At 38.9% G+C, this 144,179-nt stretch overlaps 4 protein-coding genes across 5 annotated transcripts; all 4 read left to right on the forward strand.

Moving 5' to 3' along the window:
- The first annotated feature begins 40,231 nt into the window (after positions 1-40,231).
- Positions 40,232-57,872, forward strand: LOC308686819 (uncharacterized protein). The gene is made up of 3 exons (XM_081358843.1): positions 40,232-40,299; positions 46,923-48,819; positions 56,454-57,872. The coding sequence occupies exons 2-3, from the start codon at positions 46,928-46,930 to the stop codon at positions 56,458-56,460; spliced, it is 1,899 nt and encodes a 632-aa protein (XP_081214969.1). The 5' UTR covers positions 40,232-40,299; positions 46,923-46,927; the 3' UTR covers positions 56,461-57,872.
- A 1,887-nt stretch (positions 57,873-59,759) lies between these two features.
- LOC308690689 (uncharacterized protein) lies at positions 59,760-93,431 on the forward strand. 2 transcript variants are annotated; one of them, XM_081365330.1, is made up of 4 exons: positions 59,803-59,885; positions 76,229-76,402; positions 76,462-78,581; positions 92,511-93,431. In XM_081365330.1, exons 3-4 carry the CDS (start codon positions 76,534-76,536, stop codon positions 92,515-92,517), a joined length of 2,055 nt encoding a protein of 684 aa, XP_081221456.1. In that variant the 5' UTR covers positions 59,803-59,885; positions 76,229-76,402; positions 76,462-76,533; the 3' UTR covers positions 92,518-93,431. The 2 variants fall into 2 exon arrangements, with proteins under 2 accessions (XP_081221455.1, XP_081221456.1); XM_081365329.1 differs by having other exon boundaries at positions 59,760-59,885; positions 76,229-78,581.
- A 5,069-nt stretch (positions 93,432-98,500) lies between these two features.
- LOC308687294 (putative nuclease HARBI1) lies at positions 98,501-100,923 on the forward strand (the record flags this gene model as incomplete). Its single annotated transcript, XM_081359707.1, has 3 exons — positions 98,501-98,617; positions 99,796-100,629; positions 100,720-100,923. The coding sequence occupies 3 exons, from the start codon at positions 98,501-98,503 to the stop codon at positions 100,921-100,923; spliced, it is 1,155 nt and encodes a 384-aa protein (XP_081215833.1).
- Positions 100,924-140,500: 39,577 nt separating this feature from the next.
- On the forward strand, positions 140,501-142,616 carry fmc1 (formation of mitochondrial complex V assembly factor 1 homolog). Its single transcript, XM_081389233.1, has 2 exons — positions 140,501-140,701; positions 142,319-142,616. Exons 1-2 carry the CDS (start codon positions 140,585-140,587, stop codon positions 142,523-142,525), a joined length of 324 nt encoding a protein of 107 aa, XP_081245359.1. The 5' UTR covers positions 140,501-140,584; the 3' UTR covers positions 142,526-142,616.
- The last annotated feature ends 1,563 nt before the right edge of the window (positions 142,617-144,179 follow it).

The following is a 144,179-nucleotide window of genomic DNA, read 5'->3' on the forward strand; positions in this document are numbered from 1 at the left end:
CTTACAAGTGTTCACACTGTGACAAGAGATTCAGTCTGTTGGCAAATCTGAAAACACATGAGAGGATCCACACTGGAGAGAAACCTTACAAGTGTTCACACTGTGACAAGAGATTCATTGAGTCATCATCTCTGAAAAGACATGAGATGATCCACACTGGAGAGAAACCTTACAAGTGTTCACACTGTGACAAGAGATTCAGTCGATCAGCATATCTGAAAACACATGAGATGATCCACACTGGAGAACAACCTTACAAGTGTTCACACTGCGACAAGAGATTCCGTCATCCAACAAATCTGAAAAAACATGAGATGATCCACACTGGAGAGAAGCCGCACATGTGTGATCAGTGTGGGAAAAGTTTCTCTATTAAACGTCACCTAAAGCTACACATGAAGATCCATGCAGTGGAGAAACCACTTAAACACAGTCTGAGATCACGGTAAGTAGTTTTATTTTCATGGGCTGAGCAACAAAGTCTCTTCTGTGCAAGTTAGTCAAGTCAAGTCACCTTTATTTATATAGCGCTTTTTACAATACAGATTGTATCAAAGCAGCTTCACATTGATAAAATTAAAATAATACAACAAAGTTTGTTTCTAGAAGAAAATTGCATCATTGTCCACCCTAAATAAGCAGATCAATAATATCGTTGACTAAGCAAGCCAAAAGCCAAGGCAACAGTGGCAAGGAACCAAAAGTCCATCAGGTAACAGAATGGAAAAATTTTTTTTGGGAGAACCCAGGCTGAGTCGGGGGCCAGTTCTCCTCTGGCCAACGAGCGAATAGTGTATGATTATGATCCAGGCAGCGTTACAGTTCAGAAGTCAGATTGGTCGTGTCGATGAGGCCTTCACAGGGCTGATGAGGCTGGCACTTCAGGGATGCGTCATGGTTAGGTCCAGGTGCAGATCCACCATCTGATCTGGATACGGCCGGTGTCACTTCAGAAACGGAGAGACTGGTTGACACTTCAGTACTGTGTTGTCGTTGCATCCAGGAGCAGGTCCTTCATCTGATCTGTATGCGGCCTGGATCCGGCGGAAGAGGAGTGTCACTAATAGGTTTGAAAAATAAGCAGATCTAGCAGCTTTTAAAGCCTCTCTGTATGCAATCGAACTCTCTTTCCACAAAATGCGAAATACCTCTAGTTTTGTTTTCTTCCAGTTGCGCTTGTACACCGTTGTACCACGGTGTTGGACTATTTTCTTTAATCTTCTTTAACCCCCTGAGGTCGGCTATCGCGCCGGCGCGATAGGCTCGTTTTTTTCCGTATGAGTGCAGAAAAATAATAAAATAAAAATATTAATTTTTATCTTATATGCTTGTGTTGTACATCAATCTATCCTGTTAAGTGTGTATTATTTTTGTGTACACTCACAATAAAAACAAAGTGTTGTGCTTTTCGACAAATAAAGAAAAATAAACATGATGCGAGTTCTGCCTTTTCTCTGCCAGTGTAGACCATTCTGAACCGCGTCCGAAAATGATCAATAACTCAGCGAATACTCAGTCAAACAGGCATACAGACAGACAGGCATGAAGCTTGAATTCTCTTCTTTTAAATGAAGTAATTTATATAAAAAAACAAATATTCTCATCTTGTGAAATCTGCATTAAAAGAGAGCGATTCCAGTCGACCTCATTAGAGCTAATTCAAATGTAATGTGACTCCGCCTACGGAGAGCGCGCTATTCAAACGCAAATGAATGAGGCAATCCACGCAAACCTGTGAACGCCCACATATCAGCTCGAGAAAACACAAGTTTATTCAGATCATTACTTGTTTACACCGTCTCGCAGCGCTGTGAGGAATAACAATAATGAAAAAAGTACCTCAGAAGTGTGGGTATATCGAGGAGCGAGCTGAGGAATACTGTAAGTTTTTTTTCTTCTCACGTGAATCGGGTTTCTGTTTTTGATGAATGAACGGCAGAGATGCGCGCTGTTTACCACAGCTCGCAAAAAGACAGTTTAAATTTAAATCGCGTGTGTGAATGAATGATGATGTTTTAGCAATAGGGGTGGGAGATATTGACAAAAATGAATATCTCGATATTTTTTTCCAATATCTCGATATCGATATTCAGACGATATTTTTGCCATCCTTCAAAGAAATGTGTGCAAACTGGCAAAGAAGGTCCAGTTGGTCTTTTGACTTGCTGCATTTGACTTATTATTGTAGGCTATAGAAAAAATAAATAAATAAATAAAGTAGCTAACTAAACAGAATCTGAGTTAGCCCCTACTTTGTGCACTTACAAAAAAATACAAAAAAAAAAACGGAACTAGGCACCTCTTGCAACAGTGATTATTAAATCAAACAACAATATTGTTGATGATAAATTCAAAGTAAAAAATGTTCTTTTCAAAACGCTATAAATCCCTCAATTTTTTCCCCAAAACGCTAAATCCATATTTTTTTTTTTTTTTTTCAAAAATTGATGGTTTGTCTTTTTAAAAAAGTCTTTTGTCTTTTATTTTTCGTGTTTGCATTTATGAGGAAAAAACAATATTACGTGACAGTTCTCCATTATGGACGCGAGCGCTCTGAAAGCGCACTAAAAGACTTTCAAACTTTCACAGAGACCTCAAAACAGAAAGCACAAAGCCTTTCTTTAAAACGAATTTAGTTTTGTATTAATTGTATCTTAGTTTTAATATTTTTTTCATTACCAATTTCTGGATTTAATGCATAAAAATAAAAATAAAACTATGTAGCCTAATAAATGTGCATTTCTCCGGTGCGTTCACTAGCCTACTGCAAAGATCGCGAGTCAATAGAATAGCCTATCATAAACTTCATCTTTGCAGCCGACACAGAAATTAATAAACAATTAAAATGTCTTATTGCAATATTTTCTTATATTATATATATATCATTACTTTTGCTGGTTCTTTGAGGCAGCCTTTTAGTTTTATGGCGTTTTGGAAAAGAGCTCTTCACGTACAAACACCGTTTCACCAAGGCACAGCAGCCCTTCAGCACATAAGATCCTCATTTTGTCCTTGCATTGTGGCTCAGTCAGTCAGAGTCACACCTGAATGAATGGCTAATTATGCAGAGTCATTATGCAGAGTGGGTGGGACATTGGACATTCCAAGGTGTAAACCACTCCTCATTCACGCCCACTCGCATATTGGCTTTCCAAGCAAAACCTGTTTTACATCAATTTAAATCAATGTATTGTTTTATTTGAACGATAAAGCAAGACTATTTTCACATAATTTTGAAGCCAGAACTCGAAGGAAGAACATCCATTAGTCAAAAGTCTTATTCATGCATATTTATTATGAGTTTTGTGGTCTTATTTCAGCAACTTTAATTTTTTTTTTTCAATAACCACGCATAAGCATTATTCTCTTAAAAATAAAAAAATATACATGCATGGTGATCACATATTTTGGTAGCCCTGTTTGTGCTATATAGAGTGAATTTACACCTTTGCCATTAACATGTTTATAAATAACTGAAAAAAGCACAAATGTCAGAGCATGTCAGAACACCTCCAGGGCCCAGATAACACCTCAGACTCCAGAGGGTTAAGCGCAACAGAGCAACTGTGTCTAAAGTGCTGGAAAAGAGAGAGTTAAAAGTTTCTGTTGTAATATCTAGTTCTTCTAAGCTATCTGGGATGCTGAGATAATGAAACTGATCAGGAAGATTATTGATAAAGCAATCTTTAGTGGCAGAAGTGATAGGTCTAACATATTTGTAACATGGAGTCGACTTTGCAGCCTTGGCTAAATGAAGTTTACACAAGACTAGGTAATGATCTGAGATGTCATCGCTCTGCTGCAGAATCTCAACGGCATCAACATCTATTCCATGTGATAATATTAGATCTAGAGTATGATTACGAGAATGAGTAGGTCCTGACACGTGTTGTCTAACTCCAATAAAGTTCAGAATGTCTTTTAATGCCAAAACCAATGCGTCTTTTTCGTTATCTACATGTATATTAAAATCACCAACAATTAGTACTTTATCTGCAGCCAATACTAACTCTGATAGAAAATCAGCAAATTCTTTGATAAAGTCTGTATGGTGCCCTGGTGGCCTGTATACAGTAGCCAGCACAAATCTCAAACGTGATTTATCATTTACACTAGATAGTGTTACATTAAGCAACAACACTTCAAAAGAATTATATTTAAAACAAGACTTCTCAGTTATTATGAAGATTTTACTGCAAATTACAGCAACACCTCCCCTTTACCTTTCAGACAAGGCTCATGTTTATAACGGTAATCTTGCGGGGTGGACTCATTTAAAGTAATGTAATTGTTTGGTTTTAGCCAGGTTTCTGTCAAACACAGCACGTCTAGTTTATAGTCTGCAATCATATCATTAACAATGAGTGCTTTTGAAGTAAGGGATCGAATATTCAGCAACCCAAGCTTTAACATTTGTTCATTCGCATTATATCTGTTTTTTATTTGTTGAACAACAATTGCATTTTAACCTTAGATGGGTTTAGGAGTATTTTGTATGTCCTAATTCGGGGAACAGACACATTCTCTATATGATGATATCTAGGTGAAAGAGGCTCTGTGTGATGGGATTTATCTGACCTTGGTGACGTGAGACAGCTATCAGACAGTCGGTTTAGCCAGTATTATTATTGCAAGTGACTTAAGATGTTTTTTTTTTTTCAGTTCATAATAAATTAGCATTCAGCTGCAACTTCTACAATCCAACATAACAATATTAAAGTTTGAGCTTCATTTCAACTAAGTTTTCTTTCTACCGCTGTGATTTTCAGACGCTGAAGATGAACAAGATGATCAGGAGTGTCTGAGGATTGCTCTGATCGGGAAGACAGGAACTGGGAAGAGTGCAACGGGAAACAGTATTCTGGGAAGAGATGAGTTTGTCAGTGAATTAAGACTAGATTCAGTCACGATAGTTTGTGAAAAGAGAGTTGGTAAAGTTGATGGTCGACCAGTAACTGTTGTTGATACTCCAGGTCTCTTTGACACAACTCTGACGAATGATCAAGCAGTAAAATAAATATTGAAATGTATTTCCATGTTGTCTCCTGGACCTCATGTGTTCATCATTGTGTTGAGTTTGGGAAGATTTACAGGAGAGGAGATGGACACAGTAGATCTGATAAAGAAGATCTTTAGTCCAAGAGCTGCTCAGTTCAGCAACAAAAGAGTGAGAGAGAACAAATGAAGAAGATGATGGCAGATCTTCAAAGAGAGAAAACAACATGGTATAAAATGTAATTATACAGGATTCGGGAGAAATATGATGCCAGAACTAAAGCAGAGGAAATGTATAAGGAGCAGATTTGGGCTTTCAGGGATAAGCTGGAGGAAGAACATGATGGATATGAGTTACTGCAAGAACAGTGTGAAATCCTTCAAGATGAACTAGAGAAGAAATTGCTGTTATCTCCTGTGATCAGAGTCCCAAATAACTACTACTGCTTCACAATACTGTTCTACTGACCTACCTGCTAATTAGTCCCTGTAAAGCTGCTGTAAAGCCTTAAATCTAGCCTTTGGTTGATTGACTCACAGTGCATATTAATATTCTGTTTGCTTAGGATTCTGATATTCTCTATTTGTATTTTCTCTGATAAAATTATATTGTGTCTGTGTTTGATTTTTGTCATAATTGTCTTTAATTCTGTTTTTGTCAAAATGTTGCTTGAAAAAATAAAGTGTGTATTGAGTGTGTGTGATGACCTACGCTCATTTGCTGTGTGCCAACAACGGTTAGTTGGCTTGCCAGTTTATCCTTGTGAGGGACCTGGAACATATTAGATAATTTTAGTGTTGACTTCTTACCTGTGGATAACTAAAAGATATTGTGAAAGCAGGAATTTACTTCATTTTCTGTTGGTAATTAAAATGTATTGTATAACTTCTTATTAGCTCTGTTCACTTGATTATGATTATCTGGGAAATGTAGGAAGAGTGTGTTTTTTATTTTGTACATATAAATATTCTCCAGTTTCTGGTTAGAGAGGAAGCTCAGGGAAGTTTGTGTTGTTGCTTCTTTTCGGTTATAATTTTAGGCCTTACTCTCTCCTGAAGATTTATTCCCATCTTTTGTTAAGCCTTTTTGATATTTGAAGGAAATAAATACTTTTACTTTTCCTTAAAGTTGTGTTATGTTTTCACTCTGAGACTGAGGCTGAAGTGTGTTCTGCACATATTTCTACATCTCTACGTTATCATACTTTCTTTTCATTTGTTACCTCTCCTCCGACCCCTAGACTGGGAGGGGAACGCGTCACGGATCGCTCTGAGACTTTAGTAAGATCCAAGCGCAGCTTCATTGGAAAATCCACAATCGTAGTCAAATGCCAGTCAAAGTGTCAAAACACTTGCTGCAATTAGCTCATTCTGAAAGGTCTTCGGTTACTTGCCAGCAGCACGTTGTGCCCTTGCAATATGTTGCTGCATTACAGGATCAAACTTAGCTAAGAGTTCCAGCTCTTTTAAAAAGTGACCATTGTATGGCTGAGACAGTGTGTCACTTGACCCTCTCAATGCGTGAAAGGGACTGGATTACGGCCACTAAGCGGGTAATAATCTCCCTCCAGCGCCTCTTCTCAAACTCTAGAAGTGACATTTCCTGCACGTTTACTGTTTCCCCCTTTTCCAGATGCATCTCTAACTCCTTCCATGCTGCCAGATGTTTCATGTGTGGTCAGGTGAGTTCTCGTGGGTGTTTAAAGGGGATGGGGCATTTAATCCACCTCTGATTAAGTCAAGTTACTTTATTGTCCCCCAATGGGGCAATTTGTTGTGCAGCAGATAGTATACCAAAAAGAATACAAATCACACACAGTCACACACACAATACAGAATTGCCTACCTTGCAGGCATAATTAAATAAAATAAAAAATAATCAATAAATAGTATCTCGATAGGTTATCTATGGTACTTTGTAAAGTTAAGAAGCAGCAAATGCTGTACAGTGATCACCAGGCTACTGCGCGATACGGAAAAAGCTTTTCTGCCTCCTTCGGTCCTTCATTAGTGCAACAAGAGGGGAGACGACAACAACTATCGGCTTTGCATCCATATCGTTCGCCTTAGCTAACTCATTCACCACTAGAACTGCCATGGCAGTCATTTTGACCGTTTTGAATGTTATATCTGCAATAACTTGAAAATGAAAAAATAAATACAATCCTGCTGGTACCTGACTTTTCCTAAAAGTGTCTGTATTTTCATTTAAAATGTTTTTCATATAAATTACCTATGGAAATTACACATAAGGCAAAAAAAAACAAAAAACAAATGAACATATTTACCTATTTCGGCCATAAACGGTCATATTGACCGCACTGAATTTCGTGGATTATACCAATATACGCAACAATAAAATGTGGTAAAAAAATACACTAAACATATTCAACAACAAATCATTTAAATGTAATGACATTCAGAACAGAACAAGAATGAAAAAATAACTAAAGCCAAAATGAAATGATTTATAAGCGAAAGTGAAAGTAAGCGGCGTTGGGCTCACGCAACTCTCTAATTAGAATCAAAATGTTTCAACATTTGCGATGTATTTGGATGCTAAACTATTCTTTATCATAGGCTTTGAACTTCACTCACGTTCCAATATCGACGGAAAAAAATCTTCTTCACACGCATAAAATGGTACGAATTGTAGCCTACTAGTACTGAGAAACAGAGCAGTGGAATTTTTATATGTTGACTTTTATTATTATTCACTAGCCTATAATGAACAGGCTGCAATGCTGGAATATGGTGTGTGTGTCGGCGGGCGCGGGCGCGATCGAACAGTGGAAACATGAAAACATCTCCGTCATTTTGTTCAGGGCATCTACGAATATTATTTATTTATAAATTATAATCAAACTTGTTTAAATGTACAGTTTGGTGTTGTTTTGTTTTTAAAAGACATCCTAATACAATAAATGCATTCATCTCTCAATTGGGGATTTATCATTAAAGATACAGAGTTTTGAATAGCGATCAGAATGACCGCTTGCGGCAGTTCTAGTAGTTATGGAATTCTTCTGGCACTTCTAGTGCTGAGTGAGCTGGAAAATCAAACTTTTCCCGAACCCCGTGGGGAGGAGAGCCACAACATCATGGCCACCAACAAAACTTAGCAAACATTGTTCTTGCTCCGGCTTTAACTTCTGTATATTCGGCAGTTTTGCAACAACGGACCGAATAGCTTTTCTCACATCTTTCTCCGCTGCCATTACTCCAACTCAAACTGACGCACTACATCAACGTCATCGTTCACAGCCACTCCCTCTGTTCGCTGATTGGTCCTACAAAAAATTGATTTCTGGAAACCTAAGAATATACAGCAGTCCCAGACGTAGTACTGAAGGAAAATGAAATTGAGCGGAAGTACATAGGAGGGCGGAGCCAGGCTAATGAGAACTATCTGACAGGATAGATTTAGCCCTTCTTTGCATCTGCTGCTGATAAAGTTCCTCCAACCCTTTCTGCTTAGCACCTGTAATGCAGCTGCTCACCTTAATTAACCTGGAAAGGGAGTTTTTTTTGTTTTACAGTAATGGACCCATACCAACTGATTAAAGAAAAGGTGACAACTGACTCAACAAAGGACCTATAGAAAAGAGTCATCAGAGTCTTGTCCACATTAAACTTGGCCAGCTTCCTAAGGCAATACAAGCGCTGCTGGCTTTTCTTGCAAAGCAAACTAGTATTTGGCTCGAAACACAACTTATCATCAATAATAGATCCTAAGTACTTATAATCTCTAACAACCTCTATTTCCTGACCATTTATACTAGTTTTTAGAGTGTTTATGACATTATGCCTAAAATCAATAGACATGTCCTTAGTCTTTAAAACATTCAGTTCAAGAAAGGCTTCCTGACACCATGTTACAAAGTGGTCAATAACCGGACCGTGTGAAGTTTCCTCGTTGTTCAGTAAGCTGACAATAAACCGTATCATCAGCGAATTTCACAAAGTGTCGGTTTTTAGTCACAGAGCGACAGTCATTGGTGTACAGAATATAGAGGAGGGGGAAAACACACACCCCTGCGGTGAGCCAGTTGATGTGTGGGCCAGGTCAGAGAGATGGCTATTTACTCTCACTCGCTGGGATCTATTCGTGAGGAAGTCTAATATCCTACCCACAAGGTTGGCCTCAAGTTGAAACTGATGCAAGAGCTTCTCAGCCAGCAGATGGGGCTGACTGGTGTTAAAGGCTGTCCACAAACAGTAGTCTGGCATGGTTTTTGCTTCCCTCAAGATGTTGAAGGATGAGGTTGAGTACTGTTACAGTTGCATCCTGGACCCCTCTATTGAGTCTATATGCAAACTGTAGCAGGCCGAGAAGACAGTCCGTCCTAAATGTCAGTTCTCTTTTGATCAGCTTTTCAAAGGACTTCATCACAAGTGACGTAAGGGCTATGGGTCTGTAATCATTTAAAGTCTTTGGGTGGCTATTCTTTGCAACAGGGACTATAGTTGACTGTTTCCATAAGTCAGGGACCTTCTGTTGGGACAATGATTGATTAAAAATATAATTAAAAATGGGGCCTAGCTGTTCCACACAACAAGAAAGAACACGACTACCAATGTTGTCTGGACCCGGACTTGTTTTGGCTTTGCAGTGTTTAAAGATGTTCACAACACTTTGTACAGAGAAACAGACAGCTGATTGGGACAGGGACAGTAAAGATTGTTTTTGGCCAAAGATTTCGTTGCTAAAATCATGTTTATCAAATCTTGAATAAAATATGTTTAGTTCATGGGCCAGTGATATGTCTGAGGTGAAGCCCTCCATTTCCACCTTTTTCTTTGTTTTATCATTTAGACCCACCGTTGATTTAATACTGTCCCATGCTGAGCCTAGGAGATTATTGCTCAGTTTGTATTCAACTTTGAGTTTATAGTCCCATTTAGCCCTTTTGATTTCACGTTTAATCTCCTTTTGAATACTGTGTAATTCCTGGAGGTTATTTTGTCTAAATACTAGCTTTTTCTTTTTAAGTTTTTTAAGTCTTTAAGTTGTTTACTCACCCATGGCTTGTTATTTGGGTATATTTTAACAACTTTGTTAGGGTTTATAGTATACTCACAATATGCAACCTATGAGCTGACCACATCAGTCAGTTCATCTATGTCCCGTGAAGATTTAACAAACTCCTCCCACAAGGTACAGTCCAGGCAGCCTTGCAGGGCCAGCGTAGCCTCCTCATACCAGACCTTCACTTGCCTGTGTTACCCGCTTCAGGACTGGGAAGCCTGAATGGGTGATGTGAATTAACCACTCCTGTAGAATGATAACAGACACGCTGTGAGACAGGAGTACTTGCTGCAAGCTCTGGCAAAGTTTAATTAACTCTAAAGCCCCCGATGCAGTACCTTAATTCAACAGCGCTAAACGCCCTCTACAGGAGACAATAATAACATAAAGATTTTATTTACCCACAACAAAGAATGTAATGATGAATTTGCACATCAATAGGTGAATGTTTATGAACAAAACAAAATTTTAAAAGGGGTATCCTTTTTTCCTCTGTTACTATTTTAAATACCTACATTTTTCAACTTACTACACTCTCCCCTATTTTTTTTTGTTGACTCCTGACATCTGAATAACCTCTGAAAATGTGTCTGAGAATTCTCTTCTTTGAATCACTACCTCAGTACACCTTATGACAACAATGACAACAAGGGTTGGTGGCCATATACTGAAAGTAATGTGTCCCATTTTGAGATATATAGGGTTGTGTGAGTTGTAGTGAGTGTAACTCTGCTCTCCAGGGTTGGTAAGATGGAACACCCAGAGTGTCATATGTGAACACTTCTCTTGGTTTTCCCACTCTTTGTGTCCTTCTCACATTTCCTTCCTCCATCACTGTAGTTCCCCTTTCTATTTCATTTTCTGCAACTCTGACTGTTTCTCCTTCATACCTTCGCCTCTCCTCATCTGGCATCACAGACCTTTGATTTTTCCCAGGAACAGATGGAGACTCAAGAATTTGTTCCAACTCCTGACCCTGGTTCCTTGGTGAATCACCTCTTCCGTCAGGATAAAATTCTGTTGCAGTTGGACGGAGATAAGAATGGTTTTGGGTTGTTTGAGTTTCAAGTTCACTCTCTGTTGGTGGAACTGTCACAAATCTATAGCAAGGTATGTTCGTACGAAGGTTATACCGGTAAGTATGTTCCTCCTCATCTGAGGCATCTGAGTCTGACTCATTCTCCAGCTGATTTCTCACTTGTTTTCTGTGTTTTCCTTTCCTTTTCCCCTTAGCTTCAGCCATGGGATCTTCCAAAGGTAAATCAATGACAGCGAGCAAGAGGTTGCGATGAAGCACTCGAAGGGTCTTGGAACCTGTCTCGGATTGTATCTTGTACACCGGGCCATCACCGATACGCTCTAGGACATGATGTACGTCCTTTTCCCAGTATGCACGTAACTTTCCCGGGCCACCTCTTTCCGAAAGGTTTCTTACCAACACCCTATCTCCTGGTTGCAGAATGACACCTCTTACTGCTCGGTCATAGTATTTCTTCCCCTTTGCTGAAGATTTTTGACTGTTCTCTTTCGCGATCTGATATGCTTGCCTCATTCTGTCTTCCCATTTCCGTGCAAAAGTTTGTTGATTTGAACCCTCTGTCTTGTTTTCCAGGTTAAACAGCAAGTCGACAGGCAATCGGGGTGATCTGCCGTACAAAAGGAAGAATGGAGAGTAGCCGGTTGCTTCATGCCTGGTACAATTATAAGCATGAACAATGTGAGGTAAATAATCCTTCCATTCCTTCTTTTTTTCCTCCTCCAGAGTCCTGAGCATTTGCAGAATTGTCCGATTTAACCTCTCCACAGGGTTACACTGAGGATGATATGGTGTGGTTCTGGAGTGGGCTATTCCTGACAACTGTTGTAACCTCTGAAACAGGTGGTTCTCAAACTCTCTACCCTGGTCGTGGTGGAGTTTTTCGGGATACCCAAAGCGAGGAATGAAGTCCTGGAAAATCTTTTCTGCAGCAGTCTTACCGGACTTGTTTCTCGTAGGGTACGCCTGTGCAAAGCGGGTGAAGTGGTCTACCAGCAGAAGAATATACTCACAACCACCCTTGCTTGGCTCAAGATGTAAGTAGTCCACGCTCACCAGCTCAAATGGGGAACTAGATGTAATGGATCCCATGGGTGCTCGTTGGTGGACATGTGGATGCTTTTGTTTTATGCAAGCACACTTAGTTGTTACATACTCCTCAATCTCCTTCCTCATTGAGGGCCAATAAAAGCGTTCACGAGCAAGATGGAGCACTTTCTCCACTCCTACATGTCCCATTTCATTGTGCAACTTTTTAAGTACTGTGGTTTTGAACCGTGGAGGGAGAACTAATTGTCTAGTCTGTCCTGTCTTACGGTACAAGATCCCGTCCTCTAGCTCCAATTTGGTCCATTCAAAGAGAAGTCGCCTTGTTTCTTTTTTCATGTTACTCTTGTCTTTTTCGTTTGGTGTCCAGCCCTGTTCTTTCAACGTGATTATCTCACATATTGCTGGATCATCTCGTTGTGCAGCTTTGATGTTTTCAGGGGTGACTGTGGAGATACTGCCTTCAGTGCATATTACATCTTCCCCTGGACTATTGAGCTCTAAGGCGGCAACCCATGGAACATCACTGTCGGCCACAGCTTTACTACCCTGCCAAACAGCAGACACAGTTTCAGGTGATAAGGTTTCTGTGTGTTCACTCATGACTTCGATCAGTTTCAGGGGCTGTCTGGACAGTGTATCAGCATCGACATTGGCTTTACCAGGTCGGTATCGGATGTCAAAGTGAAAGTCTGCTAACTCACCCACCCAGCGCTGCCCTACTGCATTCAACCTTGCTGTGCTGAGGATATAGGTCAGCGGATTGTTATCTGTGTAAACTGTGAATGTTGGGGCATAGTAGAGATAGTCTCTAAACTTATCACAGATGGCCCATTTGAGTGCCAAAAATTCCAGTTTACCAGAGTGTAGGTGGTAGTTCTTTTCAGCCGGGGTTAATGTGCGGGACCCATACCCAATGACACGGAGTTTATTGCCCTGTTGCTGATAAAGCACAGCTCCTAACCCTTCATTCGAAGCATCAGTGTGTAATACAAAGGGCAGGTCAAAATTTGGGTAAGCTAGCACTGGCGGGCTTGTCAACATATCGACAAATTTGGAAACAACAGCCTGATGTTCTGCAGTCCAAACGATTGGGGTTCTCGAGTTAAGCTGCCCTTTTTCATTCTTTCTTAGTGCACCTCGACGATTGGGAACTTGGGGGTTTTGCGTACTCTCACTTGTTCCAGGTGGCGTGAGGAGAAGCTCAAAGAGTGGCTTGGCCAATCTCGAGAAGTCTTGGATGTAAGACCTGTAATAGCTCAGAAATCCCAGCAGCGTCCGCACTTCTCCCACTGTGCGGGGTTCCTTATTCTTCAGGGCCCTGACAGCCTCCAAGTCTGCTGGGTCTATCTGGATTCCATCTCCTGACACCAAGCGACCAATGTATCGCACTTGACTTTTAAATAGCTCACACTTTTTTGGTCGAAGTTTAATTCCATGCTCTCTCATCTTACTAAATACATTTCGACGATGGTCAACATGGTCGCTGAAGGACTTTGAGTAACACAGTACATCATCTAAATAGGGTGCGCAGCACTCATCTCTAATACCCTCCAATAGTCCTTCCATGCATCGCTGAAATGCAGCTGGGGCGTTCGTTAACCCAAAGGGAATACGCACCCACTCGTATAGTCCCCATGGAGTGTTAAAGGCAGTGACATGTCTAGAGTCCTCACTCACAAATCCTTGATGGTATGCGCTTCCCTGATCCAGAATGGAAAACCATGAATTTCCCCCAAGGCTGTCTAACAGATCTTGAATCCTGGGGAGGGGATGTCGATCAGGAATGGTCTTGCGGTTAAGAGCTCGAAAATCGACACACAAGCGCAAGCTACTGTCTTTTTTTCTAACACATACCACTGGTGACAAATACGATGAGGATGACTTCTTTATCCAACCTCTGTTCAACAGATTTTGCACATAGTCTTTGACCTACTTATAAAGGGGTTTTTGGATGGAATTATAACACCTCTGCACTGGTGCATTATCTGACAAACGGATTTTCAGCTGCAGATCAGGAATACACCCGATGTCTCCCTCATCCTGAGCAAACACATCTGACTCCTCAAACAACATTTTCCTCACAACATCTTGTTCCTGTTTATTGAGGTGTTCAAGATCAACAGGTGGGTGCCATTTTTCTCCAACTCTCCTCTCATGATGTTCCCTTTTACAGACATTGTTCGCTGACGTGAGCTGGGATGAACACAAAAGCGCACCATTGATCTGTTGATCTGGATGTAAAATGCTGGAGGAAGAGCAAACTGGCCTAATTTCGCTGATGGGTTTGATATTACCTAAGACAAGTCTCTGAGGTAGGTAAATGTTATGGTTTGTGGAATTTTGAACTGGGATTTTCACCGTCTTTGAGGCACCAGGAGGCACATTTACAACAGCAGGAAATAACTCCAACCCTTCAGGGATGAAACATTCTGATGCTGGTTCGAACATCATGGTCCCACCCTCGTACCATGTTCTTACTCTGCATTTTACCTCTAGGACCTGACCACAGGGGATGGTGGCTCCTGACTTCCCAGTCTTTACTATACAGCTGGCAGTACATTCTTGGAGAAGGTTAGAGTTCACTGTGGACACCAAGGTTTCAGCGGCACTTTTTTTGCATCTGCAAGGCTTCAGACAGAAGATCAATTAGGCTCATGTTATTTGCACAGTCATTATTCTCCCTTATGATTAGGGATGTCCCGATCAGGTTTTTTTGCCCTCGAGTCCGAGTCCGAGTCATTTGATTTTAATATCTGCCGATACCGAGTCCCGATCCGATACTTCTATAATGCAAAAAAATCCTTATTTTTTATTTAATTCACCTTATTTTAACATTCAACAACTCTGTTAACAAACAGAGCACTTCTGTGAGGTAGCTTGAACAATCAAGTAATAAATAAATTCTTAACTTTTGGACTTTAGTGCAACAGTAAATATTTAAAAAAAAGTCTAATATATAAACAAATAGCACCTCAACTTAAAATATCCGGCAGGCATGTAAACAAATAAAAAATAAAAGTGCTACAGTGTTTGCAAAGCCAGTAATGTGCTTTTAGGAACTGCACTCCTAACTCTTACGCTGGTTTCACACTGCACTGTTAAAACAGAGCGTGCAGCGCGTATTTTTTTCGCCGCCCATGTTAACAGATTAAACCAGGCTTTAGAGCATTCACACCGCACGCAGAGGTGGCGCGGCAGTGCGTAGCAGAGCAGGAGTGCCACGATCGTTTCGGCGCCGAGTCTATTTTTGCCAAAATACATCATGGCCAAAATACACCGCAGTTTTATCCAAAAAGTGCATTGATGATATCTGTTGTGTTTTAAACAGTCAATCAAATGACCAACAGCAATTTGAAAAAGAAAACAAATGTCCAAAAACAAACTTGTTGCCATAAGAATAAAAACAAAGATGAACCAAAAGTTATATAAATGAAATTATTAATAAAATAAGCTTCTTGACAAGTCTTTTCTCTTAAATGTATTTGAAAACGAAAAAAAGCAATGCCAACTTATCCATTATAGACTCTGTCTGTACACAACCCGCGGTTCAGCCGCGCGTGACAAACGCTGCCAGTATGAAAGCAAAACGCGCGTGTCCTGCTCCTGCTCACCATATGCACTGCTCCTGCGCTGCTTACACAACGCGTGCAGTGTGAAACCGCCGTAACTCTGTGTCACCGCATAATAGAGGTGTTAAAAAATAATGAGAATATAAATACATATATATCCGAGTCCTGATCGGGAGGTAACGTCCGATTCCGATCGAGTCTGAAAACACGCGATCGGGCCCGATTTCCGATCACCTGATCGGATCGGGACATCCCTACTTATGATCTCTTCTATTACATTGAACCCAAGCAGTGGACAGTCCATGCATTTTCGACTCACCAAAAGGGGCACTTGGATGGCGATTTTGTTTTGTTTGCCACTTGTGATCTCTAATAAAACCTCAACCCACCCATCAAAGGGTACAGCTGTCCCATTTGCTGCAGTGACGTGTAGCTGGCTATCTGCTAATAGAGATTCTAGTGGTTGGATTTCGATGTTTGGTAAGTTCTTCTTTAGCCACATCTGTCCAGCCATACTGATCTGAGCTCCACTGTCCAAACGCATTTGAGTCTGGACACCATTTAGATGGCAAGTTATCATGCAGCGACTGCCAATCAGCTGTGCGACACGTTTCCCTCCAATTTCCTTTGCTCTGTTGGATGTGTTCTGTGTTACAGGTTGCTCACCTCTGGGTGCATGGAAGGAAGGTTGGGACACGAGATCTTCTTCGGTCACTGGTGGTCCCTCCCCAGTGACCTCCTCTCTTTTAACGCCCGACTTTTCATGAGACAGCCCACAGCTCGGTGCCCTGCTTGACCACAGAAGAAACAGTGAGTACACACTTCAACATTTTGGGATATACACTGTTGGCATTTACCCTTTGCTTCTGACTTTACTGGTTGTTGTGCACTTGCAGCGACTGTTTGGGTTTGCTGTTGAACACCAGGGCCCATTGACATGACAACTTTCTCTAGATTCTTGGTCAGTGCAGATACTTGTACAGAAAGTTCATGAATGGCATCACGATTGGCTTTAACTTCGGCATGATTCAGGGAAGAACATTGCCCCTTCACATCCTCCTGCTGTGTCACACTTGCAATTGTAGCTTTAGATTTGTAGGTGTGACCTATTCGTTTTTGTCTTTCAGTTTCCTCACTAACAGACTGTGTAATCAGTTCTAGGATCTGATCATCTGAGGTTTCCTGTGTACCTATTGCTGCTTTAATGTCCCTCCGGACAAACGTGTATTTTTCATTCAGACCCTGATACAGTGAGTGTAGAAAAACACCTTGGACCAGTTTACGGTCATACTGAAACTCAGATTCTGTTTGTTCTGAAGCAAACAACACCCTCTGCTTAAGCCCCATTAACCTATACATGAACTGTTGAGGGGATTCCCTGTCCTGTTGTTTTGCATTGCTCAGTTCTTGGAATAATTCAGTACTGCTTTTGTCCCTAAGGTGAGCTCTAAGGAACCGTTTCAACTCAGCTACGGTAAGGCTGTCTTTTGTAATAAGCATCTCTTTGAAGGTACCAGGTTTGATAACCTTTAACACTGTTCTAATAACTTCTGACTCTGAGAAATTTTCTGCTATACCTTCATCAATTTGCTTACAAATGCTGTTGAAACTCAAGTCTGAATTTGAATCAGAAATTTGACCACCGTAAATTTTGAACTCTCTACGTGGCAAATATGATGCAACATCAGAGAATTTGATCAGACCAGTCATTTGTTCAGACACTCTAGGCAGTGGAACAGTTTGTTCAGCTCTTGAATGTGATGTCAGACCTGTAGTTTGTGCTACCTGCACCCTTGCAGCCGCTGATGTCGATGCAGATTGCGATACCAGTCCCACACTCTCTTCGTTTTCTGCGACATCCATAGCAAAATCTGGTTCTGTGGCGGTCATCTCACGAACGAGGTCATGAAGGGTCAGCAAGCGGACCATTCCTTGGTCCTCTAGACTCTGCAGTTGTTCTCCTCGCATGAAATCAACGATGTAGTCGTAGAGTTCCACTTCTGTTGCATCCGCGTCTGGGACCCCCTCTCCTTCCTCCTCCGCGCAACACCGGGCTACCTTGTAGAGTGCGTTGCAGTTTGAAGAGCTGACCAGCAGGTGGAGCTGCTTCTCGATCTCCCACCGTAGTTTTCGAAGAGTAGCCATGACTGGACTGCTGGTGTCTGCCGTTCAACACGCTGGTCTGGGACGAATGACGTTTAACCACAGTGGTTCTTTACTGATCAGCACCCGACCACCAGGTGGCGCTGATCCCGGACGAGCCCCCAAATTGTTACCCGCTTCAGGACTGGGAAGCCTGAATGGGTGATGTGAATTAACCACTCCTGTAGAATGATAACAGACACGCTGTGAGACAGGAGTACTTGCTGCAAGCTCTGGCAAAGTTTAATTAACTCTAAAGCCCCCGATGCAGTACCTTAATTCAACAGCGCTAAACGCCCTCTACAGGAGACAATAATAACATAAAGATTTTATTTACCCACAACAAAGAATGTAATGATGAATTTGTACATCAATAGGTGAATGTTTATGAACAAAACAAAATTTTAAATACCTACATTTTTCAACTTACTACACCTGGTATCCACTTTCCCCCTCTGAAGGCAAGTGCGATACACTGGTATAAGATGCACGCAGTTGTGATCGGCAGAACCCAGAGGAGGGAGAGGGACAGATTTGTAGGCACCTTTGATGGAGCCATAACACTGATCAAGAGTCTTCCCGTTTCTGGTTGGGCAGGACACGTATTTATAAAAATATTTTAAGATTTTATCCAATGAACAGTGATTAAAATCACCTAAAATTAGGTTTGGGGCAGTGGGGGACACCGCCTGTAGTTTCCGAACAGTGCTGCAGATTAATTCTAAGGCAGTGCTTTCGTTGGCCTTTGGGTGAATGTAAACAACGGTTCCGAAAATCTGCGGGAATTCTCTGGGTAAATAGAAGGGGCGCATGGAGACTGAGAGCAATTCAATGTCTTTTGTACACAGCTTTTCTCTCACTAGCGTTGTTTTGAACCAGCGTTCATTTATGTAAAGGCACACCCCGCCCACTCGCGACTTACCAGTGGTCGCTGCCACCCGATCCATGCGAAGGGGAGCGCCAAAACCATCCAATGCAATGTCAGCATCCAAGTCCGCTTCTCCCAGCCATGTCTCTGTCAAGGCCAGAATACAGGCTTCTTTGAAATCATGTTGGTCTCAGACATGGGCTTGCACTTCATCAGACTTGTTTCGGAGGGACTGCATGTTTGCAAGGATGATAGAGGGCAAAGGAACGCGTGACAGAGGCCGCCTTGCTCGCTCGCGTAATCCACCTCTCCTACCCCGCTTCCTTGTCCCCCGACGAGGTGCGTTGATAGAGCTCCCGTTCTTTCCATACTGCCATTTGATGTCGGCGATATTGGGGAAAGTTAGATCTAGAGGTGGTCTAGAGTTCGCTGGTTGATCGAACTTCAACAGATGGTCCCGGCTGTATAAAATCCGAGACTGAGAGGCTTCCGCCAGATGGGAAGTTTCCCACAACACCATCAGAAATACACATCCAACAGTCCATTCCATTTTAACCGGTCAGGAAATTGATCGCTGCAGAGCTTTATCACGCGTGAGATATGCGTTAAAAACTGCGATCAGACATAAAAGGGCACTCCGGATAACTTTGTCGAGTTACACCACAAACAAACAAACAAACAAAACCGGTCGCTGTGTATGCATGCGCCCAAAATCCGAGTAGAACTTAATCCTAAAGTCTTTTACTGAAAACAATTTACAGCAAAAGCGGAAGAGTGCATTGCTTTTAGGTGAATAGCTTAGCCAGTTTCTTCTAATTTGCTCACCATTTACCAAAGTCCTGTAAAAGTAGTGTTGGTGACATGATCTACCATCTTCTCTTCTGGGAAAGATTTTGGTTGCATTGGACCTCTGTTTACTAAATCAGATCTCATTGCACCTGAGAAGACAAAAGGCCAGTCAGCTGGGTCAAGTGGTGGAGCTTGCTGGACTTTAGCTGGGACATCTGCAGAAGATGCCTCAGTTGGGGTAGTCTCTTTTGCTTGGGAATCAGATGGATGGGATTCTGAAGACTGAGGTTTTGCCTCAGGAGGATCAGCAGATGACCCTTAAATATTAAATATACCTTAACATTTACATTTACACATTTACATTTAGTCATTTAGCAGACGCTTTTATCCAAAGCGACTTACAAAGTAGGACTAGATTAAGCGAGTCATCATGAAGAGGCAAAAAACAAAAAGCAGTGCAAGAAGTGCTCAAGATACAAAGTTCAGGCATTATTCAGAGTAGCATAAGCCCGATAAGTGAGGTTTAGAGGGAAAGGGGAGTTTTTTTTTTAAATTTATTTATTTTTTTATGAGGTTAAGTGCTCATGGAAGAGATGGGTTTTCAGATGTTTTTTGAAGGTTGTCAGGGATTCTGCATTCCGGATGAGGGAGGGGAGAGCGTTCCACCAGCATGGAACTGTGAAGGAGAATGTTCTGGAAAGTGATTTTGTGGCTTTCTGGGATGGAACCAGGAGACGTCGCTCGTTGGCCGATCAAAGGCTTCTGGTAGGGATGTAGACTCGTAGGAGTGAGTGAAAGTAGGAGGGAGCTGAGCCTGTGATAGATCTGTAAGCAAGCGTCAATGCCTTGAACTTGATGCGAGCAGTGAGAGGTAGCCAATGCAGTGAGCTGAACAGAGGAGTGACGTGGGCCCTCTTTGGCTCGTTGAAGACAAGACGGGCTGCAGCATTTTGGATCATCTGTAGGGGTTTAGTTGCACATGCTGGAAGTCCGGCCAGAAGAGCATTACAGTAGTCAAGCCTAGAAATGACTAGGGCCTGGACGAGAAGTTGTGTTAACAGAAATGAATGGACAGTGTAAAGGCTGATTTCAATAAAGTAGACACAATGTTGTGTTGTACAACAACCAGTGTTTTATATCAGAGTGCAAACCATAAATCCTAATCCTACAGAATCATTCTGATGTTGAGTCTGTGACTGTCGCTGCAGCTGCGTGTACACTAAGAGATTCCAGCAAAGCCCCTAGTACATAAAAGACAGAAAGCACACATGTGAAGAAATTAAGCATATAAAATAAAGCATAAATTAAAGGTTTTTATGTAAATTCATATGATACTGTTACAATTATGCATAATGACTAGAAATGCGGTACTACATTTCAGCTTAAGGCCTTTATGATGATCACAATAACAAAAATGTTTAGCATTATTTAGAAATCTTATGGTGGTTTAAATATTAATTTGGAAAGAGGGAGAAACGTCTCGGTTACGTATGGTAACCCTCGTTCCCTGAGTCCAGACGCCTCGTCGGGGGAGTTCCCCTGACGAATTGGGATCACGCTAGGGAGACCAATTGCCTACGAGTGAATTAAACGAGCCAATGAAAATTGGCATGCAGGACTTGCATTCCGCAGCCCTCCTACCAGCGCGGGTATAAAGGCGGAAGCAACGCATTGCATAGTGCTTTTCGCTGAGGAGCCGAACGGTGTCCGGTCCTCCGCGAAGGTACAGCAACATGGCGACGGGACGAGGCGTCTCTGTTCCCTGGACTCAGGGAACGAGGGTTACCATACGTAACCGAGACATTCCCTTTCGTCAGCAGGGAACTCCGACGCCTCGTCGGGGGAGTTCCCCTGACGAATTGGGATCCCTACCAAAACGCCATGGTGCTGGCCCCTTCCAGCACCCTGCTAAGCTACCCTGCAGCAGTTTCCAGAAAATTTTGCGGGAGCTAGCTAGGGAATCACACTGCTGTTCTGCAAGACCCAATCAGTGGATATTGGATAACACTGGGAAGCGTGCCCAACCCCAAGGAAATAATAAGGGGGGGAAGCTGCGGAAGCTGAGGCAGCCTAGAGGAAGGCCCTCAAATACACACATGTACTAACCACGTAGGGTAGTGAAACATATGGCAGTCCTTGAAGGTAGTCCCAGTCCGGAGGAGTGAGGAGCATACTCAACAGGGACGACAGAATGAGTCTGTCAAGGGGAAGACACGGCTGAACTGCACGTGGCAATCGTGGTCGCCGCAGGGACCACTGGAAAAAGCACTCAGTCTACAAGCAACTCCTTACTGAAGGTAGCAGACCTGGTGCCAGGCGGTCCGCAACGCCTGGCACCGGAGGGGGTGATGGAGGAACTCTCGAGGTTAGCCGTTTGTTGGGTAACCAACGGAGCAAAAAAGACGCACGTATCCGCTCACGGAATGGCGTCGCAAGCCGACACACCTATTCCCTCTAATTACTGGCTGTAGAAAGTACTCGGAAGGAAACAGGTTCCACACGTAGGCTATAAAACCTAGCGAACGTGTTCGGTGTCACCCAGCCCGCAGCTCTACAAATGTCTGTTAGCGAGGCGCCTTGTGCCAGAGCCCAGGAAGCGGCAACACTCCTAGGGCCCACCCTGGGACTCATAAGCCCTGGTGATAGCATCCACTAGCCAGTGGGCTAACCTCTGCTTGGAGACAGCCTTCCCCTTCTGCTGGCCTCCGTAACAAACAAAGAGCTGATCTGAGGTCCTGAAGCTTTGCATTCTGTCTATATAAACCCGGAGGGCCTGGACGGGACAGAGAAAAGCTAAGGCTGGGTCTGCCTCCTCCTGGGGCAGCACTTGCACCACCTGGTCCGCGAAGGGAGTGGTAGGAACCTTGGGCACATATCCGAGCTGGGGTCTCAATATAGCATGAGAAAGGCCAGGCCCGAACTCTAGGCACGATTCGTCGACCGAAATGCCTGCAGATCCCCTACCCTCTTGAAGGAAGCCAATGCTAACAGGAGCGCTGTCCTAATGGACAGATAATTAAGCTCTACTGTCGGCAAAGGCTGAAAAGGAGGACTTTGAAGCACTCTAAGCACTAAAGTTAAGTCCCAAGAGGGTACAGGGTGCAAATTGCGAGGTGGATTTAGCCTCCTAGCACCCTTAAGGAATCTGATGACCAGGTTGTGCTTCCCCACGGACTTACCTTCAGCTACATCGTGATGTGCGGCTATTGCGGCAACATACACTTTGAGAGTGGAGGGAGACAGCCTTCGCTCCAACCCCTCTTGTAGAAGGAAGAGCACGACTCTGATCGGGCAAGTTCGTGGGTTCTCCCCGTGGGAAGAACACCAGCCGACGAACAGGTTCCACTTCAGAGCATAGAGGCGCCTCGTAGAGGGGGCTCTAGTTGAAGAGATGGTATCTACCACTGCCTGTGGCAGGCCATCTAGAACCTCCGCGTCCTGTCCAGGGACCAGACATGGAGTTTCCAAAGGTCTGGACGTGGGTGCACTTAGGTGCCCCTTCTCTGAGAAAGTAGGTCCTTCCTCAGAGGAATCGGCCAAGGAGGGGCTGTCGCGAGGAGCATGAGTTCTGGGAACCAAGTCCAGGTTGGCCAATACGGGGCCACCAAAAAGACCTGCTCCTCGTCCTCCCTGACCTTGCACAGGGTCTGTGCAAGAAGGCTCACTGGGGGAAACGCATATTTGCATAGGTCCCGGGGCCAGCTGTGTGCCAGGGCATCCGTGCCGGGAGTTCCATCGGTCAGGGAGTAATACCACTGGCAATGGGTCGTGTCCGGAGAGGCAAACAGGTCTACCTGTGCGGCTCCGAAGATTCGCCAAATCAGCTGGACCGCCTGGGGATGGAGTCGCCATTCTCCCGGAAGGGGAGGCTGATGTGAAAGCTCGTCGGCCACATGATTGAGCTCCCCGAGGACATGAACGGCACGAAGCGACCTCAGATGCTTCTGACTCCATAAGAGGAGGTGGGAGGCGAGTCGCGACATACGACGGGAGCGTAGACCACCTTGTCGGTTGATGTACGCAACGGTCGCAGTGCTGTCCGTACGGACCAGTACGTGCTTGTGTTTGAGAAAGCCTTTGAGGCGACACAAGGCTAAGCATACTGCTTGCAACTCTAGGCAGTTGATGTGCCAATGCAGCTGGGGCCCGGTCCACAGACCCGAGACTGCATGCCCTTTGTATGTGGCCCCCCAGCCCTTGGCAGAAGCATCTGTGAATACCACAGCATGTCTGGAAACCTGGACTAGGGGCACTCCGGCCCGTAGGAACACAGGATCTGACCAAGGGGTGAAAGTTTTGCGACAGTGCGGGGTGACTTTGACCCGGAACATGCCGCTCTGCCACGCCCACCTCGGGACTCGATCGTGAAGCCAGTGCTGGAGCGGTCTCATATGCAACAGACCGAGTGGCGTTACTGTGGCTGTGGCTGCCATATGCCCCAGGAGCCTCTGAAACTGTTTCAGTGGGACCGCTGACTTGCCTCGAAAAGACTTGAGGCAGTTGTGCACTGACTGGACGCATTCCTCCGTGAGGCGCGCAGTCTGGGCGACCGAGTCCAGTTCCATACCGAGATAAGAGATCTTCTGCACGGGGCAGAGTTTGCTCTTATCCCAGTTGACCCGAAGCCCCAACTGACTGAGGTGCCGGAGCACCATGTCACTGTGATCGCACAACACATCTCGCGAGTGTGCCAGAATGAGCCAGTCGTCGAGATAGTTGAGAATGCGAACGCCTTGTTCTCTCATGGGAACAATGGCCGCCTCCGCGACTTTCGTGAAGACATGGGGTGACAGGGCCAGCCCGAAGGGTAGGACCTTGTACTGATATGCTCGACCCTCGAAAGCAAACCGAAGAAATGGTCTGTGTCGGGGAAGAATCGAGACATGAAAGTACGCGTCCTTCAGGTCGATCACTGCAAACCAATCCCGGGGACGGATGCATTCGAAAATGCGTTTCTGCGTGAGCATCTTGAACGGGAGCTTGTACAGGGCCCGATTCAATACTCGCAGGTCCAGGATTGGCCGTAACCCACCGCCTTTCTTGGGTACAATGAAGTAAGGGCTGTAAAACCCTGACCTCATCTCGGCTGGAGGGACCGGCTCGATCGCGTCCTTCGCCAGCAGGGCGTCAATCTCCTTCCGCATAGCCGAGCCGGATGATGCGGATAAGCCAGCGCGACGGCCTCAGGAGCGCTAACCAGGCTCCGAGAGACCGCCACAACGAGCCCACCCACACCGTCGGCGTACCCGCGGAGGGGCAGCGAGGTTGAAGGCAGGGACACGGCTCCGGTGGCATTGTAGCGGCCGAGAGCGGGGTCTGGGTGTGTGCTTGGACAACACCTACCTGCTTCCACCGGGGGACAGACGGCAGAGAAGACCTGAGAGTGTTCTGCTGCGGGCTGTCACCTGGCAAGGGAAGGGGAGGAGACGAGGAGCGAGGCCCAAGGGCGGCTGCTGGTCTCCGTGCCTTCCCGCCCAGCGGCAGACAGGAGTGACGTGACCGAGGTGGCGCCACTGCTATCTGAGAGCTGAGAAGAGGGGACTGAGAGTGGCGAGACCCGAGGGTGGTGCACACTGACGTCCCACTCTCGAGCGGAAGAGACTGCATGTTCGGCAGTCCCAACCGTGAATGACCCAGAGGAGGAAGAAACTGCTCTTTTAATGAGGTTTTGGGTACCACCGACCGGCTGGTTGGCGGCGGAACAGAAGCAAGAAAATTCAACAAAGGATTCTCCAGAGTGTGTGATGACACACACTCCTGAAGAGCAGACGTCACATACTCTGGGTCGCTCCTCTCAGGGTCGTTTCCCTTCCTTTTGCAGAGGGGGGAAACGAACTCCGAGCGGGCTGGTTTTAAGGCCAAAACTTTTTTAAACTTCTGCAGATTTAAGCATGTTTGGCTTGCCATATTGGCACCAAAATGCTTCCATACTGCTAAAATTTTTCACACCCATCCAGGCACTTTAGAACAGCCCAGGAAAGTGTGGCTGTCAAGTCTGAATCTTCAGCATGAGAACACACCATTATAGTAGGAACTATATGATGATGCTCATTTTCAGAGTATAACAGCCCTCTCTCCGATGTAGCGATCGACATCTGACCTCCCCTGGGGCCCCGAATGAAATGCTTGGTCCCTCATGAGAAAGACCAGAATCCCATCCGAAAGCCTCAACGGCACACGGCACGCTAAGCGGCTCAAGCCTTTACGAGAAAGGGGAGACGAACAACATGCCGACGTGGTCATGCACTCATGAGAGAACATGAACCACCCACGAACGCAGTCTCAACACTCTGATTAGGCATGTGAAACAGTGATCGTGGCCGTCAACCAGGCATGCAAGACAGTGAACGTGGCCATCGTCTCGATGACACACGGCACGCTGGGAGCTCAAGCCTTCAGGCAAGGCGAACAACGTGCCGACGTGGTCATGCTCTCATAAGAAAGCATAAACCACCCACGAACACAGTCTCAGCATGTTTGCGATGCGCTAGAGGAGTGGGAAGCTCGTGAGGGTCTTTCACCTGGCGAGACGTTCCGCACTGTAACCCCCAGATCACCAATGCTATTAGCCAAAGTAGTCCTCTTTTTTGAAAAGTACCTAGATGGGGAATAAGCAAAGGGACTCAACCTCGTAGAGGTACACGAGTCTCGATCGCGCATCTAGAGCGCCGAATGATGCGCGCTGGGTTGCCGTGACAACCCGCGCTGTCAGCCGGCGCTCGACGGCACACGGCAAGCTGAGCGGCTCGAGCCTTTTTTAAAAAAGGGGAGACGAACAACGTGCCGACGTGGTCATGCTCTCCTGAGAGAACATGAACCACCCACGAACATAGTCTCACACACTGATTAGGCATGTGAAACAATGAACGTGACCGCCAAATGAGGACAGGAAACAATAACATCCAGAAACACACGAGTGAAACGTCATCCTGAAAAGGACGCGATCTTCACTCGTGTTGCTATTTCAGGAAGAAATTACGCTCTTTATTGTGCTGAAGCACACAGGGAACCAACGCGGCGACACAGCGGGGAAACTGCAAGCCCGCTGTGCGCACTCAACCGTTTACCAGCTGTAAAAACAGCTTTTGAATTAACAGTGTGTAGACGCAGCCGGCAGACAGGAAATCACGCGGTCGCTGAAACGCCGTCTCACCAACACAGAGAGGACCCTTCCCGAAACAGCAGACTCGTAGAGCGTCAGATAAATATAATCTTAAAGCTCATTCACTCAGAGAGGACACAATCGGTCGGCTCCGAAGCTAAAAGCACTATGCAATGCGTTGCTTCCGCCTTTATACCCGCGCTGGTAGGCGGGCTGCGGAATGCAAGTCCTGCATGCCAATTTTCATTGGCTTGTTTAATTCACTCATAGGCAATTGGTCTCCCTTGCGTGATCCCAATTCGTCACGAGGCGTCGGAGTTCCCTGCTGACAAAAGGGAACCTGTTTTAGCGGGGAGGGAGAATGGGTGGGATGGGTTAGGACTGCATGATAATAATGAAACTGATAATCACGATTATTTTGCTCAAAATTATAATCGTGGTTATTATGACCGCCGGTCATATAGGGATTGTCAAAGTTTTTTTTTTTTTTTTTTTCATCATCTACTGAATTTTTTCGTCAACGATACCAGGGACACCGAAACACCGGGGAACATGAAATTTGGTGGGCATGTAGCCCCACTAGACTTTTACGGAAAAATTCCGTTTGGTCCCCGGGGGCCACTCCACCCCCGTGCTGGGCCCCCCCAAACCGAAAAAATTCAGTTTTTCATAAATAACTACCTGAACCGTGGCACTGAGGATGAAGAAATTTTGATGGTATGTTGGTCTACTAGACTTTTAAAAAAAATTTAGTTTGGTCCCTGGGGGCCACTCCCCCCTGCGCTGGGCCCCCCGTGAATTTTTCGTCAACGATACCAGGGACACCGAAACACCGGGGAACATAAAATTTGGTGGGCATATAGCCCCACTAGACTTTTACGGAAAAATTTTGTTTGGTCCCCGGGGGCCACTCCCCCCCCCGCGCTGGGCCCCCCCAAACCCAAAAAATGCAGTTTTTCCTAAATAACTACCTGAACCGTGACACCGAGGATGAAGACATTTTTATGGTATGTTGTTCTTAAGGGCCCACATCAACCTAGCCCATAATCGATTGTCAAAGGTTTTTTTTTTTTTTTTTTTCATCATCTGAATTTTTCGTCAACGATACCAGGGACACCGAAACACAGGGGAACATGAAATTCGGTGGGCATGTAGCCCCACTAGACTTTTACGGAAAAATTTCATTTGGTCCCCGGGGGCCCCTCCCCCCCCGCGCTGGACCCCCACAAACCCAAAAAATGCAGTTTTTCCTAAATAACTACCTGAACCGTGGCACCGAGGATGAAGAAATTTTGATGGTATGTTGCTCTTAAGGGCCCACATCAACCTAGCCCATAATCAGTCATTTGTGATTTGCGCCCCTCCCATAAAAAATTAAAATGCAATATTATTCTGCTTTAAACGCCCCTATCTTCAGTTGAGATGTTCAGAACTGCACCATATTTCATGTGTATGATTAACTTGACATCCTCTGGGGGTATGCTAAGTTTCGTAGAATTTCATCCATGGGGGGGTATAAAATAAATTCATTTATGTGCACATTTAGTGACTGTACACTCATCGGCCTGTAGATGGTGCTGTTGAGCGAAGGGTTGCTGGTTTAGGATGATACTGTCACTAAGGTTGCCAACTGTCCCGAATTAGGTGGGACGTCCCGTATTTTGGGCCTAATTTATTTGTCCCGTGCGTGACCTCCCGTGTCCCGTTTTTTGACAAGCTGATAAACCACTGACTGATACAACAGCAACAGCAGCAGTGCTGACCATGACACTTGAGAATGATCACCGACACCTGTCATCATCCAATCACAGCTTTTTTTAATCACTGTTTTGAGACAAATCATTGTTTGATTCGCGAACATCCTCTGCCGTCTGGTCGTAAAAGTACCTGTCCTAAATACTACTCAAAGTAGGGGTAAAAAGTAGCCCTTTTAAAAGTACTCAAGAGTAGTGAGTAGTGAGTATTATGCTATGAATGTTAGTCCACCTTATACCCTGCAAATTGAAAATGTAGCTTACTCTTTTATCCCAGATTCACAGAAAGAAAGAAAAGAAACAGTATTTCAATATTTCTCCAACAGTTTTTTTTTTGACTGCTAGCACTAAAAATACAGCCATGTAATATTTGAGAAAGCAACCAATAATAATCTGGTAACATTTATGACAACCATTCTGTAAAGGTTTTCTTGCAGGTTAATTGAAAAAGGTTGCAAAGCATTGTACATTAACAATTTTACGTAAAAAGATGAGCCGGAAGCACAGATTAGATTAATGAAGTGAATATAACATGCAATTACTGACAAAGTCTCTCAACATGAACGCAGACTTGCAGCAATTTTAATGTAGGGGTCAACAACGAGCTTACATTTTGAATTTGTTGTTCAGTTTTACAATGAGCTGATTCTCAAAATTTGTACTGTCCAGCCTTGCTCGTTTAGGTGTAAAACAGCTGCCCAGCACAACTAAAAAGGCTCTCGCATGCTGCAGGGGCAGGCAAGGGTGTGTTCAGTTTAAGGCTTAGCCTTTCACCAAAGGAAATGAGTGAAGCAGTTGCATCTCTTCTGAGGCACAAGCCAAGTATCCATCCAATTCAGATGCTCTTGTGGATGGAGCAGTCTTAATGGAAGAAAAGAAGTCATCCTCGTCAGAGACAAAATGCTGCGATTCATTTTCCTGGGCGTCCTTCATGGCATCAAGATGACGCAGGATGTAATCCATACCTATCATATACACATAATACAGAAATGAATGATAATTGTGGATAAAAATGATAGACAAACTATGGCATGTTTACCAGTGTGGTATGGACCAAGTATTGGGGTTGTCATGGATATTTTTAGAAATTAAATAAAGCTGTTCACTTGCTTCATAAGCACTGCTGCATTTACAACCTATAACCCTATACCCTTGTCTTTTCTAACATTGTTTCACAGTCTGACTGTGCTAGAGTAGGCAAGTAAATAAACATTGAACCAATAGCTTAACTCCACACAAACCCATATGCAGTAGTGGAAAAGTAACAAGTGGGATGGATAAGCAAAATGTACCCATGACTCCTGACATTAAAAAACAAAGCTGCATGTTTTCGCTCTTTAACAGATATTGGCATAATATCAATTTCATCAGATAATCACTACTCATATACAAAATATCTTACCTGCTTTTATGATGTGGGCCTCGTCCGTCCATGACGTTTTGAATTTGGGAAGAAGAATTGCAGCACTGATGAGTTCCGGATCTTCCATAAACTGGAACGCAGCCAATGTCTTCAGTCATCTGACTTTTCCAGAACGCACAGATTGTCAGTCCGTCCCTGAAAAGGGGAGAATCTCAGCTTTAATGTGTTATATGGCACATATGCAGGATAACTATTGATCAAATGTGTTGCAGTTTTAACCAATAACCTATTTTTAAATTGGAATTTCTCAAAAATATGATTTTCTGAGCCCGAATTTGAGCAAATCTTTGACATGGCCTTACTCAGTCAATATTAAAGATATCAAGGTTATATTTTCACAGAATGTTCTTTACATCGTGTAGGATGATTTTATGTAGAAAACATTGAATCACAAAAAAATGACTTTAGCTGGGTTTTCACAGGCAGGGTCACATATTCCTAACAAACATCTCAGGAAAGGAGACTTATTAAACACAACTGCAGAGGTTTAATTAAGAAAATTATAGCAATTATTCAAAATGAAAAAAGATGCTAAAACCAGGAATGAACAGACAAGATCCAAGAATCCTCAAATCAGCTCCATCACACAGAACAGAGAGAGATTATACAGTCTGAGTCTGTCCATTACTGTATTAATATTATATTTAAAGCAGTTTACATATGAAGCGCAAGAGAATGACTTTCAACACTGTAGGAAAATATATCCATAAAATCCATATAAATGAAAATAAATCTGGCCTTTTATATGTAAAAAACAACAACATTTTAATCTAAACTTGATCAATTGATTTGCACACAAAAAAATGCTAAACTTTATGGTGTCACTAATACTATTTAGCATCATCATCACATAATACTTGAGCTTCACATCACAGAAATGATGAATATGTGCACGAGTCTGTCATCTATTATCTTCTTACTTCACTCTCAAGCTGTCAGGAGGAGAATGGATTACTGTATAACTGTATAAATGTGTTACTGCATGAAACGTTGTACTAAATGCCGCCAATACATAGATATTCCATGGTAGGATCTGCTGCTGTAGTTCGGCTTGATGTCTTCTCAGAGTTTGAGCTTCTGACTGGAGTCAGTGTTGGTGAAGCGACTGGATCTGCAGAAGATGAATGTTCAGACGCATCATCTGTAGGACATTAACATCATATGTTCATATCGATCATGACCTGCAGTTTGTGTTCATCATCACAGTTTACAGTGGCAGTAGTTGAGAAGAGACTGTACTGTATTACTGTGTTACTGTATAATTTATTCCTGGTTTATATGAGAGTGAAACACAGTTGAGCTTCTGCAAATAAACCTTCAGCTTAAATGAAGGACATAAGCCTTATAATTCCTAAAGCCGACCTCCTACATGGGTCATACTAGGCTTTAATACACTCGTCTGATTTATGCAATATATCATGTATGACCCATGTAGGAGGCCAATATTGGGAATTATAAGGATTGTTGTGCAGTTTATGACTTTGACCACTAATATTTTACAACTCCAAAACGTATGAAGCCATCAGAAAGAGTAGAGCCAATCTGTGGAAGTTTTCACAAATCTGTCAGAAAAGAGTGTTTTCTCACCTGAATACTTGACAGTGTATCTGACTGAGGTCAAGAGTTGATCTCTGCGAGTAAGCTGACATCTCCACTCTCTGTTGTCATCTTCATTCAGGAGTGTTGTAGTCAGAGTGAGGATACAGCGATCTGATGATGATGATAATATCTGATATCTGGAGTCTGTCTTCAGATCAACACCAGTCTGATTCACCCACAACAGCTCAACTCCCTCATAACTGACCCAATCATAACAGGAGAATCCAGCATCTGAATACAACTGACAGGAGAGAGTCACAGAGCGGCCTGGACTGATCTCAGTCTGTGAGGGTGAAGATGATGATGAAGATGATGATAATGTTGATGATGAAGAAGATGATGATGAAGATGATGAAGAAGATGATGATGATGATGGAGACACTGAAACTGAACACAAGACACAAATCACAGACTCTTCAATCATCATCTGAGTTTAAAGGGAGAATCTGCCCTTTTTAAATTGACCACATAATCATAAACTTACCATGAAGAACATTCAGAAAAACACCAGCATCAGGTCCTTGTTGTTCTCCATTCACATATTGACTGCAGATGTATCTTCCATAATCTTCTACTGTGACGTTCTTGATGTTCAGAGAGCAGTCAGACTCCAGACTCAGTCTCTCATGTCTCTCTGTGTCTTTATTCTTTATCCCTCCAGTAATCAGATCAACTCTCCTTGATTGTCTGTCAAAGTAGCTCCATGTAGTTGAGTTGCAGTCAGAAAGAGTTTTATTACAGGACAGAGAGACATTTTTACCAGAACTGATGAACACATCCCCTCCACTGGTTCCTGAAACACAGTATATCTCAGTGATCATTATGATATATATTAATAAATGAAACATAAAACACACCAGCATAAAAAGCAGAAGTTTTAAATCATAGTATTTTTCCTGACTTAAAGCAAACAACACACTCTCCAGAATAAACTATTAGTCTTTATCAGAGAGCTGTTCAAATCACTGACACACTCTTAATATGAAGATAATTCTTCATCATCAGATGTTTGAGTGACACTATCTCCAGTATCAGGAATAATACAGTATGATCTGTGTGTATCGATACACAACTCTGAGATCACAACGTGAATGTGTGCAAGAATAAACTGAGCATGTTCAAATGAACTCTTTCCAGACTAATTCCACTAAATGTCTTTAGAGAAAATACAGATTTCTTTACCTGTGAGAAGTGAAGAGAGAATGATCAGTCCCAGCAGACACAGATCACACTTATCAGCCATTTTCTGTTTCTGTCAGTCTTGCTCTGCATTATATATAGTTACAGCTCCTCCTTTAAACATCATCAGCTCCTCCTGTGGTTATTAACTTCCTCTCATCTGACCAGCCAACCATCACTGCTGAAATAAACATAAAGCCTAATGTTGCAGTGCATGATGGGAACCACCAATCAAAGCTCATCCATGTCTCCCAAAATAATCATTATTGCTAATATAGCGTATAACTGTTGAGCTGAGTGAACCTGAAGGTAGTGATGGTGAGATGAAGCTTCATGAAGCTTTAAAGCTTTCCAGCCTGATGTGTGTAAAAGTGGTTGATTTCTCCAGGTTTGGAATGCACACAGCGACACCTGCTGGTCAATGCTGATATCATGCAGAACAAATCCTCAGTGGTGTGTTATGGAAATTAATTTGACTTCATGCAGGGCTGCCAATGCTGAGAATCAGGAAATCGACACTTTTCACTCGCTCTCACGACACACATCCAGTTTCTCACGCAGAGGAAAATCATGAAGCAAAGAGGACTGACACCGACAGACAAGGCTACTATTGATATGATACACACTCTCAGCTCTCAGATTCTGTCCATTTTATCACCAAATTCAACAATAAATACGGGTTAGGCGCTTGTAGATGTGACGTGACAGATCTCTGTATCGCCTGAACCGATCATCTCTTACTCTTCACTACTAGTTAATAGCAAATAAACAGGAATGAACAATAGGTGTGTTGAAAGATACAGTACAACTTACCGAAATGTAAATCCCTCATACATAATATCCATCAGTCAGTGTTTTTCACCTGCGGAAGAGCTCAATAACAGCTGGAGAACACTATAACCTACACGTGACGTTACATTTACCTCAGGAACATTAATGACCATAGCACACTAGTTGGCTAGAAAAATAGCTATTTTAGCTATTTTGCTAAATATGTGCACTATATTACATATTTATTATATTTTTTACATATTTATTTTTATAAAAAAATTTTTTACATATTTTTTTACATATATCGTTAAAATATTTTAACATTATAATAAAACCCCTATTATATTTCATTTGAGTTGTTATTTTTAACCTTTAATAATAATAAAAGCTGACAGGGCATTATATTTACAGCATTAGGTGAGATATGCTTTTTTCTTGAGAAAAATGAACATGTATCTGTACCTAATATTTATCTAAATTAATCAATATTGAATCAAAATCAGATTCAAATCACAAGAAATTTATTGAAAATGTGTGCCAAGCAATAATAAAAACAGTAACCTACCAGTTATTGTACCATGTAAACATTGTAAAAATATTTTTAGTACTTTTAGAGAACAACAGAAACTTTCCATATCATATTCTTCTGATGACTGATGAGGAACATTTTACAAAAGCAATAATAGAGGGGAGTTGGGAGACAATAAACTCAACAGAAACAGGTTTTGCATGGAAAGCAAAGGAATGGGCTACAGGAATGTCGCTAAATAATACATCATTTTCATTACCGGTAACCATTTCCCCAATACCCCCCTGGTTTATTAGCCAACCTGAAGTTGATTTACAAACTCATGAGAGTGTTAAAAAAGGACAAATTGACATTAAGAGCTATACAATTGAATATATCAGAACAGTTTATTATGCATTTCTTCCAATATACACAGATGGATCAAGAAATCCAGAGATCAGTGTATATCACACTGATCAACTTCAGTGTATACCGCAAAATTGGTGGCAGTTCAGATGGCACTTAGTTGGGTGGAAGAAGTGATGCCAAATAAAGTTGAGATTTGTTCAGATTCAATGGCATCACTTATAAGCCTACAAACATATCAAACAGTTAGATGTGATATCTATATAGAAATATTGAATATTATGTATAGATTAAGGCAAGCTGGAACAATAATTAAATGTGTTTGGGTACCAGCACATGCTGATATACCAGGAAATGAAAGATCTGATAAAATGGCTAAAGAATCACTTAAACTGAGCATCCCTACTATTACAGTTGCATTAAAGGGATACTTCACCTCTGGGAAGATGAATGTGTATTTAAAATAGGTCATTTAAGTAGAAGAAATGTGGAGAAATTTTTGAATTTGGAGCTTTCTAGACTGAGAAAAGCCAGAAAATGTATTTTTGGCTTATGTGGATGAAAGACAACAACTCCCAGAATGCACTTGCTTCGCTGCCTTAGGAGGCCACGCCTACCGGTTAGAGAGCACAGTTGAAAACAACAAGGCTAGCTTAAGTAAGTGATGAGTTTGCCAGGGATTTAGAGACCCAAAATGTCCGGGATTCGGCTTTTGCGTTCTACAGTCGCCATTCATCATGTTTACTGTGGCGAGCAGGACGAGGCTGACGGCCGCGGGAGAACGGCGCGAGGCCGGTGGCTTCATACTGAGACGCGCCGGTTCTCGCATCTCTCACGGAGGAGCGGGAATTTTCTTAGCAATGTTAAAACGCACATCAACCGATCACTTGTTTAGCGTTCATGTAAACACTACAGTCAGATTCACCGATCGGAATTAATTCAGTTAGATTGAAACGAGAGGTGTGCATGTAAACAATGAATGGCGACCGCAGAACGCAAAAGCCGAATCCCGGACATTTTTAACAGTCTCGCCCGCCGGACAAGTCCGGGAAAATGAAGATGGTAACCCCTACTTAGCTTTCTCCTATTATTCAGCTTTCTCCACAGAACAAGAGCATGCTAGCTTAGCTTCCAAAGAAAGACGGCTAATACTGTGTGCATTCTGTGAGTGAGATCCCACCCTCTATGGGCGGGTTGAAAACATGCGGAACAACGCCATCTACTGGCTGTAGTCTTTAGCCTCTGGCCAGAAAATCCTCCGATGACGCAAAATGACGATTTTTGCGTCATCGGAGGATTTTTTCCAGACAAAAAATACATAAATCTCTCCTCTCAGGGGGATATGAGGGGGGAAAGCATGGTAATTTGAAAATACTACAGGTTTTCTACTAATACAAAGCTTAATGCTAAATCCTGAAGTAACCCTTTAAGTAGGATGGAAGTGTAGGGCTGAGCAAATATGGGCAGGACTCTTTACTGCCCTAGTGCTTCAAAAAGCCTTTTAAAGGTTTACATGTGAATTAAACGTGGCACAATGACCTTCATCATCACAGTATGCTAATGCCTATCTAGTGCAGGGGTTTAATCAATATGCGGATCGAGGACTGCTGGGACACTCCAGGCACAGGATGGTTCTGTCGGGAGAGACGGAGTCGTTTGAGCCTCAATCACACGTCTGTACCATTTGCTTCACAGGACATATGCTTTCAACTACATGCTGTTTATTTACTAGTGTGCTCTAATATGTAGAGTGGGTGAAGTGTGGGTGAAGTGCCTGTACACAAAACCATCATAAAATGATCAAAATCCATCCAGTGTTTTTTTTTTAATCTTCTTATATGTTTCCTCCTGTCTCAAATCAAGCTGTTCGATATTGTGATGTCACAAAATCGACGTCCCTCCCACGATGTCTGATTGACAGCAGCAATGGAAAGCTTTGTCTGCGGTTTCCAATTCATGAGCATTTCCGCTGGTGAAAGGCCATTCTCCAATGCTCTGTAGTTAAGAACAGCCAGGTGTAGATCTTCACCTGTCTCAGCGGCTTTTTCTAGCAGGCTTTTCATGATCTGCACTCCTTTCTCCGCTAAGCCATTGGAAAGCCATCATTTCTTGCAAAGTCCTTAAAGCTCTGACTTTTGAATTGTGGTCCATTATTACAGTTATAGGAATACCGTGACGTGCAAATATGGCTTTTGTTTGCACAACCACTTTCTTCTTTTTAAATTCAGATGCCAGATCATACTTCTGTAGACGAAGCATTAGTCTTTGTATGCGCGGTGGCACTTCTCCCAGGGGTTTCTTTGACATTGCTATGAGAGGCTTATGATCTGTCTCTAGGATGACTGGTCTTCCGTAAACATACTCATGGAATCTCTCACAGCCAAACACTGCACCTAGAGTCTCTTTTTCTATTAGCACATACTTTCTTCCCGCAGATGTCATAGTGTGGGATGCATATGCGACTGGATACCACTCGCTGTCATGTTGCTGGAGTAAAACGGCTCCTAAACCCGATTTCGATGCATCTGTAGAGACTTTTAGTGGCTTATCCTGGTCGTAGAATTTTAGAACCGGTTCTTTAGTTAAACTGCTCTTCAACCACAACCACTCTTCAACATGCTCCCTTTCCCACTGCCACTCAGTGTTTGATTCCAACAGGCTTCTTAATGACCTTGTGTTTGCTGACAGATTTGGAACAAATCTCCCCAGGTAGTTTACTAACCCTAAGGCTCTCTGCAGGTCTTTCTCGTCTCTTGGTTCAGGCATTTCCTCAATTGCCTGGATTTTTTCTCTGTCCGGCTGTACCCCTTCTTCAGACAGTCTCTCTCCCAGGTATGTGATTTCTCTTACACCAAACTGACACTTCTTTTTATTCAGTTTTAACCCTGTTCTTTGTGCTTGATTTAGGACCCTGCGAAGTCTTGCATCGAGCTCTTCTTTAGTGCGGCCCCATACTACTACATCATCAACTCCTACTCCTTCGACTCCATCGGAAAGCTGCTGCACGGTTCTGGGGAATACTTCTGGGGCTGAGCTGATGCCAAACGCTAACCTTAGGAAACAATGCCTTCCAGATGGCGTGTTAAAGGTGCATAGCTTCGCACTTTCCTCATCTAGCACTATCTGATAAAACCCGGATGAGGATCCGATTTAGAAAAGTAACATGCTCCACTCATTGAACTAGTTATATCTGATTTTGCTGGAAGTCTATAATGCACTCGCTGGATTGCTTTGTTCAAGTCCTTTGGATCTGTACACAATCTTAGATTGTTGATCAGGAGTATTTGACTGTGGGGTGAGCCGTAAATCATGCCGTGGGGAGGGGTTAGGTCTCGAGTGGCTGGACGAGTACGCCCCAGTCCATTTCTTTTGTTCAAAAGTTCACTTCACTCTTTTAGATGTAAAGTTAGCCCATATTTTGTAGTTTTGTATTTTCTTTAAATGATTTTAGTAGTAGTATGTATATTTATGTTTCATTTTTACAAAAATATTTATTTTTAAAGTTACATTTTAATTTTACATTTTATTTATTTATATTTAATTTACTACCAAACTTTTATATATTGATAATATGATTGGCTCTTGTTCATAAAAATAAAAATAAAAATAAAAATAAAAATAAAAATCCCCCAAAAATATTTTTTTTTATCCCAGCCGCTGATATGGTGAAATGTGAAAGTAGTGCGATATCAGTGCCGGTCCCAAGCCCGGATAAATGGTGAGGGTTTTTACTCACTTATGGTGCACTTTGTCACAGTCACCAGCTAGTCACCACCTCCTCACTACATTACCCATCATCCTCTCTGGCCCTCACCTGCATGCACTTACCTGACTCCTTACCTGGGGTGCGTTTCCCGAAAGCATCGTTGGCCAACTATGGTCGCAAGTTCCGTCGTTACCAATAGAGTTCAATGGACATTGCGATGAACTTGCGACCATAGTTGGCTAACGATGCTTTCGGGAAACGCACCCCTGCACGATACCTACCTGAACAACTTGTTTCAGTCATCTCTGCTTCCTTCATCCGTCTTCAGTCATTGCCTCGATCTCCATTTCAGAACAGACATCTATCCTGAACACTGTATTCTAGGGGTGTCACGATTCTCCAAATCCTCGATTCGATTACATTTTCGATTCTAAGGTCACGATTCGATTCGATTCTCGATTTTTACATTTATTTATTTATTTTTAGTTTTTTAAGCACAGGTTGCTTAGGCTAGACTAGGTCTGGGCGGTATGACCAAAATAATTTTTTCACGATATGACTCATTTTATTTCACAGTAACAATATATTTCACAATATAGTTATGCTATTCTGGAGAAATTGACAGAAAGGGCTTTAGGCTATGTATAATAAATAAACCCAAATAGCCTACTTTAGAAATGAAAAGTACTTCACCTTGTTTGATTTTCTTTTTCTTTTATTTGGTAAATGATTTATTTGGTAAACTATTTTGATAGCTAAATATATTAAACAGAACACAACTATCAACTTTTAGATGAACTGTCCCCAACTGATTGATATTAAATACAACTCGTATGTGTGATTAAACTTTAAAGAAAGTATTGCTGAATAACTTTTCAATCTCATGTTATTGTTTCACTTAATCATTCAGTTTATAATATCTGATATTTTATATTGAACTATTCTATTCATTTTGCCATGCTTATACTGCGTTTTTAAGGGGCTTGTTTTGCTCTTTTTGTGATATCTGGCAACGTCACCTGGAGCTTAATCAATAAAAGTTCAGAAGTGACTAGAAGGAGAGCAGCAGTAATAAAAACCTTACAGCAGCTACTGTTAGCATTGACTAAGTAGTTTAAATTATACACACCTTGAAACTGTGTCATTATTTTACCATAGCCCGGTGAACCGCGCTCCCTCTCAGTGCGTGTGCACGCGCGCGTCTTTTGTATCAGTAAAATACGATTGAGTTTGAGCGTCCTCAAGTTGTAATCACGTTTTGAATCAAATGAAGATTTTATCAGCTGTTTCAGTGGCCAATTGTTTGGATTTAGGAAAATATAACGCGCGCTGTACATTTTGGCTCAGATACAGGATAATATTATACATTCGCTTTAACTAGCAGGCTGTTCATTACCATGGCAACCGCTTGCGCGTCCTTTCTGAACGTAACTGTACACATACAGATAGATACAATATACATTATATAAGGTTATTTCTATTCGTTAGAAGAATATTGATATATGAACTTCTTGTAAAGTAGCCTAAGCCCCGTTGCGAGCATGTACGTCCCTCTAAACTTTCTAGGTGCTGCACTGCGCTCTAGTTGACTTCTGTTCTGCAAGCCGACCGCACCGGACGTGACATGGGGGCGTGGCAGTATCGACGATTCAATTTTTTAATTCGATGATCGAGGTTGTGGTTTAATTTCGATCGATTTCGATACAAAATCGAAATCGTGACACCCTGTATTCATCAGTTACTCTCCTGCTTCCATCGCGGCGATCACATACTTCTGCAAATAAACCTGTTGATTACTTTACCTGTGTGAATCCTTTACCTGTGTGAAAAAATAAATCAGTGTTTACAACATTTATAAGTGCACCATATATGATATAAATACTTATAAATATAACATATGTGTATATGTTATAACATTTAATAATCCATAAGCATTTCACAGATTCTATGTACACTAATTGTATAAAACAATTCTGTCAGTACACCATAAGTTATAAAAATGAACTAGATCAATGTGATTAATGCCATTCATAGTTTCCATCCTTATGTTGTGTCTCCCTCTAGTGGGCAAGCAACATTTATTTATCATATGTGTTTCAAACACTTATGAAAATAACATAAAATTATAAAATATATATAAATATAACATTCATGCATTTATGCATTTATAACATTTGGAATTTTTTGAAATTTTTACTTTTATTTTAATATATTAAATTTTTTTACGCAGCCCTACTCTCTCTGATCTATTGCCCACAGTAGATGGCGGTAATGCTCTTTTAAGAATGCGAACCGCCAATAAGCCCAAAGAAGAAGAATTGAGGAATGCGGAAGTGACGCGTGTCGCGGAGCAAACACCGATAGGTCCAGCACTGAACCCCATTCACTCTGTGTTTCTGAAGCACGCTCGCTGGTAAGTTGATGAAATTACTGTGTTTTTCACTTTTAAACACTTTAGTCGTCCTCTCGTGAATCTAGGCAGTAGTTGTGTTTTATGTAGCCAGCTTTAGTTAGTGTTTATTGGAAGAGAATAGTTAACTGCAGCTAGCTTAGTGACCAACACTTCACTAATGTTCGCTACCAGTCAGAAATGTGTAAATTAAACCCTGAGGTCATAGTTAAATAATGTGATGTTGCACTTCAGAGTTTTTCTGTCAGCCCTGTTCACATACTTGAGGTGGTCAGAATATTAGAAATACATCTGGATATATAAAGTAAATAAGTACAGCAGCAGCAGCACCCCCACAAATAATATAAGACCTCAATGCTAAAACCTGTAAATGTGTATAAAATCCTGAACATTATAGAAAAGCTGAATGTATGGCTGAGCATACAGTATCATAATGCAATAAACTTATAATTTGCATATTGTGTTGGATGAGCAAAATGATCTTCCAGCTTCTTCCATAATGTTGTTGTGTAAGAATAACAATTTAAATAACTATAGTGTTTTGTATGTCAAGTCAAGTCGTCAAGTATATTTTTATAGCGCTTTTCACAATACAGATTGTATCAAAGCAGCTTCACAGCAGTAAATTAAAATACAACAAGGTTTGTTTCTAGTGAAATTTGATTGATAAAATTAAATTAAATATCCCCAAAATATCCCCAACTGAGCAAGCCAAAGGCAACAGTGGCAAGGAACCGAAAAAACTCCATCAAGTGACCTAATGGTGTCCTAAAACTCCATCAGGTGACCTAATGGAGAAAAAAAAAACCTTGGGAGAACCCAGGCTCAGTCGGGGGCCAGTTCTCCTCTGGCATTTATGAACTAGAGGCCGGATTGTAGTTTGAACTGTGAGATTAACAATATTATATGAATGCCTGGCTGAATAGATGCGTCTTTAATCTAGTTTTAAACTGGGAGAGTGAGTCCGAGCAACGAACAGTATCAGGAAGGCTATTCCAGATTTTTGGAGCCAAATGTGAAAATGCTCTCCCTCCTTTGGTTGATCTGGATATCCTAGGTATGACCAAAAGCCTCGAATTTATTGATCTTAAAGAGCGCGATGGATTATAGGGTGATAGAAGATCCGTTAAATAGACTGGAGCTAAGCCGTTTAGGGCTTTATAAGTCAGTAGCAATACCTTATAATTAATACATAACTTTATAGGAACTAAATCGGTGTTATATGATCATATTTTCTTGATCTAGTAAGAACTCTAGCAGCTGCATTTTGGACTAACTGTAGCTTGTTTATTGAGGATGCAGGACAACCAGCTAATAAAGCATTACAGTAATCTAGTCTCGAGGTCATGAATGCATGAACTAACTTTTCTGCATCAGAAACTGATAGCATATTACGTAGCTTAGGAATGTTTCTAAGGTGGAAAAAGGCTGTTTTTGTAACATATGAAATATGATTTTCAAAAGACAGGTTACAATCGAGTATAACACCCAGGTCTTTTACTGTAGAGGATAAAGTAACAGGACATCCTACGATGTCAAAGTTGTATTGTGAGAGGTTCTGTGGGCGTTTTTTTGAACCGATAAGTATTACCTCTGTCTTGTCTGGATTTAATAAAAGAAAATTACGCGTCATCCAATCTTTTATATCTTTAACACACTCTGTCAATTTGGATAATTTAGCGTTTTCATCCGGCCGTGATGAAATATAGATTTGAGTGTCGTCAGCATAACAATGGAAACTAATTCCATGTTTCCTTATAATATTTCCAAGTGGTAATATATACATTGAGAATAACAGAGGGCCCAACACAGATCCCTGCGGCACTCCATAGTTTACTGGAATTATGATCGATTTTTCTCCATTTAAATAGACAAAATGGTAGCGGTCAGATAAGTATGATCTAAACCAGCTTAATGCTTGTCCTTGAACACCAGTATAATTTTGTAGTCGATCTAAGAGTATTGTGTGATCTATAGTATCGAACGCAGCACTTAGATCAAGTAAAACTAGTATTGAGATACAGCCTTGGTCAGAAGCTAAGAGTAAATCATTTGTGATTTTAACGAGCGCAGTTTCAGTGCTATGATGCGGCCTGAATCCTGACTGAAACTTTTCATAGATATCATTTTCTTGCAAGAAAGAGCCCAGTTGAGTGGACACAACTTTTTCTAGTATTTTAGACATGAAAGGTAGATTTGAAATGGGTCTATAATTTGCTAGATTATGCGGGTCTAATTGTGGTTTCTTAATGAGAGGTTTTATAACTGCCAGTTTAAATGTTCTTGGAACATGACCTAAAGATAAAGACGAGTTAATAATATTGAGGAGAGGCTCTTCCACTACAGGTAACACTTCCTTCAGTAGTTTAGTTGGTATAGGATCTAATAAACATGTTGTTGTTTTAGATGAAGTGATAAGTTTATTTAACTCTTTTTGTTCTATAGCTGTAAAGCACTGTAATTGTTTTTGCCGGGTGATAATTGAGGCTGAATTATAAGGTGCGATTGAGGATTGAACGTTTACAATTGTGGTTCTGATGTTTTCTATTTTCTCAGTGAAGAAGTTCATGAAATCATTACTACTAAACTGTAACGAGATATTTTGTTCGGGTGATGTCTGTTTATTTGTTAGTCTAGCCACGGTGTTAAATAAAAACTTTGGATTATTTTGGTTGTTTTCTATTAGTTTGCGGAGATGCTCAGCCCTGGCCGCTTTTAGGGCCTTTTTATAACGTGACATACTGTCTTTCCACGCGATTCTAAAGACCTCTAAATTAGTTTGTTTCCATTTACGCTCTAAATTATGGGTTTCTCTCTTTAGAACATGCGTAGTATTATTGTACCATGGTGCTTTAATTTTCTCTCTGACCTTTTTTAATCTAATGGGTGCAACAATATCCAGTGTTCTAGAGAGAATGGTGCTCATAGTGCTAGTTAGTTCTTCTAGTTCATCTGTTTGTTTGGGTTCAGGCAGCAGCTGAGACAGATCAGATAAGCAATTTGAGAAATTATCTATGGTGGATGGAAGGATTGTTCTGCCTGGTCGATAACGTGGCGCAGTATGACATATTACAACAGTACGTAATATGCAAGTTACCATATAATGGTCAGTGACATCATCACTTTGTGGAATGATATATCGGTTGGATCGGTTCCATGTGATATAATTAAATCGAGTGTATGATTAAGACGATGAGTTGGTCCGGTGACGTTTTGCTTGACCCCAAAGGAATTTAATAAATCTATAAACGCAGCCCCTAACGCATCATTTGAATTATCTACGTGTATGTTAAAATCTCCAACAATTAATGCTTTATCGACATTGACCAATAGATCTGAGAGAAAATCTGCAAACTCTTTTAGGAAATCAGCGTAAGGCCCAGGCGGTCTATATACGGTAGCCAAGGCTAGAGATAATATGGATTTTTTTCTAACATCTAAGAGCGTAACATTTAGTACAAGTACTTCAAACGAAATAAACTTATAACCCATTTTCTGAGTAACATTGAGAATATCTCTATAGATTGTTGCAACACCGCCGCCACGACCAATCAGACGGGGTTCGTGCTTATAGGAGTATCCAGATGGAGTAGACTCATTTAGACCGAAATAATCATTAGGTTTAAGCCAAGTTTCAGTAAGGCAAAGTACATCAAAGCTATTATCTGTGACTATTTCATTTACAATAACTGCCTTAGGTGTGAGTGATCTAATGTTTAGAAGACCTAGCTTTAGAAATTGTTTTTGTTTACTAATAGCAACATTTTCTGTTTTAATAGCAATTAGATTTTTCCTAGATCCTGCAGTAGATTTATTATTTGATCTCACTAAACGAGGAATAGACACAATTTCTATGCAATGTTCTACACTATTTATATCAGTTAATTTGGTGCAGCAGAGACTATGATTTGGACTTTTGGTAACTAGTCATCTAACGGTATTTAACATTTTGGAGATGTTATCCGACAGAAGATCTACTCCGAATCTGTTTGGGTGTAAGCCATCGGCACGGAAAAGCCTAGGACGCTCCCAAAACAGATTCCAATTATTTACAAAGAGCAGTTTCTGCTCATTGCACCATGACATTAACCATTCATTTAGCGCAAATAGTCTAATAAACTTGTCATGTCCTAGTCGGTACGTGGGAAGCGGTCCTGACACAATAATCGTTGTTTCGGGCGATGTGATGCGTACCGTATCGATCAGATTCCTGAAGTCTTTCTTCAGAACCTCTGTCTGTCGCAGCCTGATGTCGGCCCCTCCCGCTTGCAGGACCACAGTTCCGACGCGCTCGTCACTGTTCAGAATCTCGGGAACGCGAGCGGCGATTACAGAAACATGAGCACCAGGAAAGCAGTGACTGTGCACCTTACTTTTACCTAATGTAGCGTGTACGTGTCGAACGATGGAATCGCCGATGATCATAGCATCGCGTTCTGTTTCGCGAAGAGGGGAGAAGCGGTTTTGTGTGGATATCTCGAAAACCGGGAGGGTCGGAGAGAGTCTTGGTCTAGACCTGACTCGTGTCTTCCGCTGCGGAACCATCCAGGCTTCGTGGTGGCGTGTTGGAGCCGGAGTGAACGAGACCATGGCTGATCGCGACCTCGGCGCTTGGGACCGATGCTGAGTAACGCACGGAGTAGACGAGGTCGGAATCAGCGGGTTAGTAACGTTAATCTCTGATTTGTGTGCATCGGCGCGTGATGTTTCAAGAGCTAACCGCCGGTCTGTTAGCTCGGCTTGTCTCACTAAAAGGTTGTGGATCTGTTTCTCAACAGCTTCCAGCTCGGACTGCAATGCGTGCAGCTCAAATGTGTCCTCACCTGCACCAAAAGGTAGACTACTTACATCTGATATATTCGCCATTTTAACAGATGGACAGTAAGTTAGCAACGACGCTACCAGTGATGCTATCAGTATTAATACTAATTTGTGATTAAACTCTTGGATATAATCCGTCTTTTTAGTGGTACGGGTGTAGAGTAGACGCACGATAGCCAAAAAAAAATGTTTGTTTGTAAGTGAGTGTGGAGAAGACGCGTTCAGCCGTGATCCACGGACGTAACCTATAGGAGTATCCAGCGTGTTCGGGTCGATAGGTATGCGCACAAATATATGCTCAGGTGTGTTGTCCTTCACAAATCAACCCTAAACAAACTACTTGTAAGGCCTTAAATTTATAATTCAGAAATTGTCACGTCTGCGTAGCCACGCAAACCAGAATTATCCCAACAACGTTTTATCTGTATAGAGGTAAAGGGAAGGAGGCCTTCACAGGGGAGAGACTACTTGACACTTCAGGACTGCGTTGTCATCGTGTCCTGGTGCTGGTCCTTCATTGTGCAGCTGCCATCATGTGTTACATCATCAGTGAAGATTAATGAGCCCATCCCAGAAGAAGCCATGCAAGCCCAAGCCATGATATTACCTCCACAGTGTCTCACAGATGAGCTTGTGTGTTTGGGGTCATGAGCAGATCTTTTTTTTTTTCTCCAAACTTTAGCCATTCCATCACTTTGGTAAAGGTTCATCTTTGTCTCATCAGTCCATACAACTTTGCCCCAGAATGTTTGAGGCTTGTCTCTGTTCTTTTTGGCAAATTCCAGCCTGGCCTTCATATTCTTCTTGCTAATGAAATGTTTGCATCTTCTGGTGTAGCCTCTGTACTTTTGTTCATGAAGTCTTCTGCGAACAGTAGATTGTGATACCTTCACTCCTGCCCTCTGGAGGTTGTTGCTGATGTCACTAACAGTTGTTTTAGGGTCTTTCTTTACAGCTCTCGCAATGTTTCTGTTGTCAACTGCTGATGTTTTCCTTGGTCTACCCTTTCGAGGTCTGTTACTTAGTATACCAGAGGTTTCTTTCTTCCTCAGGACATTCCAAATGGTTGTACTGGCTATGGCCAATTTTTGTGCAATGGCTCTGATTGATTTTCCATTTTCTCTCAGATTCACAATTGCTTGTTTTTCACCCATGGACAGCTCTCTGGTTTTCATGTTGGTTACACGTCTGACTATAAATGCAGTCTGCACAGGCAAAACCAAAATCTGAAACTGAGCGCAGACATTCAGTGCTATTTATTGTTTGAATAATCAATGTAATAGGACACACCAGGGCAACAAAACACACCTGACAGTCACATGTTCCAATACTTTTGGTCACATGAGCAATGGGTGGGTTCAAACAAAAGGTCTTCTAAGTTGTGTATCAGATCCAGATGTAAATACCTGGAAATAAAAGCTGAAATGTTGATCTCTTCCCTCATATTCATCTTTTGATGTCAAACCCAAATATTTTCAGTCTACAGATGAAAGGAATTGCCACTGTTCCAATACTTTTGGAGGGGACTGTATATCTCCAGATAAAAATAGGCAGATGCAAATTATCAATTTGTCGCCATTCACTTGCCTTTTGACGCCAACTTTTCCACCTCTTTACAATCATGGAAAGTTTCAAGGACATATCAATTTATAAAAAGGCATCAAATTATCATAATATTTTATAGCTCTTGTCTACTTTCTACCATTACATCAGGACTCACTTTCATGTCCTTTCCCTTTATATTTCTCTCGGTTAATTATTTTGATGTACTGAATTTAATTTAATATTTTTTTCTTTCATGTCAGACCTGATGGAAGTGAAGGAGGAGAGTGAAGAACTGAGTGAAGTGAAGGAGGAGAGTGAAGAACTGAGTGAAGTGAAGGAGGAGAGTGAAGAACTGATGGAACTTAAGGAGGAGAGTGAAGAACTGATGGAAGTGAAGGAGGAGAGTGAAGAACTGAGTAAAGTGAAGGAGGAGAGTGAAGAACTGAGTGAAGTGAAGGAGGAGAGTGAAGAACTGAGTGAAGTGAAGGAGGGGAGTGAAGAACTGAGTGAAGTGAAGGAGGAGAGTGAAGAACTGATGGAACTTAAGGAGGAGAGTGAAGAACTGATGGAAGTGAAGGAGGAGAGTGAAGAACTGAGTAAATTGAAGGAGGGGAGTGAAGAACTGAGTGAAGTGAAGGAGGAGAGTGAAGAACTGAGTGAAGTGAAGGAGGAGAGTGAAGAACTGAGTGAAGTGAAGGAGGAGAGTGAAGAACTGAGTGAAGTGAAGGAGGAGAATGAAGAACTGAGTGAAGAACTGACATTTTTAAAGGAAAGAAGAGCCAAGAAATCTTTCATCTGCACTCAGTGTGGAAAGAGTTTCACAAGCAAACAAAATCTTGAGATTCACATGAGGATCCACACCGGAGAGAAGCCGTTCTCATGTGATCACTGCGGCAAAACATTTCCTAGTACATCAGTCCTGAAGACACACCTGACAGTTCATGCTAAGGAGAAGCCACATTTATGTTCTGTGTGTGGAAAGAGTTTTTCACTTCTGCTGTATTTACATAAACATCAAAAAATTCACACTGGTGTGAGAGAGTACGTGTGCTTTGAGTGTGAGAAGACTTTTACTACAGAAAACAGTTTAAAACTGCACCAGAGAATCCACACTGGAGAAAAACCTTACAAGTGTTCACACTGTGACAAGAGATTCAGTCAGTCATTCTCTCTGAAAACACATGAGATGATCCACACTGGAGAACAACCTTACAAGTGTTCACACTGTGACAAGAGATTCAGTCAGCCAGTACATCTGAAAACACATGAGATGATCCACACTGGAGAAAAACCTTACAAGTGTTCACACTGTGACAAGAGATTCAGTCGGTCAGCAGATCTGAAAACACATGAGATGGTCCACACTGGAGAAAAACCTTACAAGTGTTCACACTGTGACAAGAGATTCAGTCAGCCATCAAATCTGAAAACACATGAGATGGTCCACACTGGAGAACAACCTTACAAGTGTTCACACTGCGACAAGAGATTCAGTCTGTTAGGAAATCTGAAAACACATGAGATGATCCACACTGGAGAACAACCTTACAAGTGTTCACACTGTGACAAGAGATTCAGTCATTCAGCACATCTGAAAACACATGAGATGATTCACACTGGAGAACAACCTTACAAGTGTTCACACTGTGACAAGAGATTTAGTCAGTCATCAACTCTGAAAACACATGAGAGGATCCACACTGGAGAGAAACCTTACAAGTGTTCACACTGTGACCAGAGATTCAGTCGATCATCACATCTGAAAACACATGAGAAGATCCACACTGGAGAACAACCTTACAAGTGTTCACACTGTGACAAGAGATTCAGTCAGCCATCAAATCTGAAAACACATGAGAGGATCCACACTGGAGAGAAACCTTACAAGTGTTCACACTGTGACCAGAGATTCAGTCGATCAGCATATCTGAAAACACATGAGAGGATCCACACTGAAGAAAAACCTTACAAGTGTTCACACTGTGACAAGAGATTCAGTCATTCAGCAAATCTGAAAAGACATGAGAGGATCCACACTGGAGAGAAGCTGTACGCGTGTGATCGGTGTGGGTCGAGTTTCTCTATTAAAAGTCGCCTGAATCTACACATGAAGATCCATGCAGTGGAGAAACCACTTAAGCACAGTCTGAGATCACGGTAAGTAGTTTATTTTCATGTGCTGAGCAACAAAGTCTCTTCTGTGTAAGTTAGCCACACATCACCCTATAGCCAAATCTCTCCTCTCCACCTTTAGCCGGTGTGTGGTGTGCCGGTTGTTGATTGATATCTATTAACTTGTGTTCAACCAACAGTAATGTCTATTTTGTCAGTTCAGATCAATGCAAAAAAACACAAATTCGCTCTCTGACTACTGTTAGGGTTAGGGTTAGTAATAATGACATCAGGATTTATGGGAAGTGTTCCCGGTTCCAGCTAACCTAATCTATCCAGCCTAACATTGAATTATAGAAGTCTATAATGTATTATGTGTACTCTAGTCCAAATAGATGTCTTTAATCTAGCTTTGAACTGACAGAGTGTGTCTGCTTCCCGGACAATGGTAGGAAGACAGTAGGAAAAGGATCTACTGCCAGCAGTCGATTTTGATATTCTAGGTATTATTAACTGGCCGGAAGTTTGAGATTGCAATAGACGTGAAGGACTATAATGCGTTAAGAGCTCGCTCAAGTACTGCGGAGCTAAACCATTTAGCGCTTTAAGTAATCAGCAATATTTAAAAATGTATACAATATTCAATAGGGAGCCAGTGAAGTGTTGACAGAACCGGGCTAATATGGTCAGACTTCCTGGTTCTGGTAAGAACTCGAGCTGTTGTGTTTTGGACCAGCTGTAGTTTGTTTATTAAGCGTGCAGGGCAACCACCCAGTAGAGCATTACAGTAATCTAGCCTTGAGGTCATGAACGCATGAACTAATTCAGTCCCTCCAGGATTTCACGATTTTTTGTGATTTTTGCGATCAAAATGACTGATTTTGTGGTCGTGTAGCAAATTAGCTCTATGAAATATGAATAGGCCTAATCAATAATAACTGGTTATAATTGATTATGAACATTTGGATCAGTTAATATAATTAACTTACAATCAATTAGCCTGTTTGTCCCATGAACAATCAGGATTAATTGTTTATTAACCCTCTGGGGACCAAGGTGTTTTTGGGGCCCTTGAGAAGTTCTGACATGCCTTGACATTTGTGCTTTTTTCAGTTATTTATAAACATGTTAATGACAAAGGTGTAAATTCACTCTATATAGCACAAACAGGGCTACCATAATATGCAAGCAACTTGTATGTAGATGTTTGTATTTTTAAGAGAATAATGTTTATGCGTGGTTATTAGAAAAAATAAAAATGAAAGTTGCTGAATTAAGACCACAAAACACATATTAAATATGTGTCCACAAGACTTTTGACCAATGGATGTGGTCCCTTTGAGTTCTAGCTTCAAAATTATATGAAAATAGTCTTGCTTTATCGTTCACAAAAAAAAATACATTGATTTAAATGGTGTAAAACAGGTTTTGCTTGGAAAGCCAATATGCGAGGGGGAGGAGTAGTTCACACCCACTCTGCATAATGACTCTGCCTAATGAGCCATCCTTTCAGGTGTGACACTGACTGAGCCACAATACAAGGACAAAGGATGTATTTAGAAGAAGACTTATATTGACCATTTAAGATTTTGCTTACATCTCTCTTGTAAATATGTTTTGCTATTTTATTAAAAATGTTACAATTACAACAATAATTACAATTTCAACAATATTTCAAGTGTACTCTTTCTTTGTAAAAAAGAAAAAGAAAAAAGATTATAGGCCTACATTTTATCATATGTATTCATTAGTTTGAATATAGCCGCATTGGAACATCTAACATCTTAGTCTATGACTTTATTTTTGACAAATATATATATATATATATATATATATATATATATATATATATATATATATATATATATATATAAAACGTTAGATATGAGCAGAAATTGCTAAACAAAAGCTTATTTTATGTGGCAGTATATTTTACAGTAGCCTAAAAACTGTACCCAAATCTAGTCAACAAGTGACTGACTGTAGCGTTGTTTTTATGAAATATTAGGGCATATAAATGCTAATTTGCAGTTTAATACGTTGCTTGTACAAATACATTTTATTTCAACATATTCCAGTTGATTTTTACTCATCTCAGTAGGCTATAGCAAAGCAGTTTATTCTTTCACACACAGACGCGCGATTTATATTTAGGCTAAACAGTCTTTACAAATATGTACCCTTCATTCATCTCACAGAAAGGCGAGTCATATTATAATAATGCGATTCATCTTTTTGCGGTTTGCATAGGCCTACACTAACGTTATTCCATAACGTTATTCCACACGTGAGAAAAGAAAACAGCCTACCTCACTCCTCAGCGGGATCTGCTCCTCATATCAGGATATATTGTTCCTCATATCAGCACTGTTCTGAGGAATCTTTTCTCCATAAGGTAGGCTATATTATGCCTCACTCGATCGCGATTCGCGACGCGCTTTGTTTACAGCTGATGTGGGCGTTTCACAGATCTTCAATAGTTCTCAGAATTTGCGTTTGAATAGCACGCGCTCTCCGTGGGCGTGTCACATTACTGTGAATTAGCTCGTAATGAGGTCGACTGGAGTCGCTCTCTTTTTATACAGATTACAGAAGCTGATAATATTTGTTTTTTATATAAATGACTTCATTTAACAGATGCGATCTCAAGCTTTATGCCCGTGGGTCTGTTTGCCTGTTTGACTGAATTTTCGCGGAGTTATAGATCATTTTCGAACGCGTTTCAAATGGGAGTTTACAGATAGAGAGAAGGCAGAAATCGCATCATGTTAAAGTTTCTTTATTTGTCAAAAAGCAAAACACTTTATTTTTATTTTGAGTATACAGAAAAAAAATAGAAACTGAACAGGATCGATTGATGTATAACACGAAAACTAAAGATCAAAATTAACAGAGCATTTTGTGTTTATTTTTCATTGCTAAAAAAAAAAACGAGCAAAACGCGCCGGCGCGTTTTTGGTCCCCAGAGGGTTAACTCTAAGAAATGTACATTTCCGGGGCATGGGAGAAATGTCTTTCTTAATTTACAGTACTACTAAGAGCAGTAGCAAAAATCTAAATGATTAGTGACTCCAGTTATGAGCTTGAGACATGGACAACTTTACGTGTGACATGAACAATATTTTATTAACTAGTCTAAACACTTAAACTACTATAACATACACACACATACATGCATACAGTTTACCAAGGGAAAGAGAGCTGAAACAGAATACAGGAAAGCACGAAGTTATAGCATTTGAAATTCGAAAATTCGGACGTATCGCCTGCGATTTTTAATGTGATATGGCTCAGCTTGTCAGTTAACTACGGCTCTTTGTAGTAAATGCCGCTCCATCTGAAAGCAGGTGATGGCGATTTACTACTAATCAAGGAACCGGCTTTACTGACGAGATGCGCATAACAATATCACGATTTAAATCGCCCAGCCCTAATGGATGTTGTTGCCTAGAGTTTTTTCTTCAAAATGATGTGAAAATCATCCTGCCTAATCATTCACATAAAACAATACATTGATTTAAATCTTGTAAAACACTTTTTGTTTGGAAAGGCAATATGTGCAAAGGGCGTCAACGATCCAACACCATCATGCATATTTAGTGGTTCACACCTGAGGAGATAATGAGGCCCGCATACTTAATGAGCCATTCATTTAGGTGTGTCACCTATAGCCACAAGAAAGAATACAAGAGCATTGGTTCACAGTTGGAAGCATCTCAATTTTATTTTATTTTATTTTTTCCTAGTAATTGTGCAGTTAATTCTCATACTGTATTTTCAGTTTTGGAATATGTATCCTCTTCCCAAATTTGTCAATAATAAAACACAATAAAAATTATTTAAAGAAAAGGCTTATATTTACCTTTTAAAATTTGTTTACATCTACCTTGTAAATATATATTTTTTAATTAAAAAGGTTACAATTACAACAACAATTCAAGTGTAATCTTTCTTTGTAAAAACTAAAGTATACATTTTATTATACATATTTCAAAGTTAAGGATTCATTACTTTGAATATAGCCTACATTGACAAAACATACTATATTTAACATATTAGCGAAAATTGGCAAACAAAAGCTTATTTGAGGTGGCAGATATTTTACAGTAAAAATATATAATCTATCCAAAACTAGTCAACGAAATGTTGTCTTTCATATGTCTGTAACAAAGGTCTTTCGTTTTTATTATACAGAATATAAATGTTATTTTGCAGTTTAATACGTTGCTTATACAAATACATTTTATTTCAACATATTTCAGTCGATTTTTACTCATCTCAGTATAGCAATATAGTTTGCTAAAAGCGGATCACTCATTCACACACAGAAACGCGATTCAAATGTAAACTGTCTTTTTGCGAGTTGTGGTAAACAGTGCGCATCTCTGCCGTTCATTCATTCACACACAGAAACGCGATTCACTTGAGAATAAAAAAAATTACTACAGTATTCCATCCTTTGCTCCTCGAAATACCAGCACTTCTGAGGTACATTTTCCATTATTATTATTATTATCACTATAGTATTATTCCTCACAGCGCTGCGAGACAGTGTAAACAAGTACAATTATCTGAATAAACTTGATGTGTTTTCTCGAGCTGATATGGGGGCGTTCACAGTTTGCATGGATTGCCTCAGTCATTTGCATTTGAATAGCGCGTGCTCTATGTGGGCGGGGTCACATTAAAAATAATTAGCTGAGATGAGAATGACTGACATCTCGCTCTTTTCATACAGATTACATAAACAGAGAATATTTGTTTTTTATAAAAATTACTACATTTAAAAGAAGAGAATTCAAGCTTCATGCCTGTGTGTCTGTATGCCTGTTTGACTGAGAATTCGCTGAGTTATGGTTCATTTTCGGATGCGTTTCAGAATTGACTTCACTGACAGAGAGAAGGCAGAACTCACAGCATGTTTATTTTTCTTTATTTGGCAAAAAGCACAACACTTTGCTTTTATTGTGAGTATACACAAAAATAATACACACTTAACAGGATCGATTGATGTTTAACACAAGCATATAACATAAAAATTAATATTAGTATTTTGATTATTTTTTTGCACTGATAGCCGACCTCAGGGGGTTAACAAAACGGGGATGAATATTGGAGTTTATAGATACCAGAAATGCCACACATTTGATTTGGTTAACCATATTATCCAAAGTCTGAAATATGAACCCAATAGAGTTTACAAGAATACAAAAGACAACCACATAAAAGGAAAAACATTAGAGATCGGAAAATTAGATGCATGTTTACACATTTCTCAAATGGTTATATATAGAATACATAGAATTAAGTCGCAGCTTTCTGGACATTCTTTTAGATCGTAAAATCCTCTTATCAGTCTCTGTGTGTCCTGTAACAAGACACAGTGTTCTGCCAGTGTGTTAGCTTCATTTGGAATGTTAGTTTTTGGGGGAAGTTTCACAGGCATGATTATTGATTAAATAAATGAATAATTTGTGTGTGTCTGGTTGGTCCAGGCGCTACAGTGGTAATTTCTTTCTGGTGATTTTTATATTTTATAATTAGGACATCACATTAACCATAACAGTATTATGTCAGATGCAGAATGACACAAATCACAAAAAAAATGCATAAAGCTTGTTTATTTTGGTCTAATCAAATTCTCATCAAATTAAGTTTTAAAACAACCTATGGGCAATTTTTCTACCTGACCTATGTAAATATTAACAGCAGGTGTAGTAATTTATACTGTAAAACTGTGTGTAAATCCTGTGTTGAGGGGTCCTGAGCTGCAGTAGGCAACCTGTTACTTACAGTGCGGCGTTTTGCAAGACGTCCCCACTGCGTTAAGCTACGCAATACGAAGTGACCGTTCGAAAGGGAACTACTTGGTAACTATCGTAACCTCAGTTCCCTGAGAGTAGGGAACGAGTATTGCGTAGCCGGTCGCACTATAGTAACCTGGCAAGTTGTCGCTTCAGTCGTTAAACCTGCTAAAATCATGTCGTTTTTCGGGGACTAATATAGGTTAAGGCCGCGCCCCCTTGGTGGGCTCTGACGTGTAATGGCGTGATGCTGGCTCATTTAAAATAGTAATTAGACGTAGTTTAGAAATGTATAATTGTAAATTAGCAATGAATGAATACAATTTTTCGTCAGGGAGACTACAATGCACTGGTTGATGCGATACTGTAGTAGACGATTGCATAGTTATAATTTTGTCCCTGATATTATCAATCTTAAAAGTGTAAAAGTTTATAAAGTCATTACTGCTGTGCTGCTTGGAAACTTCGGTGCTTGAAGCTCTATTTTTCATTAGTTTAGGCACTGTTTCAAATAAATACTTAGGGTTTTGTTTATTTTCTTCTAATAGGGTTGTAAAATAAGCAGCTCTAGCAGCTTTTAAGGCTTATCTGCATGCAATCGAGCTCTCCTTCCATGAAATGCGAAATACCTCTAGTTTTGTTTTCTTCCAGTTGCGCTCCATCTCTCTGGCTGCTCTCTTAAGGGCCGAGTGTGCTCGCTGTACCACGGCGTTTACGACTATTTTCTTTAATCTTTAAGCGAAACAGAGCAACTGTGTCTAAAGTGCTGGAAAAGAGAGAGTTAAAAGTTTCTGTTGCTATATATCTAGTTCTTCTAAGCTATCTGGGATGCTGAGATGATGAAACTGATCAGGAAGATTATTGATAAAGCAATCTTTAGTGGCAGAAGTGATAGGTCTAACATATTTGTAACACGGAGTCGGCTTTGCAACCTTGGCTAAATGAAGTTTACACAAGACTAGATAATGATCTGAGATGTCATCGCTCTGCTGCAGAATTTCAACAGGATAATTCAACGGATAATATTAGATCTAGAGTATGATTACGACAATGAGTAGGTCCTGACACGTGTTGTCTAACTCCAAAAGAGTTAAGAATGTCTTTAAATACCAATCCCAATGCATCTTTTTCATTATCGATGTGTATATTAAAATCACCAGCAATTAGGACTTTATCTGCAGTCAATACTAACTGATAGAATGTCAGCAAATTCTTTGATAAAGTCTGTATGGTGCCCTGTATTAAGCACCAACATTTCATAAGAATTATATTTCAAACTAGACTTCTTAGTAATTCTGAAGATTTTACTACAAATTACAGCAAAACCTCCCCCTTTGCCTTTCAGACGAGGCTCATGTTTATAACCGTAATCTTGCGGGGTGGACTCATTTAAAGTAATGTAATCGTTTGGTTTTAGCCAGGTTTCTGACAAACACAGCACATCTAAGTTATGGCCTAGTCTGTAATCATATCATTAACAATAAGTGCTTTTGAAGTAAGGGATCGATTATTCAGCAACCCAAGCTCATTTGTATTATATCTGTCTTTTATTTGTTTAACAATTAAATTTTTACCCTTAGATGGGTTTAGGAGTTTTTTGTATTTCCTAATTCGGGGAACAGACACAGTCTCTATATGATGATATCTAGGTGAAAGAGGCTCTATGTGATGGGTTTCATCTGACCTTGGTGATGTGAGGCGGCTAGCAGACAGTCGGTTTAGCCAGTATTATGATTGCAAGTGAGTTAAGATGTTTGTTTGTTTTTCAGTTCATAATCAATTAGCATTCAGCTGCAACTTCTACAATCCAACATAACAATATTAAAGTTTGAGCTTCATTTCACTAAGTTTTCTTTCTGCCGCTGTGATTTTCAGGTGCTGAAGATGAACAAGATGATCAGGAGTGTCTGAGGATTGCTCCGATCCGAGAAGACAGGAAATGGGAAGAGTGCAACAGGAAACAGTATTCTGGGAAGAGATGAGTTTGTCAGTGAATTAAGACTAGATTCAGTCACGACAGTTTGTGAAAAGAGAGTTGGTAAAGTTGATGGTCGATCAGTAACTGTTGTTGATACTCCAGGTCTCTTTGACACGACTCTGACAAATGATCAAGCAGTAAAATAAATATTGAAATGTATTTCCATGTTGTCACCTGGACCTCATGTGTTCATCAAATCAAATCAAATCAAATCAAGTATATTTGTATAGCGCTTTTCACAATACAGATTGTATCAAAGCAGCTTCACAGTATTAAAATAAAATAATACAACAAAGTTTGTTTCTAGTGGAATTTATAGATTGATAGAATAAAATTAAATATCCCCAAAATATCCCCAACTGAGCAAGCCAAAGGCAACAGTGGCAAGGAACCGAAAAACTCCATCAAGTGACCTAATGGTGTCCTAAAACTCCATCAGGTGACCTAATGGAGAAAAAAAAAAAAAAACCTTGGGAGAACCCAGGCTCAGTCGGGGGCCAGTTCTCCTCTGGCATTTATGAACTAGAGGCCGGATTGTAGTTTGAAACTGTGAGATTAACAATATTATATAAATGCCTGGCTGAAAAGATGCGTCTTTAATCTAGTTTTAAACTGGGAGAGTGAGTCCAAGCAACGAACAGTATCAGGAAGGCTATTCCAGAGTTTTGGAGCCAAATGTGAAAATGCTCTCCCTCCTTTGGTGGATCTGGATATCCTAGGTATGACCAAAAACCTTGAATTTATTGATCTTAAAGAGCGCGATGGATTATAGGGTGATAGAAGATCCGTTAAATAGACTGGAGCTAAGCCGTTTAGCGTTTAGGGCTTTATAAGTCAGTAGCAATACCTTATAATTAATACGGAACTTTATAGGTAGCCAATGTAGTGATGATAAAATCGGTGTTATATGATCATATTTTCTTGATCTAGTAAGAACTCTAGCAGCTGCATTTTGGACTAACTGTAGCTTGTTTATTGAGGATGCAGGACAACCGGCTAATAAAGCATTACAGTAATCTAGTCTCGAGGTCATGAACGCATGAACTAACTTTTCTGCATCAGAAACTGATAGCATATTACGTAGCTTAGCAATGTTTCTAAGGTGGAAAAAGGCTGTTTTTGTAACATACGAAATATGATTTTCAAAAGACAGGTTACAATCGAGTATAACACCCAGGTCTTTTACTGTAGAGGATAAAGTAACAGGACATCCTACGATGTCAAAGTTGTATTGTGAGAGGTTCTGTGGGCGGTTTTTTGAACCGATAAGTATTACCTCTGTCTTGTCTGGATTTAATAAAAGAAAATTGCTCGTCATCCAATCTTTTATATCTTTAACACACTCTGTCAATTTGGATAATTTAGCGTTTTCATCCGGCCGTGATGAAATATATATTTGAGTGTCATCAGCATAACAATGGAAACTAATTCCATGTTTCCTTATAATATTTCCAAGTGGCATCATATATATTGAGAATAACAGAGGGCCCAACACAGATCCCTGCGGCACTCCATAGTTTACTGGAGTTATGATCGGACTGGAACATGTCCAAACAACAAGGCCCCAAGTGAGTCCAACAAACTTCTGATCAAAAATGGAGAACAATTCAGCTCCAGAATGCTGTTCCATCACAGGATGTAAAGAGTGGCTAGAAATATTGAAAGAGGACAATTTATTAGATATATTATAAAACATATTTATATAATGTGTTATAACATAATGATACAGTCAGAGACAGATAGAGGGATGACAGATACAGTTAAGCCCCTTTCACACAGAGATTCCGGAAAATACACGGATAAAGTGACCCGGGTTCATTGATTTTGGTTCATTCACACTGCCAGTGATTTTCCGGAATCAGAGAGTGCGTTCACACACAACCCGTAAAAATCCCGTAAAGACACGTGATATCGATGTGACTTGTAATGTCTCAGCTTAAGTTTGCTTATGAGCTGCGATTTCTCTCTTGAGAAACCACGATTGCGCATTTTTTTCTCTGATTCGATCATAAACTTGCGCATTACGTACCGTTTCACAGCTGGCAAACGATCCCGGCTTCAGCGGCATCACTACGACACGGCATTATTACGGCTTTTGTTCACACAGCGCGCGTTCCTGCTGAAAATGACCTCTCCTCGAGTTGAGAAACATTGTGTTAATTTGTGTTCCGAAGATGAACGAAGGTCTTACGGGTTTGGATCAACATGAGGGAGAGTAATTACTGACAGAATTTACATTTTGGGGTGAACTAATCCTTTAAGTGATGAATCTCTTAAAATCATTCTAGAGTTTATAACAGTAAGAGTTTATATTTACCTAAGAGATGGAAAGAAGCTGTAATAATTCCCATTAAAAAAACAGGTAAAGATCCAAGTATTCCTGTAAACCACAGACCGATAGCATTAACATCACATCTAGGTAAAGTCATGGAAAAAATGATTACAGATCGAGAATAATGTTTTTTCCCCATATCAAAATGGTTTTAGACATGGAAAGGGTACAATGGACTCAATTATTAATTTGGAATCAGATATAAGCAAAGCTTTGATGAATAAAGAAACTCTAATAGCAGTTTTCTGTGATTATGATATGTTATGGAAGGAGGGTTTGTTGATGAAATTAGATTAAATTGGAATGGATGGAAAATAATATAATTGGATTAAAGAGTTTTTAATTTAAAGAAATATTAAAGTAAAGATTGGGAAATATATATCAAGGAAAGGAATAATTGAGAATGGAACTCCTCAGGGTAGTGTTATAAGTCCTTTGTTGTTAATTATGATTAATGATGTATTTGCAACAATAGTATAAATAAATCGCTGTTCGCGGATGATGCAGCTCTGTGGCTCAGAGGAAGGAATGTAGAGGATATTAATAAATATTACTAGTATAAATATTCAGAGAAAAGAAGTAAGATAATTAAAGAATTTCAGATGAAAGGTAATCAACAATTAACATTAAATATGATTTTACACTCAGTAGAAGGGGGTAGATTAATAATAGAACAAATTTAATCTATAGAATATAGATAGGCTATTAGTGGTATTATTAGTAGTATCATTTTCTCTCTCTGGAATGTGATGGGCTTTGGCTGTAGATGGAGGAGCTGAACACGCAGCGACAGTGAAAGCTCGAGCCCTGATTGTTCTGGGAGTTGTGATATACTGTCTCTGATCTATTGCCCACAGTAGATGGCGGTAATGTTCTTTTTAAGATTGCGAACCGCCAATAAGCCCGAAGAAGAAGAAGAAGAAGAAGTTCCAGCAAACACCGACAGCTCCAGCACTGAACCCCATTCTTTTCCAGTGTTCCCGAAGCTCGCTCGCTGGTAAGTTGATGAAATTACTGTATCTTTCACTTTTAAACACTTCAGCCGTCCTCTCATGAATCTAGGCAGTAGTTGTATTTATGTAGCCAGCTTTAGTTAGTGTTTATTGGAAGAGAATAGTTAACTGCAGCTAACTTCACTAATGTTCGCTACCAGTCAGAAATGTGTAAATTAAATCCTGAGGTCGTAGTTAAATAATGTGATGTTGCACTTAAGAGTTTTTCTGTCAGCCCTGTTAACATACATGAGGTGGTCAGCATATTAGAAATGCATCTGGATATATAAAGCAAAGCAAGTACAGCAGCAGCACCCCCACAAATCCTCAATGCTAAAACCTGTAAATGTGTATAAAATCCTGAACTTTATAGAAAATCACAATTTACGGCTGAGCATACAGTATCATAAATTAATGCAATAAACATATCATTTGCATAATGTGTTGGATGAGCAAAATGATCATCCAGCTTCTTCCATAATGTTGTTGTGTAAGAATAACAATAGTGCTTTATGTATATATATATATATATATATATATATATATATATATATATATATATATATATATATAATATATATATATATATACATTATCATTTAAAGGTACAATATGTAAGATTGTTTTGCACAGTGTGATATATTTCCTGCAGTTGTGTTCTTACAATATCCCAAAAGTCTCCAAATATTTTTTATTTCAGAGAAATTCCAATTTGAAATATTGGCCCGTCCCGGAAAAAAATGTCGCCTGTCAATGACGCAATATCCGCGCTATCCTTGGTCTCCGCTCGTACTGCCATAGACATGACGTAACCATGGCGACAGACGTGGACAACCGCGTAGTGCGTAACGTTTAGCGGCGCGCTGTTCTTGTTTCGTTCAAACGATCTGTATGTTATTCTAATGTTGATCTAGCTTACTGCTAGTTTCATATTGCAAATAAACTAACACATAGAATAACATTTAACTTTCACCACAATCAAATGCAGTTTAGTGTGATAGTGTAACGTTAGACCCAGTGAAACAGCGCTGCGTTTCCTCAAGTTTAATTCGTCTGATGAACTGACCTGTGTGTGAGCAGTAATTCAGCACTTGCGGGAAGTTCGGTAGAAGGAAATGTCCTTATTCCTTTATATCTGCGGGACTCGCGTGTGATATCTGTCTATTATTAGCAATCGTGACCTGATTTATACCACAGTCATGATAAAAACATGAATGTTTTCACTCATCCATTAACATTATTAGATCCATCAGCTTGACAGCAAGTCCCATCGTTCAGCTCGTCACTGCATCATCAACCTACACCTTTGTTATTGTATAAGGTTAGCGATCCCTAGTGGTGAAAAAAATTACATATTGTAGCTTTAATTTAAAATGATGTACTTCAGAAATCATTCTAATATGATGATCAAGAAACATTTCTCATTATTATCAAAGATGAAGATTTTTTTTTTTCATTTGTGCTGTGTTCGACACTATAGATCATCAAATACTTTTAGATCGACTACAAAATTAGCCCATGACCATATTAGCCCAGTTCTGTCAACACTGCACTGGCTCCCTATTAAACACTGCATACATTTTTTAATATTGCTGATTACTTACAAAGCACTAAATGGTTTAGCTCCGCAGTGCTTGAGCAAGCTCTTAACGCATTATAGTCCTTCACGTCTATTGCGATCTCAAAACTCCGGCCAGTTGATAATACCTAGAATATCAAAATCGACTGCTGGCGGTAGATCCTTCTCCTATTTAGCACCAAAACTCTGGAACAGTCTTCCTACCATTGTCCGGGAAGCAGACACACTCTGTCAGTTCAAAGCTAGACTAAAGACACATCTCTTTGACCTAGCATTCACATAATACATTATAGACTTCTATAATTCAATGTTAGGCTGCATAGATTAGATCAGCCGGAACCGGGAACACTTCCCATAAATCCTGATGTACTGTACTAGGGCTGTCACTTTACGTTTGAAAATCGATTGCACAATCGATCGGACCAACAATACAATACAATCGCCTACATAGGTGAATTTGTTTGACATTTCTAATGGTAAACACAGCCATGTTGAAGCCTGCATAATGTTCTTCACTGATGTTATGGCAGTCCACTCTGCTTATTGTTTTTGGAGAATGTTGCACTCCTGTTTGTCATTGTGCACGAAACTTCACGCCAATAAATCATCAGGAATATTGCTGAGTTGTGCGCGTCTCCAGCGCCCTCGTTACGTTCGTCCTAATGCCTGTTAGTTGTCTGTGGATTTGCCTATATTCGGCATTGAAAATAGAAACGTCTTTAGACATGCAAAATCGATTTTACAATCGATTCAATTAGGGCTGCACGATTTGGGGAAAAAATCATATTGCGATAATTGAGGTCAATATTGCGATATGCGATATAATAAACAAATGGTTTCATGAGTCAACTTGCTTGGACAAGGAAAATAAATGCACACACAGATTAGTGATATTCTGCCTAAAGAAAAAAGTTCTTTAGTCAAGAGCAGTGAGTGTTTTTCTCTGTTCCCTTTGTTCTTTGATTAACTTTAGCGACAGATATAATTAGTGGCTACTGTGTACTGTCCCTTTAAGACCAGCCGCTGCTGTCAGAGACGCGGATCTCACACGCGCCTCATTCTCTCTCGAGTCACATCTCTTCACGTTCATAAGACTGCTCTTATGTTATGAAGATACTCACAAAAAGACATTTTGGCATAATTGTGTGTGTTATTGTTCGTTCAAGCTCGAAAGAGAACTGTATTCTGGCATGCTGTTTGGTGCGCACGCACGATATTAGCGCGAGTCTTTCTGTGTGTCACAGTCAGGACATTCACAGGCAGCGCGTTCATTGTGGCATACATGTGTGTTGTTCGTTCTACCGCGAAAGAGAACTTGATACTGGCGCGCGTCTATCTGTGGGCCGTGTGTGTGTGTCAGGAGGACATTCACTGATGTTCTTGTCTTATCGCGCATGAATGGTTTAAAAGCATTTGCATGAATAAGAGTGGGGATCATGTAACACTAGCCAAAGGATGCCAAAAAATAAGAGATGCTGCGTTAATTACATTCATTTATTTATTTAATATAAAATCGCAGCATTTTGCGTCATATAATCGCGTAGGCTTGACATCGTGATTGCGATTGCGATACGATTAATCGTGCAGCACTAGATTCAATGAACACGTATGCAGGGTTCCAGACTGCAATCAATTTTTGGAGAATGTGCGAGTTAAAATTTTATGTCGCATTTGTGCGTGTGCATGGTCATGTACTACTCAGTTAAATTCACGCATGAATTTTCCTGCATTGAACTTGTTTTAGCACCCACCACAGTGAATTGTTGTCCCGCCAAAGTCTTATTTGATCGGTGAGTAATGTAGATGAACTGCTGCATTTGTGACAGGGCGCGTGTTTAACTGAAAGAACGAGCGGAGAGAGAGAGAGAGAGACCAGGTCGTGCGCACTCTCTCTTCAGAGCCAGGCGGAAGTGTAAACAAGACTTCACCGCCTCCAAACTAAGCGCTGTCTTGCTCTCTCTCCCGCACGCACATATTCATCAAAATAAATCGTCACGGTGGTAAAAGGTCGGAAGAGTTTCCGTGGAGCATTCGGAGATTTTTTTTTTTTCCCTTAATTACCGCTGGGTGTGAATTGTGCTAAATAAACTGCCTTATCTTCTCTGAAAAGCGTTTCGGACATTCAGCTGACATAAAACAAGTCAAGTCAAGTCAAGTTTATTTATATAGCGCTTTTCACAACATAAGTTGTATCAAAGCAGCTTCACAGTAATAAATTAAAACAATACAGCAATGTTTGTTTCTAGTGGAATGTCCACGTTTGGTAATGCTGATCAATAGTATCGTTGATTGATTAATTCAATTAAATATCCCCAAATATCCCCAACTGAGCGAGCCAAAGGCAACAAACTCCTTTGGGGTCAAGCAAAACGTTACCGGACCAACTCATCGTTTTAATCATACACTCGATTTAATTATATAACATGGAACCGATACAACCGATATAGATATCATTCCACAAAGTGACGATGTCACTGACCATTACATGGTAACTTGCATATTACGTACTCCTGTAGTATATCATGCTGCACCGCGTTATCGATTAGGCAGAACAATCCTTCCATCCACCATAGATAATTTTTCAAATAGCTTACCTGATCTGCTGAGTGAACCCAAACAAACAGATGAACTTGAGGAATTAACTAGCACTATGAGCACCATTCTCTCTGGATCATTGGATATTGTTGCGCCCATTAGATTAAAAAAGGTCAGAGAGAAAATTAAAGCACCATGGTACAACAATACTACGCGTGTTCTAAAGAGAGAAACCCGTAATTTAGAGCGTAAATGGAAACAAACTAACTTAGAGGTCTTTAGAATCACATGGAAAGACAGTATGTCACGTTATAAAAAGGCCCTAAAAGCGGTCAGGGCTGAGCATCTCCGCAAACTAATAGAAAACAACCATAACAATCCTAAGTTCTTATTTAACACCGTGGCTAGACTAACAAATACACAGATGTCTCCTGAACAAAATATTCTGTTACAGTTTAGTAGTAATGATTTCATGAAGTTCTTCACTGAGAAAATAGAAAACATCAGAACCACAATTGTAAACGTTCAATCCTCAATCGCACCTTATAATTCAGCCTCAATTATCACCCCGCAAGAACAATTACAGTGCTTTACAACTTTAGAACAAAAAGAGTTAAATAAACTTATCACTTCATCTAAAACAACAACATGTTTACTAGATCCTATACCAACTAAACTATTGAAAGAAGTGTTACCTGTAGTGGAAGAGCCTCTCCTCAATATTATTAACTCGTCTTTATCTTTAGGTTATGTTCCAAAAACATTTAAACTGGCAGTTATAAAACCTCTCATTAAGAAACCACAATTAGATCCACATAATCTAGCAAATTATAGACCCATTTCAAATCTACCTTTTATGTCTAAAATACTAGAAAAAGTTGTGTCCAAAAGCAACTGGGCTCTTTCTTACAAGAAAATGACACCTATGAAAAGTTTCAGTCTGGGTTCAGGCCGCACCATAGCACTGAAACTGCACTCGTTAAAATCACAAATGATTTACTCTTAGCTTCTGACCAAGGCTGTATCTCAATACTAGTTTTACTTGATCTAAGTGCTGCGTTCGATACTATAGATCATACAATACTCTTAGATCGATTACAAAATTATACTGGTGTTCAAGGACAAGCATTAAGCTGGTTTAGATCGTATTTATCTGACCGCTACCATTTTGTTTATTTAAATGGAGAAAAATCTATCATAACTCCAGTAAACTATGGAGTGCCGCAGGGATCTGTGTTAGGCCCTCTATTATTCTCAATATATGTGCTGCCACTTGGAAATATTATAAGGAAACATGGAATTAGTTTCCATTGTTATGCTGATGACACTCAAATCTATATTTCATCACGGCCGGATGAAAACGCTAAATTATCCAAATTGACAGAGTGTGTTAAAGATATAAAAGATTGGATGACGCGTAATTTTCTTTTATTAAATCCAGACAAGACAGAGGTACTACTTATCGGTTCAAAAAACCGCCCACAAAACCTCTCACAATACAACTTTAACATAGTAGGATGTCCTGTTACTTCATCCTCTACAGTAAAAGACCTGGGTGTTATATTAGACTGCAACCTGTCTTTTGAAAATCATATTTCATATGTTACAAGAACAGCCTTTTTCCACCTTAGAAATATTGCTAAGCTACGTAATATGCTATCTGTTTCTGATGCAGAAAAGTTAGTTCATGCATTCATGACCTCGAGACTAGATTACTGTAATGCGTTATTAGCCGGTTGTCCTGCATCCTCAATAAACAAGCTACAGTTAGTCCAAAATGCCGCCGCTAGAGTTCTAACTAGATAAAGAAAATATGATCATATAACACCGATTTTATCATCACTGCATTGGTTACCTATAAAGTTCCGTATTAATTACAAGGTATTACTACTGACTTATAAAGCCCTAAACGGCTTAGCTCCAGTCTATTTAACGGATCTTCTATCGCCCTATAATCCATCGCGCTCTTTAAGGTCACTAAATTCGAGGCTTTTGGTCATACCTAGGATATCCAGATCCACCAAAGGAGGGAGAGCATTTTCACATTTAGCACCAAAACTCTGGAATAGACTTCCGGATACTGTTCGTTGCTCAGACTCGCTCTCCCAGTTTAAAACTAGATTAAAGACGCATCTCTTCAGCCAGGCATTCATATAATACTTTTAATCTTACAGTTAAATCCGACCTCTAGTTCATAAACGCCAGAGGAGAACTGGCCCCCGACTGAGCCTGGGTTCTCCCAAGGTTTTTTTTTTTTTTCTCCATTAGGTCACCTGATGGAGTTTTTCGGTTCCTTGCCACTGTTGCCTTTGGCTTGCTCAGTTGGGGATATTTAATTTAATTAATCAATCAACGATACTATTGATCAGCATTACCAAACGTAGACGTTCCACTAGAAACAAACATTGATGTATTGTTTTAATTTATTACTGTGAAGCTGCTTTGATACAACCTATGTTGTGAAAAGCGCTATATAAATAAACTTGACTTGACTTGACTTACCGCATTTATGAATTTATTTTGATTTATTTGTTGCGATATAAATAAGTGTTACGATGTGGTCAGCATGCACAAAAACGAGTACATTTTCAGTAACCAATAAACCGAAACTAAACAGCGTATCTGCGCATTGAAAGCCTGTCACTCAGAGCGCAGTTGTTACGGCAACGGACTGTCTTTGAGTGAGTCATAAACCATTCATTCACGTTCAAAAACGCTGATTGATTCATTAAAAGATAGTAATGAAACAAGGTTAATTATTTTTAACTTTGTGCTCCACTTTTCAAGGCTCAGCGGACCAGCAATGCGTTGCATAGGTAACGCTGAAGCTTCACTTAATAGAGACATATGGCATTGATTCAATGCGTGACTCACTGAGTTTTGTTTCCCGCGACCGCGAGTTCCTTGCGCTGTGGATGCTGACCAGCGCTGTCGCTGATGCCATTCATGGTAAATACCCTTTATTTTAAACGTTAAAAGGATGACAGGACAAATATTTAACTGTCCTTGTACACGGCAACCTTTTAACGAATATGACTTGAACTCAAATACAGATGCAGGTAATCGCACGCGCTCAGTCGATCTCTCTCATTCACTGTCTGTTTAGGCTTAAGTGCAAATCCACGAAGCCTCTGTAGTCTGTACAAATCACCATGATAAAACCATGATCACCACGTCTTATTATCATTATTAACTTATTTAACATTCAATACACATGCACGAAGTTCAAAACAAGAGGGGTATATCCTTATGAATAAAGAAAACACGTGAATATCGCGGTTGCTGCGGTTACTTGAATTCCTCTGCGGTTGGCTTGTCAGTAGCGCAGTACTGCGATATTGCGGTTATCGCGACAGCCCTATACAGTAGCAAAAAGAGTGCGTGTGTTGTTTAAATTGCTGTTTATAATATTTGAGAAGAAAGTCTGTCTAGCTTTGCCTAGTTCCATATTGAAAGCATGGAGGCTGTCTTTGTAGATGTTATAATGGACTACAAGTTTTGTCTTCCGCCACATGCACTCTGCTTTTCTGCCTTGTCTTTTCATATTTTGCATTGCTGTTGAGTTTCTCCAAGGTGCTTTTTGTCTGCCACTCTTCTTCCTGACTTTAACAGGAGCAATATCATCAATTACACTTTTAACTTTTGAGTTAAAAGAATCAAGGAGAAAATCCACAGAGTCTGCGGATATGCTTGGTGTTGAGGATATAGCCTTCATAAATAGTACACTAGTGTTCTCATTTAAGCATCTCTTCTTGACAGACACAGATCTAGCTTCAGTGGCAGGAGAGATCAATATATCAAAGAAAATACAGAAATGATCAGACAGCGCTACATCCTTAATAACAATCGATGAAATGTTTAGACCCTTACTGATAAGTAAATCTAGAGTGTGTCCACGATTGTGTGTGGGTCCATGTACATGCTGAGTCAGATCAAAAGTTTTTAAAACAGTTATTAACAGATATTCCAAAGACGTGTAGGCCTAATTCCCAAATGATATTTGCTTACATTGATAGATATCTTTAAAAAGAGCAGCTAGACCCCCACCTCTCTTAACAGCTCTGCAGACACTCATAAAAGTAAAGTTAGGAGGGGATGCTTCATTGAGGACTGTTGCACTGCAGCTGTCTTGTAGCCAGGTTTCATTTAGAAGCATAAAATCCAGGTTGTTTGTGGTCAATGTCGTTGACTAGAAGTGATTTATTTTTAAGTGAGCAAATGTTTAAAAGCGTTAACTTAACAGTCTTACTTGTCCCCACAGCAATCTTAGTTTGACTTGTAATAGGCACCAGATTAGTTTGGTTTGCTGTACAGCTATTGAAGGCCTTACACTTTCTATCTTGTAATAGAACAGCAATAGAGAAAGATACAGGCACACTGGGTTCCCGCTTGTTCTGTAAACATTTGAGAAAGTTACTGTTATCATAGCAGGGACCCAACACATTTTTGGTTCACCTCGAGCAGATGGAGGAGGGTGTGGGCCCTGGCGTTGTGGCAGAGGCCGAAGAGCTCTCACAGGAGGGGGAGGGCGAGCTGGGCCCGCAGGCTTTGGTGGTTGCGGTGCCTGCCGTTTTTTGTTTGAAATCTGGGGGCTCGCAGCAAAAGAGTGGGATAGTTTGGTTCCAGCATACACCAGTTCTTCCATTTTCTGTGAGAAGCACAGAAGTGGAGATGCTGGAGAGAGGGATAAAGTGTCTGGTGAAAGGGGCTGTTGCTCTGGTGTTATCGGAGGCTGTAATATGCTGACCTGGCTTCCCTGGCTGTTTTCCAGGAAGTCGTCCTTGGGTGCTGAATCTTGGAGCAGAGAGATATCAATTAGATATTGTCCTTTAGCACTCTTGAACCAAGTTTGTTTGGGTGGTGGCCATCCTGTTGAAACCGTTGTCTCTGACTCCAGAAAAGATTGAAATTGTCAATGAAGTTCACTCCTTTTATATTGCAGGTTTCTTGCAGCCATGTATTAAGCCCAAGCAACTGTGAAAACCTGTTTATTCCTCTTGCTGGAAGTGGTCCACTGATGAATGTTTGAACTTTCAGTCTTTTAAGTGTTTCAAAAAGTTCATTGAAATCCTTCTTAAGGAGTTCTAACTGCTCCTTATGAATGTCATTCTTCCCCACATGAATGATGAGTCGATTTGCAGTCTTATGTTTCATCAGAATGTTCTGAAGTTCCCTGTTTATATCAGAAGTTGTTGCTTGTGGAAGGCAGCACGTAGTTGTATCCCTGCTGCTAATGTTTCTGATTATGGAGTCCCCCACTATCAGAGTCCTGGGCTCGTCAGCGCTCTGAGCTGAGTGCCGCTGTCTGCTCGACCTTGAGCGCCAGTTAGCATCAGTCTTAGCTACTGGCTGATTCAGTCTGAGCTACTGGCTGATTCAGTCTGTGTTTGATCACATTCAACACGTTTGGGGATTCATTAGTACTTCAAATCTGTTCTCAAGATGTATAGGCGGTGGTAGGAGACCAGTGTTTTCAATCCTTGTCAGAGTCGAATCTGGGGTAAAGGATGCTACTGCGGCAATATGTGATGCTCGTGACAATCTGATGTCTCGAGTGCCTTTGGGTCTCGCTCCGTTTGTGTCATCGATTTGTAAGTCGATCGGCTTGTTTCTCTACCTGTCGAGGAGCACTAGTTTCATGGGACTCACCGGCTATATGCTGAGGATGTCCATGACGAAGCTCTGTTGTGTGTTCTGTCTGGTTTGGTGGTCCCTTAAGTAACTTTGTTTCAAGAACTGCAATCCTTTGTAAAAGTCTGTGGCAGTTAGTGCAGCAAGTAGATTCTTGAACCAGAAGAGGCATTTTCTCTCTTATCCTTATGAATGTAGGAAGTTGTGTTTTCCTTTCCCCGGAATGTAAGCTGGTCGGGTGAAAGAATTCTGCGTTTTTGTAGTAATCCAAATTTTGTCGTTTGAGCACTGTGCTGTTTGCTGAAGTTAAAATTAGGTGATAAAAGGAGATAAAATATAAAAGTATAGAAGATGAAATATAAAAGCGAGAGCAGTGCGCGGAGCAGTAAGCAAGAGCGTCCGAACAGTAGCTGAGCAGAAAGTCAAAAAAAGCTTAGCGCAGTTTCGTTCCGCTTGTTGGGCAACACTGTGGTGTCAGCACGACTGCTAACAAAATTTTGGTCGCACCAAATCGTTCGGTTTGTAATGCGTACTGAACCGAAAGCCTCATACCGAACGATTCAGTATGAATACGTGTATCGTTACACCCCTAGCCTGGACACGACGACAACGCAATCCTGAAGTGTCAACTAGTCTCTCCCCTGTGAAGGCCTCCCTCCCCTCCCTTTACCTCTGTATAGATTAAACGTTTCTGTATTAAATTTCTAAATTCTGTATTACAAATTTTGTAAAAATCTGTATCTGTATTACAAATTACAAATTCTGTATTACAAATTTTAAGGCCAGACAAGTAGTATGTTGAGGGTTGATTTGTAGGGAAGGACTACACGCCTGCGCACATATTCAAATGCATATACCTATAGACTGAACTCGTAATACGCATGTGCACACCATCAGTGTTCTCACGGGTTCGCATTTTTAAAGTTTGCGCAGAAAGAAATGAAGAGTTTTCTGTTAAAACGATGTTGTGTTAGCGGCCCCTAAGTTAATAACTAATGATCGTTGCGATGGAAGTGAATCAATAAAAACTAACTTTAGCTGGAAAATAACTTTATTCTAGAGCTGCTATAAAGCCAAAACAATCTCTGTTACTTTAATTTCCTATTATCACTGTAAAGCCACTTTGGAACAATCTACATTGTTTTAAGGGCTATATAAATGAAGATGACTTGACTTGACAAAATTACTCAAGTAACCACACACCGACACATTGCAGCTATTGAGCCTTCATCAGGGTGTGGGTAGCAAACACACTCAGAGTCCTTTTAAGCAGCAATTAGTTAGTCATGTGACAATCACCTGGTTACATAATATAGAATAGTCAAAAATCACAATAGAGAAGAAATTATTAGATAAATAGCGAAGACATATCTCACCAAAACATCCACAAAAAACACAATATAATATAACAATGCACTAAAGTGTAACTAACTTGATCTTGGGAAGCTGAAGAGGCTTGAGGGCTCTAAAGCCACAGGATTAGATTCTATTCCATCTAGAATCGTGAGGGATGCTGCTGAGATCATTATTCCGAGCATTACTCATATTATAAACAGGTCGAAAAGAACAAGGATACTTTCCCAATGACCTCAAGATTGCCAGAGTGATTCCATTATATAAGAAAAGGAGTGAACTAGACCCTGGTAATTATAGACCTGTCTCAATTCTCGGTTGTCTGATCAGTTTTGAACAGATTGATAATTACTTAAAATCACAAAACCTACTTTATGAGTTCCAGTCTGGCTTTCGTAAATCACACTCTATGGATTCCTGTTTACTGTTTCTAACTGACTATATGAAAAAGGAGGTAGATAATGGAAACTTCTGGGGCATGGTCATGTTAGATTTACCAAAAGCCTTTGATACATTCGACCATTGTGTTTTAAGTCAAGTCAAGTCACCTTCATTTATATAGCGCTCTCAACATTATGGATTGTTTCAAAGCAGCTTTACAGTGATAATAGAAATTAGTGTAACAGTGAAGTTGCGAAGATCATTAGTCATTAACTTAGGGGCCGCTAACACGGCACCGTTCTAACAGAAAACCCTTAACACGCTCCGGCCGCCCATCCACACAAAAAGTGCCTGGTGTCTCAAGAACGCACTCCTGAAATTGGTTTGAAGGAGCAAACGATTATCCATTTTCTCTGCGCAAACCTCAAAAATGCAGATGCCGCACACATGCGCATCACGTGTTTGGTTGATAGGTATGCGCGCAAATATATGCGCAGCCATGCAGTCTTTCACAAATCAACCCTCAACAAACTACTTGTAAGGCCTTAAATTTATAATTCAGAAATTGTCACGTCTGCGTAGCCATGCAAACCAGAATTATCCCAACAATGTTTTATCTGTATAGAGGTAAAGGGAAGGAGGCCTTCACAGGGGAGAGACTACTTGACACTTCAGGACTGCGTTGTCATCGTGTCCTGGCGCTGGTCCTTCATCAGATCTGGATACAGCCTGGATCCGGCGGACAGCGGTAAACCTCGGGATAAACAGAGAGACTAATATTAGCGTATACGCCATCCTTTTTATGATGTACCAAGTAGGGCTGAACGATATTCTGTTTTAACATAGACATTGCGATGTGCGAATGAGCGATAGTCACATCGCCAGAACATGCGATGTGAAGGGTAGTAGCACCCATTGTGTATTGAGAGAACGGTAGCACCAGGGTAGCACACAGTAAACCCGAGTTTGTTGTATGGCTTTTTGCTGGGGTGACTTGCATGTTCCGCATGCTTGCACAGTGATTGGTTCGCTGTGCCGCAGCTCACCACGCTCACAGCCAACATTCACTGGCATCCTATAGCTAAAAATGGGCGACAAAGAGGATCCGCCGCAAAAATAAAAAAATTATTTCGTACCAAAAAGAAAGTCAAAATCAGCTATTTGGGACTATTTTGTCTACAAAAAGGAGGATGTTGACCAAAAAGAGGTACTTTGCTGAAGTGTTATAAAGTTGTGGATGGTTGTCTTTTTTAAAAAGTATTTTATTTTTCGTATTCGCATTTATGGGGAAAAAACAATGTTACGTGACAGTTCTCCATTACGGACGCGACCGTTATGAAAGCGGCACTGACTGCTTTAAAACTTTCACAGAGACCTCAAACAGAAAGCACAAAGCCTTTCTTTAAAGCGAATTTCGTTTTGTATTAATTGTATCTTAATTTTAATCAGTGTTTCATTATCCAATTTCCTGGATTAAATAAATAAAAAGTAAATATAGCAGACATAATCACGACACGGCCGGCGCCAGCGCCTGAATCCATGAACCGAAACTCAGCATATAAGGTAGCCTACTCGCCTCACACACCTAAAAAAAATATATAAATATATCTATTATCTACAGAAATCTCTACTTTTAAATAGAACCATTCAAAACAAAAATAATGTAATCCGTATGAAAAGTGCATTTCTCTCCCACGCGATCACTACTGCGAAGATGAAGATCGTCAACTTCATCTTTACAGAAAACACTTGTTTACATCCTTAAAAATAGTCTTGTTTGCCGTAACCCGACCGACCCTGTCAATTTAGTTCCGACCCAATTATTTATTTTTTTCCCTTTTAGTCCGACCGACTTGCCGGTTGTAAACTTGCGTTAAGACCTTCCGATTTTTTTTTAACTCTTCAAACTACTAAAACGAATGCAATAAAATAATATTAGTTATTAAGTATTGTGAATATAAATTGCTTAGACCTACATACAAACATAAGCTACGTTCTTTTTTTTAAATAAAAACTCGTGGCACGTCATTATGTTTACACCATTGGTTTACGCATGTCACACTACGGCCTGCAGGCTAAGATCGCTTCGTTTCATTCACTGTCAATGGTTCGCGCTTGGTAATAATGGCTGCGGCTTTACTCTAAAGATTATTTCATTTTTATATGTTGTTGAATATGGTTTATTAAAAAATAAACATGTGAGAGCGTGTTATAGGCTATATGTCATGTTTTAGTCAGATATGACGACGCTACTGCAACACGCATCGCCGCAGATGAGAAGCTGAGCATCAACGTGCTATCGCAAATCAAAGTGAAAGTAAGTCGCAGACGCTTAACACACAATCATCTTCATTAAATGTAAAGAAACGAAATGATCTTACCAGGGCTGTTTCTGCTTTCTCTTATTGCGGGCTTTGATTCAGAAATTTTAGCTGTTGATCAATAAAATAATGTATCTCATAACTGTTGCTTTCGGTGACGTGCACTCCATTAAATCTGCATATAGCGGGAATTGAAGATCGGTTATATCCGCAAAAAAACAACAACACACATTTAGCCTATGTAACCAGGTGTAAATGGAATCGTTTTGATAAATCAGATTGCAATCCGATCTGAGAAAACGCAAAGTGGCCTGGTGTAAACAGCCCCTAGACATCGGTGAAAAATGTTCTCTCCAATACCCCTTTATATATATATTTTTTATATATATAAAAATATAGACCTACCTACCGACCCTTTTTTTCTTTTTTTTGCTGTTACTGCAAACCAAAATATTTTTAAGGATGGCCTTATTAATAAACAATTAAAATGTCTCATTGTAATATTTTACATATTCATAATCATTACTTTTGCTGGTTCTTTGTGACAGCTTTTAAGTGCCGTTTACATGAACGCGTCACTGCATCAGCACCGAAAACATAGAGACACTCTTTTTTTCGAATTCTGACGTATATGTTCTAATTTTGGAATAAAATATTAAGTGGCCTTTTTGTCACTTGTAATGAAGCTTGCTTAGTGAAATTATTAATATCATGGAATGGTAGGCTAATTATTGACTTTAGCCTGGATTGATGGCACGCAATATCGCGATATATATCGTTGGGAAAAAAATATCGCAATGTAATTTTTTTTCCAATATCGTGCAGCCCTAGTACCAAGTACATCAGGATTTATGGGAAGTGTTCCCGGTCCTTATTCATTAAAGTGACTGAGACTTAATATTTAGTTGGAAATTCTTTGCTTGCAATAACTGCATCAAGCCTGTGACCCATTGACATTGCCAAACTTCTGCATTCTTGTTTTGTAATGCTTTTCCAGGATTTCACCGCAGCCTTTTTCAGTTGTTGTTTGTTTTGGGGGGTTACTCCCTTCAGTCTCTTTTTTAGCAGGTAAAATGCATGCTCTATAGGGTTTAAGTCTGGAGATTGACTTGGCCAGTCTAAAACTTCCCACTTCTTGCCCCTGATGAACTCCTTTGTTGTTTTGGCACTGTGTTTTGGGTCATTATCTTGCTGCATGATGAAGGATCTCCCAATCAGTTTGGTTGCATCTTTCTGTAAATTGGCAGACAAAATGTGTCTGTACAGTTCATTTTGCTGCTGCCATCATGTTACATCATCAGTGAAGATTAATGAGCCCGTCCCAGAAGAAGCCATGCAATCCCAAGCCATGACATTACCTCCACCGTGTTTCACAGATGAGCTTGTGTGTTTGGGTCATGAGCAGATTTTTTTTTTTCTCTCCAAACTTTAGCCTTTCCATCACTTTGGTAAAGGTTCATCTTTGTCTCATCAGTCCATACAACTTTGCCCCAGAATGTTTGAGGCTTGTCTGTACTTTTTGGCAAATTCCAGCCTGGCCTTCATATTCTTCTTGCTAATGAAATGTTTGCATCTTCTGGTGTAGCCTCTGTACTTTTGTTCATGAAGTCTTCTGCGAACAGTAGATTGTGATACCTTCACTCCTGTCCTCTGGAGGTTGTTGCTGATGTCACTAACAGTTGTTTTAGGGTCTTTCTTTACAGCTCTCACAATGTTTCTGTTGTCAACTGCTGATGTTTTCCTTGGTATACCCTTTCAAGGTCTGATACTTAGTATACCAGAGGTTTCTTTCTTCCTCAGGACATTCCAAATGGTTGTACTGGCTATGGCCAATGTTTGTGCAATGGCTCTGATTGATATTCCATTTTATCTTAGCTTATCTTATCTTATCTTATCTTACCCATAGACAGCTCTCTGGTTTTCATGTTGGTTACTCGTCTAACTATAAATGCAGTCTGCACAGACAAAGCCAAAATCTGAAACTGAGCGCAGACATTCAGTGCTTTTTATTGTTTGAATAATCAATGTAATAGGACACACCAGGGCAACAAAACACACCTGCCAATCACATGTTCCAATACTTTTGGTCACATGAGCAATGGGTGGGTTCAAACAAAAGGTTATATCTTCTAAGTTGTGTATGTAAATATCTGGAAATAAAAGCTGAAATGTTGATCTCTTCCCTCATATTCATCTTTTGATGTCAAACCCAAATATTTTCAGTCTACAGAAGAATGAAATGAATTGCCACTGTTCCAATACTTTTGGAGGGGACTGTATATCTCCAGATAATAATAGGCAGATGCAAATTATCAATTCGACGCCATTCACTTGCCTTTTGATGCCACCTTTTCCACCTCTTCACAATCATGGAAATTGACATATCAATTTATAAAAAGGCATCAATTATCATAATATTTTATAGCTCATGTCTACTTTCTACCATTACATCAGGGCTCACTTTCATGTCCTTTCACTTTATATTTCTCTCGGTTAATTATTTTGATGTACTGAAAATTTTATTTAATATTTTTTTCTTTCATGTCAGACCTGATGGAAGTGAAGGAGGAGAGTGAAGAACTGAGTGAAGTGAAGGAGGAGAGTGAAGAACTGAATGAAGTGAAGGAGGAGATTGAAGAACTGATGGAAGTGAAGGTGGAGAGTGAAGAACTGATGGAAGTGAAGGAGGAGAGTGAAGAACTGAGTGAAGTGAAGGAGGAGAGTGAAGAACTGAGTGAAGTGAAGGAGGAGAGTGAAGAACTGATGGAAGTGAAGGAGGAGAGTGAAGAACTGAGTGAAGTGAAGGAGGAGAGTGAAGAACTGAGTGAAGTAAAGGAGGAGAGTGAAGAACTGATGGAAGTGAAGGAGGAGAGTGAAGAACTGAGTGAAGTAAAGGAGGAGAGTGAAGAACTGACATTTTTAAAGGAAAGAAGAGCCAAGAAATCTTACACCTGCACTCAGTGTGGAAAGAGTTTCACAGCCAAACAAAATCTTGAGATTCACATGAGGATCCACACCGGAGAGAAGCCGTTCTCATGTGATCAATGTGGGAAGAGTTTCAGTCGATCATCATGCCTTAATGTTCACATGAGGATCCACACCGGAGAGAAGCCGTTCTCATGTGATCAATGTGGGAAGAGTTTCAGTCGATCATCATGCCTTATTGTTCACATGAGGATCCACACCGGAGAAAAGCCGTTCTCATGTGATCACTGCGGCAAAACATTTCTTAGTGCATCAGTCCTGAAGACACACCTGACAGTTCATATGAAGGAGAAGCCACATTCATGTTTTGTGTGTGGAAAGAATTTTTCACTTCTGCTGTATTTACACGCACATCAGAAAATTCACACTGGTGTGAGAGAGTACATGTGCTTTGAGTGTGAGAAGACTTTCACTACAGCGGACAGTTTAAAACGGCACCAGAGAATTCACACTGGAGAAAAACCTTACAAGTGTTCACACTGCGACAAGAGATTCAGTCAGCCATCAAATCTGAACAGACATGAGATGATCCACACTAAAGTACAACCTTACAAGTGTTCACACTGCGACAAGAGATTCAGTCAGCCAGTACATCTGAAAACACATGAGATGATCCACACTGGAGAAAAACCTTACAAGTGTTCACACTGCGACAAGAGATTCAGTCAGCCAGTACATCTGAAAACACATGAGATGATCCACACTGGAGAAAAACCTTACAAGTGTTCACACTGTGACAAGAGATTCAGTCTGCCATCAACTCTGAAAACACATGAGATGATCCACACTGGAGAAAAACCTTACAAGTGTTTACACTGTGACAAGAGATTCAGTCTGCCATCAACTCTGAAAACACATGAGATGATCCACACTGGAGAAAAACCTTACAAGTGTTCACACTGCGACAAGAGATTCAGTCAGCTATCAAATCTGAAAACACATGAGATGATCCACACTAAAGTACAACCTTACAAGTGTTCACACTGTGACAAGAGATTCAGTCAGCCAGTACAGCTGGAAACACATGAGATGATCCACACTGGAGAAAAACCTTACAAGTGTTCACACTGCGACAAGAGATTCAATCAGCCATCAACTCAGAAAACACATGAGAGGATCCACACTGGAGAAAAACCTTACAAGTGTTCACACTGCGACAAGAGATTCAATCAGCCATCAACTCTGAAAACACATGAGAGGATCCACACTGGAGTACAACCTTACAAGTGTTCACACTGCGACAAGAGATTCAGTCTGTTAGGAAATCTGAAAACACATGAGATGATCCACACTGGAGAACAACCTTACAAGTGTTCACACTGTGACAAGAGATTCAGTCAGTCATCATCTCTGAAAACACATAAGAGGATCCACACTGGAAAACAACCTTACAAGTGTTCACACTGTGACAAGAGATTCAGTCTGTTAGGAAATCTGAAAACACATGAGATGATCCACACTGGAGAACAACCTTACAGGTGTTCACACTGTGACAAGAGATTCAGTCAGCCATCAACTCTGAAAACACATGAGAGGATCCACACTGGAGAGAAACCTTTCAAGTGTTCACACTGTGACAAGAGATTCAGTCAGTCATCATCTCTGAAAACACATGAGAAGATCCACACTGGAGAACAACCTTACAAGTGTTTACACTGTGACAAAAGATTCAGTCAATCAGCATATCTGAAAACACATGAGAAGATCCACACTGGAGAACAACCTTACAAGTGTTCACACTGTGACAAGAGATTCAGTCAGCCATCAAATCTGAAAACACATGAGAGGATCCACACTGGAAAGAAGCTGTACGCGTGTAATCAGTGCGGGTCGAGTTTCTCTATTAAAAGTCACCTGAATCTACACATGAAGATCCATGCAGTGGAGAAACCACTTAAACACAGTCTGAGATCACAGTAAGTTTATTTTCATGTGCTGAGCAACAAAGTCTCTTCTGTGTAAGTTAGGCACACATCACCCTATAGCCAAATCTCTCCTCTCCACCTTTAGCCGGTGTGTGGTGTGCCGGTTGTTGATTGATAGCTATTAACTTGTGTTCAACCAACGGTAATGTCTATTTTGTCAGTTCAGATCAATGCAAAAAAACACAAATTCGCTCTCTGACTACTGTTAGGGTTAGTAAGAATGACATCAGGATTTATGGGAAGTGTTCCCGGTTCCAGCTGACCTAATCTATACAGCCTAACATTGAATTATAGAAGTCTATAATGTATTATGTGTACGCTAGTCCAAAGAGATGTGTCTTTAATCTAGCTTTGAACTGACAGAGTGTGTCTGCTTCCCGGACAATGGTAGGAAGACAGTAGGAAAAGGATCTACCGCCAGCAGTCGATTTTGATATTCTAGATCAGGGATCAGCAACTCCGGTCCTGGAGGGCCACTGTCCTGCAGAGTTTAGCTTCAGCCCTGATAAAAACTCACCTGCCTGTATCTATCTAGTAATCCTGAAAACACTGATTGCCTTGTTCAGGTGTGTTTAATTAGGGTTGGAGCTAAACTCTGCAGGACAGTGGCCCTCCAGGACCGGAGTTGCTGATCCCTGTTCTAGATATTATCAACTGGCCGGAATTTTGAGATCGCAATAGACGTGACGGACTATAATGCGTTAAGAGCTCGCTTTTAGTACTGCGGAGCTAAACCATTTAGCGCTTTGTAAGTAATCAGCAATATTTTAAAATTTATACAATATTCAATAAGGGAGCCAGTGCAGTGTTGACAGAACCGGGCTAATATGGTCATACTTCCTGGTTCTGGTAAGAACTTGAGCAGCTGCGTTTTGGACCAGCTGTAGTTTGTTTATTAAGCGTGCAGGGCAACCACCCAGTAGAGCATTACAATAATCTAGCCTTGAGGTCATGAACGCATGAACTAATTCCGTACCTCCAGGTTTTCACGATTTTTTGTGTGATTTTTGCGATCAAAATGACTGATTTTGTGGTGGTGTAGCAAATTAGCTGTATGAAATATTAATAATCAATAATAACTGGTTATAATTGATTATGAATATTTGGATCAGTTAATATAATTAACTTACTGTCGTAAATTAATGTTATATTCAATTAGCCTGTTTGTCCCGTGAACACTCGGGATTAATTGTTTATTAACTCTAAGAAATGTACATTTCTGGGTCGTGGGAAATGTCTTTCTTAATTTACAGTACTACTAAGAGCAGAAGCAAAAATCTAAATGATTAGTGACTCCAGTTATGAGCTTGAGACACGGACAACTTTACGTGTGACATGAACAAGATTAACTAGTCTAAACACTTAAACTACTCTAACATACACACACATACATGCATACAGTTTACCAAGGGAAAGAGAGCTGAAGCAGAATACAGGAAAGCAAGAAGTTATAGCATTGTTTGAAATTCAGCAGATCAACAGCCTTGAGCAAACCATCAGTTTAGTTCTAACATGCCCTTCTTCTTTAAAGGGGTAAGGATACTTCATGTATCAAATAATGAGACTAAGTTTGAAGTAAACTGTCCTGATGCAATTTGTTGAGGCTCCAGTTGATCTTTGCTGATGTGGTCTTGATGAGAGAGAACCAGTGGTTTCCAGAGTATCTTTGGTGAATGGAAAGACAAGGCCGCAGCCTGGCACAAGCTTGGGGGTCCTTAGAGGCTTCTAGTTCAGCATCATCTTCACGTCAGCATTTCAGAAAGGGACTAAGCGAGAGCTAAGAGCTGATCAGTGACTTTAAAGCGTGAAGATGGCACAACCTCTGGAGGTGAAGCCAATGAGAAGATTTCCCTTTGGAAGGGAATTTTACGACCCATTGTCCCTTTGAACATGCAATTTGATTGGATGTTTAACACAAGAATCTTTAAGATGCTTATAATACTAATGCGTCACAAAGTTAGCAGAATGTAATGTAAATTAACAAAACAGGGATGAAGATTGGAGTTTATAGATACCAAAAATGCCACACATTTGATTTGGTTAACCATATTATCCAAAGTCTGAAATATGAACCCAATATTTTACAAGAATACAAAAGACAACCACATTAACCTTCTGGGGTCTAATGTGTTTTTGGGGTCCTTGAGATGTTCTGACATGCCCTGACATTTTTGCTTTTTTCAGTTGCTTATAAACATATTAATGGCAAAGGTGTAAATTCACTCTATATAGCACAAACAGGGCTACCATCATATGTGAGCACCATGCATGTACATGTTTGTATTTTTGAGAGAATAATGTTTATGCATGGTTATTGAAAAAACTAAAAACTAAAGTTTCTGAAATAAGGCCATAAAACACATTCTAAATATGTGTCAATAAGACTTTTGACTAATGGATGTCGCTTAGAGTTTTTTCTTCAAAATGATGTGGAAATGATCCTGCCTAATTATTCACATAACACAATGCATTGATTTAAATTTTGCAAAACACTTTCTGTCTGGAAAGACAATATGCGGAGTGGGCGTCAATGATCATGCATATTTAGTGGTTCGCACCTGGAGACAATGGGGCCCGCATACTTAATTAGCCATTCATTCAGGTGTGTCACAAGAAAGAATGCAAGAGCAACAGTTGGAAGCATCTCAATTATTTATTTTTTTTCCACAAATTGTGCTTGCAAATTGGCCTATAATATCAAAAGGAAAACGTCTCTCCAAAACCTCTCCCCAAATTTGTCACTAATAAAACACAATAAAAAATTATTTTAAAGAAAAGGCTTATATTTGCCTTTTATTAGTTTGTTTACATCTACCTTGTATTTTTTTTTTATTAAAAAGGTTACAATTACAACAACAATTCAAGTGTAATCTTTCTTTGTAAAAACTAAAGTATACATTTTATCATACATATTCAAAGTTAAGGATTCATTACTTGAACATAGCCTAGGCTACATTGGAATAAACACTATAACATATTATTTGATTATTTTTCACAAAACATACTATATTTAACATATGAGCAAAAATTGGCAAACAAAAGCTTATTTGAGGTGGCAGATATTTTACAGTAAAAATGTATAATCTATCCAAAACTAATCAATGAAATGTTGTCTTTCATATGTCTGTAACATAGTAACTTTCATTTTTATTATAAGAAATATAAATGTTAATTTGCAGTTTAATACGTTGCTTATACAAATACATTTTATTTCAACATATTTCACTCGATTTTTACTCAGTAGTCTATAGCAATACAGTTTGCTAAAAGCGAAACATTCACATACAGAAACGATTCAAATTTAAACAGTCTTTTACCAGTTGTGGTAAACAGCGGCATCTCTGCCGTTCATTCATTCATTCATGCACAGATACGCGCCGCACTTGAGAATGAAAAAAAAACTGAGGCTACTACATTATTCCATAGCCTCGGATCTGTTGCTCCTCGTACTTCTGAGGTAAATTTTCCATTATAGTATTATTCCTCACAGCGCTGCGAGACGGTGTAAACAAGTACAATGATCTGATGTGTTTTCTCGAGCTGATATGGGGGCGTTCACAGTTTGCAGGATTGCCTCAGTCATTTGCGTTTGAATAGCGCGCGCTCTCCGGGGCGGGTTCACATTACATCTGAATGAGCTCTAATTAGCTTGACTGGAATCGCTCTCTTTTAATACAGATTTCACAAGCTGAGAATATTTGTTTTTTATATAAATTACTTCATTTAAAAGAAGAGAATTCAAGCTTCATGCTTGTGTGTCTGTATGTCTGTTTGACTGAGTATTCGCTGAGTTATGGTTCTTTTTCGGACGCGTTTCAGAATTGACTTCACTGGCAGAGAGAAAGCAGAACTCGCATCATGTTTATTTTTCTTTATTTGGCGAAAAGCACAACACTTTGTTTTTATTGTGAGTATACACAAAAATAATACACACTTAACAGGATCGATTGATGTATAACACAAGCATATAAGATAAAAAGTATATATATATATTTTTTTTTTCACTGATTAGGAAAAAAACGAGCCTATCGCGCCGGTGCGATAGCCGACCTCAGGGGGTTAAAGGAAAATCATGAGATCGGAAAATTAGATAGATGTTTACACATTCCTCAAATGGTTATAGAATACATAGAATTAACAGGGTTTATTTCTCTTTCTCAGTGAGAAGTAAGTAAGAGTCGCAGCTTTCTGGACATTCTTTTGGATCGTAAAATCCTCTTATCAGTCTCTGTGTGTCCTGTAACGAGACACCGCGTTCTGCCAGTGTGTTAGCTTCATTTGGGATGTTAGTTTTTGGGGGACGTTTCACAGGCATTTTGGGAGAGTGAGTTTGCTGGATTATTCATTAAATAAATTGATTGGTTCAGACGCTACAGTGGTAATTTCCAGAAATTTGTGAAAAAATTTGCGATTTTTATATTTTATAATTAGGACATCACACTTACCATAACAGTATTATGTCAGATGCAGAATAGTCATACATGACACAAATCACAAACAAAATGCATAAAGCTTGTTTATTTAGGTCTAATCAAATTCTCATCAAATTAACTTTTAAGACAACCTATGGGCAATTTTTCTACCTGACCTATGTAAATATTAACAGCAGGTGTATTAATTTATACTGTAGAACTGTGTGTAAATCCTGAGTGGAGGGGTCCTGAGCTGCAGTAGGCGACCAGTTACTTACAGTGCGGCGTTTTGCAAGGCGTCCCCACTGCGTTAAGCTACGCAATACGAAGTGACCGTTCGAAAGGGAACTACTCGGTTACTATCGTAACCTCAGTTCCCTGAGAGTAGGGAACGAGTATTGCGTAGCCGGCCGCACTATAGTAACCTGGCAAGTTGTCGCTTCAGTCGTTAAACCTGCTAAAATCATGGCGTTTTTCGGGGACTAATATAGGCTAAGGCCGCGCCCCCTTGGCAGGCTCTGACGTGTAATGGCGTGATGCTGGCTCATTTAGAATAGTAATTAGGCATAATTTAGAAATGTATAATTGTAAATTAGCAGTGAATGAATAAAAATTTTCGGCAGGGAGACTACAATGCATTGCTTGATGCGATACTGTAGTAGACGATTGCATAGTTATAATTTTGTCCCTGATATAATCAATCTTATAAGTGTAGAAGTTTATAAAGTCATTACTGCTGTGCTGCTTGGAAACTTCTGGACTTGAGGATTTATTTTTTGTTAGTTTAGCCACTGTTTCAAATAAATACCTAGGATTATGTTTATTTTCTTTTAATAGGGTTGAAAAATAAGCAGATCTAGCAGCTTTTAAAGCCTCTCTGTATGCAATCGAACTCTCTTTCCATGAAATGCGAAATACCTCTAGTTTTGTTTTCTTCCAGTTGCGCTCCATCTCTCTGGCTGCTCTCTTAAGGGCCGAGTGTGCTCGTTGTACCACGGCGTTGGACTATTTTCTTTAATCTTCTTTAAGCGCAACAGAGCAACTGTGTCTAAAGTGCTGGAAAAGAATAGAAGAATAGAATAGAATGAGGCATTTATATAGCGCTTTCATATGTACTACTGTACACCCAAAGCGCTTTACAATCATATCAGGGGTCTCTCCTCAACCACCACCAGTGTGCAGCATCCACTTGGATGATGCGACGGCAGCCACAGAACAACGGCGCCAGTGCGCTCACCACACACCAGCTACAGGTGGAGAGAGGAGAGAGAGTGATAGAGCCAATTCAATGTAAGGGGATTATTAGGAGGCCATGATTGGTAAGGGCCAATGTGTGGAATGTGGCCAGGACACCGGGGTTACACCCCTACTCTTTACGAGAAATGCCATGGGATTTTTAATGACCACAGAGAGTCAGGACCTCGGTTTTACGTCTCATCCGAAGGACGGGATGCTGATGCTAAGCTATCTGGGATGCTGAGATGATGAAACTGATCAGGAAGATTATTGATAAAGCAATCTTTAGTGGCAGAAGTGATAGGTCTAACATATTTGTAACATGGAGTCGGCTTTGCAGCCTTGGCTAAATGAAGTTTACACAAGACTAGATAATGATCTGAGATGTCATCGCTCTGCTGTAGAATTTCAACGGCATAAATCAACAGATAATATTAGATCTAGAGTATGATTACGACAATGATTAGGTCCTGACACGTGTTGTCTAACTCCAATAGAGTTTACAATGTCTATAAATACCAATCCCAATGCATCTTTTTCAACCTGCGTGAAGTTGGCCCCCCACCCAACGCAAAACGTCTTCAAACTATGCTCAATCGTTTGTGCTCCGTTTGTGCTGGTTTGTGCTGTAAAATTTTTCGTTTGTGCTGTTTCGGTTTTTTAGATATTAAAAAAATATTTTTAGGTCATTCTGAGGTCACTCAGCCCCCCCACATGCTCCAAATTCACCCAAAATAGTCTCGTTCGTTTGTGCTTCGTTTGTGCTGGTTTGTGCCGGTGAAATTTTCGTTTGTGCTGCGTTGGGTTTTAAAATATCAGAAATTGAATTATAGACGATGACGTCACCAGCCCCCCCACATGCTCCAAATTCACCCAAAATAGTCTCGTTCGTTTGTGCTGGTTTGTGCTGTAAAAAGTTTCGTTTGTGCTGCTCCGGTTTTTTAGATATTAAAATAATATTATGTGGTCATTCTGAGGTCACTCAGCCCCCCACATGCTCCAAATTCACCCAAAATAGTCTTGTTCGTTTGTGCTTCGTTTGTGCTGGTTTGTGCCGGTAAAATTTTCGTTTGTGCTGCGTTGGGTTTTAAAATATTATACATTCAATTATTGTTGATGACGTCACCAGCCCCCCCATATGCTTCAAATTCACCCAAACTATGCTCAATCGTTTGTGCTTCGTTTGTGCTGTAAAAAGTTTCGTTTGTGTTGCTTCGATTTTTTAGATATTAAAATTATATTTTTAGGTCATTCTGAGGTCACTCAGCCCCCCCACATGCTCCAAATTCACCCAAAATAGTCTCATTCGTTTGTGCTGGTTTGTGCCGGAAAATTTTTCGTTTGTGCTGCGTTGGGTTTTAAAATATCAGAAATTGAATTATAGATGATGACGTCACCAGCCCCCCCCACCCCACATGCTCCAAATTCACCCAAAATAGTCTCGTTCGTTTGTGCTTCGTTTGTGCTGTTTTGTGCCGGTACAATTTTCGTTTGTGCTGCATCTGCCTTTAAAATATTAGACACTGAATGAAAAGCGAATTATAGACGGTGACTTCACCAGCCCATTAAATGACGGTGACTTCAACCAGCCTGCATCTTCGTGAACGCACCACAGAGAAATTCACATTTCATACATACGCAGAGAGCAGTCTGTTTTCTTTAGTTTTGAATTGTTCTGTTTAAAAGTAGACATGTCTGTGATGCAAGTAGGCCTAGGCGCTGAGTTTCGGTTCATTTATGAGAACTGCAGTTTAGGCGCCGGCGCCTCTATGTCCTGATTATCTATTGTCTGATATAGGCCTATTTACTTCTTATTTTGCCTATTAAATCCTGGCATTTGGTAGATGAAACAATGATTAAAATTAAGATACAATTAATACAAAACGAATTTCACCTTAAAGAAAGGCTTTGTGCTTTCTGTTTGAGGTCTCTGTGAAAGTTTTAAAGCAGTCTTTTAGTGCCGTTTTTAGAGCGGTCAGTCCGTAACGCAGTTCTCCGTCCGTTACATTGTTTTTTCCTCATAAATGCAAACACGAAAAATTAAATAAAATGGATAATTTATATTCTGCGGAGAGACAACGCTTCTTCATCCAGTAGGTAGGCTAGTATTACTTTTGGTTTGCGCAGTGTAATTCATAGAATTACAAAAAAAAATGTGTTTCCCTCATAAATATAAAACGCATGAGTAGACTGATATTTTTCTAATGTCTGGACTCCTTTATTAAGGGAGAAGCCTATGGATATATAACAGACGTTTCAATATATTGGTATTAAGTGCATTTTCTGATCATTTATATGCGCAAATGTCAAGTCCATAACGCTGGAATTGACCAATTTTAAAGAATTTATCCTCAACTATTTTTGTGGTGTAAGTCTATGTATTTTATAATGTTAACTTCAAATAATAGTGATATGAAGATGTAGTAGCATTGGATCTGGACTCTGGAGTTGGAAGGGGTGTGTCGCGATTCTGCCTTCTCACACCGCAACACAGGTCCGTGGATGGAGCGTCGGGATTTCGGTTTCATATTGCATATTGTTACAGCCCTAGTCGTTTTAGAAATGTTAAGTTCTACTTCTGTAGTTATTTTGGTGAAAGTAACTGGAGTAGCTAATGCATTACAATTCTGAGACAGCCTTTATTGTAAGGTAAATAATTACCTTTAAATAAAAGTAATAAAGTAATCTGTAATGTATTACAGTTTGGGAGTGCTGCTGATATTGTGAAAAATGATTAGCCTATAAATAGATATTTTCATATAATTAATATTTTAATGTTTTAATATAATTCAAATGTAATTTATTCCTGTAATGTCAAAGCTGAATTTTCTGCATCATTACTCCAGTTTTCAATGTCACATTATTCTTTAGAAATCATAAGATGTTGATTTTGTGCTCAATTATTATTGGTGCTCACTGCTCAGTTAAGAAAGGCTCATATTTTGTATTGTATTTTGTATTATTTTAATAAATATTGTTTTATTTTGTGTGTTTTTTTATGTTTAATATTTTTTGTGGAAAATTAAATTTTTGATAAATTTTTCACTTTTGATTAATTTAATCCGTTTCGGTCTTACTTTGTTACTTCAACTAGCTACTGTAAAAAAAAAAAAAAAAATTATATATATATATATATATATATAATATATATAGGCTTATATATATATATATATACGTTTTGCAGCACACACGAAGACAAACGATTGAGCATGTTTGGGGTGAATTTGGAGCAGGTGGGGGGCTGGTGAAGTCACCGTCTATAATTCGCTTTCATTCAGTGTCTAATATTTTAAAGGCAGATGCAGCACAAACGAAAATTGTACCGGCACAAAACAGCACAAACGAACGAGACTATTTTGGGTGAATTTGGAGCATGTGGGGGGGCTGGTGACGTCATCGTCTATAATTCAATTTCTGATATTTTAAAACCCAACGCAGCACAAACGAAAAATTTACCGGCACAAACCAGCACAAACGAATGAGACTATTTTGGGTGAATTTGGAGCATGTGGGGGGGCTGAGTGACCTCAGAATGACCTAAAAATATCATTTTAATATCTAAAAAACCTAGGCAGCACAAACAAAACTTTTTACAGGACAAACCAGCACAAACGAAGCACAAACGATTGAGCATAGTTTGGGTGAATTTGAAGCATGTGGGGGGGCTGGTGACGTCATCAACAATAATTGTGCATTCAATAACAATAAGAATGTATAATATTTTAAAACCCAACGCAGCACAAACGAACATTTTACCGGCACAAACCAGCACAAACGAAGCACAAACGAACGAGACTATTTTGGGTGAATTTGGAGCATGTGGGGGGCTGAGTGACCTCAGAATGACCACATAATATTATTTTAATATCTAAAAAACCTAGGCAGCACAAACAAAACTTTTTACAGGACAAACCAGCACAAACGAAGCACAAACGATTGAGCATAGTTTGGGTGAATTTGAAGCATGTGGGGGGGCTGGTGACGTCATCAACAATAATTGTGCATTCAATAACAATAAGAATGTATAATATTTTAAAACCCAACGCAGCACAAACGAACATTTTACCGGCACAAACCAGCACAAACGAAGCACAAACGAACGAGACTATTTTGGGTGAATTTGGAGCATGTGGGGGGCTGAGTGACCTCAGAATGACCACATAATATTATTTTAATATCTAAAAAACCGGAGCAGCACAAACGAAACTTTTTACAGCACAAACCAGCACAAACGAACAAGACTATTTTGGGTGAATTTGGAGCATGTGGGGGGGCTGAGTGACATCAGAATGACCTAAAAATATTTTTTTAATATCTAAAAAACCGAAACAGCACAAACGAAAAATTTCACAGCACAAACCAGCACAAACGGAGCACAAACGATTGAGCATAGTTTGAAGACGTTTTGCGTTGGGTGGGGGGCCAACTTCACGCAGGTTCTTTTTCATTATCTACATGTATATTAAAATCACCAACAATTAAGTCAAGTCAAGTCAAGTCAACTTTATTTATATAGCGCTTTTCACAATACAGATTGCATCAAAGCAGCTTCACAGTATTAGATAAAATAGTACATCAGTGTTTGTTTCTAGTGTAAAACATCCACGTTTGTTAATGCTGATCAATAGTATTGTTGATTGATTAATTAAATTAAATTAAGTATCCCCAACTGAGCAAGCCAAAGGCAACAGTGGCAAGGAACCGAAAAACTCCATCAGGTGACCTAATGGAGAAAAAAAAAAACCTTGGGAGAACCCAGGCTCAGTCGGGGGCCAGTTCTCCTCTGGCGTTTATGAAGTAGAGACTGGATTTAACTGTATGATTAAAAATATGATATAAATGCCTGGCTGAAGAGATGCGTCTTTAGTCTAGTTTTAAACTGGGAGAGCGAGTCTGAGCAACGAACAGTATCAGGAAGGCTATTCCAGAGTTTTGGAGCTAAATGTGAAAATGATCTCCCTCCTTTGGTTGATCTGGATATCCTAGGTATGACCAAAAGCCTTGAATTTAGTGATCTTAAAGAGCGCGATGGATTATAGGGCGATAGAAGATCCGTTAAATAGACTGGAGCTAGGCCGTTTAGGGCTTTATAAGTCAGTAGCAATACCTTGTAGTTAATACGGAACTTTATAGGTAACCAATGTAGTGACGATAAAATTGGTGTTATATGGTCAAATTTTCTTGATCTAGTAAGAACTCTAGCGGCGGCATTTTGGACTAACTGTAGCTTGTTTATTGAGGATGCAGGACTACCAGCTAATAAAGCATTACAGTAATCTAGTCTCGAGGTCATGAACGCATGAACTAACTTTTCTGCATCAGAAACAGATAGCATATTACGTAGCTTAGCAATGTTTCTAAGGTGGAAAAAGGCTGTTTTTGTAACATATGAAATATGATTTTCAAAAGACAACAATTAGAGCTTTATCTGCAGCCAGTACTAACATCGATAGAAAATAAGCAAATTCTTTGATAAAGTCTGTATGGTGCCCTGGTGGCCTGTATACAGTAGCCAGCACAAATCTAAAACGTGATTTATCATTTACACTATACACTCACCTAAAGGATTATTAGGAACGCCTGTTAAATTTCTCATTAATGCAATTATCTAATTAACCAATCACATGGCAGTTGCTTTAATGCATTTAGGGGTGTGGTCCGTGTCAAGACAATCTCCTGAACTCCAAACTGAATGTCAGAATGGGAAAGAAAGGTGATTTAAGCAATTTTGAGCGTGGCATGGTTGTTGGTGCCAAACGGGCCGGTCTGAGTATTTCACAATCTGCTCAGTTACTGGTATTTTCACGCACAACCATTTCTAGGGTTTACAAAGAATGGTATGAAAAGGGCAAAACATCCAGTATGCGGCAGTCCTGTGGGCGAAAATGCCTTGTTGATGCTAGAGGTCAGAGGAGAATGGGCCGACTGATTCAAGCTGATAGAAGAGCAACTTTGACTGAAATAAACACTCGTTACAACCGAGGTATGCAGCAAAGCATCTGTGAAGCCACAACACGCACAACTTTGAGGCGGATGGGCTACAACAGCAGAAGACCCCACCGGGTACCACTCATCTCCACTACAAATAGGAAAAAGAGGCTACAATTTGCACGAGCTCACCAAAATTGGACAGCTGATGAGTCTCGATTTCTGTTGAGACATTCAGATGGTAGAGTCAGAATTTGGCGTAAACAGAATGAGAACATGGATCCATCATGCCTTGTTACTACTGTGCAGGCTGGTGGTGGTGGTGTAATGGTGTGGGGGATGTATTCTTGGCACACTTTAGGCCCCTTAGTGCCAATTGGGCATCGTTTAAATGCCACGGCCTACCTGAGCATTGTTTCTGACCATGTCCATCCCTTTATGACCACCATGTACCTATCCTCTGATGGCTACTTCCAGCAGGATAATGCACCATGTCACAAAGCTCGAATCATTTCAAATTGGTTTCTTGAACTTGACAATGAGTTCACTGTACTAAAATGGCCCCCACAGTCACCTGGGGCCTCATTTATAAAACTTGGCGTAGGATTTGCGTCAGAAGTGGCGTACGGATGAAACATAGGACGTGCGTACGCACAGAAATATTCGGATTTATAAAACCGTGCGCACGCACATCCTACGCAGTTTTCCCTTAATAAATCACAATCAATTCTAAATGTAGCGCAGCTTTTGCGGCTTCAGGTCACGCCCATAGTTGCCCATAAATAGACCGTGAAACGCCCACAAGTTAATATTCATCGATTGCGAAATCATGGTAAACACAGAGGAAAACCAAGGAACGTAACTTCACTCACGCGCAAGCGTGAAGCGCATGATCAGCCATTGTGCGTCATCTTTTTTTACAGTCTATGGTCATTACACATTGTGATGGCATCATGGCATTTTATTACCATCCATTTGATTGCATCTGACAAGCTACAGATGTGGTATGAGGATGAATTGCATAACATGCTAATATTATTGCAGAACATATTTATATCTTTTTGCAAATATGTGTTAATTTGCATTTCTGTTCTAATCTTCATTTGATTTTGTTTGTTTTACACTGCAGATCGATCAAACGGGTGTTCGTGTAGGCTGTTAATTGTAAGACTTGCTTTAAGTCCTCATGTTATTTATGAGAGGCAGTATTGCCATTTCTTTTACACAACGATCTACAGTTTCACACACTTTCACGTGTTTCTTCCATCTGCCGACGGTGTCGCCATTTCTCATTTTACCCGTTTTTGTGCGTACGCCTGGGTCAGAGCTTGCGTGAAGGACCGCATATTTTCCCGTCAAGTTTGCTTTCTATAAATACCAATTATTGCGTAGAGAGTGGCGTACGCCTTCTTTTGTGCGTACGCAACGTTTATAAATGAGGCCCCAGATCTCAACCCAATAGAGCATCTTTGGGATGTGGTGGAACGGGAGCTTCGTGCCCTGGATGTGCATCCCACAAATCTCCATCAACTGCAAGATGCTATCCTATCAATATGAGCCAACATTTCTAAAGAATGCTTTCAGCACCTTGTTGAATCAATGCCACGTAGAATTAAGGCAATTCTGAAGGCGAAAGGGGGTCAAACACAGTATTAGTATGGTGTTCCTAATAATCCTTTAGGTGAGTGTATATTGCTCTATTAAGCACCAACACTTCAAAATAATTATATTTTAAACTAGACTTCTCAGTAATTCTGAAGATATTAATATAAATTACAGCAACATCTCCCCCTTTGCGTTTCAGACGAGGCTCATGTTTATAACAGTTATCTTGCGGGGTGGACTCATTTAAAGTAATATAATCGTTTAATTTTAGCTAGGTTTCTGTCAAACACAGCACATCTAGATTATTATCTGAAATCATATCATTAACAATGAGTGCTTTTGAAGTAAGCGATCGAATATTCAGCAACCCAAGCTTTATTATTACTCATTTGTATTATATCTGTCTTTTATTTGTTGAACATCAATTAAATTTTTACCCTTGAATGGGTTTAGGAGTTTTTTTGTATTTCCTAATTCTGGGAACAGACACAGTCTCTATATGATGATATCTAGGTGAAAGAGGCTCTATGTGCTGGGATTTATCTGACCTGGGTGACGTGAGACCGCTAGCAGACGGTCGGTTTAGCCAGTATTATTATTGCAAGTGACTTAAGATGTTTTGTTTTTTTCAGTTCATAATCAATTAGCATTAATCTGCAACTTCTACAATCCAACATAACAATTTTAAAGTTCTGAGCTTCATTTCACTAAGTTTTCTTTCTACCACTGTGATTTTCAGGTGCTGAAGATGAACAAGATGATCAGGAGTGTCTGAGGATTGCTCTGATCAGGAAGACAGGAAATGGGAAGAGTGCAACAGGAAACAGTATTCTGGGAAGAGATGAGTTTGTCAGTGAATTAAGACTAGATTCAGTCACGACAGTTTGTGAAAAGAGAGTTGGTGAAGTTGATGGTCGACCAGTAACTGTTGTTGATACTCCAGAGGGTTGTTCCATAAAACAAGATTAGAATACAAGCCAGGCTTATTTTGGTTAGTCAGACTTATTGTCGGTGGATTCTGTTTCATAAAGCAAACTTAAAATAGTTCAAACTCAGTTACTCTGGCAACTTATACTGGGAAACTAGCCTGGTCCAGGGCAGGCTAACTGTCAGGCTAAGCCTCAGTTGTTACACAGATCCTCTAACACTGACCGACAGGAACACAGTGATATTACCACTGACACTCTCTCATACCATTATTGGACTTTATTAACCACTATTAGTCCAAAAATAAGTACACAGTATACAGTAAATCAACTTATATAAGGCTACAATGATAAATTAGACAATATAGACCTATATATCTATATATATACTGTGTATATATATATACACTGCTCAAAAAAATAAAGGGAACACTTTTTAATCAGAATAGCATCAAGTCAGTTAAACTCCTGGGATATTGATCTGGTCAGTTAAGTAACAGAGGGGGTTGGTAATCAGTTGGTAATCAACCCTAACCCCCCCCATATGTATGTGTATGTGTAGTGTTTGGTGTAAATGTATATATGAATATGAACATTTATACATAAAGTGTTATGGGGGGTGTTAGTTGTAATTAGTAGTAATAGTTGTTTTTGTTGATTATTTGATGTTTGTGATAGGTTGAAACCATTTGTGATTGATGTTTGTCAAAATAAACCTTCTAATACACACATTGCTTGGTTTCCCTATTCCACCTATGTAGAAAACCTTGTGAGTTTTAGTACCCTCATAGCACAGTGTTGCCCTGAGGCAACGAACAAAAAACCACAGTTTTAGTATATAAATAAAAACAAAATAAATCTTTCAACAATCAAACATACTTCCTTACATACTGATACACATGCATATATTTTTTTAATAAAACAATATATTAACTTAAACATGTTAAAAAGTGATATTTATCTTACTAATTGGTGGCACTCTGTAGCATGTGGTTTTGCTTCATTAAAGCACAGCTCCACCCCCCCAAAAAAGATCACACCCACTTCAGCCCCTTATTTCATTGAACAGACATGTCAGGTGATATTATACATTAAAAAAAAATTATATAAAAAAATTAAGGGGGCGGTGTGAGGTCCAAAAATGTGGTTTGTTGCCTGAGGGCAACACCATGCCATAGAGGGTTAACCTAATAAAAAAATATTGACTGATAAAGCCTACTGTTATATTATCTGTGCGTATACATAATATAGATTTTAATAGCTTGGTGCTCTTTAAAATTGTTTTTGCATTGTTAAAAGTTTGGTGCATAGGACGACCTATATCCACGATCGCTCTCCATGGGTCTGACCGAAGAAGAGCGCTTTGCAATCTCCATTACGCATCATACCTGGGCTGCATTTTCCGATAACGTTACTCTTAGCGCGCTACGAAGACTCTTAAGATATAACTTAACTAAAGGTATACTACCACTAAAGGTTTACCATTGCTAGGCGTCTTCAGGGCTATCATCTACTCGCGAGGCAGAGGCGCTGGCGCCCTCCTAGCAACGGCGCTGTTTTTGGTAAAACATGATTTTGACGACTTCATTAAGTTTTGTTTTGTAGAAAACTCTTTTTAAAAGATTTTCGTTTTGTATAAATTGTACCTTAATTTTGATCAATGTTTTATCAACAAATTGCCTGTATTTATTAAATAAGAAGCAAATATATAGGCAATGTAATAAGGCGCCATGCAGCACAACTTGCATTTCACGTGAACTGGAGGGCGCCGAAACTCAGCTTGTGCCTCACAGATTTGAGAAATATAGACTATATATTACAGAAAGCTTGAAATGTCTACTTTTAAACGAAAATATTCAAACCAAAATAAATAGGCTACTCTCTGATTATCCATATGAAATGTGCATTTCTCTTTGCAGCGACACAGAAAACACCAGTTTATTACTAAACAAATAAATGTCTCCTTGCTAATTTAGACACATTCATAATCATTACTTTAACCGGTTCTTTGTGGCAAGCTTTATGCGTGCATGCGGTCATAACGCTTATTATCCTGTACCAGCCTATTTAAGTAGCCTAATTAATATAAAGGGGCGATTTGTCCACAAATGGCTTAAATGAACAACTACTAGTCGACTAGAAAAAAAAATTAGTCGAAGGCAGCCCTTATTCCACATATTTTCGAACCAGCAGCAGGCCATTCTGGGTTGAGCGAGCGACCCTGCGGAATGAGCGAGCGGAGCGGGATATTCAGAAATGCGCTCTCCACTCATGAGCTCTGATCGGAACAAACCCAAACCACTGTCTGCTGAACTTGCGCAGAAACATCAAAATAGACATAGCCAGCTTTTTAATAACTAAACATTTAGACTATTTTAGGATTAAAAAAATATTTTTCTAAATTATGAGCTTATTGACGATTTTTTTATAATTCTTGAGAAAATTAGAATATATTAATTTATTATTTATTTTTTTTGTTTGTTTTGGGTGCGCCGAAAACTAACGCCTTGCCTGGCCCCCACAGAAGAAAATTTTGAAAAATAACCCCTGAAATGATGACTTCTGGTGAATATTGTGGAAATTAATTGATACATTTATATATATTTCATACATTATAGCATATTATAATACAACTTATTAGGCCTATATATTTATTGAATAGCAAAGTAGGCCTAATCAATATAGCCTACAAGACTGAACCACATAGATGTGAAATATAAAGGCTATCATTTTTACATTTCCCGCTGTTGTCACTTGTCGTCATCGTTGCTACGATACGTGACTCACAATGACTGAAACGACCAATTAAAAGGGGATTCTCTGATGATGTTCCAAGATGTTAAAAACGCTATACGCTGATCATACAAACAGGGGGAGAAATTAGCAGTGTTGGGCAAGTTACTTCGAAACTGTAATGCGTTATTTATTACTTGTTACTGTCATTTCAAAGTAAGGGTGTCACGATTTCGATTTTAAATCGAAATCGATCGAAATTAATGCTCAATCTCGATTATCGAATCAAAAAATGGAATCGTCGATGCATGAAAATATTGTCTGATATTAAACCGGTCCGTGGCGCAAAAAAGGTTGGAGATCGTTGTGCTAGGGTTAATGCAGCAGTTAGGATTAGAGGGCCTAAAAGGCTCAGGAAGCATCTAGAGCCACGAAACTCGCGGGCCTGATTTGGGGGCCCGTGGCGGTCATCCGTGACAAATCTCAAGGTTCTGCGACCTTTTGACCCCATTTGGTGCCTGTTTTCTAAATGTCCCACCTGCAACTTATTCTACTAGGCTGTTGGTGGCCAATTAGCGTGAAAAAAGGTTAAAGGGACACAGAACTCTGGACATAGTATGTCTCTCCGAGATGTATGTGTCAGTGTCGGGCCTATCGGGCGTTTCCGTCAAGCCGTTTTGCTGAAACACATACTTAGAACCGTCCTAAAACCATGAAATCCAGGATCTAGAACCGGGGGCCCCTGGACAACCAGCGTGTCAAATTTGGGGTCGCTGTGACCTTTTGACCCCTTTTGGCCCCTGTTTATTTGACGCCAGACGTGCAACTTATTCTACTAGGCTGTTGGTGGCCAATTAGGGCGAAAAAAGGTCAAAGGGACACGGAACTCTGGACACCATCCACAGGGCCCGTGACGAAACGCATATGTCAGTTTCGTGACAATCGGACCTTTCTGTCCACCCTTCACGAAGCACATGGTCAAATGAATGGTTGGCCTCTTGCACTCATAGACAGACATAACCTCTTGAAAGGTCAAACTGAACCAAAGTGAGGAGAAATTTGCACTGCAAAAAGAACTCTGCGATCCAGGATCTAGAACCGAGGGCCCCTCGACTACCACAATGCCAAATTTGGAGTCGCTGCGACCTTTCAACCCCTGTATTTCCGGCCGCCCATGTGCAACTTATTCAGTTCAAACTTCACAGGCACTTCCAGGTCAAGGGGGTCTTTTTTGGCCAAACAAGCATACGTGGACACGGAACTCTAGAACCCGTCCCCGGGGCCCGTGACGGGACGTACAGTATGTGTCAATTTTGGGGCAATCGGACCAACATCCACGAAGTACCTATGAAATCGCATTGAATAAGTTGCACGTGTCACTGGACCTCGTTCGGCCCCTGGAGGTGCTAGGGGCCCGAAACTTCATAGAAAGCTGCGTCACATGGCCCCCGAAAACATACAGAGAGGTGAACGTCTACACACACAAAAAAAAAACACTTGTTGCCCAATGTCCACAGAACACCTATGAAAATCAATGTGAGCAAAGGATAAAGTCACTCCCCCTATTTCTACTCCAAATTAAAGGTCACTACATAGCATTTAATATTCAACAATATTATTGATCTGCCTATTTAGGGTGGGCGATGATGCAATTTTCTTCTAGAAACAAACGTTGTATTATTTTCATGTTATCAATGTGAAGCTGCTTTGATACAATCTGTATTGTAAAAAGCGCTTTATAAATAAAGGTGACTTGACTTGACTTGACATAGCAAATGATTTGTAAAGACAAAATTGTCTGGCTTTTAGTGCTAACACTTATTTAGAATAATAATTTTGTATGATTTAGATATTATTTATGTAATTATTTTAATCGATCACACACAAATTTTAGTTTATCAATTATTTTTAGGCACAGTTTAAAGGAATATATTTATAAAGGTAATATAAATACGCTTTAGAATCAACAGATTAAGCAATAAAATGACTAAAAGTTAAATTCTCGCAATACCTTTATCTCTTAACTTTTTCTTTGAGTTTTCCTCTTTCATAGACAGCTATTTTCTTCTTGCTGTGTAAATTTGTTAAAATTCTTAATATTTTTCAATCTAGTAATATTCTGCAGAAGAAAGAATTGAATCGCACTGCTTCTCTCGCGAGAAATGAATCGCGGTTTCACTCTTTCTCAGCCTGTGATTGGCTGTTCGCTACTGATGTCACAGCTAAACTCAGGATCAAAGCCTGAATTGACAGAGAGAGTTGATGATCGGCATCATTGTACCAACAAAGCCTGGTTGGATTGGTTTGGTTTTGTCAACTCAAAACTAATGCTGCAACCCTGAGTTTGTTCAACTACCATCGTGGTACAGGCGTGTGTGTGCGTGTGCGTGTGTGTGTGTGTGTGTCACCACACTGCACTGCCCTCTTCAGGAAGCTCTGAACATGGAGGAACATGTAGTGAATACCTCTTTTATTGATGAAACAATTATTTATATATTGAGGTATGCAAATATATCAGTGCAGCTTTTGGTGGTCAGGAGTTATTGACCCGTCGATTCCCAGATGTTTTGCTGTTGTAATGATAACAGTAGTGAATAAATAGTAAGATAGCGGTTCCGTTCACACTAGAAGCGAACCATGAAGCCCACCTCTTCAAGTGGACCAGAGCATGGTTACTGAACAACAGCCTACATCTAAGCCAACAGCAGAGTACACATCCAAACTACAACAATAACCACACACACACACAATCATGTTGTTCCAATCATTTTCAGAGCGATTTTATCCAGCGGTGGAATAATAAAAACATTGACAACCAATTGGAATCAATCCTGCTTTAAAGAGCTTGAGCATTTATATTTTTCACTGACATCTTATGTGATATTGCACTTGTATTGTTTTCTATGTTATTGGTATACATTGTGGATTCTGTTTTATTTTTTTTTTATTTTTTTTTTTATGTTTTGGTGCGATATGTCTTCGCTATTTATCTAATAATTTCTTCTCTATTGTGATTTTTGACTATTCTATATTATGTAGCCAGGTGATTGTCACATGACTAACTAGAACGATGGCTGTGTCCCAAAGTGAAGGCTGCGTCCTCCGAAGGACACGTCCTTCTAAGGACCCAGCCTACACAGCCTTCCCAGCCGTCGAAGGACGCTCCGAGTCTAGCCTTCGTGGGATTGTAATTGCCACCAGGTGTTCCCCATTATGCTGTCGCCTAGCAACGCTGCAATAGGAGAGCTGCCATCATACGTGGCATCTATTAAAAACAAAAATGGAGCAAGACTACTACATCATTTTATTTTTTTTATTTTATGTTTTACTGGAGGAGATGGTGGGAATGTTTTATCCCAGGCGCCGCCGGGTGATGTATCTCCGGCTTTGTCAAGACCGTGGCCAGGTAAAGTAAACTGGTTTGCTGCATCCCAATTCAGAAGTTGCGTCCTTAATTGCTGGAGTACACAAGTTGAGACTGTACTTGAGTCATGTTATGATAGGCTACTTATGAACATACAAAATACACATAAAGCTGTTCAAATGTTTAGTTATAGGCTAAGTTACCTTACGATTACGAAGATGCGATTTTTATGTATTTTATTCTCTTGATCATGGTGATCTTATTCAGGCATGTTTCCAGCGTGCTTTGTTTTAACGCAGTCGAAGCATAAAACACAAAACAATAAATAAACACAGTGAAATATACCTCTTAAATAAATACAGTGAAATATACCTCTTTTATATATATATATATATATATATATATATATATATATATGTATATATATATATATATATATATATATAAGAAGATATATACCTTATATAAGGTAGGCTACTCCCGCTCGCCTTCGGATGCAGCCTTTTATATGGCATGCATCTGTATAGCAACAATTCCTTCAAATTGTGCTCGTTTCATTTTCAAAATAACCTGTGGTGGACTGTAAGCAAGTACATTCGTTAAGTATTCACATACAAATGTGAAGTAATGAGGGGTTTTTTTCTCTTTCACAGGACAGCAACACTACAAAACCATGGTATTTTACAATATGATAAATTGTTCTATAGTAAACTACTCAACAGTAAATTACTTTAAATATAACAACCTTCAACATATTCAGCATTAAAATGCAACATACACTGCTTTATGCAGAATACTTAACTGTACTTTTACTCTTCATATCTTAAGTAAATTAAATACAAGTATGCAAGATAACACTTGTACATTAGTAAGGTTTTAAATAAAATTTCCCCAATGTGCCATTAATACTTACTAAAAATAGTTTAAGTATCACTATATCTTACAACAATTACTTTGTCACAACTTTAAACAATCTCTCTTTGTTTGTTTCTCTAAATCAGACCAGACCCCTGTACTGCAGGATAAACCTGAATGTCCCAGTGCTGGACAGGTTTTTTAATGACCGTGACACACGACCTGATTTTCGGCTGAGCAGGGAGGCCCTGAGAGTGCTGCTGGACCTGTTGAGAAGTGACCGGCAACACGGATGGGGTTCCACAATAGAGACCCTGGTGTTTCTTTTCTGGCTGGCATGTGATACATCCTACAGGGTCGTCTCCAGAGCATTTGATATGCCTCGTTCCACTGTCCACCGCATTGTCCACCGGGTCGCTGAGGAGGTGGTGGCCATCCGCCACCAGGTCATTCGGTTCCCCAACACCCCAGAGGAGCTGGAGGCAGTTTGCCGTGGGTTTGCAGGGCTGGCCAGACACAGAGCTTTCTTGAAAGCTGCAGGAGCAATCGACGGCTGCCATGTCTGCATCAAGCCTCCAAGCGGCCCTGATGGTCAGAGCTACAGGAACAGGAAACTGTTCCCATCCATCATCCTGCAGCCTGTTTGTGACCATCAGGGCCGCTTCATTGACACCTACGTGGGCTGGCCCGGGTCAGTGCATGACGCACGAGTGCTCCACAACAGCCCACTGTACAGGAGGTCAGTGTACCCTCCTCCAGGGCACTTCATCCTCGCAGACGGAGGGTACCCATGTCTCCAACACCCACTCCCCCTCATCACTCCCTACAAGAGGCCAGTACGAGGTGTGGGAGCCCAGCGCTTTAATCTCCATCATTCCAGGGCACGCTCCATTATAGAGCGTGCTTTTGGGATGATGAAGACCAGGTTCAGGGCCATCTTCCTGCAAGCGCTGGAGGTGCACCACACCTTTGTACCTCATGTAAGTTAAATGAAAAATACATTTGCAAAAAACATAATTAACTTCTTTCTTACAGACCATATAATTTTTTGTTTTGTTTTTTCATTTCAGGTCATCACAGCCTGTGCCATCCTCCACAACATCTGCCTTGGGGTTGGTGACATCATGGCCCCGGAGGATGAGCATGAGGAGGATGAGCATGAGGATGAGGGGGAGCATGTTTTGGAGACGGTCAGTGGGGCTCCCTGGCGTGACCAGCTCTCTGCAGAGGTGTCTGCCCTGGAGGAGGTTCCCATTGACCATGATTACTTGTAACAGGCAAGTCAGAGAACTTTAAAGCTATAATGGCCAAAACCTAAAATTAATGTACATAGAATGGGTTTACATGTTGAAATTTTTGATGATTTGATTTGAGGATGAGAATTTATTTTATTCTTCCCTCTTTTTGAAATGATCTCAGTGAGATAGCAGCCGTCGATTGAGTCAGCGCTGCAAACCTGCTGTTAGACAATGCAGTGGACAGTGGAAATATGCAGTCAAACACTCTGGAGACCATCCTAGATGATGTCCCACCCACCGGCAGAGAGGCATTACCAGGGTCTATTGTGGAGCCCACCCAGGTCCAGCATCTCCTCCAGGGTCTCCCTGCTCAGCTGAAATCTTCATTTATGTACTGTTCATTTAAATTGTTGTCAGATGATATTTAAGTTATGCCGTAAATGGTTATTTATTATTTATAAAAAGTTATCTAATTATTTATTTTTTCCAAATGTTATTATTGTATAAAATATTGTTTGTTTTCAAATTGCCTGTCAAACCTGTCATTAAAAAAATAAGCAATGTCAAGAACTGTTCCTTTTTATTTCATATCCCAACACATCACATTATTTAAAAAACAATGCACAGAAATGGAACAAAAATAATGTTTATTATTCATTTTAAATAAGCTGTACACAAGTTTGAAATAAAATACATCATTTATTATAACTTAGATTACAAAAATAAACTGTACAAAACTTAAGTTTCCTCTTTCCATTTAATGTAAATAAAAAAATCCTCTTTTATATACACATAAAAAAAAACTAAAAAAAAACTATTTCTCCACCATACGCTCAAGAAGCACAAACAGCCTGTCCATCCTCTCCCTGCTCTCTCGAGCTCTCCTCTCCTCTGCCTCCCTTTGCAGAGCCATGTCCTCTCTAATGAGGTCCAGCATCTCCTCCTCATAGTCCCGCTTTCTCTGTGCGGGTGCTGGTGGTGCTGCTGCTTCGGGTGCTGGTGCTCCTGCTGCGGGTTCTGGTGCTGGTGCTGCGGCGGGTGCTGGTTCTGGCTCCTCCTCACTGTGGCCACCCACTGCTGAACTTGACCCTGGTCTGTCCTCAGGGATTGAGGCGATGAGGACAGGGGGATTGGGACAAACCAGGGCCACGTTTCAGCAGTGGGTTCCCCACCCACTCCCTCTCCTGTCCCAGGACACTTGCAATCCTAAGGCAGAGCAAATTAACCATGGCTTGTTAACAACAACAGCACAATACATTTCAGCAAAGATATGTATTGTATTTTGTTTTTAAGTTGTCCCATTTTTTTTTTTTTGCCTGCATGGGGGTTATCTTCTTATTGCTCAAATCAAGGTTTTGGATAGTAATGAATCAAGTGTTACTACATCTTTATAAAGGAACTACTAATTATTTGGATCAGTATTCTAAAGTGAAGATCATGGGAACACACTAGTAATGACTAAAGTGTTACCAAATCTATTGGAAGGAATTACTATTCAAAATCTTACAAAAATCTCAAAAGCTTACAATGACTTCAGTCAATATTAGGTAGTTATCATGTTTTTCACTTTAGATACTGATCCAAATAATTAGTAGTTCCTTTAGAATGATGTAGTAATACTTGAGTCATTACTAGTGGGTTACCATTACCTTTTATTATAAATTGTGCATTATTCATGTTAATTATGAACCTGTAGATAGTAGTTCTCTGGGAGGTATGAAAAAAATAGTAGTTATTGATTAGCTAATAATGAACAACTACATTCATCTGAGCGTGATTACTTACTAATTCGTTAATCAGAGTTTCTTGTTAGTTAATAGTAGTTACTAGAATGTTAATAATACGTTACTCGTTTGTTCCTGTGTAATTATTCATTAATGAAGGAACAGTATTCTAAAGTGTTACCAAAATTGTCTTGTTTTCTGAAAGAATAAGTCAAAATTAAGTGAGTTTATGCTTAAAACAAGCAAAATTATATGCCAGTGCATTTTAGCATTCTAACCCTAAATAATTTAATTCATAGAACTATGAATAGATAGACAACTACACCGAACCACAGTGGAACCCACAGTAGTTATTTTAATTATTAATATTATTTATTTATTCTTTTTTTATTATTATTCCATTACAGGTCAATCTCTAAGCAACCAGTGCTGGATATTACGTTTTAGAAGGTCAAGGTGTGTGTGAAAGGATCACAGACTAACTTCATCACTGGCCTGGCAGCGCCGTTTGCCGCCTCCTATGAGTTCAGCTTGCAGTACCAGGAAGAGGCAGCACCTTGAGTTTGTTCAGAGGTTAGTCATTGGCATATTTGCATATTTATATATATATTAGTCTATGGGACTTGTTGCTAAGGTGCTCTAAATGGTTGCTAGGGCGTGGTTGCTATTATTATCTAATATATATATTAGACTGAATTGTGTCACTAGCCTTGTCTTGACAGTATTTATTAAGCTGACTACTGGTATGAACATGGCCCTGGTTTCCATACAGGGCTTAGCTTAAGCCAGGTCTAGGCCTTAATAAAATTAGCGTATTTAAGCAGCTTTTATAAAAATGTATCATGAAAAAAAAAAAAAAAACATTACTGGTGTGCATCTTGAGACAAAACAGTGGCAGTCACATATTTTAAGATAATTATGTCAGTGCAAGTTGTTTTCAGTTAAAAGATTAATGAAAATTATATCAGTAATTACTCACCCTCATGTCGTTCCAAACCTGTAAGACCTTCGTTCATCTTCAGAACACAAAATGAAGATATTTTTGATGAAATCTGAACCACCCATAGACAGCAACGTCTTTGCAACTTTCAAGGCCCAGAAAGGTAGTAAAAACATTGTTTAAATAATCCATGTAACTACAGTGGTTCAACCTTAATATTATGAAGCGACGAGAATCCTTTTTGTGCACAAAAACCCCCCAAAATAACGACATTATTCAACAATCTCTACTCTTTCACGTCATTCTCCTGCGCTGTTGACGTAGTGTAAACAGTGTCAAGTCACCTTCATTTATATAGCGCTTTTAACAATATAGATTGTTTCAAAGCAGCTTTACAGTGATAATAGGAAATTACAGTAACATAGATTTTGGGGTTATTTTGAAGTATTCTCATCACTTCATAATATTTAGGTTGAACCACTGTAGTTATGTACTATTTACTGATTTTTTTACCACCTTTCTGGGCTTTGACAGTTGCAATGACATTGATGTCAATGGAGGGACAGAAACCTCTCAGATTTCATCAAAAATATCTTCATTTGTGTCCCGAAGATGAACGAAAGTCTTGAGGGTGAGTAATAATGACAGAATTTTCATTTTTGGGTGCAAACATGCATTTTAGTCTGGTAAATGTCATGTTTAACATTATCATGTAGTCATGTATGCAATTCACATTGCAAGGCCTGCAATTATTCCATTGTTATTATTTCATTGTTTTTTTAGACTTTTAGACGCTTTCTTGACATCAATCCTGAAGGTGGATCAAAAACAAAGTAACTTCAAAGAAAACTGGCCAAGTTGTGCTAAACAAGAACACCACTGAAAGCCTACAGGTGTCCTCACTTCTGCGAAAACTTGCAGACTTTGAATGGGATTTCGTTTGCACTTTTATGGACTTCAAAACAGAAACAGCAATTCACTGCCATTATAAAGCTTGGAAGAGCCAGGACATTTTTTAATAGAACTCCGATTGTATTCGTCTGAAAGAAGAATGCCATATAGACCTAGGATGACTTGAGGGTGAGTAAATCATGTGCTAATTTAAATTTTTGGGTGAACTATTCCTTCAAGTGCTAACTGTTACCTGTTTGTTGTTAAGGTTTAAAATTGCATTTTATGTTTAAAAAAAATTCAGCCAACATGTTCACAGAAGGCAATTTTCTGATCTTTGCTTTTAACCAAAATAAATGTTTTAAAACCCAGAAAATGTTGTTTTCTTTTTCCTAGCGTGACTACTCTTTTGAAACCTTAAAGTATAATATTTTAATTATGTAATAATAAAAGCAGTATTCCCAGTAAAAAATACAATTTATTGCTGTAGACAAGTTTAATATTGTAAAAGTATGTGGTATATAATGTATTTGGTAATTACAGTGGAGTACTGTAAATGCTGTTTACTGTACTAGTGCTGTAAAAATACAGTATGTGGCTGGCAACCCAGCTGCCAGTATTTTACTGTAAATTTACAGTACAACATTTTACAGTACCAATACTGTAAATGCTGTTTACAGTACTAGTTCTGTAAAAATACAGTATGTGGCTGGCAACCCAGCTGCCAGTATTTTACTGTAAATTTACAGTGAAACGTTTTACAGTGTACCCACCGGATGAAGAGGGGTCGGCTCTCCACAGAACATAATATATTCATTTTATTTTATTTTTCGTGTTCGCAATTATGAGGAAGAAACAATGTTACGGACGTGACCGCTCTGAAAGCGGCACTACAATTAAAACTTTCACAGAGATCCCAAACAGGCATTTAAAACACCAAATATTAAGAATTGGCATATCAAGCGAAATAATATGATTGATCGAAAATCGTATCTCTCCCCCCACATGCTCGAATAAGCATGAATAAGATAAGATGATCCCGAAAATATCGGGAGACAAATGGAGTGGGCAGACATGATTTTGACCACTTCATTAAGTTTGTTTTTGTAGAAAGACTGTCTTTAAAGTGAATTTCGTTTTGTATTAATTGTATCTTAATTTTAATCAATGTTTCATCAACCAATTTCCTGGATTTAATAAATAAGAGGTAGGCTAAATATAGCAGGCAATTATATAATCAGGACACGGAGTCGCCGGCGCGTGAACTGGAGCTGGTCTCTTAAATGAACCGAAACTCAGCGTATAAGCTACTTGCCTCACAGACCTGAGACATATATATATAGAAAGCATGAAATGTCTACTTTTAAACAAAACAATTCAAATGAAAGATAACAGACTGCTCTCTGCTTATGTAATCCGTATGAAATGTACATTTCTCTCTGGCGCGTTCACTACTGCGAAGATCACGAGTCAGCATCCTCAACTTCATCTTTGACACAGAAAACACTTGTTTATTAATAAACAATTGAAATGTCTCCTTGATATATTTGACATACTAATAATCATTACTTTTCCCAGTTCTGACAGCTTTTAGGCACGTTATTGGCAGCGCACCCTTACATGTTACATGAACACGTCACCACCGCTATAATATTATTCTTTGGTGTTCAGTTTATTCAGGTATTCTAATTATTTAATATATATATATAACTTGGCACAAAGTTCTGGAAAACTGTCAGTGAAGTCCCGATATGCAAATTTGTTTAAATTCATACCTACGTAATCACCATGACCAAAATTGTACTTTAAAAAAAAAAAAATTACATTGAATCTCGGAAAAAATATATAGACCGACCGACCTTTTTTTGGCTGTTACGGCAAACCAAAATATTTTTAAGGATGGCCTGAAGAAGCTCATCCAACAAATTAAGCAAATTCTATTTTTATTGCATTATGATACCGCATATACAAAGCTCATCCATAAATTCAACTTTTCTATAATGTTCAGGATTTGTTATACATTCATTTACACGTTATACCACATTTAACTATGACCTCAGGATTGAATTGACACATTTCTGACTGGTAGCGAACATCACTAACCTGAACTACTTTAAACACAATCCACTCTTGTGATGAAGTGCTGTTCGTTGTTGTTTGTAGATTCATTCTCTGTGTCTTCACCTCGGGAGATGGAATAAGGAGGATGTTAAAATAACTGGAGATAACTCCTGATGGAAACATTACAGCTACAGAGGGAGAAAGGAAAAGCTTATATTTCAGCAGCTCCTAATTAATGAAGTCATCATACGTCAGCTTCAAAACTTGCCACTAATGACTAATAATATATACAGTGAGGAAAATAAGTATTTGAACACCATGCTATTTTGCAAGTTCTCCCACTTAGAAATCATGGAGGGGTCTGAAATTGTCATCATAGGTGCATGTCCACTGTGAGAGACATAATCTAAACAAAAAAAATCCAGAAATCATAATGTATGATTTTTTAACTATTTATTTGTATGATACAGCTGCAAATAAGTATTTGAACACCTGAGAAAATCAATGTTAATATTTGGTACAGTAGCCTTTGTTTGCAATTACAGAGGTCAAACGTTTTTCACCAGGTTTGCACACACTGCAGGAGGGATTTTGGCCCACTCCTTCACACAGATCTTCTCTAGATCAGTCAGATTTCTGGGCTGTCGCTGAGAAACACGGAGTTTGAGCTCTCTCCAAAGATTCTCTATTGGGTTTAGGTCTGGAGACTGGCTAGGCCACGCCAGAACCTTGATATGCTTCTTACAGAGCCACTCCTTGGTTATCCTGGCTGTGTGCTTCGGGTCATTGTCATGTTGGAAGACCCAGCCTCGACCCATCTTCAATGCTCTAACTGAGGGAAGGAAGTTGTTCCCCAAAATCTCGCAATACATGGCCCCAGTCATCCTCTCCTTAATACAGTGCAGTCTCCCTGTCCCATGTGCAGAAAAACACCCCCAAAGCATGATGCTACCACCCCCATGCTTCACAGTAGGGATGGTGTTCTTGGGATGGTACTCATCATTCTTCTTCCTCCAAACACGGTTAGTGGAATTATGACCAAAAAGTTCTATTTTGGTTTCATCTGACCACATGACTTTCTCCCATGACTCCTCTGGATCATCCAAATGGTCATTGGCAAACTTAAGACGGGTCTTGACATGTGTTTGTTTAAGCAGGGGAACCTTCCGTGCCATGCATGATTTCAAACCATGACGTCTTAGTGTATTACCAACAGTAACTTTGGAAACGGTGGTCCCAGCTCTTTTCAGGTCATTGACCAGCTCCTCCCGTGTAGTTCTGGGCTGATTTCTTACCTTTCTTAGGATCATTGAGACCCCACGAGGTGAGATCTTGCATGGAGCCCCAGTCCGAGGGAGATTGACAGTCATGTTTAGCTTCTTCCATTTTCTAATGATTGCTCCAACAGTGGACCTTTTTTCACCAAGCTGCTTGGCAATTTCCCTGTAGCCCTTTCCAGCCTTGTGGAGGTGTACAATTTTGTCTCTAGTGTCTTTGGACAGCTCTTTGGTCTTGGCCATGTTAGTAGTTGGATTCTTACTGATTGTAAGGGGTGGACAGGTGTCTTTATGCAGCTAACGACCTCAAACTTATTTAGGATAATAAATGGAGTGGAGGTGGACATTTTAAAGGCAGACTAACAGGTCTTTGAAGGTCAGAATTCTAGCTGATAGACAGGTGTTCAAATACTTATTTGCAGCTGTATCATACAAATAAATAGTTAAAAAATCATATATTGTGATTTCTGGATTTTTTTTTTTAGATTATGTCTCTCACAGTGGACATGCACCTACGATGACAATTTCAGACCCCTCCATGATTTCTAAGTGGGAGAACTTGCAAAATAGCAGGGTGTTCAAATACTTATTTTCCTCACTGTATCTGTGTCAGTCCCCAAGATCTCACTATCTGGAATGTTAATAAGTTTGTTCATTGTAAATGTAAAAGTTGTTAGCTCTTAGCACATAGCATTCAGAGCATGGTCTATTCTGAAAACAAGATTAATGTTTGAAGCGTTTTAATAACTGTGATCTCTGTGTGTAATCAAGGTGCCTGCAGTAAGGCATACCCACACCAGACCCCAGAGTGTGGAGCAAATGAAATGTACAATAAACAGAAATGGAATAATGGAATAAACAGAAAGACTAACATTAGCATAGACGCCATTCTTCTTATGATGTAGCGAGTACATCAGGTGTTATAGGAAGAGTTCCCGGTTCCGGCTGATCTAATCTATGCAGCCTAATAACCATTTAACTGATTTGAATAATAGAAACGTAATGTTCTATATGAATGCCAGCAGGCCCGGGGTGGGTAATCGGGAGAATTCCCGGTGGGCCGCTTCACTTTTGGGCCGGTCGAGGAAATTATTATTATTAATTAATTTATTTATTTTCACATTTGTCACGTTAGTTAAGTTCAAGTTCAAGTTCAAGTTACTTTATTTATACCCGAAGGTAGATTTTGTTTGCAGTAGAGTCACACACCATCACATTATCGCACATCATCACATTACCACACATCATCAAAAATCATCAGAAAAGTTCTTATCGGTCAAGAATAAAATAATACAAGCATATGTAAAAATTGTATGTAAGATACAAGTAAAAAAAGATTTAAATACGTAGGTAAAATTTTTGTTTGCAGTAGACGCATATAAAACTAAAGGAATAGAACAATACATACATATTGTATATTACAAAAAACAGAATAAACACTTGTGCAAAATATAACTATAACTTATTCCTCAATGTAATGGCTGCAGGGACAAAACTATTCTTGTGTCTTTTTGTTTTACACCTGGGGATCATAAACCTACGCCCGGAGGGTAGAAGCTGGAACTCTGTGTGCAGTGAATGAGAACTGTCGTTTAAAATTGAGCTAGTTATGCGCTGTACCTGTTTTGTGTATAAGGTCTCCTCGTTAGGCTGTTGTTCACCAATCAGCCTGCTAGACCACTTTACTATTTGGTTGAGCGAGTTTTTATTTTTCAAAGTGAGATTCCCAAACCAGGCTGCTAGTGCAAATGATAAAACTGAATCGATAAAAGCGTGATAAAATAGGGTCATGATGGATTTATCAACCTGGAACTTACTCAATTTCCTCAAACAAAACAGGCGCTGATGCCCTTTTTTACATACCACTTCACAGTTAGGTCCAAATGTGAGTTTGGAGTCTATTATCATCCCCAGGTATTTATATGAATCGACACATTCAACAATTTGACCATTGATTGATGTAATTTCTTGTGTTTTTTTTTTTTCTTTCTAAAATCAATGAGCATGTCATTTGTTTTAACTACATTTAATTGAAGGTGAGATGCCTCACACCATTCAACAAAGTCATTGATGACTGGACCGTGGCCTGTTTCACTGTCTTGGAGCAGGCTGACAATTACTGAGTCATCTGCGTATTTAATTATAGTCCTGTTTTCCCACCTGCTCTGGCACATATTTGTGTACAGGATAAAAAGCAAAGGTGAGAGTACACATCCTTGTGGAGAGCCTGTTGATGAACAGACTTTTTCAGAAAGATTGCCATTCACTTTCACTCTTTGCGTCCTGTTTGTTAAAAAGTTGAGGATCCAGCCTACCAGGTTATTGCTCAAATCAAACTGTTCTAGCAGCCTTGTGGTTAAAATATGAGGTTGAATTGTATTAAAAGCTGAGGAGAAGTCAATAAATAAAAGTCTGGCATGTGAGCCATTGTTATCTAAATGGTTAAAAAGTAAATTAAGTAAAGTGACTGTGGCATCTTCCACCCCCCTACGGGGTCTATAAGCAAACTGCAGAGGGTCAAGTAAATGCTCAGTTTTTCTCAATATTTCAGACCTCACCAATTTTTCAAATGCTTTCATCACTATTGATGTGAGTGCCACTGGTCTAAAATCATTAAGGGTTTTAGTGGTGTTTGATTTAGGAACAGGGATAACCACAGCATCCTTCCAGACCTCAGGCACTAACTGTGCCTCTAAAGACTTGCTAAAAATGTGATGGAAAGGAGTACTCAATTGCTTTGCACAGGTTTTGAGTATGCGCCCACATGTTATCTGGACCACAGCTTTTATTAACTCTTATAGAGAGGAATGCTTTTTGCACTTCTGTTTGCGTTATATTAAAATGTTGAACGTCTACGAGCTGTTTACTTAAATTGTCAATCTCATTGCTAAAATCGAAAATGTTAAAACGATTGTAAAATTGAACAAGAGCACTGGCCAGCTCAGTATCTGAACTGAAACCATTCAGTGTGACTGGGCTGCTGCTCTTTAGATTCTGGAGGCCTGCTATGGTTTTCATACTGTCCCAGGCTGACCCAAGGTTGTTTGTTGCCATCTTGTTCTCCAGTTTGTATTTATAGTTTCGTTTTGCTTTGAGAATTCCTATTTTTAGATCCTTTTTTGCTATTTGTAGTTCAGCAATGTCACCCCCCTTAAAACATGAGTTTTTTTTCTGTAAGCTATCTTTAACAGTTTTAGTTATCCATGGTTTGTTGTTAGGGTAGATTTTCACCTGTTTACATGGAACAATCATGTTTCTACAAAAAGCAATATATGAGCATGTCACATCAGTCCTTTCATTTAGGTCATCCCCACAGGACTTTTGAAACATTTCCCAGTCTGTGCATTACATTACATTAGTTACATTAGGCTACACACGTTCCGCATTCTGACACCGCAGCGCGCAGCCTCTGCATGGGTTGTACCATGTGAGTGAGTTCTCCCCTCCCCTCCCATAGAGTTGGTTGGGTCCATAGCCCGTCTTTTCCAAAACGTTTTCTCAGGTAGGGTACCGCGGCACCGCCGGCGCCTACCGATAGCTGGGCCGGCCCTACTGTAACGGTACGCGTCAGGGAGGATGGATGGGAGGAAGAGGCCAGGAGGGGCTGAAAAAGCCAGCTTGAAAAAAAGAAAGGTATTGGAGGAGGATGCTGCCAAATGTGCCAAGCTTACGGATTTATTTTCAAGAGGACAAACACAAGTGGCATCAGGTAAAGAGAGATAGGCCTAGTAATGATTAGCATTATCAACGCTGCAACGTAATTATTCGGCTAATACCGTTGTAGCGTTGTCAACCTATTCACAAGCAAAATATACAATTTTATTAAAATATTATCCTTTTTGTATCACCCAACTCATGGCGATTCATAGGCTTTGCAAATATTATGCAATTTAATATTGATAACAAAACTCAAGCTTGATCTGTGTATGCAGTAAAATGACCTCTTAATTATTTTTTTGTGGCTTCTGAGCGGGAGATAAGCCAGTCCCCCGCTGAAAATGAGGAGGCCTTGATGACTACAGGGACAGCTAGAGAGGATACCAGAGTAAACAATATGAATTAAAGTTATTTAACCCTGAGGTTGTGTTCAAAACCCTATAACACAGTCACTGTTTGTCAAAAATGAATAAATAAATTGTGGAATAGTGGAATATTTTTGTTAACTTCTCAGCTTAAGTGAATTATTATTTAACCATTATTAGTTGAACCATGGTATTAATAAAAACCACACAATAGTAAGAGCTGAACTGTTGCTTCATATATCCAATTTAGAAAAAGTGCTAATTTGGAATTCGACCATGGAAAAAGTGGGCCGGTGTGTGTGTGTTATTCTAATATAGCTCTTTACTGCAAACACTAACACTGTGGCCGTTTTGCTTGTTTAAACTGCAAGTAAAGTGCTTAAAATAACTTTTTTCCAGTTATATTGCTACTTGCTTTGACTTGACCAAAACCTCCTAAGTGTCTTTTAAAAGAAACCATGGCTAGGACTGTAGTCTAAAGCATTCATGAGCTGCAATCATTCAAGCTTATGTAATATTCCAGTGTTTGCTCATGAATAGGGATGACAGGTAAGAGTCTAGTTCATTGCTCTTTTATTTCTCGATTTGTATTTTGTCTAATTCTTGTGTGATTCTGTTTATCAGATTTGTTAGCGGTTGTTTATGATCATCATTCATTTACTTCATACTTAACGTTCAGCATTATTCATATTATAAGCTCTAAAATGTTTATTATATTATGTGAGCATTTGTAAAGTCCCATTTGTAAAGACTTTATAAAACTGTAAAGTCCACCCGGCCCTGGGTGTGACTGACAGCTTTAAGTAATGGGGGAATATAGTGTTTGTGTATTAGTCAGGAGATGGCGCTGTAGTCCACATGTTGTCACCTATAAAAGGTGTAGAGTAAGAGTTGAAGTGTGTTGTACATGCTGACCATTATGTAACATCTGGCACTGTTGGATTGCTTTAGGATCTTAATAAATCTATAAGAACTGAGAACTTTCTTGGCCTCATGCTTACCAGGATTTAAACATTACAACATCAGCAATTGCTGGTATACTGGAAATCTCTGAACACATCTAGTGTGTGTAATCAGAAATGTCCTGTATCTGATCATCTCTGTGCATCTCAAGTGTATGGACGTGTATGGGGTTTTCACACACCTTAAAGGGTTAGTTCACCCAAAAATGAAAATTCTGTCAGTAATTACTCTCCCTCATGTTGTTCCAACCCCGTAAGACTTTCGTTCATCTTCGGAACACAAATTAAGATATTTTTGATTAAATCTGAGAGCTGGATCACTCCTCCATAGGCTTCTATGACCGAAAATTGCTGGCCCAGAAAATGCATTAAAGAGATCGTTAATATAGTCCAAGTGACTACAGTGGCTCAATCTTAAGTTTATAAAGCGACGAGAATACTTTTTGTGCACAAAAAAACACAAAAATAGCGACTTTATTACACTATTCATTTCCTTCTCTCTGGGCCTCGAGTCTTTTCACGTAGTATAACTGCGCAGCGCTTCTGTGTTGTACGTCACACGTAATACATTTTCTGGGCCAGCAAGTTATAATGTCTATAGAAGTCTATGGAGAAGTGATCCAGCTCTCAGATTTAATCAAAAATATCTCAATTTGTGTTCCGAATTTGAACGAAGGTCTTACGGGGTTGGAACAACATGAGGGTGAGTAATTACTGACAGACTTTTCATTTTTGGGTGAACTAACCCTTTAAGTTTCACTGAAATTTCCAATATCCTAAAAGTCCCAAAGCAAGAGTATGAGGTTAGGATTGTTGCATTATTCCAAATAAATAGATTGAGATTCACAAAAAAATGATCAAATTCACAAATAAATAGATTAAGATCCACAAATAAATGTAAGAGTTTCACAAAAATGTATAAAACTCACAAGTAAATAAAATGAGATTTACAAATGAATAAAAAAAATGAAACAAATGTGTTTTGTCACAAACACAACTCTGCCTGGCATTTATTTGTGAACCGCTATCTGTGCATCTGTAAATCGCTGCACGCATCTGTGGATTATGAAACACTTCTAGTGTCAACATGCAGGAAAAGCCACAGAAAAGTGGACTCCACCCACCATTTACTCAAGCCAATCAGATAACAGCTACATTGCTCCAGAATAAGCAGAGAAAACTAAGGGGGGAAATATACTAAACAATAGCCAGGATCCTCTGGAACAGCGGGAAGAACAAAACACCACTAAAATAGACAGATTAGACTGACACGACTGACAGAACCTTGACAGAGAGAAGTGAAGAGAGAATGATCAGTCCCAGCAGAGACAGATCACACTTATCAGACATCTTCTGTTTCTCTTCATTACATATAGTTACAGCTCCTCCTTTAAACATCATCAGCTCCTCCTGTGGTCATTAACTTCCTCTGTTCTGATCAACTGAGAGATTAAATCCTGCTAGAGTTGCTGTATAGAGACACGATGCCACAGTGAAGTGTTGCTTTACATGCGTATGGTGAACCGCACTATCTCAACACACATCTGCTCTGAACACAGTTTATAAGATATTCTTTTGCACACGAGAGCATTACTGTTAGTCTCCCTTCCTTATTTTAGCAGTTTCCTGAATTATAAAACAGATTTTAAAAGTATTGTAATTATTAGCGTCAGCTTGGTCAAATTAACCTGCATTTGCACATGAGCGTCTGTAAAGCAGATATTAACTGTCTTCAGGGAGTTTCTACACATGGATTATAACGTTCTGCTTTACTCTCTCCAGCCTTGAGAAATATATCAGATCCAGACTCCTTTATTAACACTACAAATGCTCTGGAAGCTTTTTTGAAGTTTGCGCAGAAAGAACTTAAGAGTTTTCTGTGAGAACGGTGTCGTGTAAGCGGCCCCTAAGTTAATAACTAATGATCTCTGCAACAGAAGTGAATCAATCAAACTAACTTTAGCTGGACAATAACTTTATTCTAGAGCTGCTGTAAAGCCTAAACAATCTCTGTTACTGTAATCTCCTATTTTCACTGTAAAGCTGCTGTGGAACAATTTATATTGTTAAAAGCGCTGTATAAATGAAGGTGACTTGCCTTGGCTCATTTGCAATAAGGCTAAGTGTTTTAGCTGTATAATGTGTTGGACTATACCCTTGGCCATTGTTTATGAAGCATTATAATTTTACAGATTTACTGTAATTTTTTACAGATTTTTAAATCATTAAAAACTTGTCAGTGTCTCTTACTTTGTTTCAAGTGTTGGAAAGAAAAATATACTGTGGATGGTTTTTATGGTAATCCTGAAAAATATTGCAGAATGTCCTTCTGGCTAACAACGACACAGGCAATTAATTTAACCCATATTTGTGTGTTAGATTACACAAGTTTTTTTGTTGAGTTAATGATACAACAAGTCTTATTTACTTTATTGGAAATCATTTTTAAACATTTTCCAGCTTTTTTTTTTTAATTTGGTTCTGAACTTTGAGTTATCAGCAGCCAAAAATAAGCCCATGTCTATATGAAATCCCAAACTGATTATATTAATTGTGATTAAAATGTAGTTTTCCGAGCACTTATTGTTTGTTGAGCTCCAGTTATGGAGATCAGTACATTTGCATATGCCAACAATGGTAGAAATGTAATTAGTTTAAAAATTCATTACGTTACCCAGGAATGACATTTTCATGGGTGAAAAGATCTGATTCACCAAAAAAATGGTTAATTTCATTCTTGAAATGTGTAAATATCATTGTATTATATACACAACACTCTAATGAGTATAGAAAGTCCTAAATTTTACATTTTTGCCTGTTTTTTAAAATCCTTATCCGTCATTCACCCACCGTCATCTCACCATCACTACCTTCAGGTTCACTTAGCTCAACAGTTATACGTTACATTAGCAATAATGATTATTTTCATCCTTCATTCTGAACCTTCCAGTCTTCCAACCTACCAGTCTTCCACCTGGCTGTGGTTCTTGAGGGGTTATCCCTGGCACCCTTCTAACCACTGGACACGGTGTCTGAGAAATTTCTATCTTTGAAAGTAGCCTTCCTGCTTGCTATTACTTCCCTGAAAAGAGTTGGCGATTTGCAGGCGCTGTCCATTGCTCCCTCTTGCCTCGAGTTCGCTCCTGGCAGAGTAAGAGTCATTCTCCACCCTAGACCTGGCTATGTGCCTAAGATGCCTACAAATGTGGCACGGTCTGTAATTCTTCAGGCATTTCATCCTCCACCACATGCGTCTGATGAGCAAGCGAAGCTATACCTTTTATGCCCGGTCCGAGCCCTTGAGGCCTATGTTCAGAGAACCTCAGGCTGGAGGAAGTCGGATCAGTTATTTGTGTGTTTTGGGTCACTTAAGAAGGGTTCCCCTGCCTCTAAGCAAACTATCAGCAAATGGATAGTAGAAGCTATTTCTTCGGCTTACGAGGCGCGCAACTTGCCTTCGCCTCTTCTAATAAGAGCCCACTCAACCAGAGGAGTGGCTTCCTCTAAAGCTTTGTTAGCGGGTGCTTCCCTTCAAGAGGTCTGTGATGTCGCAGGCTGGGCCTCCCCACACACCTTCATAAGACATTACAGTCTAGATCTGCCCTCTACACCGGGCTCACAAGTGCTCTCGTCTTGAGTGTGCCAGATTGCTTCACACCAGGGCGTTTATCTCTCAGTGTGGCGCAGTGGGCATTTCGTTCCCCAATGTGTCCATTCTCGACGCAGCGCGAGTTCCCTCGAAAGGGAACGTCTCGGGTTACGACTGTAACCCTTGTTCCCTGAGAATGGAACGAGATGCTGCGTCCCTTGGCCACACTTCGCGTGCTCCTGAGAACGACTTGCTTCGACCAACCAGAAGCTAACGCTGTTATGTGCCGGCGTCCTTTTATAGCTTCCGCATCTCTGTCACGAGTGACATCATGACGCAACCCCAATCAAGATTGGACTAGTTCTATACAGATTTCAGACGCGTCACACTGAAGGCGTTCCCCAATGTGTTGATTCTCGACGCAGCGTCTCGTTCCCCTCTCAGGGAACAAGGGTTACAGTTGTAACCCGAGATGTTTTCTTGTTATTGTGAGTTTACACAAATAAATGTAGTCGAATGATGTATTGTTCTTTTCTGTTTGGCCAGAAATGATGGAGTATTTTGAGCTGTTTCCACTGTTGATAGGAAAATGCAAGTAATCGCGTCGGCGCCTCCATGTGATGCAGTGCACGCTCCACACTCCGCTCAAACACTTGATATGCACCTAATAATAGCACACATTTATCTAGATTAACGCTAGAGCGAGCGGCCATGCCAGACGGTTAAGTCCTTTTCATGTTTATCAAATCATGCATTTTCTTCCTACAGCGAGTAATTATGGTCGGCTCCCAGAAGGCCGAGCCAATCAAATTGCCAGGGCGGGCTTTAATCGATGATGGACAGATGATCTGCGGTTGCGTAATCACCCATGTCATCAAAGAGCGCTTAGGTTGAATTGGTTTTCAACAAAGACGACTGCAGCAGGAGAATTGAGATGTTTAGATTCCGCTATCGCTTCTGTTATAAAAGAAATCGACAGCGCATTCATTTTAAAAGACGAACAGAGAACCGCAATCAAGGCATTTGTCACTTACCGCATTGCTCTGATTGGTTGTAGGTCTATCCAATTGAGTGCAGAGTTTTTTTTTCTGGTTCGGTTAAGACACGCCTCATAATCAAAGCCCTATGGAGCAGTATCAGACTCACATTCTGCCTAGAATATGAGTATGACGAAGTCAGGCTAACTCACTTGTGTGTTATGCGCAGTTTTCTGAAAGAACGTATGCCAATAAAACTAATCCAACTCTTTTAACAGAGATACAATATAGAATTTCAAACAATTCCTCTTGCAAGAATGATCTGAAATGAAATGAAGTGATGAAATGATCTGACGGCGCGGGCGGGTATAGATATATACACTAGACGTCACCTTGGCTACTGCAGTTCATTGGAACGAAACCGTAGCCAAGCGACATCTAATGTATATATCTATACCCGCCCGCAGGCGGGTATAGATGTATACACTAGATGTCGCCTTCGCTACTGCAGTTCATTGGGACGAAACCGTAGCCAAGGCGGAATCTATGTATATCTATACCCGCCCGCGCCGTCAGATCATTTGGACGTGTGCTGTTTTCAAGAGATAACAACAATATAAATACTGTTAGTTTTCTCACACAAACCGCTCGTTTCGTGTCTTAGGCCATCAATGTGTACTTATGATGGGGAATTGTTTCATTTGGACGATGGGGAATTTTTTTAATTTGGACTCTGTGCTTGTGTTTTGAGCCAGTGACCATCGACCTGCATTATATGACCGACAGACAAGAACGGTTTGACCTAAAAATATCAAAATTGAAACTACTGCGGAAACAAAGACACCTACATCTTGGATGCCCTTGAGGTAAGCTAAAACATATCAAAAATTAATTTCAAAGTGAACTATCCCTTTAAGACCCAATATCTAGCTCTCGGTTATTGAAGCGGCTTCTCAACTACAACTCGCTTCAGTGGACTTACAGAGACATTACCAGCTCATGAAGGGGAATTAACATATTCCTAACAAACAAGGAGACTTATTAAACACAACTGCAGAGGTTTATTAAGAAAATTATAGCAATCATTCAAAATGAAAAAAGCTGCTAAAAACAGGAATGAACAGACAAGATCCAAGAATCCTCAAATCAGCTCCATCACACAGAACAGAGAGAGATTATACAGTCTGAGTCTGTCCATTACTGTATTAATATTATATTTAAAGCAGTTTACATATGAAGCGCAAGAGAATGACTTTCAACACTGTAGGAAAATATATCCATAAACCCATACAAATGAAAATAAATCTTGGCTGTTATTTGCACACCAAAAAAATTCTAAACTTTATGGTTTCACTATTTAATATTACAAAATGCCACATATACACAACATCATCATCACTTAATACTTGAGCTTCACATCACAGAAATTATGAATATGTGAACGAGTCTGTCATCTATTATCTTCTTACTTCACTCTCAAGCTGTCAGGAGGAGAATGACTATCGCCATTCACCAAAAATAAATCTATTTGATGCTTTATTCATTCATAGATCAGGTATTCATGTTAAGTTAGGTTCTAGCACACTAGCATTTACATGTTTGCAGAAACATTGACACATGGTTCATGATCACATGATCACTGTCACACATCATCAGTCTCTCGCTTCAGTGGTTTGATCCCGCCACAATAAAATCAGCCTGATAATTCCATCAATTCAGGATTGAAACCTCAAGGATTCATTTATTACATTACATTTACATACATTACAGATGCTTTTATCCAAAGCGACTTACACATGAGAACAACAGAAGCAGTTAAACTAACAATAGCAAGTAACTCACAATATGCAAGTGCTATGACCTAGAGTTCTCAACGGGTCGGGTCGGCCCGACAAACGGGTTCGGGTCGAAAATATAATCAAATGACTAGGGTCGGGTCGGACCTCGGGCTTAATCTTTTCTGCTCAGTGAAAAAAAAAAAACATTTATTAATCATCGCTGCTGTTCACCATAAAGAAAGTCTGGCTGCTGCGTGCAACGTGCATTAGGAGAGGGGCAGACCTGACGCCGCTGCGTGCACGCCTTTAACCTGGAGAGAAGAAGATGGAGTTGGTGAAAAGTAAACTTGCCGCAGGTGAATTCACCGTCGCTACTACAGCCTATTTAGATATTTTAAAGTTTATTGTTTCAGTTGTTTGTATTGTTTGTATTATTAAAAGGCGTGAACATTAAAGGTTGGTTTGAATTCCCGTCTGCTGGTCATGATAATACGTGTATGAGAAAAGAAAAAAAAATCCGACGCGCGTCGGGCCGCGGGCCGGGTTCGGGCAGATAATTATGTTGATGTGTCGGGTTAGATCGGGTCCGGGCTTTAAAAGCCACGGGCCAGGTCGGGTCGGGTTGTAATTTTCAGGCCTGTTGAGAACTCTACTATGACCCTTTCCAGTTTAATCTAATGCAGTACCAGTTTTATTATTTTTTATAATATTGAAATATTAATTCATCAATATTTGTGCATTTGAATGTGTTCATACATGAAACGTTGTATGTTTTAGATGCCGTCAATACATAGATATTCTGTGACAAATCTGTCAGAAAAGAGTGTTTTCTCACCTGAATACTTGACAGTGTATCTGACTGAGGTCTCGAGTCGATTTCCCTGAGTAAGCTGACATCTCCACTCTCTGTTGTCATCTTCATTCAGGAGTGTTGTAGTCAGAGTGAGGATACAGTGATCTGATGATGATAATATCTGATATCTGGAGTCTGTCTTCAGATCAACACCAGCCTGATTCACCCACAACAGCTCAACTCTCTCAGAACTGACCAAATAATTACAGGAGAATCTAGTATACAACTGACAGGAGAGAGTCACAGAGCGGCCTGGACTGATCTCAGTCTGTGAGGATGAAGATGATGATGATGATGATGATGGAGACACTGAAACTGAACACAAGACACAAATCACAGACTCTTCAATCATCATCTGAGTTTAAAGGGAGAATCTGCCCTTTTTAAATTGACCACATAATCATAAACTTACCATGAAGAACATACAGAAGAACACCAGCATCAGGTCTTTGTTGTTCTCCATTCACAGATTGTCTGCAGTAGTATATTCCATGATCTTCTTCTGTGACGTTCTTGATGTTCAGAGAGCAGTCAGACTCCAGACTCAGTCTCTCATGTCTCTCTGTGTCTTTATTCTTTATCCCTCCATCAATCAGTTCAACTGCTGAACGTCTGTTATAGTGGATCCATGTAGTTGATTTGCAGTCAGAAAGAGCATTATTACAGGACAGAGAGACATTTTCACCAGAACTGATGAACACATGATCCACTCCACTGGTTCCTGAAACACAGTATATCTCAGTGATCATTATGATATATATTAATAAATGAAACATAAAACACACCAGCATAAAAAGCAGAAGTTTTAACTCATAGTATTTTTCCTGACTTAAAGCAAACAACACACTCTCCAGAATAAACTATTAGTCTTTATCAGAGAGCTGTTCAAATCACTGACACACTCTTAATATGAAGATAATTCTTCATCATCAGATGTTTGAGTGACACTATGTCCAGTATCAGGAATAATACAGTATGATCTGTGTGTATCAATACACAACTCTGAGATCACAACGTGAATGTGTGCAAGAATAAACTGAGCATGTTCAAATGAACTCTTTCCAGACTAATTCCACTAAATGTCTTTAGAGAAAATACAGATTTCTTTACCTGTGAGAAGTGAAGAGAGAATGATCAGTCCCAGCAGACACAGATCACACTTATCAGCCATTTCCTGTTTCTGTCAGTCTTCCTCTTCATTATATATAGTTACAGCTCCTCCTTTAAACATCATCAGCTCCTCCTGTGGTTATTAACTTCCTCTCATCTGACCAACCAACCATCACTGCTGAAATACACATAAAGCCTTATGTTGCAGTGCATGATGGGAACCACCAATCAAAGCTCATCCATGTCCCCCAAAATAATCATTATTGCTAATATAGCGTATAACTGTTGAGCTGAGTGAACCTGAAGGTAGTGATGGTGAGATGAAGCTTCATGAAGCTTTAAAGCTTTCCAGCCTGATGTGTGTAAAAGTGGTTGATTTCTCCAGGTTTCTAATGCACACAGCGACACCTGCTGGTCAATGCTAATATCATGCAGAACAAAATCCTGACAGTGTCACTTTAGAGTCTGACAGTGGCAAAATATTTGGTAGATGGGTTATGATATATTAAAGGGTAACTAAACCCTAAACTAACTTTTTTAGTTAATGATCTGTAAGAATGGGGCTTTATTAGTGCTGTTCATTGATTCGAGTAACTTTTTTGGCATTTGGGTATAAAGTGTTTTAATTCTACAATATATGGTGTAAAAACATCTGAGTGCTGCCCTCTTCAGGTTGAACGGTGGCTACTGCAGTTGAATTTTCCTAGTGGATGTTTGCGGTACTACGTGACGTAAGCAGGTTCCAGCTCACCACGCCTTTGGCGGTATAAAAAACATCTTGTTTCTTCAAAACCACTGTACTGTAACGAGTCAGGAGTTGGAATTGCGAGTATTGAAAACGATCAGGATAGAGAATTTTAGCAGTATTTTAGAGAATTTTAACCTAGGTAGTTAATTAGCATAGTTGTTAGTGTAGTATTGTTAAAAGCATAGTTAGTTAGTAGCATGGTAACGCAATAGAGGTGGGAATGGGCTTCTCCACACAGCTCGCGCTGAAAAGCGACGCTGTGCCAAACGCTGCTCCTCCTGCATGGACTCCACCACCGCAGCGGCGTCTTGATGTGAGTGATCATATATATTTTAATCACAATTTATGGTTAGGCTAAAGTTAATCCTCTGGGGTCGACAAACGCGGCGGCGCATTTTGCTGGATTTTTTCACATAGCGGCAAAATATGAATATGCCTATAGAGAGCGTGCGATATTGACATCAACTCGATAAAACTCATCAGATGCATGTGCTTTACGTCGTCTTGCGACCCTGTGAGTCACTCTCCATTTTAGAGAGTCTGACAGCAGGACTCAGGTGCACGCCCCCCCACTCAGCCCCGCCCTCGGCTCCTCCCCTCTATCTCCGCTGGGGTCTGCCCACTTTTGTAGAATTTTTCAAATATTGCCAGTGGGTGGAGTCAGGCTCTGACCAGGGGTTTAGTTACCCTTTAACATATACATGCATGTACACATGTATAAATAAATAAATAAATAAATAAATAAATGAGTTCTTGGAAGTTTTGTTGTTTCATAATGTTGTAAGTGGGCAGTGCTTTTGTTGAACAGAGGGGAATGATGGAGTTATTTAGACTGGATAAAAGAGGGTGAAAGTGATTAATATGGACTGGACAGTGTAATGGCAGCCCAACAATACAATTTAAACAAACAAAAAACTTTCTGAGACAAATTCAAGCCCGGCCGCCCATGTGATAAGGCGGAGTCCTAACCGCTAGACTACAGTGATGCTTCGAGATACAGCCGCCCTCAGTCTTATGTTGATTCTCAGTCACAAAGCCTCCAGAAACATATATATCTATACAAACAATCAATCAATCAGTAATATTCGGGTGCCAGACAGGTATTTAATAATAATATTTTAAAATATTCCTGATTTTAAATCATTCCAGATGCCACAAAGCAGGATGTTATAGTTTCCTGTAATCATTGCTTCAAATCTAACATTGTAAATCACTCTAGTTAGCTGTTATTTTGTTGTTTGTTTTGTGTTTTTATGAAATGCTGCCTAATTATCAATGTCAATAATCTTCACTTTTAACTTTAGATTCTTAGATAGTAGAACTTTAGATTAGAGGAATTTCTTAGGTTATTTTTTATATTTGATGTACTTTTGTATTTTGTAATTCACAATGTATTATTATTATTACTTTTGAGATGTCCTGTATATGTCAGTTGTTTCTATTTGTGCATAAAGGAGCTTAATAAAGCTTGACCTTGAGCTTGAGCTTGACCTTGAGCTTGACCTTGAGCTTGACCTTGAGCTTGACCTTGACACCGGGGTTTATTCTGCTGTATCTTACACAAGCGGCTTATTCTGCAGTGGAAACTGTGAACAAACTAGGGCTGAACGATTTTGGAAAATAATCTAAATGCGATTTAGTTTTACCAATATTGCGATTGCGATTTAATATGCGATTATTTTTTTAAGCTTTTTATCTTTTCTATTATTCAACAAAAACAAGCAATAAATCATTGTAAAATAGGGAAGGGAATCTTTAGGCACCTCATGAGCCGATCAACTTTTTTTTCTTTTATTGATCTTATTAATAAAACTTAAAATATTTAATTACATAATTATAAGTAGGCCTGCTTATAAAAATTACACATTAAAAAACTAAATTAACACAATTACATGTTAATAATTTTAACAAATATAGCTTCAAAACAAATAACAAAGAATAACAAATATTACAATCAATAAACAAAGAGTACTTAAGAGTAGGCTGTCTGAACGTTTTCATCTCTTTTGAAATTATAAGATGTGGTTTGTCCTGTCTGTTTAATAACTTAAGATATAACTGACTGTGTTTCGTGTCATAAAAGCATTTTGAGATTCAACTACATTTAACAAGGTAATGAGGACACAAGATACACCTGGGAGGCTAATCAACATGAAAAACTACAAAGGACTACCAAACACAGAACATAAAGTCCACACAAGTCATGAATTCTGACAGCAGTTGTGGAGAGTGAACAGTGGATTTACAAATGTATACCAATAGTCTCTTCCAGCTGTTACTGATCACTGTGCTCCAACTGGGAAAAGCTGTGTGGCTGTGCATCTTTATTTGGTATTGGCTGTACAGCCTGTAAATGACCTGATAAGATGTCTGGGTTGAAGAGGACTCTGTCTCCTTCTTGGTTATTAATGTATGTTATATGTGCCACCGCAGCGTGTCTGTGAATGTAATGGCAGTAGGGAGTCTCAGTACTTACTCTGCAGCATTAGCGTAACATCTATTCAGCCAAGACCAAATACATTACCATTACCATAGCCATTACCATGCTTATCTCTCTGAGAGCTGTCCTGACAGAGAGACTGCTTTTGTTGTCCATCTCCTTTGAGGTGCCGTACGTGACAGACAGAACCTTGAGAAAAAGTAATAATTAACATGGGTAAAAACACAGCTGACACAGTAAATCAAGTCATTGTAAATGTTATCTTAAATCTAAGGCATTATTGCACGTGAAAAGTTGCAAATCAGGTTAATTATTACATCTGATGTTTTTATGTCATTAAATTTAACTTGACAGGTTTTGCACATATAGATCATTACTTTCAGTATAAGCTATATATAATTTAATTATACATTAACGGCAAGGAAAGAATTAAATAGATTGTGTCCTTTTTTTATTTATTAATCCATGCATGTATTCAGTTCCCCTTCTGTCGATACAGGGTTTTTTGTTTTTTGAAGGAATTTTGTGAATTCAACAAGTTAAACTCCATCAGCAACATTTGTGGAATGATCAATCACCACAGAAATAAATGCAAACTCATTCTTTATTTAAAGCATTTTAAAATATTAAAACATTTAGTAGTATTTAATATTTCAGTAGTATTGCCACAAAGCGTTAACATTATATACAGTATGTAAACATCACTTTCTGATTTTGTCCGTGTAAATTTACATCCAGTGTTTATTTGTTTGTTTTTCTTTCTTTCTTTCTTTCTTTCTTTCTTTCTTTCTTTCTTTCTTTCTTTCTTTCTTTCTTTCCATCATAAAGTTGTTAAACCTAGTAATTTTGCAAGATGCAAATGGATACCAGAAAGTGGCGTGACAATCTATTTTAATTTATAAAACATTTATATTTTCTGCTGTGCTCAACATTGTGAATAAAGTCAAGTTAAGTCACCTTTATTTATACAGCACTTTTTACAATACAGATTGTTTCAAAGCAGATTCACAGTGATAACATGAAAATAATACAACAAAGTTTGTTTCTAGAAGAAAATTGCGTCATCGTCCACCTTAAGTAGGGCAGATCACTTAGATTGTTGAATATTAAATGTCTCCAAATAAAGATAAACATCTTCTGAACCCGGAACATCTCTTTAATTATTATTAACTTTAACTACCTTTTTATCTGAAACAATAAAAAATCATGTCCAAAAGTCAGTAAATCAGCACACTATAAAAACCATGCAGGGCTGTGGGGATGACAGAGCAAGAGCTGGACACACACATCACTGAAGAATGAAGGGTTTAGTGTGTTTACTGGTGCTGTTGGAAACCTTTGTGTTTGTCGTACATCAGCAGGTCGATGGAGGACTCGTTGAGAACGAGATCAGTCAACAGCAGGTCGATGGAGGACTCAGTGTGAATGAGATCAGTCAACAGCTCAGATCTGAGGACGGAAGACAAAATCCACCTCAAGCAGACACTTCCAGAACTGAAGCTTCGACTGACAGCACACAGTACTGTCATCTGTTCTTCACTGACATCCATGCAGCTCTGAGAGAACTGACCGCCACCGTTACAGAGCAGAAAGCGAACATCAGAGAACTGACCACCACCGTTACAGAGCAGAGAGTGAACATCAGAGAACTGACCACCACCGTTACAGAGCAGAGAGTGAACATCAGAGAACTGACCGCCACCGTTACAGAGCAGAAAGCCAACATCAGAGAACTGACCACCACCGTTACAGAGCAGAGAGTGAACATCAGAGAACTGACCGCCACCGTTACAGAGCAGAAAGCCAACATCAGAGAACTGACCACCACCGTTACAGAGCAGAAAGCGAACATCAGAGCTCTAGAGACGCGACTGAGAGATGCTGAGAAAACTGATGAACAACAGACCTTCATCCTGGAAGACCTGAACAAGAAACTTGATGGTAACATTCACTCTTTTACCAGTGATCCTCAAAGTAAAACAGCAATGCAGGACACTGCATAGTGTAAAACTGAGTGTTTACTGTGTAAATTGTGTTTTCTATTAGGAGTGTAACAGTACACATAATGATCCTGTGAATGTTCAGTATGTGTCTTTCGGTTCGATGTTCGTGTGCAATGACGAACACAGTGTTGTTTGCTTTTAACCAGCATTAAACACCAGTAATCGCAATAAGCCCTAAGTTTTGTTCAGTAGCGGCTCCTGGCCATAGGGCAGATTCTGGGTCTCAGCGCTAGTTTATGATGAACATTTTGTAAACTATAAATTCTGATCGCTGAACTCATCAGACACACTTTTGTCAGAATTCTAATGTCCTTGCTTTATTCAGCCCGAGGGTGGCGCTCTCGTGATAATTGACAGACTTTAGTGCAAACGCGTCAAACGCATAAAATGGCATTTTAGAATTGCCTTAATGTATTTATTGCGTCCGTAATGTTGTTTATAATATTGCAAGTTATGTAGGAATTCTAGTGAGGAAAAAAAGTCATGTCTATTCTCAAAACAAACATAAAATCACTATCCTGTGATCTTTTTTCAACACTAAAGTATATTGGTTGTCCTTACATTATAATAATAATTTTTCATATAATCTAGATTTATATATATGGAATAAATAGCATTCAACACAAAATTAATGTCTCATATATTGAAATCAAGTTTTTATGTGATAAGTTTTATGTAACCGCGTCTTTACATTGACTTAGCATGGAAATCACTCGCGCCAGACGCTCTATTCGCGTTTGGTGTGAACGCAGAGCGCGCTACAGTTCCAGTTTTCACCACAGATTTACATTGTATAACTGTGGGGCGCTGTAGAGCTGGGGAGGGCACTTTATCATAAACGCATACCTGCCGAATACATGCGTTGCATTTTAATATATCCTGCTCACTTTATGACTTAAAATTGTCTAGAAAATCCCAAAAGTATTTGTTTGCAGGATGCTGAACACATTATTAATTCAGTGCAAATAGAGGTCTATGTTTGCAGAAATATTTTGGTGGGGCTCTGCCCATACAGACGAGCCTGGTTTTGCTACTTTTAATAATAATCAAAGTCTCAACTTTCATATCGTGTCCATTTTATCAAACAATTCAAACAATAAAGGCTGTTTTGACGCTTGTTAATGTGATGTGACAGATCGATGTATAGACGCCTCAGTTTAACTGTGTGAACGCGATCATCTCTTCCTCTTTAATGCTAGTTACAGAATAAACATGAACTAGAAAAAAAGTTTGTGAGACAAACTTTAAGTTGGCTTGAGAAAGCCAGACCAGAGAGTTTGAAGAAGTTTAAAGTAGTTTGATGTTTAAAGTAGGTTAAAGTTTGGTAGATAGATTAGTTCGAAAGAAAGAAAGAATAGTTCGAAAAAAAGAAACAGATTAGTTGGAATGAAAAAGAAAAGATAGATAGATAGATAGATAGATAGATAGATAGATAGATAGATAGATAGATAGATAGATAGATAGATAGATAGATAGATAGATAGATAGATAAGTTTTGAAGAAAGAAAGAAAGAAAGATTAGTTAGAAAGAAAGAAAGAAAGAAAGAAAGAAAGAAAGAAAGAAAGAAAGAAAGATTGATTAGTTAGAAAGAAAGAAAGATAGATTAGTTAGTTAGAAAGATAGATTAGTTAGTTAGAAAGATAGATATATTAGTTAGAAAGAAAGAGATAAGTTAGTTAGAAAGATAGATTGATTAGTTAAAAAGAAAGAAAGATAAGTTAGTTAGAAAGATAGATAGATTAGTAAGAAATAAAGAAAGATAGATAAGTTAGTTTTTTAGTTAGAAAGAAAGATAGATTAGTAAGAAAGAAAGAAAGATAAGTTAGTTAGAAAGATAGATGGATTAGTTAGAAAGAAAAAAATATAGATAAGTTAGACAGATAGATAGATTAGTAAGAAAGAAAGAGATAAGTTAGTTAGAAAGATAGATCGATTAGTTAAAAAGAAAGAAAGATAAGTTAGTTAGAAAGATAGATAGATTAGTAAGAAAGAAAGATAAGTTAGTTTTTTAGTTAGAAAGAAAGATAGATTGGTAAGAAAGAAAGAAATATAAGTTAGTTAGAAAGATAGATTAGTAAGAAAGAAAGAAAGAAAGATAGATTAGTTAGAAAGAAAGATAGATAAGTTAGTTAGAAAGAAAGATAGATAAGTTAGTTAGTTAGAAAGAAAGAAAGAAAGAAAGATAAGTTAGTTAGAAAGAGATAGATTAGTTAAAAAGAAAGAAAGATAAGTTAGTTAGAAAGAGATAGATTAGTTAAAAAGAAAGAAAGATAAGTTAGTTAGTTAGAAAGATAGATAGATCAGTTAGTTTTTAGTTAGAAAGAAAGATAGATTAGTAAGAAACAAAGAAAGAAAAGTTAGTTAGAAAGATAGATAGATTAGTAAGAAAGAAAGATAGATAGATAAGTTAGTTAAAAAGATATATAGATTAGATAGATTGATAGATAGATAGATAGATAGATAGATAGATAGATAGATAGATAGATAGATAGATAGATAGATAGATAGATAGATAGATAAAAAAGAAACAGATTAGTTAGAAAGAAAAATAAAGATTAGATAGATAGATAGATAGATAGATAGATAGATAGATAGATAGATAAGGTTTGAAGATAGAAAGAAAGATAGAAAGAAAGAAAGAAAGAAAGAAAGAAAGAAAGAGAAAAAAAGATTGATTAGTAAGAAAGAAAGAAAGATTAGCTAGAAAGAAAGAAAGAAAGAAAGATTAGCTAGAAAGAAAGAAAGAAAGAAAGAAAGAAAGAAAGAAAGAAAGAAAGAAAGAAAGAAAGAAAGAAAGAAAGAAAGAAAGAAAGAAAGAAAGAAAGAAAAAAAAAGATTAGTTAGAAAAAAGTACAATTCATTAGAAAGGAAGAAAGAAAAATTAGTTAGAAAGAAAGAAAGAAAGAAAGAAAGAAAGATTGATTAGCTAGAAAGAAAGAAAGAAAGAAAGAAAGAAAGAAAGAAAGAAAGATTAGTTAGAAAGAAAATACGATTCATTAGAAAGGAAGAAAGAAAAATTAGTAAGAAAGAAAGAAAGAAAGAAAGAATAGTTAGAAAAAAGAAAGAAAGAAAGAAAGAAAGAAAGAAAGAAAGAAAGAAAGAAAGAGTGAAAGACAGATTGATTAGTTAGAAAGAAAGAAAGATTAGTTAGTTAGAAAGATAGATAGATTAGTTAGAAAGATAGATAGATTAGTTAGAAAGAAAGAAAGATAGATAAGTTAGTTAGAAAGATAGATAGATTAGTTAGAAAGAAAGAAAGATAGATAAGATAGATTAGTTAAATTGATTCGTTAGAAAGTATGATTCGAAGAAAGAAAGATTAGTTAGAAAGAAAGAAAGAAAGAAAGAAAGAAAGAAAGAAAGAAAGAAAGAAAGAAAGAAAGAAAGAAAGAGATTACTTAGTTAGAAAGATAGATAGATTAGTTAGAAAGAAAGATACATAAGTTAGTTAGAAAGATAGATAGATTAGTAAGAAAGATAGATAGATAAGTTAGTTAAAAAGATAGATAGATTAGTTAAAAAGAAAGAAAGATAAGTTAGTTAGAAAGATAGATAGATTAGTTAGAAAGAAAGAAAGATAGATAAGTTAGTTAGAAAGAGATAGATTAGTTAAAAAAAAGAAAGATAAGTTAGAAAGATAGATAGATTAGTTAAAAAGAAAGAAAGAAAGATAGATAAGTTAGTTAGAAAGATAGATAGATTAGTTAAAAAGAAAGATAGATAAGTTAGTTAGAAAGATAGATAGATTAGTTAAAAAGAAAGAAAGAAAGATAGATAAGTTAGTTAGAAAGATAGATAGATTAGTAAGAAAGAAAGATAGATAAGTTAGTTAGAAAGATAGATTAGTTAGAAAGAAAGAAAGAAAGAGATAAGTTAGTTAGAAAGATAGATAGATTAGTAAGAAATATAGAAAGATAGATAGATAGATTAGTAAGAAAGAAAGATAGATAAGTTAAAAAGATAGATAGATTAGTTAAAAAGAAAGAAAGATAGATAAGTTAGAAAGATAGATAGATTAGTTAAAAAAGATAGATAAGTTAGTTTGAAAGATAGATAGATTAGTTAAAAAAGAAAGAAAGATAGATAAGTTAGTTAGAAAGATAGATTAGTAAGAAAGAAAGAAAGATAAGTTAGTTAGAAAGATAGATAGATTAGTTAGAAAGAAAGAAAGATAGATAAGTTAGAAAGAGATAGATTAGTTAAAAAGAAAGAAAGAACGATAGATAAGTTAGTTAGAAAGATAGATAGATAGATAGATAAAGAAAGAAATAAAGATAGATAAGTTAGTTAGAAAGATAGATAGATAAAGAAAGAAAGATAGATTAGTTAGTTAGTTAGAAAGATAGATTAGTTACAAAGATAGATAGATTAGTTAAAAAGAAAGATATATCAGTTAGTTAGAAAGATAGATAGATAAAAAAAGAAAGATAGATAAGTTAGTTAAAAAGATAGATAGATTAGTTAGTTAGAAAGAAAGAAAGATAAGTTAGTTAGAAAGATTGCTAGATTTGTTAAAAAGAAAGAAAGATAGATTAGTTAGTTATAAAGATAGATTAGTAAGAAAGAAAGAAAGATAAGTTAGTTAGAAAGATACATTAGTTAGAAAGAAAGAAAGAAAGATAGATAAGTTAGAAAGATTGATAGATTAGTAAGAAATAAAGAAAGATAGATAAGTTAGTTAGAAAGATAGATAGATTAGTTAGAAAGAAAGATAGATTAGTTAGAAAGAAAGATAGATTAGTTAGAAAGAAAGATAGATTAGTTAGAAAGAAAGAAAGAAAGAAAGAAAGAAAGAAAGAAAGAAAGAAAGAAAGAAAGAAAGAAAGAAAAGAAAGATAAGTTAGTTAGAAAGATTGATAGATTAGTCAAAAAGAAAGAAAGATTAGTTAGAAAGATAGATAGATTAGTTAGAAAGAAAGATAGATAAGTTAGTTAGTTAGAAAGATAGATAGATTAGTAAGAAATAAAGAAAGATAGATAAGTTAGATAGATAGATGATAGATAGATAGATAGATAGATAGATAGATAGATAGATAGATAGATAGATAGATAGATAGATAGATAGATAGATAGATAGATAGATAGATAGAAAGATAAGTTAGTTAGAAAGATAGATAGATTAGTTAGAAAGAAAGATAGATAAGTTAGTGAGAAAGATAGATTAGTTAAAAAGAAAGAAAGATAGATAAATTAGAAAGATTGATAGATTAGTTAAAAAGAAAGAAAGATAGATAAGTTAGTTAGAAAGATAGATAAAGAAAGAAAGTAAAATAGATAAGTTAGTAAGAAAGATAGATAGATTAGTAAGAAAGAAAGATAGATAAGTTAGTTAGAAAGATAGATAGCGTAGTTAGAAAGAAAGAAAGAAAGAAAGAAAGAAAGATAAAGTTAGTTAGAAAGATTGATAGATTAGTTAGAAAGATATATAGATTAGAAAGAAAGAATGAAAGAAAGAAAGAAAGAAAGAAAGATAGATAAGTTAGTTAGAAAGATTGATAGATTAGTAAGAAAGAAAGTTAGATAGATAGATAGATAGATAGATAGATAGATAGATAGATAGATAGATAGATAGATAGATAGATAGATAGATAGATAGATAGATAGATAGATAGATAGATAGATAGATAGATAGATAGGTTTATTAGTACATAAAATAGTAGTTTAATTGAGTCTAGGGCTTCAGGGAGTTTAGATTTGAGTTTTTAGCTTGTACACTAATGGGCCACCGTAGTCTTGGCTCAATTTGAGCAGTCTGCAATGAAAGTCTATGGGATTTTTATGTTTTTTAATATTAATTTTTAAGAAAACTGAAAGTCAAATCAGTCTGAAAAGATATAGCACACTAAGTCAGAACAGTCTGAAGGTCTGACTTGAGTTTGGAGTTTGTAGAGTTAAAGGAGAACTCGGCAACTCTAGCGAACTCTAGTCACTTCTTCGCTGATTTTCCCTTTTGTTGTCGCATGTTTTCCCCACGAGCTCCCCCTACAGCTGTGGGGGGGCGTATATGTCACAACACGGTCGTAAAAAACTCACTTGCGGCGGCCTCCTCCCCCTCTCTACCGCTGCTCATGTGCGTTTGTTTTGATCGGAGCAAGCCAACTGAATCGTGTGGAGCTATGTCTACCGAGGTGGGTAATCTGGTAATACATCATACATGCGTGTGTGTTTATGTCGAATTGCCGTAAAGCAATTTGTGTTTCGCGCTCGTTCTCGTTCTCGTTCTCGCTTCTCACGAGACTTCCAATTTCTATCTTGCCGGGACGGTAGTGCCCAAGTTGCAAGGTTGGTTTTTCGCCTGGGAACGCTGGGGGGAGCGGGGAAAGTCACCAATATCACCAGAACAGGTTGTTTAACCATCCAAATGATTTCTAGACAGTTTTAATAAGTTAAAAAAGTTACCAAGTTCTCCTTTAAAGCTCTAGGAGGAGTTAGAGTCAGATTTTTTAGTCTCAGAAGAATAATAATAATAAGTTTAAATAGGATTTCAGTAAGTTGGCTTTCCCAAGCCAACTTAATGAACATCTGAAAGGTATGTTAAAAGATACAGTACAACTTACTGAAACACATCTTGCGTAATTTATCAATCAACGGCCGAAAGATGTGGAAAAACAGCTTGTAAACGATGTCATTCAGTGTTTACAGCTCGTTTAGTTCGCTAGATAAATGAACTCTTTTGCTAAATATATGCACTATATTAGCCTATATATTCCTAATATTTTACTTAACCTGTTAAGTTATGCCTTGATTATTTATGTTTAATGTTTAAATCAGTCTGTCATGAAAACAATTATGACCGCCACTGTGTAAATGATTATATTTCAACAACGAATTGGAGTAGAAAAATAATTTTATAATTAATTTAGAAAAAAAGAAGCAATTTTATGCTAAGTTTTCACCCTGCTGTACCGAACTGTAACTTCAAAACTGAGCGTTGTACTGAACCGCCAGTGTTGTGTACCGCTACACCCCTATTCAATAAACATTATAAATATAATTTAACACATTCTTTTATTTCTTCACAGAAATGTCAAATATCAGTGAAGTCACGTCGAGTCAAGTGGAAGAGTTGAGAAAGGAAAATAGAGGTGAAACAGTGTGTTTGAATGAAGTTAAATTCAGTGTGTATGTATTATTAGCGTAATACTGTAATATATCACAATATTGCTTATGTTTTTCAATAACAGACAGAGAGATAGCATTTTCAGCTTCACTTCTGCAGTCTGGCAGTGGAGATGTTGGTCCTTCTACCACTGATATCATACTAGTCTACAGGAAGGTCTTCACAAACATAGGGAATGCCTACAACCCAATTACAGGTAATTATTAATAAAGTGAGTCATAAAACAGTTATAGTAATGAAAACCCTTCTGCTCCATTCAGACCTCTCTACAGGTGTGTAATGTGTATAAGAGACATAAATGATCTGCCATCTTTCAAGACCATCACACTGTGCTTGGTAATGAAGCAGTCATTCAGGAATCAGCTGGTTCTTTTCTGTATCTCTTGTTTGCTTTAGGTATCTTCACCGCCCCGCTGAAAGGAGTGTACGTGTTCACATTCTCCGTCTATGCTCATGGTCAGTCAAATCCAGCAAGTGCCTTCATTGTGAAGAATGGACAGAATGTGATTATAGCACATGCTCACCAGTCTCAGGGTGTGTTAAACTCTTCTAAAGGAGTCGTGTTGATCCTGGAGGCTGGAGATGTTGTGTATGTGAAAGTTTGGCCTAGCTGCAGGATTCAGGATAACGGGAATAACCACAACACTTTCAGTGGATACATGCTGTTTCCCTTAAGATAACAGGAGCTTTCATCAATGTGATTCCAAACATTCTGAACCTTTAGTGTATGATTTAAGATGAAAATCATGAGGAATCATTAACATATAAACCTGTTTTAATGAGAAATAATGTGCACATTTACAATAGATTACTGTTTGAAAGTTAGTATAATAGACAATACTCATAATAAGCTCTGAGCTGTCTATACATGTAACCTTACATAAAGAGTTTCAGCACTGAGACAGACGGGACCCATCAACATCACGTGACTCAAAAGTGATTTGTTAAAGTAAACAAATCTGGAATGTTAAATAATAGCTTGTAATAGTAACTTTTAAGTGTAGCTTGTTACTAATCCTTGTTCTGTATCTCTTCATCCTACATTAAGAGAATAAAGAGACATTATTGTGACATTTTCTTCTCCTCGTGTTCTTGAATATTTCTCCAATAAACCAGTAGTACAGTAATATGTTAGATCAAAGAGTATTTATTTTTAAGTCATAATATCGTATTTATGTTATAATAATGGCATTGTTGTGTAATTTTAGGATTAAAAACAAAGACATTTATTTTTCTGTCACAAGCCCCTCATTCTTACCAATATCCTTTAAAGAGACAGTTATTTAACAATATGTTAAGGACTAGTAATATTTATACAGTATTAAGTTTGCAACCAGTCCTTTGAGGGAAGCTATAATGCTGAAGTGGCCCTCAGTGAACATGAGTTTGACACACAATAATATAATCCGAATCTTTCGTTCTCATAAAACAGTAAGTGAGAAATATCTGGTGTGTGGTGTGCAATTTTCCGTGAGATTTGGACGTGCTTATACATATACTTATGTTGCGTCTGAATATGCATAATCGCCTACTATTTAAAAAACAAACAAACAATTATTAGACTTTATTGTCCACCTTAGTGGAAATTTGTCTTCGACTTCTCCGAACAGATATGCATCAGTGACACCACAGTTAAACTTACATTAAAATACACACAGTTATAAGGCGAGACACGGCAGGCAAAAACATTGTTTTTTTTTTACTGGTCAATTTTGAGATTTTTGGATATTTGTCTTCAATAACATGTCTTCTTTCAGACTGTGGTGAAAAAAAGTCCGAAATACACATTTAGGTCTTTATTTTATTACACTTTGTCTGTTTGCGTCTGTAGATTTCGCGTAAATTCAACAAAAGTTGTCGTTGTAAATCATCCCGCCGATCCGCGATCTCTGTCCGCACCCTGTCATCACAGGCACCGCTGGAAAGCTCTCTCTTCACTGTACAATGCTGTCGGATCCAAATATGGTCATTTCCTTTTTATCAGCAACCAATCGCGAAAGTAAAAGGGCTGAATGCGCAATCTCATTGGCTGATGATAAATCTTTAAAGCCCGTTTTCTCAAAATGACCTTTCTCTCATTCTCCAAGTACGAAATCTTCACTTCAGTCGCACCTATATACACCAAACTTTCCAGTCTTGTACCTAGTTATATTATGAAGACATTTACAGAGGGATTTGTAAATATATTATTCCTAGCCTGATTTATATAACATTTTATTACAAAAAACATGGCGAAAATCATTTTTTTAAGGCTATTGACAGTATATTCTGATCCATAAATCCCTCTGTAATTTTTTCCCCATCTAATATGTGAACACAATGAAAAAATAATTTTTAATCTGGCTTTATCCAATACTCAGATTTCGTTTTTTAAAATATATACAAATTAGCGCATATTTAATTAGATATTGCCTAATTTGCATATTTAAACATTAAATTACAGAAAACTTGTAATACATTTTTTTCTTATCTTAATGTAGGTAATCAACTGGGAAAGTTTCATGGTGATATCTGCTAGTTAAAATTTGTACCCTATTCACCTGTAGTGTCTCGCCTTAAGAGTACAACACTACCACCATCAACATACAACAACAGAAAATGGAAAGCAGCGCAGCCGATTGAAATAAGGTTGGTTTCGACCTACAATAAACACATTTAAAAACGATTTCAGTTTATATTAAGTTCCTGTCTGGTATGGGGAATAAAAGATATCTTATAGATGTTCCGGCTCGCCCTTGGGACCCTGAATCTACGGCCAGATGGAAGCAACTCAAACTCTGAGTTTAGTGAATGCAATCAATGATTGTACCCAAGTACTTAAAATCTTCGACTACTTCCACAGGTCGGCTGTTAAGTACAACAGGGTTGATGTTACTGGCCCCTCTTGGTTTTGTTTGTATTATAAGTTATTTTGTTTTAGTCACGTTAATTTCCATTTTAACAGTCTGACACCAGTCCTGCAGTAAAGTGACTTGGCTAAAGTAAGCTTCCTCATGTGCTGCATTATTTTCTGTGAGAAGTCCTACCAAGGCCATGTCATCAGCATATTTAAGTAAACTAACATTGGTGCTGTGCACAGTCATATCATTTATATAAATTGAAAACAACAGAGGTGACAACACACAGCCTTGTGGTGCTCCAGTATTTACAAAAAGCTCATCTGAGTAGACCCCGTTCATTAAGAGGGTGGTCACTAATCCAGTGAATGAGCCCACCATTCACATTCATCCTAAGAAGTTGTTCTAAAAGAAAGACAATTTGCATAGTATTAAAAGCAGAAGTAAAATCAATAAAAAGAACCCGAGCAAGTGATTTTGGTTGTTGCAAATGTTTAGCTATTTGATTTACAAGAGTAAGAGTTGTGTCCTCTGTGCCCCTGTGTGACCTATAGGCAAATTGAAGGGGGTCAAGTTGATTCCCAACAGAAGACATAAGATGGGTGCTGACCACTCTCTCCATACACTTGGCTAAAGGGGGAGTGAGTGCCACTGGTCTAAAGTCTCCAAGGGCTATAGCCTTAGAGACTTTAGGCACAGGTATTATTGTGGATTTCTTCCATGAATTTGGAAAAACACCACAATTCAGCAAAATTTGAAACAGCTGAGCAAGAACCCCTTTAAGCTGTTGAGAGCATGCCTTTAGCACCCTTCCTTGGAGGCCATCAGGCCCAGGGGCTTTGTTTGGTCTAATTTGGAGAGACACATGGCTGCTACTTCTTCAGAAAGCTGAATATATGTTCATAGCTACCAATCTGATCACAGGTAATACTACAGCCTATTTTTGGGTCTCTCACATCGTACCTTCCATAGAAGATGTTTAAAGGGCACCTATTATGACTCTTTTCACAAGATGTAAAATAAGTCTCTGATGTCCCCAGAGTATGTATGTGAAGTTTTAGCTCAAAATACCCAACAGATAATTTTTTACAGCATGTTTAAATTGTCATTTTTTGGGGCTCAGAAAAACGCGCTGTTTTAGTGTGTATGCCTTTAAATGCAAATTAACTGCTACTGCACGGCCAGGGGGCGGAGCCTCACGAGCTGGCGCTCAGAGTCAGGACAATCTCATCTGATAATATCAGAACAGAAACTCTCAGATGCGGTGTTCATTTCGACTCAGAGTCGGACAATAATGCCCACAGAGCCAGAGAATATATGCTGTATGGACATAGAACAGGTATAGTTTAGTTTAATTATGGTTATAACTTATTTTGTCATCTGCTTTTATCCACTATTAATACAAGCCTGCTGTGGCAGACCCTTAGTTAGGGGTGTTCGGTTCCGGTTTTTTTGGAGTCGACTCCGACTCCCGACTCCTAATTTTGGAGTCGGTGGAATCGACTCCTCGACTCCATTTACTTTGAATTAAAATAGGGTCAGGATTCAGAAGGTGCGTCTCAATATGCTTCCTCGTTTCCTCACAATTACGTGTTTTATCTTAATTAAATATTTATCTGGGACTGTACAGGAAAACATATAACTAGCCAGGGGCGCGGGAAGAGGTTTTAGGTTGGGGGTGCTGGTTGGGGGTCACCACTTTTGAATAAGAAACAATATCAAGACTATAAAACTCGTCAAATCTCCGCGAATCACAACAAGCGTATCAGTGAGAACACTTGTTCAAATAGCGCACACACTCAAACCTGACTGCACATCACATTTTTGACTTTATTGATTCTGCTTTTATTCGTAATGCAATGCACCGGTCAGCGGTACATAAATTAATCCTTAAAGGATGAGACTTTATGGGACATTTGCACAAAAATAATAAATAACTTACCGTAGTCTATTTTATAAGTTGCTCCGGAATCGCATATTGGTCAAAAAATGCGTCACAAGGAAGAAAAAACATATATAGGCCTATAAGTCGCACTGGACTAAGTCGCATTTTTTTTTAGAAATTTATTTCACACAAAAAAAAAAAAAATGTTACAGAGAGTTCTCCGTTATAGACGTGAGCGCTCTAAAGCGGCACTAAACGAATGTTTTAAAACTTTCACAGACTGAGAACTCAAACTGAAAGCACAAAGCCTGTCTTTAAATTTAATTTCGTTTTGTATTAATTGTATCTTAATTTTAATCGATGTTTCATCAACCAATTAATGAAAGAAGTATAGGCTATTAGAAAATAGACAATCAGGACACGGAGGCGCTGGCGAACCTGGAGCTCGTCTCAAAAATGAACCGAAACTCAGCGTAGGCCTGTAAGGTAGCCTATTGCCTCACAGACCTGAGACATATAGATAGCTTGAAATGTCTACTTTTAAGCAGAACAATTCAAAACGAAAGAAAACAGACTGCTTATGTAATTCGTATGAAATGTGCATTTCTCTCTGGCGCTGCGAAGATCGCAAAACAGACCCAACAGAAAAAAACTATCTATACATTATTGTTCTTTGTTTTCCTGGCATTACTTTTTTTCCTCTCATTTCTTTATCTTTTTGTTTTAATTTCCGTATCTTTACATTCATTATAATCTTTTCGTTATAATGAACTGTTGCTGTGTTGAACTTGAAAAAAACACTCGACACTGGGAGTCGATTCCTGACCTGGAGTCGATTCCGACACTAGGGCGAGTGAGAGTCGAGGAATCGACTCTTTTGGAGTCGACTCCCCATCTCTACCCTTAGTATTGTCAGTAATGTTAGTCCTGTTGCTCTGGAGACTGTAAGCTGGATCACAAACAGTACAGATCCATCCTCGAGTAACAACGGGAGTAAATGAAGACTGCTATGTTCATTCTTACATCCATCAACAACACACCTCAATCGCTTAGGAGACATTCTTGTCTACAGCTGCTCAAGCGTCGAAACACTGGCGGACTCTGTGTCCAGCTCACTCAGGGCGGGGCTATGCTCAAACTGCAGTGTCAATCAACAGTCGTGGGAGGGGCCTGCTCAATTCAATGTAAACACACACAAAAATCATGGACATGATTCAGATATGTTAAAGGGTCATAAAAAAGTGTCACACTTGTCTCCTTCGCGGTCAAAAATGACCGCAATAGGAAATGACTGGGAAATACGAAAGAAAACTCAGCCTACAAATCAGCCACTGTGCAGAAAAATAATAACAGCAAAAGTTAATAATAATTGTGTTTGCTCTTATTTTAGCCTAATATAAGTGTTCCTGATATCTGTTGCATATACAACAATACATAAAATAACAATTACAGTTTGTATGTATATAGTTAAAATAATATTTATTATTATTATTATTACATTTTTATTCCTGCTTTTACTTTCCTAACGCCACTGGATGGCGCTTTTCTCACTTCAAAAAAATCGATTTTAAAGGCCTGCACTATTTTAATGTGAAATGCTGCATTTATTGAAATATATATATATATATATATATATATATTATACTTCAACATCTGAGAAAAAAACAAAAAAACAATATCGTTTCTCTATATCGTTATAGTTATAGTTGTGTTGTGAACTGCTATTCTTTAAAATTGAGAACGATTTTTAGAACTATCTTTATCATTATCAAAAGTATAATGAAAACATTATCCATATTAAAGCATAATTTACAGACAAAGCATTATGAAATAATTTACAGTCGCTGCTTCATCTGCCAACAGACTCAAGTGTGTGGAGTAAATCTGCATCCAGTAGAGACTGCACCATACACTGATTAAAAGGCTCATTCATTTTTAAATGGTATATTCTCAGCAAACAATGAATCCTTTACACGTCTGTTTTGCTGCGGTATTAACAATAACATTTTGTTGACGATACAATATAAATACAAAATACTTCATCAATAAAATAGCTTCGATACTGAAGAGATACGTGATTTAAAAACAGACCTCGCGACCAAAGCAGTCCGATTACATAACAAATGACTCTTTTGAACCGATTCTTTTTAGTGAATCAAAAGCATGCGGAGCAAAAACTCTAATGTGATTCTCGAACGAATGAATCGGTTCTTTTTAGTGAATCGAACTTTGAATGACACTTTAAAGATTTTGTCAGTATATATATAGCCTAGTTATTATTCACACTACACGGAATTGTTTTAAATGTATGTACTATTGAAAGTCTCGTCATTTTCCAATGTAATTGCATTTCTTTTCCTCTACAAATATCATCGCTGTTCTACCACATACACTCGACGATCGCCGTCTGTGTGTTTGATTGGTCGAGTCTGCCCGCTGGTTCTGTGTGTGTGCTCGACTCGTCGTGTCTGTCGTGAAGATGGCGGCGCTCGGTGTGTGTCGCGGGATCCTGAAGGAGATCCGAATCGCGAAGGGTTCCGGTTACAAACACACTCTCATTTATAAATATGTGCTGGAGCAGTTCAGGAGGAACCAGGTAACAGAACCGATAACGGCTGCTCGATATAACAGAGTGTGTGCGTCATGAAGAGATGCTCGATATAACAGTGCGTGTGTGTGTGTGTGTGTGTCATGAGGAGACTCCACTGAAACCGAGCAGGACGAGTGTATATTTATATAATATTTACTTATATTAAATTATAATATTATGACGAAATGTATAATATCTATAATATTACTATAATATTTAAAAATATTTGACAAATAAAAGTATATAATATAATTTGAAAAATAAAATATTGAAATATAAAACAACCATAAATAATTAATTAAAATAAGTATTTATAATCATGAATAATAATGTATTAATATTCATTTTAATACACCAAAATGTAATTAATAATATTTATGAAAATTATTTATTATTTATTATTTATTTATTATAAAATCTAAACAATTTATAATGAAGAATAATATTAATATAATATTATAAATAAATGTTTTAAATATTTTAATATAAAAGTGTAATTAATAATGTATTTATATTATTAAATTATGATAAAAGTATTATACATTAATCATAGTCATAATTAATAATAATCTAATATTTCTATATTATTAAGTAAATATTAAGTATTTTAATTAAGTAAATTTACTTTTTACAATTATTTTAATATACAATAATAATAAATTTATATTATAATTATGAAAGATAAAACAATTACAAATTAATTATATAAATAATAATTTATAATGAGGAATAATATAAGTATAGTAATATAATATTTTAAGTAAATGCTTTAAATATTTGATAAAATTGTAATTAATATATTTAGATTATAATTATGAAAAGTCAAATTATGATAAAAGAATTATAAATTAATTATGTTCATCATTAAGTATAATATATTTATATAAATATTTTATATCTATATCTAAATATAAATATTTATATTATATATTACTATATTATATATTACTTTTTAAAATATTTGAACATAATAAAAAAATATTTATATTATAATTATGAAAAGTAAAATAATGATAACATATTTTAAATAAATATCTTACTTTTTAAAATATTTGTACATATAAAATTCTAATAATATTTACATTATAATTATGAATTAAATAATACAAATTAATTATAAATATAAATAATAATTTATAATTAAGTATAATATAAATATATTAATATGATATTTTAAGTAAGTGCTTTAAATATTTGAATAAAATTGTAATGATTTATATATTTATATTATAATCATGAAAAGTAAAATTATGATAAAAGTATTATAAACTAATTATATTCATAATTGAGTATAATATAAATATAATATTTAATAAGTAAATATTTATAATAATATAATAAGTAAATATTTCACATTTTAACATAAAAATATAGTTAAAAATACACTTATAATCTAATTATGATAAATAAAACTATTACAAATGAATAGATGAATAAATATATTGTACTAATATAATATTTTCCGTGAATGTTGTATGTATATCTGTACAGTGGTGTTGGGTCAGTTAGGGTCAGCGGTGAGTGTATTAATGAGGGAAACATGACCTTCAGCTCATGAAGCTGCTTTTTCCACATTAAGATCCTGCTGAATGTGATCTGTGTGTGTGTGTGTGTGTGTTTCAGGTGACCGGAGCGCAGCTGTGTCGAGCACAGGTGGAGGCTCTGCATGCGGCGCAGTCGTACCTGTGTCTGCTGAGCTCCACTCGTCTGCACCTGCATCTGCACCTGCGCTACCACTCGCCCAGAGCAGACGTGCGCATCGACCAGGCCGCCGGACTCGTGGGGCTCCGGCTCCCCAAGCAGCCCGGGGGCAAGGGCTGGGAGACCTGAGGACCTGTGTGTGTGTGTGTGTGTGTGTGTGTGTGTGTGAGAGTGGCTTCATCTCTGTTCCTCTTATAATAAACAGACTCGCTTTAAGATCATTATCGCTTGTGTCTCTTACTCAGTGGAAGAACCTTTCAATATGATCCACCATTTCCAGTGCAATGAATAAACTGGACTATAAGCTGATAATTGAACGTTGAAGAAGGTGCGTCCATGAGTTCACGTCCTCAAACTCTGTCTAACACTTGATGGCTGCTCTGTCAAGTCTTCGTCGTCGGTTAGGAACCTGGGTGTGCTCTTTGATACCAATCTTTCATTTGAAAGTCACGTGTCTAGTATCTGTAAAACTGCATTTTTCCATCTTAAAAATATATCTAAATTACGTCATATGCTCTCATTGACAAATGCGGAACAATTAGTTCATGCGTTCATGACCTCAAGGCTAGATTATTGTAATGCTCTACTGGGTGGTTGCCCTGCACGCTTAATAAACAAACTACAGCTGGTTCAAAACGCAGCAGCTCGAGTTCTTACCAGAACCAGGAAGTATGACCATATTAGCCCAGTTCTGTCAACACTGCACTGGCTCCCTATTAAACATCGCATCAATTTTAAAATATTGCTGATTACTTACAAAGCACTAAATGGTTTAGCTCCGCAGTGCTTGAGCGAGCTCTTAACGCATTATAGTCCTTCACGTCTATTGCGATCTCAAAATTCCGGCCAGTTGATAATATCTAGAATATCTAAATCGACTGCTGGCGGCAGATCCTTCTCCTATTTAGCACCTAAACTCTGGAACAGTCTTCCTAACATTGTCCGGGAAGCAGACACACTCTGTCAGTTCAAAGCCAGATTAAAGACACATCTCTTTGACCTAGCATACACATAATACATTATAAACTTCTATAGTTCAATTTTAGGCTGCATAGATTAGATCAGCCGGAACCGGGAACACTTCCCATAAATCCTGATGTACTCGTTACATCATAAGAAGAATGGCATCTACGCTAATATTAGTCTCTCTAATACCTATAGACTGAAGACATAATATACATGTTCACGCCGTCAGCGTTTTCACAGATTCACGTTTTTGAAGTTTACGCAGAGATGATAACGTTTTTCAAACATTTTCAACGCTTGCACCTTGGAACCTATTTCAAAGTTTCAACAACAAGAAGTTTAAAACAATCTATACTGTTAAAAGTGCTATATAAATGAAGGTGACGACTCTTAAAACATCGCAGTAAACGCTTCATAATTCACAGAGGCCAGTGAATGAATCAGTCGCTGAGGATGAAAGCGTCTGCATAACACATGAATGCATAAACGCAGAATCCTCTGGATTATTACCTGTCAAATGTAGATTTTCTGGTTAAATACAAACATTAATAGTGAAGAAAGCCAAAATATTAAATGTCACAGATGTATGTATACTGAGTAATCCACTGTTTTGTTTAAATTTTTACCTGAGATTTGGAGTCAAATTACAGGAGGACAAAATGATTTCTGTTGCATAAACTAATATCTTTCTTTGCATCAACTCAAATTTTGTGTTTAAATGAACTCAAAATTTTAAGGCAACCCGGGTAAGGCTACTGTACCTCAAAAACCAACAAACAATTTTTACTGTGCGATTGTGTCTTTAATAATTCCTGTG

Source organism: Scardinius erythrophthalmus (assembly GCF_964197995.2).
Source record: "Scardinius erythrophthalmus genome assembly, chromosome: 1".
Lineage (NCBI taxonomy): Eukaryota > Metazoa > Chordata > Actinopteri > Cypriniformes > Leuciscidae > Scardinius > Scardinius erythrophthalmus.

Coding starts and splice junctions, on each gene's coding strand:
- LOC308686819 (XM_081358843.1), top strand. CDS start 46,928: ATGGAAGTGAAGGAGGAGAGTGAAGAACTGAGTGAAGTGAAGGAGGAG.
- LOC308690689 (XM_081365329.1), top strand. CDS start 76,234: ATGGAAGTGAAGGAGGAGAGTGAAGAACTGAGTGAAGTGAAGGAGGAG.
- fmc1 (XM_081389233.1), top strand. CDS start 140,585: ATGGCGGCGCTCGGTGTGTGTCGCGGGATCCTGAAGGAGATCCGAATC. Junction 140,702..142,318: donor AGCAGTTCAGGAGGAACCAG/GTAACAGAACCG, acceptor TGTGTGTTTCAG/GTGACCGGAGCGCAGCTGTG.